The sequence below is a fragment of the Perognathus longimembris genome, chromosome 10, assembly GCF_023159225.1.
Source record: "Perognathus longimembris pacificus isolate PPM17 chromosome 10, ASM2315922v1, whole genome shotgun sequence".
Classification (NCBI taxonomy): domain Eukaryota; kingdom Metazoa; phylum Chordata; class Mammalia; order Rodentia; family Heteromyidae; genus Perognathus; species Perognathus longimembris.
In genome coordinates, this window is record NC_063170.1 from 57,035,603 (window position 1) to 57,179,781 (window position 144,179).

Consider the following 144,179-nt stretch of genomic DNA (forward strand, 5'->3'; position numbering starts at 1 on the left):
TTTTCCTTTCATCACATTTGTCACCTCTCTCTTTCGGATATCACTTATTCTAGTGCTAAGACTGTTGAAAGAGGACTATAAGAATAAAAAGACACATCCCTTATTCTCCTGAGATAGGCTTCACTCCAACCCCCTTCTCATTCTCGTGTTCTTGTACTTTATTACCAGTTTAAACATTCTGCAAATACCTCTTGTAGATTCAGGTCCATTCATTGATAATATATGATAGTAAATATTCATCACTGATATTTAGTAGATAATCCCATATGAAGTATGCACACAGAACTTGATTTCATCTTCACAACAACGTGTGTGTGTGTGTGTGTGTGTGTGTGCGTGTGTGTGTGTGCGCGCCTGTCTCGGGCTTGAGCTCAAAACCTAGGCACTATCCCTGAGCTTTATTTTTTCCTCAAGGCTAACACTTTACCATTTGGGCCACAGTTCTCTTTCTGGCCTTGTTGGGAGTTCATTGGAGATAAGAATCTCACAGACATTCTTTCCCAAGCTGGCTTCAAATTCAGATCCTCACATCTCAGCCTCTGGAGTAGCCAAGATTTGGGTGTGAGCCACTGGTGCCCAATCAGAATGAGGTTTTTGTGGGTAGTAACCCCAATTGCAAAGACAAGAGAAAAGATTTAATGAGGGAATGTGTCCAAGGTTGCTACCAGTTTCAATGTCCATCCTCTCCATAATGATGCTGTTCACACAAGAAAAGGCAAATGATAACATTTAATGCTTTATTGGGAGGAGAAATACTAATGAATTTAAAGAACAACAAAGAATGAAGGCTTACCTTCATTGAAGGAAGACAGTGAAAAATGTGAATGTGTCTTTTCTCTCTATTTCTAGGAACAACATCAACAACAAAAAAATCCTATAAAGCTTCCAAATCAAGGAGATATTCAAGTGTCCCTCTATGGATTGATGTGGGAAAGATGTTACAACTCATGAGGAAATAAATAAAGAGCTGGGACCTAGGGATTTGTTAACTTGCAGAATCTACGCTTTGGGGGGATATATTACTGTTTTTGTGTTCTAGGAGTGATCCATTTTTCATGAAGACATGATTTTCTATCTCTTCCAAAGGCTTGGAAATATATATATATTATATGCATATATAATATATATTACATATATATGTATGACTAGCTGTTGTTTTTGTAGCACAGTTGTGAGGACATAGATGTAGATAATTTTAATCCCCCTCTGTGCTAGAAGGAACATACAAAAGAAGTCAACTCTTTCTACTCCTTAACTTGAAGTCATGAAAGATGTTGGTAGATAATTGTTTGCTATCTTTCCATAGTCACTGCTAACATTCCATCACTACTGGAATTATGTTGAACCCTTCTGATGTTTGGAAGTCAGCCATTCTATGCGGTAGGAGAGTTTACTCTGCCAACAGGACAGCTACATCACCAAATCTAATTACACATGAAAGGGGGGAAAAGGTAAATATCCACCTATCAAGTTGGAAGTAGAAGTGAAGGTATAACAGAAGAGAGAGGCTTTTAATTAAATCATGTCAGTTGCCTTTTGTCATCTACTTGTAGTTTAATTCAAGCACTCTCCTTGTGAGAACACAGGGTCAAGAATTTATCCCTCTAGAGTGATGGGGAATAGAATTATTCGTTTTTTCCAAATCCAACTAGATTCTGTGTAGAGGCCATTCCCATTGCTTTAATTAGGGAGGAAAATTTAATGCTATAAATTCATAGTGTGTCACTCTTAATTTCTGCACAATCCATCACACTCTGAGTGCATGTATGGCAGCTCTTTTTAATAAAGGATTTTTGCAATGCACCTGCTGTGGCTAAAACACTTTATCATCTTTGCTAGCTCCAGGAGATCTAGCATTATGTCATGTTTGACTAAAAAAAAAATATTATTATAAGCTCTGGAATTAGAAACCCAACAATGGAACTAGCCGATTTCAATTGCCCGTGAAGCGATCATACTTTGAGAAATGAAACTTGGTAAGTTTTCATTTTAATCAAAAACTATAACAGGACCCGGTTGCTTGTCTAAAATGAATAATTTTCACATTTCTGGATGTTATCAGATAACGGGTCTCTCATCCATGAAATAATTATAAAACTAGAAATATTGTAAGAATATCAAATTTGTAGCTTCCTACTTGCTTTTAGTGATGATGTTTTATCAATTTGGAGCTTCATGGATGGTACTGAAGAGCATGCAAGGCTATTCTAAAAGCATCTTTCAGACTGTAGCAGGTGCAAAGGTCATCAGGTGCTTGCTAGGTACTAACCAGAGTCCAAGAATGACTGCTTATTGGAGGCATCCAAAGCTATTGAGATATAAGTGAGTTAAGCATTTTTCTTAATAATTGACTCTTAAGGAGTCAATGTCAAACTTTCCCCAACTCTTTCCTACTTTAGTAAAAGCCCAATTCGAAAAGTTTCAGATGTATTCTACATAATCCAAGGATCTCTTTTAGACTTTGGAAAATCACTTATCTATGTGTGTCGGGGGTGGGGGGGTGGGTCAGGTGCTGGTCCTGGGGCTTGAATTCAGGGCCTGAGCACTGTCCCTGAGCTCTTTTTTCTCAAGACTAGCACTCTACCACTCAAGTCACATTTCCATTTCTGGCTTTTTTGATAGTTTTGTTTTTTTACTGAACAGAGATTTTTATTTTTTATTTGTTTTTTATTTTTATTTTATTGTCAAATTGATGTACAGAAAGGTTACAGTTTCATACATTAGGCCTTGGGTACATTTTTTGTACTGTTTGTTACCTCCTCCCTTATTCCTCCCCTCCCCCTCCCCCTTTCTCTCTTCCCCCATGAGATGTTCAGTTGGTTTATACCAAATGGTTTTGCAAGTATTGCTTTTGGAGTTGTTTGTCTTTTTATCCTTTGTCTCTCGATTTTGGTATTCCCTTTCACTTCCCTAGTTCTAATACCAGTATACACAGTATCCAGTGTATTTAGATGAGATATAGTGATAGCATGAGTACAGCCACAGGAAGGGATACAATAGGATCATCAATAAAAGAAGCTATGGTTTCACATTGCATGTAAATTACAACAGTGATATAACACTCGTTTCCATAACATGGAGTTAATTTCACTTAGCATCATCTTATGCATTCATAAGGGCATAGCTGTTAGGCTCTTGTGATCCTCTTCTGCAACTAGCCTAAACCTGTGCTAATTATTCCCTATGAGGGAAACCATAGAGTCCATGTTTCTTTGGGTCTGGCTCACTTCACGTGGACTTTTCTGCCTCGACTGGCTTCAAACCACAACCCTTAGATCTCAGTCTCCTGAGTAGCTAGGATTACAAGTAAGCCACTGCACTGGCACCTGGTTGAATTTTTATTTTCATTGTGATAGAGCTCTGGAACTCTTTCAATTCACAGGGCACTTAGGCTCTCCCATAGGAGTCAACGAGGAAGAAGGAAAAGCAAAAACAAGTAAGCCTAGTTGTTCCCAACAACTAGGTAATTAATCTAAGTCACCAAAACCACATTGGTCATTTGGGGACAACTTGATTGGATCACGTACTCAGCTCTGAGCCTGATTTAGCCTGCCCCAATACACAAGACAGAATAGCATCACAACATTTTAGCACACACACAAAAAAAGAGCTGCCAGGGCAGATCAGAACTGTCGTGTCCACTAAGACAAAACAGAAATAGAAACAAAAACAAAAACTTTGATATCCTAAAAAGAAAAAAAAAAGTTGCAAATGACCAAGCTCCTTAACAATTGATAGCCTCCGTTTCTTCATCTTTAAACTAGAGATCCATGTACTTGCCCTTCTCCCTGCTAGGCTCACTTCTGAATGGGATAACATTACATCAGATGCTCAGCATGGACTGAGTCCTAATGAGTTTGCCACTAGTGCTAGTAGCTATTATCCTCTTATCCTCCGTACCAGGCACAGCCAAAGTCAGCTAAGTACTTGTAGCTGTAACGCAGTGGAAGGCACGCAGATTAGGAAGTCATCCAGGTTCGTCCCAGGAGGAGCTCCAGAGCTGAAGCAAACAAACTCACCAGCGTGTCACTAAGCCACTCTGGGCCATCATTTCCAAGTCTGTTAAACTGAGATTACCTCCCCGTCTGCTTCCCCTGGAGGAAGGTTGTGGCAGCAATCCCAGGCTCCTGGAGAAAATGTGTCATGGGGTAATAATGGAACCCTGTCTCTTGTTTCCTCCTGGGGCATGAAGGGACTTTTACAGCTCTAACCTGTCTTGGAAACAGACCTTTTCTGAGCAACCTGTCATTCCATTGCTGTTTAACTGGAACGTGATTATGTATTCATTTAGACTCTGCTATAGACTGCTTCATGGCACTGAGCAGCCAGCCATTGATTTGTGTTCAATTGCCAGCTATCAATTAGTGTTCAGTTTCCTGTTGTTACACCTGTAGGTTGGGATGGCATCGTGGCCCTGTGCTGTACCTCTGAAATCTCATGAGCATCCTTGGAATCTTGAGGCCTCAGTACACGCCAAGCATTTTCTAATGCATAGTTTCATGCGTTCCCAGCCAAATATGAGGCATCTTCGGATGCTCTTTTCATAATTGATTTGCAGGGATTTATTCTGAACACTAATGTGACTCATTGAATCCATGCATTAAGCTACTCTGACTTGGAGTGAGAATATTATGTTGTTTAGGACTCGTTATATGTCAAACATCAATCTTAAGTTTTAAGTAGCTTGACATAAATGACAAAAAAAGTGAATGTATTTTCTTATCTGTTTTAGAACTAAAAACATTCAAGGAGAAAACCTTGTTGCTTGCAAATAAATTTGTCATTCATTGGTAGGTTAGCATCTCTGTGATAAGAACAAAATTCACAAAATCAACTTTCTTGCTGAAATGATGCAAAGGAAATAGTCCAAAAGAGCATGGAAAGTAGTATGAGTAAAAGAACATTAGGAGATCACACTGGAAAGATGAGGAGTTGGTAAATATGGCCCGGTCAATTTTCTACTTTTGTAAATAAAGTTTTATTTGGTTATTACCATTCTCACTTGTTTATCATCAGTGCTGTTCTCTCAGAACAACTGTGGATCCGTCTAGTTTCACAAAGACCGCATTCCCATGGAGCATAAACATTAATTGGCCCTTGACATCAAAAGGTTTCTGGACTCTGATCTAAATAGTTTAGTTTGCCTTCAAGCAACCTTTACAAAAACAAATACAAAATAAATTTAGAACATTAGAAAGTTCATAGTCATGGTTTGGATTACATTTGCATAAGTTATAGCCAGTAAGTGCTTTAAGGTTACAGGAGATCTAGCTCTTTGCACTGTCATTGGAAATCTCTGTAATTATTTTAAAATGTAAAGTTAAGAATAAATGCAAGTGAAACCAATTTCAAGTGACAGGGGAAGATTTGAAAACATAAATTTTATTAACCACGCTCACTATTATTGAAAATCAACTTTCCTGAGAGCAAATTGCCTATCCTACAAAACACCTGAGATTGTGGTGAAGAAATTAACTACACATCTCTTCATCAGTGTCTTCCAGCTGTCTAGGTGAGTATGTTTCAGATGTAATGGGAGGGTGAATATTGTAGAAATTCTAAAATTGACAAGGTGGTGTATTTTAACTCTCTGTACATAGATGTACTCTGGATGCTTGTAACCTGGTGGGTACATCTGATTTCTCAAAGTATCTTCAACGATTGATTTGTACCAAACCATAACTCTGCCAGGGATCAGAAAAGAAGTTAAAAGAAAATGGAAACATTTTTGTTTCCTGGCCCACCATATTTTTTAAAATGTAAACCGAAAGGTTGGATTGCTTTTAAGTGTTAGTTGGAGGAATAAAACTAGCCTCAAACATTGGATATGATCAAATACCTAATTATATCATCAGGTACTCTCACTGAAAAGGCTTTCTTTTGAGTTAGAAAATCAACATCCACGATGATCACTCCATAGGGATGTAATAAAGCAGAATTTGGTTTGATTATCATTTGTTCTTTTACATCAATTTTTAGTCCAAACACAGTTATTAGAACTGAGCTGGTATTGCTCATGGTTTCACAATGCTTACTGTCTATTTGACAAGGAAAAATTGTCATGGAGAAACTTCAAAAGAAATTCTCAGACCCAAGTTAGAACCTCTCACATAATATGCATAATCACTCCTAGAAGCATATGCTTATGTACATGATTAAACTGACTAAAGTATATTATATACAGGAGAAAATCTCCATCATGGAGTAAACATTTCAAACAATTAACAGTTTAGCAAAATGAATACAGAAGCTGAAACAAGATTATCAGGGAAGTAGTGAGGGAGATGTGAATGAAAAGGGAATGGGGGACAAATAAGGCAAAAAAAATACTCTCTCTCTATATATATATGATAAAGGAAGTGGGAAATGTGAAATGAGTCTGGGGGAGGGCACAGATGGCATGCAGGAGGATGGAAAGGGTGACACCAAACAGGAAGTACTGGAAACTTAGATGGACACATTGAATTGTTACCCCCCCCCCCCCGCCCTACATAATCCACTGAATTTCAGAAGAAAAAAAAACTAAATTCAAGCACAGGAACGGTAGGACAGCAGTGATACTCACTAGACATTATGTTGTAAATGAACTATACACTTGTGGGGGTGGGGGTCAGAAAGGAGACACTGGGAGAAAATGTTCAAAAAGAAATATACTCATTACCTGACTTATACAACTGCAACCCCTCTGTACATCACCTTTACAATAACAAAAGAGAAAAACTAAAACTATCATTCTTTTTTAATTCTAAGCCTATTTTATTTGTTTATTGCTTGTCACAAGTCTTGAGGGGGGAAGCTACTGCATAAAATAACTAACTTGGAATAAATATTTTGCATCCATTTGAAAAATAAATCTTCTTTAGTAGAGAAAGATTACAAAAGAAAGAACAAAGAAAAAAGTAGTATGTCTGTATTGGGGCTTGAATTCAGGGCCTGGAAACTGTCCTTCAGCTTTTTTGCTCAAGGGTAGCACTCTACCACTTGAGCTAACTCCACTTCTGGCTTTTTCCATATATAGGCTTCATTGCTTCAAGTCTCCATTGGAAAGCATATGAAAAATATAGGCGATATGCACTTTTCCCTTAAGCTTGGATTTTGTGCTTCTTTAGAGTACTGGCTGAGTTATAAGGGACACATTTCTCAAGTACTTTCTTTTCTTTTTTTTATAAAAATTTTAAGTAACTGAATTCAACATTCCAGTTTATGAGTTCAATGCATCTTGATCAATGTTACCCCTTACATCATTCTCCCCCATTTGGGAATAAACTATGGAATTCCTATGCTTGGCACTCAGATCAGAAAAGAGTTGTTCCTTGTTCACAGAGCTGCAGAACTAGGAGAAATTTCCCTCAGGCCTTGCCTGCCCCTCCTTTTAGCTGAGAAAAATCATCACCTCCTCCAGATAGCATCCAGTTGGCTTTCGATTTCTGCTGTAACAGCATCTTGGCAGTTAGGATGGTAGTCCATTAAACTGCAAGACACATCCTTCCTCATTTTAGCAGTCTTGCTGACTATACTTCATTCATGTCTTATTGCTAAAATCAATTAGTGTCTTATCAAATTTTTAAGTTAAGTAATTCTCATTTAAATCTATTTACTTTCTAAGAACACATATTCCCAGTTCTGGACTTCCTTATGTAATTGCAAATTTGATGGTAGCATTTGGCTGTAAATTTGCTTTCCATTTCTACTCTCACTACCGTTACAAGGATGGGTTTCATTCGGAATTCTCTTTTCAAGTTTCAAGGCCTTGAGAATGGCATGTAGATTCTGACTTTACCATTTATTACCATTCACTGTCATATTACAAATCTGAGAAGTTAGGAACATGAAAAGAAAGATGAGTCCCAGCTCTGGCTTTGTCCGTGAGTCTTCAGCATAACACTGAACTTTCTGTAAGACCCAATCCTCTTTCACTTGGAAAAGAGCAAAGAAATGAGGTGTTGTGTTGTGCCTTACACTTAGTGAGCACTCAGTGAACCCCAGTTATCTTTCTGTCTTTAGTGATTTCTGCAAAGAAAAATGACCATAGTTGGGGTCTGACATGCAAACCTGCAAAGGGAGAGAGATCAGACAGAAAGGAGACAGGTGAAATCTGATGGCTATGCAAATTTCTTCCCAAACATTCTGTTGCATGAACTCTCTGAGTTGGTGAGGCCTGTAGCAACCAACAACAGTCGTCGAGTGTGAGCCAGTATAATGTAGTTTCTACTACCTGGACTGCCTCCCTACCCCTGCCCCCCTACACTACAGGTATATCCCAGTCTAAGTTAGGTTGACCAGCTAAGCCCAAAGAGCCTGAGTATCTAAAGGGATGATGCTTGGAACTGGGTCTTCTGGTGATTCCACCTCAGTGAAGAAGGGAATTCATTTGTCGCAGAGGCACCTGAGTGATGACATCAGAAGGTCATGCCAGTAAAAACAGAATGTATTACTTGTATTTCCTGAGAGAAGGGGCAATGACATACCTCACAGAGCCAAATGAGGAGGCGTCACATTCTGGCCAGGAGACAGAGCAGAATTACCTCACTCTTTCTCAAGAGTGAAGCAGAGCAGGTAAACAGCTTAGAATTGGCGAGTTTAGGTACTAAGTATCAGAATGAAGGAGAAAAATTTGAGTGTCCAGGAATGAGTTGTGGCGTTCTTGGCCACAAGTCCAATGCTAATGAACCAACAACACAATGATGCAATAAATAAAGTGACTCCATGCAGAAACGTGGATAAAACAATGTTGTATATTTATTGGCTGATGAAACATTTGTGCCCACAGGCTGACATGAATCTAGCCCTGTATTTCCCAGGGGGAGCTTGGATGCAGAATTCGTCAACTCAGTGTTGGTGACAACATTACTTGACATAATTTTAATTGATAATAAAAGGTGTTAATACAATTTTAATGAGGATACAGAGCAGCTGAATTTTCATAATATATCAAGGACTGTGGAATGGCACAGTAACTAAGAAGCTGACAACTTTTCTTATGAACATAAGACTGCCATAGAAATCAAGAATTATACTCATAACTACTGACCACAGAGAAACATATACACATATACACTCTTGAAATAGTAGGTTTGTCTTTTCAGCCATCTTGTTTTTTGTTGTTGCTATTGTTTGTTTTATAATAGTACTGGGGCTTGAACTCAGGCCCTGTCCCCTAGCTTTTTACTCAAGGTTGGCACTTTACCACTTGAGCTACAGCTCTGATTCCCATTTTTTTGGTGCTTATTAAAGAGCCTGCTGGTTTTGAACCATGGTCCTCAGACCTTAGCCTCCTGAGTAAATAAGATTACAGGTGTGAAACCAGTACCTGATCAGATCTATATTTTTTTCTTTCTTCCTTCCTTTCTTTCATTTGAGATCAAAACTTGTCACCATCTGCTGCTTGCTTTCACCCATTGGCTGGTACTCTACCACCTGTGCCATGCCTTCAACTCTAAATCTTGGTTTTCTACATTATCTTTCCTGTGAGTCCAAGGACATGAACGTTAGGTCTTTTGTTATTGTCTCACAAGTCTCTGAAGCTCAGTGCATTTTATTTTAATCCATTTTTTTCTCTTGACACCATGGATGATATCTATTGGATATCATAGATATCTATGATATCTATGTTCAAGTTCACAAATTCTCTATCTCATTTTACTTCTAATAAACCTATCCAATGCAGTTTTATTTCAATTATTCTCTAGTTCTAAAATTTCCATTTGTTTCTTTTTTTCTATCACCTATTTGTTGCTGATGCAGTCTAATTTTTGTTTCAAGCATGATTATAATTGTTTGTTGGACATTTTTGTGACAGCTGCTTCTTTAATACATATGCACCATGTATGCCATTTGAGTGCTGGCATGTGTCAATCACATTTCTTAATTTGAGTTGGGATTATGCTTTTTCTTGATATAATGAGTAAGTTTGAACTGCAACCTGGACGTTTTGAACATTACAATTTGAGGCCCTGATTCTTGTTTAGTAACATAATTGTTAAAAATGTGTATCTGAAAATAAAATTTAAAACATATGTACCAATGATCATATAAAAGGATGCTTGTTGAAATGTACTCCAAGAAATGGAACAAGAGGTTTTTTCAGCGTACTGGTTGCGGTTCTTTTTCCACCCTTCGGTTTATTCTCTTCTGTTGCTGTTTTGTTTTGTTTTGTTTTTAATTTCTGTACCCTTTGTCTTGTATATAAGTTTATCTGATTAGGGGAGGGGGAGAGAACGCACAGGAACGGTGGGACAAAGGATGAACCAATTTAGCAGTGATACTCACTAGACACTATATTGGAGGCAGAGGAAGGTGTCAGGAAGGGCAAAACTGGGAGAAACTGAGGGAGGGGGTTAACACTGTTCTGAAAGAAATGTACTTGTTACCTGACTTGTGTAACTGTAACCCTTCTGTACATCACCTTTACAATAACTTTTTTAAATGTATATCTGGCTTCCTCCTGTGGGGCAGAGTTCAAAGGTCAAAGCCCCAGTAGTGCTATCCTCAACTTCCCCCATTTGGGCATTGTGTAGATAACAGGGCCTCTCTCCCAATAATCTCCTCAGTGGTGGGTAGCTGAGGAGAGGACACTGCCTGTCATTCCCTATAGGGTGGGGTGAGGGTGGGGCATGGTGTTGTGTACTGACACAACTCAGGAGGTCATGGGCTACTTCTCTATAGAGAACTGTCATAACTCTGTCCACAGATTCTAAAGAGCAGGGTCACCTCCTAATAACTCTGGTGATGAGGGTGGGGTAGAAATCAGAGCCATCTATGCAGGAAGGGCACTATTATAGAAAAGTTTTAAAGTAAGAGTTCATCCACAGGCTCTCTAGGGGAGGGAGACAGCCTCTGCAGGAGGACAAATGCAAGGAAAGGCTCAAAGAATGCTCTCTACTCTTCTAGTTCCCATTGGGGTAGGGTAGGATCAGATAATCATTAAAGACTAGTTTGTACTGTCGAGTTGTAGTTTTCCTAGTTCGTGTGTGTGTATGTGTGTGTGTGCACGAACGCACACACATACATGCACACTGATCCTGAGGCTTAAACTAAAGGCCTGGGCGCTGTCCCTGAGTTATTTTGTTCAAGGTGAGAGCTCTACTGCTTGAGCCACACCTCCACTTCCTGCTTTTTAGTGGTTAATTGGAGATTCGAGTCTTGCAGACTTTCCTTCGCTGGTCTGGCTTCAAACCAGATGTCAGATTCCTGAGTAGCTAAGATGACAGAATGAGCCACCAGTGCTCAGCTCATTCTCAGTATTTTGAACAAGAGGAAACAGTTTTTCTTGGAGATGATTTTAGTCTGCAATCTATTGCTCTATTGTGCATTCAATTGAGCACTGGAGTTAGAGTTTATTACAAAGTAGACAAAGCCTAGGATCTCAATCCCAAATTAGTGTGTGAACCCTAAAGACCCCAGCCAGTTGGCAGTTTCTCTCCTTTTCAGAGTCCGTTGCTAGGTAGTTTCTGTATTGTTCTCAGACAGTATTATTGTGATTAACACGAAGGGTAAAATTTTTCCCCAAACTGGAAGCATAGCCAATTCCTTTTTATGCATATATAGGATTTCTGGGCTTTTGATCTTAGGAATGGTTGTTCATATTTTCACTTACTGCCTTACAACAAATTTCTATACGTGGAAATTTTGATTCAAGATGGGTAACAGGCTGGGTGCTGATGGTTCACATCTATATCCCTAGCTACTCAGGAGACAGAGATCTGAGGATCACAATTTGAAGGCAGAGAGGAAAGTCTGTGAGCCTTTTATCTCCAATTAATTACCTAAAAACTGGAAGTGCAACTGTGGCTCAAGTAGAGTGCCAGCCTTCAGCAAAAGAGCTGAGGGATAGCACCCAGGCCCTGAATTCAAACCCCAGTACTGGCATGTATATGCACACTCACATATATGTACATATACACACACAAAAGACATATGTATAGAATATGTACCATATAATGCTGCATCCCTGAAATTCTTAATAGATATTGTCATTTTGTATTGGAAAACTGATATATGAATGACTGATTCATCTTAACTACTCAAAAACAAGCCGGGCACTGGTGGCTCATATCTCTAATCCTAGCTACTGAGAAGGCTGAGATCTGAAGATTGCAGGTTGAAGCAAGTCCTGGCAGGAAAATCCAGGAGACTCCTCAATTAGGTACCAGAAAACTGGAATTAGTGCTGTGACTCAAAGTGGTAGAGCACTCGCCTTGAGCAAAAAAACTCAGGGACAATACCCAGGCCTTAAGTTCAAGCAACACTACTGACAAAACAAAAAACTGCAAACATTGAGCCTTTTTTGTATTGCTTCTTCTTTTGTTTCTTTTGCCAGTCCTGAGGCTTGAACTCTGGGCCTGGGCACTGTCTTTGAGCTTCTTTTATTCAAAGTGAACACTCTACCACTTGAGCCACAATGCCACTTCCAGATTTTTTTGAGTAGTTAATTGGAAATAAGAGTTTCACAGAGTTTCAGACCAAGCTAGATAGCTTCAAACCATGACCCTCAGATCTCAGCCTTTTGAGTAGCTAGAATTAAAGGTATGAGCCACCAGAGTCCAGTTTGTATTGCTTCTTTTATGCATTATCAACACCCTTTGTTGAGGTATTTTCCTCTTGACTGATGGTTTATAAAAACTTTGTGTAACCTGTATGTATACTAATATCCTGCTATATCCTCTAGAAATTTTACACTCAGTTGGATCTTGGGTATGTGTGATTTGCAATGGACAAGGTTATTATTTTAATGTAGCCATGTCTATCACTTCTATATATATTTTCCTGTTGTGTACCTCTGCTTCTTGGCCCATGCTGAGACTACGCAACCCCTGCCTTGTTTTGTGCCTTTCTGTGTTTGATGTGTCAAGACCCAAGAAAGAAGATAACATAGCTGTCTTCAACCCACAGAAAGACGAATGGTAAAAATAGGGGAGCTCTCCAGCTCAGTCTTCCCTTCCTAATCAGAAGGGAAATCACAGCCCTCCAGAGCCGCACATAAATCCCTGTCTTCCCTATCTGACCTCAACGCAGTTGCCTATACCACCAAATCGGAATCAACCACAGCAGCCCACGGCAGCCCTGAGTCCTGTTGCCTTGGGAATTTCAAACACCATCCGTTTGCAAATCCTCCCCTCGTCCCACCCCTTGCCTGTGCTTCTGTATGGAATTAGGGCAGACGGTGATTGAAATAACATACGGCAGCCTCACATACTGATTTTTCTGACTTTTGACAGTTTCAGGAGTTGGTCGCTAACTTTTCTTCTCAGGCTAAGACTTGGTGGTTTTACTCTCGTTTCTTTGTGGTGGCATCAAGCATTCGTTGCAGTCCCCTGTCAAATATATAGGACTCATAAATATTTAAAGATTCCAAAGTGTTCTCCTGATTTCTATTGCAGCCCTGTCCCCTACTGAGCTGACCTAAGCATTTCACTTAGAAAAACTATGGTCAGCGTATTCTTGGGGTTTTTTGTTTGTTTTTAATATTTTCTTTTCATTTACTGCCATGTGAAAACATCACATGAATTTATTTTTTTATGATTTCAGTGAATGCTCTACGAATCGTTGACTACTGAATTTTGTAAGTATATCAAACCAATGGTAGACATGAAATTCAGACAAGGTAGGAGAAAACTTTGAAGATCAAAACTGAGTTACTGAGAGAAAGATTTCAGGTTTGCATGTTTTGGACTAATATTCATTTGCTGGCTTCCTGAACATTAATTAAAGTTATTCAATTAATAATTCAGTGTGGTGAACTATTTTGGTAACTCCTCATGCAGAGAATCAAAGCCGATAATTAAAATATGGGTTACAGGCCTTTCTTTACAGACAGCAAAGGCCCAAATGAAGACCATAAAAAGCTGCTTCCTTGTATATTCCTAACCTGTAAGTGGACTGTGAATATTGATAAAGCAAAATAGCAAAGGAAGAGACTGAAGTAAGAGCTCACCGAGTCCTTCTTTCTTCACAGCCCCAAATCAATACTGCAAACACAGCCCAACATGCTTCAGTAACTGTTCATCTATTATTTACAGGGCTCTTTTGTTCAAATTTTCTGTTTACAAGATTACTTTGTAACTTGAAATGATTGTTTCCTTTCACATAGCCGCAGGATGGGGGTTGAGGGTTTTTTTTTTGGGGGGGGGGTGCAGGGTGAACAGGAAAAGGGCCATGTTTCTGCTTATCTTGCACCTGTCAACTCAGGTTTCAAATTACACTTAGGATAAGCTGGGTACCATATCGTTCTTCCCATAGGATGCACCAGAACTTCATCTGGAAAGAATGGTATGGTACACAAGCTTATGCCTGTTCAAGTATTTCAGTTTTCTTCCAAATTGACAGCCATAGGAAGCAATGCCCTTTAAGTTGTTTGCCAACTTTGGTCATTCCCTCCTATTTTCTTAGAGTTTGAACCATCTTAGGAAAGAGAAAACAGTGAAAGGTCCAATTTAATCTGTTCCAATTCTCTGTGAACTTCAGCGTTGGTTTTGAGAAAGGACTCTGTGGTTCTCTTTTGTGGGAAGTAGTCTGTTGAATAGCTGTTGACTATGTGGGCTACAAGTTAAACATAAAAAGTGGATCATTAAGAGCATGTTCTTCTCTAACTACCATGCTGAGAGGTTTATGATACAAAATTCTTTGTTTAAACTCCTATAAAGTTGCTCTGGTTTCAACATGGTTTGTCCCTCCAAAACACAGGTTGGATTTTTTTTTTTTTTTTTGCCAGTTCTGGGGCTTGGACTCAGGGCCTGAGCACTGTCTCTGGTGTATTTTTTGCTCAAGGGTAGCACTCTACCACTTGAGCCACAGCACCACTTCTGGATATTTTCTATATATGTGGTGCTGAGGAATCGAACCCAGGGCTTCGTGTATACGAGGCAAGCACTCTACCACTAGGCCTTATTCCCAGCCCATGGATTTTTGTTGTTGTTGTTGTTGTTATTGTGTTGGAAGTGGGGTCTTTCAAGTTAAGATTAGCTGGTTATGAAAGATCAGCCTGGTGTAGTGACTTTCACCTGTAATCCTAACTGCATGAGAAGCGACTTCTCCCAAGCAAGAAGTTCAGGGTCCCCACCCAAACCAATAAAAAGCTGGGTGCACACCTGCCATTCCTGATACATAGGAAGCAACACAGGAGGATTGTGTTTTCCAGGAAAGACCCGGAGCAAAACCAGACTCTGTTCAGAAAACAACTAAGGCAAAAAGGGCCAGAGGAATATCTCAAGTAGTAGAGTAGCGATCTTGCAAACACACAGGTCTTAAATTCAAACCCCAAGTGCCAATGGAGGGTCGGGGGGTAAGGGGTGAATACCTTTTTATCCAGTGTTTGAGGTCTTGCTCTCCCAGAACTGAATTAGTTACTCTGAAAGCAGATTGTTAGAAAAATAACAACACATCTATTTGTATGTTATTGCCATTGACAACACAACTGTGGCTTTGACTCTACGATCCATGGAACCATAAGCCATAGGAAACTTGTTTCTTTTAGGAACTACCTAATTGCTGCTCTTCTGTTACAGCAACAAAAAACTGGTCTAAGAAAGACATGTATATAGCATTAACCCCATTGTACATGTAAAGAAACAAAACTTTATAGAACATTTGAAAGTAGCAGTGCCAGGATTCAAACACATGTTTGTTAGCCTTGATCTTATAGTAAGTGCTGTGGTGAACTCAGTCTTAATTCTCAATGGGTTAAAGAAGAGATTGGCAAATCTTTTCTGCAAAGAGCCAAGGGGTAAATATCTTGGGCCTTGTGGGCCACATAATCTCTGCCCTGTTGCAGCGTAAAGGCAGCCAGCCATGTTGGATGGTATTCTACTTTCCTATAAACCTTTCTTTACCAAAACAAGGGAGCAGTATTGAACCTATGGGCCATAGTTTGCCATCCCTTAGAGTATAAGAATCTACATATTTTGGTGAACTTCTTAGAAGTTCTTTGCCTATTTCTGAGTTCTCCTAAGTGGTGATGGCAGTCATAAGATCCACGCTGGGTTTATATCTGGATAATTCATCTAGGAAATAGGCATATTTTTTGTAAAGTTTGTTCCATTGCCATTTTCAGGAGATCGGTCTCCATCTTCCATCCCCAAAAGTTCTTCCATAACAAAATTCGACCACATGGATGAAAATTCAGATGAGGAGAGCTAGCCAGAATGTTGGAATGCACTGGGAAATGCAAATTCCTCAAAGGTGACACTTCTCTCCAGCCAATGGTGTTGATGTGGGCTGTAAGGGCTCAAGGTTGTCACATCATACCCAAAAAAAAGCCTTGAAAAATCTTTCAACATATGCAGGAGACTGTGCCTGCCCTGGCTCAGCCACAAAACAGAGTGTTTTATGTGAATGGGGCTGGCAATCTGCCAGTGAGCACACTGTTGTGTATGAGTGTGTAACTATATAGGCAGTTGTGGTCCAAGTGTAACCAGAGAAGTTTCATATTTTTAGTAGTATCCCAGGGCAGCTGTCTCTTTTACATAAGGAACCCAATTGGAAATCCAGTTATAAATATTGGGCCCATTTTCCAAAAAAAAATGTTAGCAGCCTATGTTGTTCATGAGTCCTTAGCACATTATTAGATAATGCACTACATGGGTGTTGATGTAAACATATCTTGCTACTAGACACTAGCCAGGTTCTAAGCCTAACTACTATCCAGGACATCTAGAATCCAGAAAGAGTTATGTATTACTTTAAAAGTTTGCAAAGAAAAAGAAGTTTCCTTTATGGTGACCCTATGTTGTGTTGTTTCCAATAACACCTAGCTGGCTGCATTGAGGAAACATTTAAATTTACTACATTTTTACTTCTCCATGCAAGGTAACTGTTCTGAAAGATCTCCCAGTGAGTGAGAGAAGTGCATCTGTTTGTATGGGATAAAGAAGGTTGTCATTAAGTCGAGGGTGTCTTGAGACGGTTCATTAAGTGTTTATTGAAGTTAATGGGTGAACCACCATTGTTATTTCCTTCCATGTGAAGGTCTCTCCAATTTGGAACAGCACTCTGGACATGAAGGAGAGCTATAAAATCTGTGTAGTGATTGGTACCGTTAGAGAGACCCAGGCTGCATCTGCACTACAAGGGGAGCAGCTGTGTGCTTTAAGACTTAAAGAATCGAGGGTGTCCTGAAAACCGCAGCCAGAGAGAACCTAACGGGACTCAGATCCTCACGGCCCTCTTGACATCTTTATTTCAAATTCTGCAAAAGTACAGGAGGGGAATAGGAATGATCACATTAAAATGCTTCTCAAAGAAAGCCCCATTTCATAAGTCCCTTTTGACTAGGTAAAATTGTATGCTTTGAAGCAATATTGGGTGAAATGGCAGCTTGGAAGCCTGCCATTTTCCCAAATGGAGCATTTATTCCCTGCAAGTCGTTGACTCCCTAAAAATGTTCCTCAAGGTGAAGTCTTTGTTGCTAGATCATATTTCAGGTACAAGATCTGATGTGTGGGCCAGACACTAAGGCATTGTTTCAGGTACCACAAAAGCTCCTTGTGTTTTTTTTTAAGTCTCTGACAGTGGGAAAAAAGAAAACCTTATCCCAAAAGTAGCAGAGTATATCCCTAACACATCATGAATGTGATTAACCTATCTTCACTAGACTTTTAAATGCTCAGTGTTACATAGGTTGGGAGAAGAAACAAAACTAGTAACCCAAACATAAGTACCAATTTTGTCACACAGTTACATTTCCCAAAAATGTTATTTCAAAAATTACTTCAGTTTTCATATTTATAAATCTTCAAGCATAGGATGTTTAGCACCAAATCTTAAGACATCACATAAGCATATAAACTAATATGTCATCAGCAGAATAATTTTTTTAACTTATTCATACAATTGTAACAATTCTGGTAGGCATCTAGCAAATCAAATAGGAAACTTCAGGGAACAACTGGACCATCATCCATTTTCTATTCCTTCTGTAAAAATAAAATCCAATAATTGTTACCAGTATAATCAATATTATAATATCTATTTCTTCCTCAATAATTTTGAAAGGACTAATATTATTAATAAAGAAACAGTTTTTGGTGTGTGTATATTAGAGAAAGAGAGAGAGAGAGTGTGTGTGTGTATGTATCGGTCTAGGGGCTTAAACTCAGGGTCTAGGCACTGTCTCTGACCTTTTGTGCTCAAGACTAGTGCTCTACCACCTGAGACACAGCTCCACTGCCAGCTTATTTTATTTTATTTGTTTAATTTTTTTTATTTTTTGGTAATTACTTGAAGATTAGAGACCATGGGCTTTCCTGTCCACGCTGGCTTTGAATCCCAATACTTAGCTCTCAGCCTCCTGAGTAGCTAGGATTACAGACATGAGCTACCAGCACCTGGCATTTTGGGGCATTTTTGAACATGTAAATAGATCCCATTCTTTTACTGACATGTATGCTGACATGTATGCTAACATGCACGACAAAATCTGTGAAATCATTGAGCCAAAGTAAGAGGAAGTGACTGCAGGTTTACTTACATCTAAGTCAGGTAAGTGACAAGTGAGTAGGGAAAGACCTAAGTCAAGAAGAAATCATTGATCATGTAAAAATTCTGTATTTAAAGACTCCTCCTGAGTCAGCACTAACAAAATATTTTCTTAGAACGGATATGAGCTGGTTATGAGAATCACCCTTCATCTAAAGAGAGACTAGTTTATATGCTTAATGGTTTACCAATGTGACTGTATATAAGCTAGAAAAAGCCCAACACGTTTTATTTCTTTAGTGAGTTTTGGTTATGAATCACTGGAGCTGATTTGACTCACTTCCTTGGAACTCAAGAACTCTAGGCATGGAAGTGGGAGTGGCCCCCTCTTAATTTCTGCTAACCTATCAATGAAACTTAAATAAACATAGTTTTTAATGCTCAAAAGTACAAATGTGCACCAAGGAGCCCCAGTGAAGCCTTCTGTTCTCCGAGGCTCATAAAATATTCTTTGCCAGCTCCCTGGGGGTTAGTAGTCAACCTCAGTAATAATGTTTTCCAGAAGGTTTTGTTATTTAGACCTCCTTAAAACCACACTACTACCATGGCTCAAGGAAAAGCTAAAAGAAGGAGCCTATGAAACCTATGTCCATGTCCCTTGATAAAGGTAGAAAAACTGAAGACCAGAGTGCTCCTTGTGTTCAGTTTCCACATCTCTGCTTCCCCTGGGGTTTCTTAGAGGTATCTCCTTTGGAATCCAGATAAAATTTCAATCAGGTGGCAGCTAGTGGTTGCATTTCACCATAATCAAGTCATGAAGCCAAGAGGGCAGCTAGGCGATGCCACTTTCCATGGTGCACAAACTACAAACGTGAATTTGCTGAAATCCAAGACAATTGCCTGCGGGGATGGTGTCCCACACCTGGCAGGTGTATATCCCGACGCCTCTCCAGGACAAAGCACATCTCTCTCTCTTTCTCTCTCTCTGCTACCGTGTCACCTAAAAACAAATTAAATGAGTGAGTTTTGAATACCTTAAGCCCAATAAAAATAACCCTTCCTGACATAGGAACCAATAGTCCTTGTCTATGTCATCTGAACATAGTTTATAAATAACCAGCTACAGCAAATTGATTCTTTATGATTTGCTGACTGCTCTGTGTATGCTGGTCCTGTGGCTTGAATTGGAGTCTGGACACTATCCCTGAGCTTCTTTTTTTCGAGCCTGGCAGCCTACTACTTTAAGCCACAGCTCCACTTTTGGCCCTTTGGATACGTTTTTGGAGTTATGATGGAAAGGCAGAGTTGAGTACTTGCAATGACTGTCGTTTCACAGAGCTAACAAGCTGCACTTGATTTTATCCTTACAGAGAAGCCACTTCAGTTCCTACTCAGGAGCAGGCATAGTGACCATGCTACAAAATAATTCAATTTATTTTTTTTTGTTTGCTGGTATGGGGCTTGAACTCAAGGCCTGCGCACTGTCCCTTAGCTGTTGTTGTTGTTTCTCAAGGTTAGTGCTCTATCACTTGAGCCATAGCTCCACTTCTGACTTTTTGCTGGTTAATTGGATAGAAAAGCCTCATGGATTTTCCTGCCTAAACTGACTTCAGAGAGCACTTCTCAGATCTCAGCCTTCTGTGCAGCAAAGATTACAGATATGAGACACTAGTTCCCAACAATTTTGAAAATAGTTTCATAGCACAGATGTATTGAAATATGCTATTGTTTTTGTCATCTCCTGCTATAAGGCTACCACATGTTTAAAGCAGAAAAATACAACCTTCTCCGTGGATTATAGGGTTCTACTCAATACAACAGACTTTCTAAGTAATTTTCACTTTTAAAAGTGGGCTAACTGCATCAGAAATGTACATCTTGATCTTGACATACAATGGTTTTAATCAGTATTCCTTTGGAAAACTTGCAGTGCCATTAACAAAGCATGCTCAGCATGAACCAGTGAACACGTACCTAATCTTGTGGAATTTCTATAACTTCACCAAATACAAAGCCAGGTGCCTAATTTCTTGCTATGAAAGCCTTTATGCATGTTCTCCTTTGCAAGCAGAAAGCAAGGAAGAGTTAAGAGTCTCACAGACTTTCCTGACTCAGGTGGCTTTGAGCTGTAACCCTCAGCTCTCAGCCTCCTGATTATGTGAGGTTACAGGCATAAGCCACCAGTGTGCCATACTGACTGCTATTTCCTGAGGAAGAGGGTAAGGACAGATAAATGAAAATGTGAGAAGATAATATGAGGTTGTAAAAATTAAAAAAAAAAACAAGGCCAATCCAAAGATCTATGGCTTGTGATGGAGCTGAGACAGATGCATTGTCTCTCTTTGCTTAGATGTCATGGGTACAAACTAGAGATGAAAGTACCTGTCTGTTTTGGCTGGAGTGAAGGAAATACATGAATTGAATCACACGGTTCAGTGCCTGTCATAGAGAACACCCAGGAAATGGTAGTTATTTCATGCTTGCTCTTTCTGGCTGGATCGTACATCTGTATACATCCTAAAAGCATTTACAGCCAGTTATCAATCTAGACACCCTAGGGTATAATTTTCAAAAAGTATTTCATCTGAGGTGGCTCATTTTGTGTGTCCTGCTCATTTTGGAAAACAAGGCTGTGAGTGAGATAAGATGCTTTCTGATTTATTTCCCTTCAAAATTATTACTGTGCCTACTACATATGGATGATTCCTTGCTATTTGTGAATTTTGATAGATGCAGGGTTACTAACATGCCAATACAATCTCTTCTCCCCTGCACATTATGCCCTGACTATAAGGGTCAGGGAAGATATAACTTTAGGGTAAAGGACTCCTCTCGGCTAGACCCCGACAAACAAGAGGAATTTTAGAAGAGAAGAAAGGGTACAACGTCATGGGGTGTGCATGGGCTAAGAGGTAACTGCCAGAGAGATCCCTACAAGGCCCTTGCACTGTGTAGCAGTTACCAATGGAGACCCACTGGTGATATCTCAGCCTGGAGGGAAATGAGGAAGAGCAGAATAAAAGCCCATAAGGGTAACAGCAGGAAGGACAGAAGGTAGATTCGTGGCTTCTTCATTTAGCCTATTTATCACAATCCTAAAGACATGTTTGTTTTTTTTCAGTACTAGAGATTGAATTCAGGACTTCCTGCCTGCAAGGCAGGTGCTCTACTTGTTGAGGTATGCCACTAGCATCCATTATTTTCAAGGTAGGGTCTAATGCCCAGGCTGGCCTGTGTCACTATGCCCAATCATTGATTAGGATGACGTTTCCCAAACTTCTTATACAAGAGCTGGCCTTACAGTTCAATCCTCAGTCTCTGCCTCCCAAGTAGCTAGAATAACAGGCTTGAGCCACCATACCTGGCCTCCTAAGAACATTTTAAGGCATTTCTTCCTTAGCACCATCCCAGACTTAACACAGCTGTGTTATTAACAAATCCTTGTGGGGCTGGGGATATGGCCTAGTGGCAAGAGTGCTTGCCTCGTATACATGAGGCCCTGGGTTCAATTACCCAGCACCACATATACAGAAAACAGCCAGAAGTGGCGCTGTGGCTCAAGTGGCAGAGTGCTAGCCTTGAGCAAAAAGAAGCCAGGGACAGTGCTCAGGCCCTGAGTCCAAGCCCCAGGAATGGCCAAAAAAAACAAATCCTTGTGATGAGTGCTCTGTAACCATGACATCATTAAATGATTATGACAAAAACCCAGGGCAGGACCTCAGGAGACAGAGAGAAAGGGCCCAATTAGTGAGCCACTTGAGGAAGATACTGGGTAGGGCTTGAGATGGCGAAGGACTATTGAAGAGAAAACATGCTTGCTTAAACTTGTGTTTGAATTATGTTTGAGGCTCTGTTCGTGTCTCTGATCTTCTTTAGGTGCCTCTCACAGGCTCATGCTCTTATGTAAGACATCAGAAAACAAAAACCAACATTGAAGTGTCCTGAGCTTTTAGAAAATACATGTTACTTCCTAACTCATATCTCTTGGAGTTTCCAAAGAAATGCAAGAAAATTGTAGACATGTATTAGAAAATCTGAAGAACAAAGCAAGGTAAAAGATTCAGATAGGAATCTTGCAAAAATACGATTTGAAAAAAAAAGTTAATACACAATTCTCTAAGCACTCATTTCTCAATCTGAACACTACTAACATTTGGAGCAAGGTAATTTTTGCTTTGGGGTAAGACTGCCCCCATAGCTTTGTAGAGTGGTTAAGAAGATCTGTTCCCTGACATTACTCTCCATCTCCATGTGAGACAGCCCAGAAACAACGTCATGTGTATAGCCAAATGTCTGCCAAGGAGAAAACTGTCTCTATTTGAGAACGATGACTCTAATGGTATACACCTTTCCCCTTAGCAGTTGTTTTAAAGAACAGGAATGTTAACACAAAATTTCTCCAGATTTAACAATACCTGCGTCTCTTGTGAAACAGCAACAACAACAACAACAACAAAATCTGCAGCAATGCTTAGTTTTATTGCTGAGAAGAAAAAGATACAATCAGCACAGGAAAATTCAGAAAAGGAGATTTGACACAGGATTTAGATTTTTCCCACAGGAAGTAGTAGCTGCATGGTCTCTTGAGACCCTGAACAACTTACTTACAGGTAGAATAAGCTCCATGGTATTCTTTTATACCTGAGAAAGATAGCTGCTTAGGGAATTACCTCCTCTCTTCTTTTCATCTCTTCATCTGAGACCATTAATATCTCAAGATGACTGCTAACTCTTTTCCTATTTGCATTTAAATGGAAAATAAAAATTCTAACATAGGTGGCTTACTACTGGAGCTCTGACTTTTCTTTTTTAGCTTTTCTGTGGTTTTTATGCTCTTCTGTATGAACTCCTTAGGAAACTATTGTTGTAACAGAGTTCTATCTCCTCCAGAGGGGCAACTGCACCATCTTTACAGTCCTGCCTTCTCTCCTCAGGAGAGAAGAGAGTCAGTATGGATTTCCCAACAAATGCTCAGCTTCTGGAATGGAATGGCATTCACCCCTTGGAAGGCAGTCTAGGCTCCACAAATGAATTTACTCTACATGCAGATGTTATAAAACAGACATAAAATGTTTTATGCAGTTCAAGTCACATTGACTTGGATTAATAAAGGAAACAATATTTTATGACTTCAAGATTATTCTAAGGTGGCATATTACTCGGGGGTGGGGGGGTTGAGGGGAAAAGTCCAAGTATCATGATGGCCTGAGGAACTGTATCATGTTCTACAACTTTTCTATGTACTAAATAAAATGTCACTACCATTGAGGATTTAGCTAGAGCAAACTTATATGCCCAGCATGCAGAGCCAAAATGCCCCTGAAGGTTTATGTCTTGCGAATGCACATACAGAAAGGCAAAAAGCTGAGCTACCGAGAAAACCACTTAGATGCATTCTTTCCTAGAACAGAGTTGCCTTCTGCTCAGGGTGTTGTTTACATTTATAGCTAGAAATCGATATAAATTTAATCTTTCAAAATGTTATTCCTTCGTCTACAAGAAATACAATAAAAGAAATTTTTATCATTGATAGATATTATCTAAGAGCTTACCCCACCAGAGACTTTAATAATTTTATTTAGGAAGGACTTAGAGAAAAATGACTGAAAGGAACCAGAAGCAAATAGAATAATCTTGAGGCTGGTATTTCTCCACAAGCATGCTGGTTATGTTGCTTGGGAGTTCCTGCAGAGTGGCTTAGCTGGGAACTCGGTAGTAGTGATGTGAGTGTTAATAATCTCCTTGCTAAGTACTTCCATGATTTCCACTTCTCTGAACAACAACAAAAATGTACACTGCTGCCCCTTGGTATTCATGAAGAATTGGTTCCAGGATTCTCCAAAATCAATTTCTCCCTAGAAATAGGCATCATATTTGCATGTAATCTACATACATTCTCCTGTACATTTTCAATCATTGCAAGATGACTTATGCCAATGCGATAGATATAGTTTTTATAGCATATCATTTAGGGAAAATAAAATCTGGACAAGTTCAGTTGCATTTGGAAAGATGCAATTTTTGCTATGAATACTTTCTATTTGTGATTGCCCAAGAGTTTGGGAGTCATTGTCACTAATAAGAATTATGTAGATAATCACAAATGTTAAAAATGATCTGGGTTTTGACTAGACAATGAAGAACTAATTAACTGACTTCCTATTCTATTAATTATTTAATTAGAAATTCATTTTATATTTTGTATTTCATGTAATAACAGCATTATACCTACATATATATTAAGCATTCAGAATTTGGTTTTAACTGCCCTGCATTAGACTTTGGTGGCAGAAAGTGCATGAGAACCTTTAGTGTTTAGTGTTGTAAAATATTCATAAAGGGAAAAACAGAAAAGGCAAGAAGCTGGTCACTATACATCATACTTCCTCAGGGGCAAAGCTCTGATAGCAACCAGAACCAAGGAGTTTCTCCAGTCAAATATACCCAACTCAAATAATCTCAAAACGAACTGTGTCACTATTTTTTTTCCAAGTACTAGTTACTATGATGCATTCAATTGGCATTGGGATGATCAAGATAAATTGATAGATACCTGACTCAATAGTTCCGCCACTATGCAGAAAGCTGGGAGTTAGAGGTAAAAGAGACAGGGAAATGGGTCTAATCAGGAAAGAATAAGGGAAGGAATGAAGTCAATGAAGAGGTACAGTCATTGAAAAGTTACCATAACAGAAGTCTAGTGGGGATTAGATCAGAAAAGCTGGTGGCAGACCAAAGAGCCAATGGAAGGCACTGGAAGATGTTTGAGGATAGACTGATATCTTAAAAATATATATATTATAGTCCCTACATACAGTCTGGACAAGAAAGAGATTATCTTAGACCAAACGAGATGGCAGATGACGCGGAAGTTCCAAGTTGGGGATGCAGAACCACAAAAGGATTTAGTAGTTTTTGTGTTTTTTTTAAGTCCCAAGGATAATCAAGTGGTTCAAAGTTGGCTTTCTAGCTAAGAGACTGGGTAGCCAATGGTTCCTGTCAGACACAAGGAGAACCAGAAAGGGGCTTTGGGGGAAGAAAACTGTTGACTTAGAGCAGTTGAAGACTCCCATTCAAGTCTTACATATCCTTTAAGACAACAGGTATGTTTAGTTGAATAAATCATCTCTGTGTGGATTCTTGCCAGGATGTTTTGATACAGTGTTCTGTCAACACTCAAACACTTACATTAAATCAGGCTGGTGAAGAAGCAGAAAGAATTTAATGGCCCTGCCTCAAACAAGAGTTGACCCACCCAATCATTGCCCTATAAAACCTGACAGGGTTAGGGGATTGGAGAGAGGGAGGGAAGGTGTAAATGAATTGTTCTGAAAGGCTAAAACCATAAGGTGGTACTTCCCCAGGAGGCTTATCAACACAAAATAATGTTTTCTTTGGATGGCAGAATAAAATCAAGGTGGGAATCCCCCTCCCCCAAGGAACAATGTACTGCAGTTGTAACTTACAGATGTGTTTGGTCCATACTTGCCTTTGTAGTTTTGACTTTATTGCCAATGCTGCAGGACCAACCTGAGTAATCGGGCAGCACTTTACAGTCCTCACCCTCCAGGCAGGGCTCCATGTGACACCACCATTTCTGAATCACAATGGAAGCTGGAAAACAAAAACCAGACTCTGATTCTTCCTCCACAGAGGCACCCAAGCAAAGGTCAACACAGCTGGTAATTACTTCATCCTAAGCATGAAGTAGCCACATACTATACAAAGTATTTCCTACACAGTTAGTGGGAGCTAAAGCTGTGTGGAAGGCTTGGGTGTGAATCTAGCTGGGCTGCTTTCTAGATTTTTTTTTTCATAAGAAATTACATGAGACTGGTTATCTACCTTTCCTTAGCTTCAATTTCCTCAATTAAGGAACAGAGGACAATAGATAGATACCGCAGCAGTTGGGCATCTGTCTATCTTCTTTGAGCAAAATGTGGACTCATGTTATTATTAGGAGTAGTAGTAGTCGTATTTTATTTTGGTCGGGAAGCAGGACTGGGGTTTGAACTCAGGATCTCGCACTTTCTATGCAAGCAGTCTCCCATGTGAGCCACCTACATGGGCCATTTCTCCTTTAGATTATTTTCTTGTAGGTAGAGTCTTGCTACTTTTTGTTGTGTCCAGCCTTACAATGAAATCTTCCTAATCGGTGCCTCCCAGGTACCTGGAGTTACTAGGTAAACCAGAATGGCCTGGCTTCATTGCTTATTTCTTAAAACTAGGTTTTAGGGTTTTGCTGTTATGTTTTGGGTTTTTTTTAGTATAATTTGAATATAAACCCTTTAAAGAAATATAATTTGTAAATATTTTCTCCCATTCTATGGCCTGCCGTTCAATTTTCTGCCGTGGCAGATGCTGCTTAGTTTGGCACACTTGCACTTATTTCTTTTGCTTTTGTTGCCTGTGCTCTAGGTACCATATGCAGAAGAATGGTGGGATAAAGGGTGAACTAATTTAACAGTGATACTCACTAGGCACTATGTTGGAAATTAACTATACAACTTAGGATAGGGGAAGTCAGGAGGAAAAATATTGGGAGAAAATGAAGGAAGGGAAGACTCTGTTAAAAAAGAAATGTACTCACTACCTGACTTATGTAACTGTAACCCCTCTGTACATCACCTTTACAACAAAAAACAAAGCTAAGTACAAAGAATGTATTTATAACTACTCTCAAACTAAGAGAGCTTCCCTGTCTTTATTAATTTTCTTCCTTTATCCATAAAACTGGAAATTTGTTATGGGGTGGCAGAAGTCTGACAAGCCCCACTTTTGGGTATCTATCCAAAAGACCACAAACAAAATCACACTAAAGCCACCAGCACAACAATGTTCATCGCAGCACAATTTGTCATAGCTAGAATCTGGAACCAACCCAGATGCCCCTCAGTAGACGAATGGATCAGGAAAATGTGGTACATATACCCAATGGAATTTTATGCCGCTATCAGAAAGAATGACATTGCCCCATTTGTAAGGAAATGGAAGGACTTGGAAAAAATTCTACTAAGTGAAGTGAGCCAGACCCAAAGAAACATGGACTCTATGGTCCCCCTTATTGGGAATAATTAGTACAGGTTTAGGCAAGTTACAGCAGAGGATCACAAGAGCCCAATAGCTATACCCTTATGATCACATAAGATGATGCTAAGTGAAAGACACCTTTTTTTAACAACTCATCTTTGTATTTTGAATTTGTATCTGGAAACGTTACTGAATTCAATACCAACAGCTCTCAAATGCTTCCAACACAGCAGAGTGGGTAGAGCATTTCCAATCTCATTTCATGAAACCAGCATTAGTCTCCTCCCAGTGGCATACAGAATGCTACAAGCAAAGAAAAATTACAGGCCAATATCCCTATTAGATATAAATATAATCCTTGAAAAATAGCAGCAAGTCAGCTTTAACAGGATGTCAAAAGAATTATGTACCACAATCTCATAGGATTTATGTGTGGGATAGAAATGATCGTTCAACACATGCAATCAATATGATCTATTCCACTAACAGAATAAAATGATTAACAAATCATATGATCATTTCAACAGATACATAGAACGCATTCGATAAAACAGAACATCCTTTCATGTTTCTCAACCAGTTAGGGAAAGAAGGACTATGCAGAACACACTAAAAGCTGGCGTGAAGGAGCCACAGCTGATACCATACTGACAGTGACAAGCTCAACGCTCCGTAAAGGAACAAGAGAAAAATGGTCCACTCTTCCCACTTTAAATGCAACAGCGTAAAAGGAAGTCCTCACTAGAGCAGTTAGGGAAGAGGAAGATATGACAAAGCACTCAGAATGGAAAGCAAGTAGTTAGTTAGTCTCTGCAGAGAATATGACATCATGTTTTCTTTCTATAAAAACTCCTGACAGACTTGACGAAGAGCACCATGGCCTGTGAAATCCAAAAGTCAAATTCAAGCACAATTCTACAAATACTAAGGTTATTTTTTTTCACCAAACACAGGCACCTTGTAAATTGCCTTCCCTATCTTGTCTAGTTTAGATTTTACAACCAGCATGAGACTAAAATTATTCCCCTTTCTTTCACATAGATGTAAAACCTGAAATCCAGAGAGATAGTAAGGGACACAGGCAAGGTCACTGAGTTCAGTGGCAGTCAAACAAGCATTGGAAGGGAGGCAATCTAATGTCAAATAGGATGTGCTAACCTTTAAGTGCATACTTCTGACTTTTAACCTGAGCTACTAGCTGATGGTACCCTTCAACACCTGGAGCACCTGAGTTGGGTACACTTGTGACTGAGAATAACCATTTGCTATTTAAATCAGGACTTGCCTAGACCTAGGAAAGTATATTGCCTAATGGGTTATTTGTGTGGTTAAAGACTCACTGACATGGAGTAGATGACCATGAGACCTTATAAAAAGTTATATTCTTTTTAGCCACAAATACCATAACAACTGTGCCTTACAACTGCACAGGGCTGTCTAAATGTCCATCAGAAGGAGCAAAAGGTAATAACAGTGCTTTCTGTGGAACTGATGTATTAAGAATGATGTAGTAAACTCTGAAAATTCCTCCTCTGTGTCCATCAACCTTGCTACAACACTACAGTGTGCAAAAACACACTTATTGTATAATTAAAATTATAAGTTTATGGGCATAGTATTTGATACATGTGTGCAGAATGTAATAATCAGATCCAAGTGGTGAACATTTCCATCTCATTACACACTGTGAAAGTTCTTGTTTCACTCATAACATTATTTGTGTGTACATGTGAAATTATGATACATGTGTACTCAGCACTGTGAGTATTCCCCTCTCTCATTCATTCATCATTTTCTGAATACCTTGGTTAGGTCCCAATTGGCTTTTTCCCAACCCTCAATTTGAACTACTCATCCACAAGCAGAGAAAAAAAAAAGTTATGTCTATGTCCATGAAGTGCAGTTACATTTACACACAGTTACAGCTGAAGTTAATATTCTGGGAAGATATAGAACTCAAAAGAAGCCTTGAAAGGTAGCTTGTGGTCCAGCCAAGGGAAAACAAATGGGACAATGGGTCAGGGAGTGGCCCCTGGAAAGCCAGCAGATTCAGGTGGCTGAAGACAGCACCAGGGAAGCATTGGAAACCCAGCAAAGGAGGGGGAAAGGGAAGAAACCCACAGGAGCCATGGACTCTGCCCATGTCACATGGTACAACAAGCTAGGGAAGATGATGGTCCAGTAAAAGTAATTTAGAAGTCGATGAACGTACAGCAGACCTCAGCACAGAAAGAACTCTGAAGAAAAGGCTATTGAGGGTAGGTGAAATGAGAAAGGATCTGGGGGGTAGGGGGATACAGTGCAAGGAATATACTTTTTCATTGGTTATCATACAGATTAATGGAATTGCTATGATATTTCCCATATGTGATGGTGATGTACTTTTCCATTGGTTATCATAAAGATTAATGGAATTACTATGATATTGGCCATATGTGATGGTGACTAGAGAATGTCCATCTATACTACCTTGGCCCTGTAGTCTTCTTAATCCCTTTCATCCACTGTAGGGCATCTGAACTGTTTCTACAACTTGGCTATTGTGAACAGTGCTACAATGTGTAAGTGTGCAAGTATAGACATTTTAACTATATTGATTCTTCCAGCCCACAAACATACGTTAAAGGATTTCTATACAATAGAAGGAAACCTAAGATCAAATTCTTATGAACTCGTTTATCAGTTTTTCTTCATTTCACTGGAAAAAATAAAGAGGGATATTTTTCTTCTAAAGGCAGCTCATACTCCTTAAAAAGGCAAGGTGCTCTGGAATTTAAAATAGTTCTGTTTGCGCAAAGACAAATCAGTCACTCTCCTATCATTGTGGAAGAGTTCCGTGAGGTAGGTGCCCCAGTAACAGATGTCAGAGTTCTTTCAGCAAGGAGAAAGGAAAAAAGATCCCACGACAATGCTAGCTCCTGATACCTTTATGAGTTATATTTGCTGTGAGTTCTTAGACAATCCTTAATAACCACTTGAGGGTTGAACCTGAAAGAAATGAGGTGCTTAAACACTGGTTAGTCAAAGCCCCAAGTACAAACTGACCCAACAAGCTGGAACAAAGGAGGAAGAAAAATAGGATTCTATTAAAATAACTGTTGACATATCTGCCCACCTGCCTGAGCCTTATCTCTGTAGGAAAAGTGGCAGGCAGGGTATCTTGCCTTCTTGTGACAAAATGTCATCACATACCTTAAATGAGAAAGTGCCTTCTCAGCACTATTTTTACAATAAAATTATTTTAAAAGCCTCATGCCTTCTTGACTTAGGAAAACGCATAAAATGCCCCATTTTCAAGCTGCCCCCCCCATAACAAATTTCCAGTTTTATGGATAAAGGAAGAAAATTAATAAAGACAGGGAAGCTCTCTTAGTTTGGGAGTAGTTATGTACTTAGCTTTGCTTTTGGTTGTAAAGGTGATGTACAGAGGGGTTACAGTTACATAAGTCAGGTAGTGAGTACATTTCTTTTTTAACAGAGTCTTCCCTTCCTTCATTTTCTCCCAACATTTTCCTTCCCGACTTCCCCTACCCCAAGTTGTATAGTTAATTTCCAACATAGTGCCTAGTGAGTATCACTGTTAAATTAGTTCACCCTTTATCCCACCATTTCTGTGCTTAGCTTTTTAAACTCTCTGTTATATAAAATAAGTCCTATTCCATTACATTTAACAGATTGTATAGTTTTTGTATAACCATTCACGTATTCCCACCTTCAAATTAGACTAACAAAGGAAGGACTCACTTTTTAAGACTTTGTCTTATATTTGTTGAATTAGTTCAGTTGTATTTACACTGGTAAGGTATGCACACACACAACCAAAACAAAAAGAGTATTTTATACTTTAAGTATGGACAGAAAGAGTAATAAAATCTCTTTTTAAGGCATCCACTGAGATTTCAATGTACCTCTAGTTATTTTGTTTAAGTCACCAATGTTTCAACATGCTCACTGTGCTTTTTTTTTTTAATGAAGGTATGAACTGCTCATGCTTGTGATCCTAGCTACTCAGGGGGCTGAGATCTGAGGATCACAGTATAGGCAGCTAAATCAGCAAAGTCCGTGAGACTCTTATCTCCAATTAATCAACAAAAAGCCAGAACTGGAGCTATGGCTCAAGTGGTACAGCGCTAGCCTTGAGCAAATATGTTTAGAGACAGCCAGCAACCAGGCCCTGAGTTAAAGCTCCAGGACTAGAACAACAACAAAATGAAGGCATTTGTTAACTTTTTCTATTGTTATTTCAAGGAAAGAAAATACAGTGGATTGAGCCCTCTAACAAACTAGAACTAATAATTTTTGAAGCAATCTCACTTATTTGCACATCCTGTCAATACACAGTATTGTTACTTCCACAAAGCACACAGTCCTGAATTAGTTGGTATGTAGGTAACAAAGTGAGTTTTTGTAATCTCCGTGCCTCATTTTACTTAATGCAAAATTCAATATCATCTGAGTTTATCCAGAGGCCCTCAATAGTACTGATATTTGGAGCCAATTAATTCTTTATTACAGACTCTGTCCAGTGCATCATAAGACAATTAGCCATATTCCTGGCCTCTGCACAGTGCATGCCAGGAGACTCTTTCTCGCATATCATCAAGAGATGCTAAATATCCCGAGTGGGGCAAAAACATTGGGCTGATGCTTTGCAGACATACTCAGACACTTGGCTTATGACAAGAATTCTAATTCATAGTAAATGTCATTACCTTACTCCATATTTTCACTCTTGCCCCTACCATGGGCAATTCCACAAGTCTAAAATTCCCATGCATTCACTTGCTCTAACACAAAAATCCTAGCTAGTCCTGGGCTTCTATGAAACCAAGGGTGTGACAAGGATCACATTTTTCCTTCTCGGAAATCCTAGGAGGGTCTACAGGAACATTGTCTCTAACACTGCTTGTCCTTTCCTGTTGGCCTACTACTGGCTCCCTATTAAACTGCAGATTCCCAGAAGCAAATAAGCCCTACCCTAATGTGAGGGTTCTAATTACTTCTTGAGTCTTGTGTCTAGTATTTTTTAGGAAGCACATTCCCAAGTTTGCCCTGTCTTCCCCCATATACTATGAACTGCCTCATTCCCTAATTCTTTCCACCTTGCTATCTTCTTCCTAGGAAATCCAGACACACTGCCCTTCGTGGAGCCTGTCTCTGATCTGAAGTCCTGTATGTATTTGAGGTTTGACTCTGTCTTCTAGTATACTGTGGGTTCCATGAAAGTTGAACCTCCTTGTCATCACTCCCCCCCCACAGCATCTAAGATGGACACTGGGGTGCTCTAGTAGACCGTGATGGGTGAACCACACATATATAAATCATAGGTCCTCCCAATAATCTCTACTGACTCTCAGACAATTGTTTTAAGTGGCAAAGGAAATACAACATGAAGAGATCCTATGTTTTATCCCACAGTCCATAAAGCTCTGAGAGCTGTTGGTGGTTCAAACAGAAGCTCTCCCCCTAACTAAACTGGTTCTGACATCTCAGGAAAGTAGAAGAAATTGAGGCATGATCAGAAGATAAAGAATACAGTTTAAAAGTAACTGCCTTCCATCTCAAAGCTTTTGTCTTATTAATCTCTTTTAAATCCAATGTTTAGGAAAACATTCATTTTGACAATTTAAATTAAACTTCCTTGTACTACATATTTATCTTGCTTTATCACAAAACCATTCAGCATTACGTCTATAGAGCTGTATTTTGATAAATGTGTAGAATATTGCTCATGCCACAGAACAGCCCGGGTGATTCCAGCTGATGATTCAGAAGAAAGAACACTATTACCTAAGGAAAGTTCTCTGTCGCAAGCTCCAGATGCAAAAGACCTAAATAATTCCCCTTCCAAACCATATAATAAAGATCCTACATTTCAATCATTCTCACAGTGGGGATTTCAGAAGTGAATTATAACCCAAAATGGGGGAGCTGTGGGTATGAAAATAGCTAAATTTTCTATTTAACTAACAAAATCTATGTTTTTATGGAAAAGCACTGAAAACACCAGCTAAGTATCTGTGGTACGGATTAACAAAAAAAAATGTAAAAGAATATTCTAGTTTCTATGTCAATATTAATTAGTGCCCTGCTCCAACATCTTCTTGCCTTTGTTTTAATTTAAATGTAAATTCAAATGAATTTGATATTTTATATCCTCTCCAGTCTCATTGACAAATAAGATAAGAAGAACCTATCTGCAGAGAATGAGTCTTCCCACATGCCAATTAGCAGCGTGATACTGCATAATTATTATGGGATAAAGATTAAGCAGGGAGAGCTAAAAAGCCCTCATGGAAACATTCAGATAAGGAATAGAAGATCAGGGAGATAGGAAAACAGACATACATCCTAACTAGAGCTTAAACTTCCCACCCCTTTCTCAGTGACTTGGAACAAATGCACATTTGTTGGCCACTGACTGTTTACCAGGCAGCACCAGGTATAGGGAGTATGAAGAAGATGGCATAATCACAAGCCTGTCTTTCTAGGGTTCTCCTGCCATAAATGTCATGCAAAAGTGACACATTACATAAAGCTTGCCTGGCACTGTCTAATCTGCAGCCTCTAGTCGCATGCTGCTGGTAACTACTGGCCTACGCATCATCAGATATGCTTTTTTATTTAATGAAAAGCTATGCTATTACATTATAACAAAAAAAAGGAATTTGAGAAAACTGAGGAAGGACACACAATTCCTCAAAGAGTGTTATTTAACGCAATAAGATCACAATTTATGCTTCTGAAATCGTGAAAACTAGGTGGCTATGAATAAAATTCTTTTGATTATTCTTCTAATGTTTCATTTCCCATTCTTCTTAAAATTTCCTTTCAGTTTGAACTATTTACTAAATTTGTTCAATGTTTATGTACAGATACAACCTATCCTTATAATTATAACTCATTCCCTACAACATCAGATGTGTCTTTAGACACATATCTAGCTAAGGATGTAGACAGAGAACATTTGTATCATTGAAGAAAGTTCTTATAGACTTGTATCAACTGTGGTCAGATGCCAAATAATTGTTCTCTAGCTCCTACTGTTCCTATGACATTAAAGTCCTGTGCGTCCATGTACTTTACCACAGACACAACTACATTTTCTTTATCATTATTATATTACTGTTATTGTTATTATTATTATCTATAAGTAATTATACAAAAGAATTGCCACTTAACAAAGCAGGTTATGAGTATAATATACCTTGGCCAATGTCACCCCTTTCAACATTTTTTACCCATCCCTATCTATTTACCCCTTCCTTCACTCTTCTTTATTTTATAGGATCTACACTGGATTCTTGATTGCCTTCTCCCTCTCTTTTCCTCTTCATTCATCTACTCCTTTCTCCTTGATCCAACCCCACCCCTTTAGAATACCACTGCTTTCCTCGCATTTTGTTCTGTGGAACTTTGATTTTGCCTTTTTAAGGAATTACACTATTTGAGATATACACATGGAATCTTACTCATCCATTAGAAAGAATGATGCAGTGCCATTTGTAAAGAAATGGAAAGATCTGGAAAGCCACATTTTTTTTCATCAGTAGAGGAATGGCTGAATAAATCATGGCCTATCCTATTCCATGAACTGTTCTGGGACACTTGAGAAGTCAAGTTTAGGAGACACAAGGATCTGTTCAGCATAGTTCTGATAGCAATAAAGCAGGTTGATCTAAGAAATTGGGAAAACACACATTTATATTGATTCATACTAAAATCTACCTCTACACATGATGAATCTATATCTAAATACAAAAATACACAGAAAAGAATACTGTATTGACTAAGTAGATACAGGAAACACAAGAGGAGATCTTGTCCATACAATTTAAAGCAAGCTAATAAATGGTAAGTATTTATATTTTCTTTACTAAGATGAAGATGCCAATAGTGGTCATTTCCGTGTGTGTGTGTGTGTGTGTGTGTGTGTGTGTGTGTGTGTCTGTGTGTCTGTGTGTCTGTGTGTCTGTGTGTCTGTGTGTCTGTGTCTGTGTGCACCCAACCTGGGCATGAACTCGGGACCTGTCAGCAGCCATCTCTTCGCTTTTCTACTCAAAGCTGGTATTCTACCACTTGAGCCATAATTCCACTTCCAACTTTTTGGAGGGTGTTTAATTGGAGTCTTACAGATGTTCCTGCCTGGGCTGGCTTCAAACTGCAATCCTCAGATCTCAGCCTCCTTAGTAGGTAGTTGTACAGGTATGAGCCATCAGTGACCAGCGTTAATTATAAAACTTTTTTATCTAAAGATTCTCAACAAGGCAGAATGTAAAACTAGTCCATAGTATGATTCACAAGTTCCTTTAGAACACATTTGAAGCCTACAGAGACAGGCAAATGCAGCTGTTACCTGGAGAGGGTGATTAGTGAGTATGAATCAGTTCTCTGCTGCAATAAAACAGGTCTGTTGTCAGCCAAAGCAGAGAGAGCAAAGCACAAACCCTCGATCCACATCCACAAGCTTTTTAAACACCATGAGTATCAGACATTCAGCAAGTTTTGCAGTGATTAAGTGTGCTGTGGCTTGGGTACACAGAAACACATAGGGGAGGATGGGAAAACAGAATGGGAATTTAGCAGGCCAGGGATGTATCCTGGGGAAGAGAGCTCTATTTCAAGAGACATGACAGAGTGAGTGCAGGTCAGGTAAGTGAAGTGAGAAGGAATGGAAAAGAGTTTGGACTGGCTAAAGTAGAGTCATGACAAGGGGTAAGTGAGACAGAGCCCAAACTATGTAAGGCTTTTAGAGCCATGGTGATGAATCTAGAGTTTGCCTTAGAGATCTGGAGAAGGCATTCAACTATGGGTTTCAACATGAAACTGAAAAAGTTCTATTTGTACAGGAGTTCTATTTGTAGCCAGGAGGCTACAGAACAGGAAAAATGAAGGAATAGGAAAAGCAAACTCCATAAAATGTAATGTTGGTCTCTGACTATGGAGGTAGCAGCAGGGATGGGAGAAATGTGGACTGACTGGCAATGCAGTGAAGAGACAGAATATACATGATTGGGAATCAGTTACTGGAGAAGATAGAGTCTACTGTCCCAACTGGGGGTATAGAAACTTAGCAAACTGGTGTTTAAATGTCACTTTTTTTAAGGAGATCCTTATCTCCTTTTATAGGTCCACAATCCTTTATCGATAATCCCCCACATCCAAAAAAGAAAAAAAAAAAAGCTCTAAAAAGGGAAAGGGTTTTCTGTAACAGAAGAGCAAAAGCTGCTTGAATTAACATGAGGTTCTTCATCCTGCCTTATGCCTTTCTACATGAATATTTATATACTGTCTTGTAGAAAGGTTATCATCTATTATTATGGGATTCTACTGGAAAGCACAGTAGGTATTTTAGGTAGTAGTTTTGCAATGTACTGCATTGCCCTTACAGTAACTGAATCCACCACACTTAACCCCAAGAGCCCCTGATAGAATACTTGAGGCTGTAGTTGCTATATTTATTGCTTTTAAGGTAGCTGATATTCTGGTGAACTGTGGCCACACAGCCTACAAATCTGAGCGTAGATGTGCATGTCGGGATATAAGTCCACTCTTATCACTGATTGAGCAACAAGATATAGAGTTCAGGACTTGTATGTGTTCCTGTCTTAACTGCTTGACCTTTAGACATGCATTGAAAAGATGCACACAGCTGCAAGTATTGGCTCTCAGGGAGTTTTCACACCACTGAAGAGCGGCTGCTGGAAGCTAAGCCTGTGCATTGCTCCCCTGGGGACAGACGCTTGTGTTTAACAAGGTGTCTGCTGGAAGATGCCAGTGGCATCAAAAGGAACCAACCAGTCCCAGGCCTCCATCAACAACCATCAATATTGATTCATATATATTGTTTAGCTATTGGCACAATACCCTGCTAGGGGACCTAGAGAATACAAATGAATGATATATGATCCCAAACTCTTCTCAGGGACATTGCTCCAAAGATGTCTTAGAAATATTTGTTAAAAGGATTAACTGGAAATTATAAAGTGGCCATCACACGAAGCATGAGGCCAAGCATGGTGGTCCACGTCTGCAATCACAGCACTTGGAAAGATGAGGCAGGAGGATGGTGAGTGTGATAACCTATCTCAAAAACAGATCAACAGCAAGGTGCCAGTGGCTCATACTTGTAATCCTAGCTATACAGGAAGCTGAGAGCTGAGGATTTTGCTTCAAAGCCAATCCTGGCAAGAAAATCTGTGAGACTCTTATCTCCCAATTAACCACCAAAAGCCAAAAGTGCTGCTTCGGCTCAAGTGGTAGATTTTTCACTCAAGGCAGACACTCAAGGAACAGCATCCCGGCCCTCAGTTCAAGCAACCGTACCAACACACACACACACACACACACACACACACACACACACACACACACGAACACGTAGTATTTACATTGTATTAACTACTATAAGTAGTCTAGATAGAATCTTAAGAGTTTTAGAGGACAGGTATAGGTACCATGCAAAAATCTATGTGATTTTATGTAGAAACTTGAGCATCCACAGATCTGGATATCTATGGGTGCTGGAACTAGAACTAATTTCCCAATGACAGTGAGGGTCAAGTATGTAAGGTAAGAGAACAAAATAAATCATTGAAGCACATCTTCCCTCTGGTCCTATAATAGAGCCTCCCTATTGCCACCTCTTGGACGACACTAAAGACTTTCTGTATTCACCAAGAAATTTTTGAATGAAAATCACCTCAGAGAGGCCTAGGTGTCTATGACTTACAAAGACAGTGAAGCAGAGAGGAGGGTCTTGGTGGATTTAGTCCCCTTTTGAAATGCTGGAGAAACCAATGAACAATGTCTTACCTTCAACACAAGAAGGCTGAGCCCGGGTTGTGCCGGCAACCTGCCCTGGGAAGCAGGAACACTTGACAGTTTGTGAGCGCTCTTCTATGCGGTTCTTATTGCAGCATCGGTGCACGGCAACCACCTCACAGGTCCCTTGCTTGATTTGGTGGGGGCCTGGTAGGTATGAAAGAGAAAACTCATGGATCAAATGATGCTGTGGCTTTCTATAGACCAAGGGCTACATGTCCCTACCTCTCCTATAGATTGGTGGGTGAACCAATCAGGCTTGTGTGTTTTTTTTTTATTAAATATGCCTGTAATGAACGCTTCAAACAACAGAGAAAATACCTGTTGTTCCCAGGACAAAGCAGAGCCTTGCCACTGCAAAAGAGACAAGATACAAAAGCACATTTTCAGTAGAAGTTCTCACTTGAAACTACTTGAAAGTCAGGACAAAGACAGAAGGCATATGATTAAGTCAGCTTTCTTCATGATATTTTATCCCTTGCATCCTTTTCTTTTGTTCAAATCCTTTTTCCCCCTTCCTCCTCCTGCTGGCACTAGAAAATACACCCTCAGAGAAGTCTCACATTCCAGTGATCTTCTTAGGAGGCATTATTTGATTACAGTGTGGTTTTTCTCTGTGGCACTCTCAGCCTTCTTCTCCATGGGAACAGCACAGGAGAGAGATGGTAAATTAAAGATTTCGTGAAAGCCAAGAACAAGGCCATGGCTAGACACTGCCTGTGGAAAACATGGTCAGTATTCCTAATTTGGTTCCCTTGTCTCTCAACTTGCTTCTCCAAACCCTAACCCCAGGTTCTAGAGGGAAAACTCACAATGTATAAGACATATTAGCCACCAACTGGACATCTGTGATCATTTAGTGATAGAGACAAATATCTATCTTGTTCCACGTCTGAGATTCTCGGCTAGGCATTAAGGACAGAGAAGAAAGGAGGAAAGATACCCCTGGTCTCAACAAGTGAAGATACAAAATGGAAATAACCCACCAATTTCCAAGAAGTGAACTTATCGTTACTTCCTAGTAACAAAGAAGAAAGAAGCTGACAGAGTCTGGGGGGAAAAAAATGAGCTATGGGTGGTTTGCAGGTTTAGGAGAAACTGATTCTACCTCACAATTCACTTTTCTCTTTTATAAATAGTACATGATAGTTGTAGAAATTCAATTTGGTGTTTAATGATTGTACTGAGCTGCTTGAAACCCCAAAGATGTTGAGTCATTTTGTTCTCTTGGTTACATGGTTATTCAATAAATAATTGTTTAGACTGTTCTGTGTTCTAAGTACAGGAAAACTTAACACCAAACAAAATGGGCCAAAAGACTGGTGGGGGATAGAGCCATAAAATTCAATAGATATCCTACAAAATTAAGGAAATTGAAGGGAAGAGTAGGGTCCCGAGGGGTGGAGAAGAATGATACAATGGCTAATACTGGTCAACATGTATTGTATTCATAAACTGATTGGCTGAATGGTAAGCTTTTGTACAAAGAGTTAAATATAATTCTTTTAAATGGCTAAGAACAATTCTTAAAATTATTTTTCTTTAGATTGTTCATATTTTAAGGACAAAGAAACACAAATCAGAAAGTATACAATTTAAAATAAGGCTGTCTGGGGCCAACGATATGGGAAAGGATATTTACCAGCACAGCAACAGACAAAGGCCTGATATCGATCATCTACAGAGAACTCAAAAAACTAAGCCCCTCCAAGCCCAATAAACCTATTAGGAAATGGGCAAAAGAGCTAAAGAGAGACTTCACAAGAGAAGATATAAAAATGGCAAAGAAACATATGAGGAAATGCTCAACATCCCTGCTAGTAAAGGAAATGCAAATAAAAACAACCCTGAGATACCACCTCACCCCAGTTAGAATGGCCTATACTCTGAACTCAGGAAACAACAAGTGCTGGAGGGGCTGTGGGGAAAGAGGAACCCTTCTCCATTGTTGGTGGGAGTGCAAATTAGTACAACCACCTTGGAGAACAGTATGGAAGTTTCTCAAAAAGCTCAATATAGACCTACCCTATGACCCAGCCATACCACTCCTAGGCATCTATCCTAAACAGCAAAATCCAAGATATCAAAAAGGCATTTGTACTTCCATGTTTATCGCGGCACAATTCACAATAGCCAAAATATGGAAACAACCCAGATGCCCCTCCACAGACGAATGGATCCAAAAAATATGGTACTTATACACAATGGAATACTACATAGCGATTAGGAAGGGTGAAATACTGTTATTCGCAGGGAAATGGTCAGAACTCGAACAAATAATGTTGAGTGAGACAAGCCTAGAACACAGAAAACAAAGGGGCATGATCTCCCTGATATATGACTGTTAACAAAGGGAGACGGAGAGACAGTAGAGACCAAGTCTGTGAATACTGTATATGTTCTTGATACATTGTATATTGTATATATGTCAACCTGACCTAGACAAGGGATAGAAAAACAGGTCATAAGATATCATAAGAAATGTACACACTGCCCTACTATGTAACTGCACCCTCTTTGCACAACACCTTGTAAAAAAATTTATGTCCAATTAATAAAAAAAATAAAAAATAAAATAAGGCTGTCTGGGGAGGGGTGAATAAAAAAAATAAAATAAGGAGGGCCTACTAAACCGACATGTGAGTGCTGAGTGAGAAATTAAGGCCAAGTGAAAACACAGGATTTGTAGACACTCTGGAGGAAGTGTAAATGCTTGTGCCTGGAGGTGTGTGAAAAGACAGACAATTAGTAGATAGTTCCAGAAAGATAATGAAGTGTGGGTAGGGATGAGAGGCAAAACCTGGGAGAGAGCAAGAAAAGGGATGACATTGTTCAAAAAGAAATGCACTGTTTATCTAACTTGTATAACTGTAACCCCTCTGCACATCACCTTTACAATAACCATTAAAAGGCATTTTTCAAAAAAAAGATAATGAAGAGTAAAGGGCAGATTACTCTAGCCTCTTGTAGGTCTAGGTCACTGTGGGGTGGCAGCTTTGACATAAAGAGGGATGGAAATCCCGTGGAAAACTGGAGCTTACAATGGCAGAGTGAGACATATTTTGAAGGACTTAATGTGACCAAGGTAGATCAGCTCCTGTCACCATAACCAGGAAGAGGTGATGGTGGCTTGGATCAATGAGAGAACAGTAGAGGTAGAAGAAAGATGGATTCTTGATTTTTTAGGAAGTAGAGGGAAAGGATTTGTTTGTGGACTGAATTTAAGGTATGAAAGGAAGAGAGGAACTCATTGTTAAACTTTAGCTCAGGAAAGTCAAATAAGCATTTGGACATTTGAACTGAGAAGCCTGACTTTAAGTTGGATATATTCTCAGCACTTGCATACATGATGGCTTGTATTTAAAGACATGAGACTAGAGAGTAAGGAAAAGAATCACCTGGAACATTCTTTGTTGCCAGGGTGGAGTTGAATGGAAAGGACCCAACAAATTCTCTCAGTATACAGACTGATAGATACTTCTAGAATCTACAAAGCCTCACACTCATCCTAAGTTTGTAGCTCCATCAAGAGAGAAACCTGGAGTCTGAATAGTAGCTTTGCCTTGGAAAAGAATCTCAGAAGACTATGTCCTTACTGGGTAGGTACCATACTGAGAAAAAATGTCATTGTCCAAAGAAGAGACAACCTATACAATGGGAGAAAATGCTTGCCAACTATTCATCTGACAACGAATCAATGTCCTTTATAAATAGGGAACAGTGGGGAAAAACTCACCAAAAAGCCAACATTCCAATCATAAAATGCCCAAATGATGTGAGCAGACACTCCTTAAAGGAAAAAATACAAATGGCCAAAAAGTACATGAATGATATTCAACATCATTTGCCAAAAATCATCAAAATTATAATGAGATAACACCTCATCCTAGCCAGAATGGTTATTATTAATATAATCATTTAAAACACAGGCAAAGAGAGGGAGAAAAGGAAACTCAGCACAACTATTATGGAGAACAATATAGAGCTTAATCAAAACACTGAACATGGATCTATCACACAATCCAGCTACTTCATTCCTAAGTATATAATTCAAAGAAAGGAAACCAGCATACCAAAAAGAAACCTGCATACTCATGTATATCATAATAGCTATAATATAGAATTGGCGTAGGTCCTCACCAATATGTGAATATGTGTGTATACTTATATATAATAGTACATTATTCAGCTACAAAAATAGATCATTATCTTATTGTTTACTGCAAAATGAATAGGAATCTAAGCCATGTTGAATGAATGAGTCAGATATGGACAAGTACTGTATGTTGTTTCTCATATGTGGAAACTAAAAAATTTCAATTTGAAAGTTGAGTTTTCAGAAAGGAGGCTGGATTTGATTAATGTAAGCTGGGTGCAGTGTCACATTGAACTCTATTCTTATGTATAAGGTATACAAGTTCATCAAAAATACAATAAAACAGGGCTAGAAATGTAGCTCAGTGTAATCAGGTATATGCTTAGCATGTACAAGGCCCTTGGTTCATCTCCCAATACTAAAACAAATAAAGGAAGAAAATAGGACTTGTCATTAAGTCCTGTCCACATTCAGAGGTTCCACACTTTCATAAAATATTTTTTAACTAAAAGTTGGTTAATTATAGTTCCACAAATAAAGAAAATGTGAGTCGGGACTCAAAACTCAATATTGTCAATAACCCACTCACTCAACTATGAGATGTTCCTTGAATTTGGGATTTGAGAGACAGTTGACAATCTTTGTACTTTTCTACCTGCCACATGGCTCTCTTTATTTCTTCTAGACATGTTGATCCAGATGAGTGTCTAAACACTGAGCTCTCCTTTGAGAAGCCAACACAGGCCAATTTTATGGAAACTCCACTCACCTGAGTTAGTACTCCCAGGCTTGTTGTGTTAGACTGTACAAGACATTTCAGTTCCTCCCCATCTGCCTTCTGCGCTTCCGCCTCTGTAGTAGTTTCAGAGAGCTAATGCACAGAAGTGCCACTGGAGAGAGGAAACCAAATAAGGGAGCTCCCCAGACTGCACCTTACTTCTGAAGGAAAATAACTGCAGAGACTTAGGAGAGACTGAGATAAAAAAAATGTCTCTGCTTGTGATAACCGGACATCCCACTGTCCTGACACCTCTGAGCTCCTGTCATCCATCCCCTGGCCTCTCCCAAGCATGATGAGGTTTATCAGAAGACTAAGAAGACAGAAGTGGAAGTGCTAGAATTTCATTGGCATCAAGCAGCCTGTTCCACAAACCTATGTATATGAATTAAGCCAAATTGAGAGTTACAAGATATAAATTAGCAAAAGAGCAATTTAAAGTCATCACAAATTCCTTTCAGTATGTGCCTTTGTGGTTTCAATGGTTCATTTAGCCACAGTTGGATTGATTTCTTATGTTTGTTCTGTTAAATTTGTATGCAGAACCACCTCAGTGGACAAAAGTAAATAAAGCTCTATATATACAAAGTAGAAATTTGCTGATAGGTTTAAATGGATGTGTGTCCATTTAAAATATAAAAGTATATTTGCATTTTAAACATTTTCCTCTCAGGAAATTTTGTTCTATTTTACTTCTAACAGACACCAGCTATAAAGCACATAAGATACTTTATTACAATCTAAACAATTTTGAGGGTATTGATTAAACTATCTTTTGAGGGCATTATTTTTGTTAACATCCTATACATGTCAAGACCACAATTAAAATAGTAGAATGTTACTGAAACATGGCACCATGGAGGACCTTGCCTTGGTAGCCGTTGGTAGAACCAGATCTTAGACATGTATTACTGCCTTGGTTCCATTTAAAGAAGGTGCAATAACACCTCTGCTGGTTTTTCCTCCGCTCTAAGACCATCACCACCACCCCCACTAATACCATAATAAAGGAAGATAAAAAGATTCCAACTCACTAAAACACGGCACAAAAGTGGAATCCTAAGAACTGAAAGACAGTTCCACAATGTTTAGGAAGATGGATGACAAGTGTTTGCTGGGGGCAGGCAGAAGTAGGTGCTGAGGGGAGAATCGCTTCTGTAGAGATCCGAGTGAATGCTTCATGACAAGGGGCTAAAAGTAGACAGCAGGGGCTGACCTCAGTGTACTAGACAAATTAGTCCACCAGTCCCCAAGTTGTGTTCACATTCACAAATCCCACTGCCATAAAGACCTGTCATGTTTGGATAGAGTCCAATAAAATAGACACAAGAGGAAACAAATAGAAAAAGTAAATAAAGTTAGAAGACAGAGAATCTGACCACGAATCCAAAGTACTAACTACAGATAGGAACCTTAGAGGATTAAAGTGGAACATCCTCAATCTAAAGTCTGGAATGCTCTGAAAATCAAAACTTTTTGAGCATCAATATGACAGTCAAAAAGTTTCCAATTTTGGAACATTTCAGGTTTTAGACTTTTGTATCAAATATGCTCAACCTGTAGGACCTATTCAAATGTAGTAAAATATATAAAACTCCAAAAATTAAAACATTGATGGTGTCCCTACTATTCTGGATATGGAACATTTAATGTACAGTAGTGTTACTCAAAAAGAAGAGAAAGAAGAAGAAAAATGGGTAGTAACTAACACAATGTACTGAGTGTTCTAAGTTGATATATTTTTTCATGACCGCTATAGTTAATAGGACCTCAGAGAATGAATGCACACATCTTCATACACACATAAAAGCTCATTGAGTCATCGATAGTATGTAAAGAAAGAAAGCAAGACAAGGTTTCACAAGCTTTACATCATACTCAAAAAACAAAAGCAAAACAAAAACCCATGTAATCAGATCAGTCAATAAGGACTCATATACAATGCTGTCAACCTTTCTGTATGAGAGTTCCCAGTGAAAGGTATGTAAAGATAGAATAAAATCCCAGAGTAAAAATCAACAAGACAATATGAAAGCATTATTAGGTACTTTTTGTAGCAGAAATCAATTTTCTCAAGGAAAACTGCACACCAAAATTGATAAAAACTAAAACCAAAAGGAATGGAAATTAAGAAAACAAACAGGACATGTTTATAGGAACAACACAAATGGTCCAATCTCCTACTTTAAACACATGAACAACTAAAAAAGAAAAGCAGTGAGGATCTCATCATAGAAGTAACACATATTCAAGATCAGAAAGACTTCAATGAAGTTTGCATCCAGACACAAAATAAGAGCAGAGAAACAGCATCAAGCAATTCAAACTTATTTTAATAACTACAGCTCCAAGAACAAAGTAAAACTAAGAGAGCTTTGAAAAGGCAGGGGAAGAAAGACTAACATATAAGATGATAAAGAATAAAACAATTGTACTGGACTTGTAAAAAAATACCCAGCATTCTATGCCAAAAACTAATAATGTCATTCATGAGAATTTCTAAAAATTCTGTACCCAACAAAACTATCAAAGTGTGAGATAAACTATTTCATATTCCACCTCAAAACTTTTATTTTCATGAACAGAAATTGTTAGATGGCTTATTAGAGTTTTCTTAAAGAAAGGAGTAAAGTTAGAAAAGAGAGAGGCAAGAGGCTGGGAATATGGCCTAGTGGCAAGAGTACTTGCCTTATATACATGAAGCCCTGGGTTCGATTCCTCAGCACCACATATATAGAAAAGGCCAGAGGTGGCACTGTGGCTCAAGTGGAAGAGTGCTAGCCTTGAGCAAAAAGAAGCCAGGGACAGTGCTCAGACCCTGAGTCCAAGCCCCAGGACTGGCCAAAAAAAAAGAAAAGAAAAGAAAAGAAAAGAGAGAGGCACTTAGAAGGAAATTAAATAATTCAATCCAAAACAGGATTGAAACACACTCTGGACAAAATAGATCTTCTCCACAATGGAGCTTCTAAAGAGCACAAAACCACAAGAAATAGGGAAAGCAAAGGAGGACACCCCTTAGGTATGAACTGTATTAACAGGAGCTGAATACCTAAGATTGAATATTGTTGTAATGAGAAATCACAGTGTATGCCTATTGTAGTAAAATAATGGTTACATAGAATATCTAAAAAGCATAGTAATTGTAGCTGAAGACTAAGATCATAGAAAGAAAGGGAATTGACTTTTCAATTATGTACTTGTACATCATGAAATTAATTTTGTATTTTGCAATCCTGGCCGGCTAAATGTTTCTGAAACCACTTTGCACTTTACTTTCACAGCTAAACCTTTCTACAGGTGCCTATAAACATGCAGATCATAGGTATTCCTCTACGTATAATTGTGGCAGGCCAGTAGCTGTAGCTTTCTGCTGCTTCCCAGTATTGGGGGAGAGTGGCATGCTAAAAGTCACCAGCCTAAGAAAAGCTTGAAATTCAAATTTTGCAGTCTCTACTGAGTAAGTGAATATCATTTCTCCATGACTATGAAGTAAAATTTAAAAAAAATACTAATTTGAATTGTCACTAAATGAAGAACCACCTGTGTACACACACACACACACACACACACACACACACACACACACACACACAGCTGGCCCCTTTACAGCTGAGAACTTTTTCTACATATCTGTTTATTTTAATACCTTTGTTCTTATAATGCTAAGTTCATTTTATGAGGAAAAATACTATGTCTCTATGTGCTGCATTTGACATTATTAATATTTAATTGATGTCAATAAGGATGGTTTCCTGGGTACCATCTCATTATTTAAGCCTCTTGCGTGCAGGGAACATAACTCCTGTATTCATGCATATATAGTAGACAGTCAATAAATTCTTTCCTGAGTAAAAAACTTAATCCTGGTTTTTTTTGAGGGGGATGAGTAAACATTACTGGGATTTGAACTCAGGACTTCATGCCCATTCGGCAGGCACACTACTACTGAGCCATACCTCCAACCCTATTTTATATTGGTTATTTATTAGATAGAGTTTCACTTCTTTCTGCTGAGATTGGGTTTCTCAGATTTTTTCAGCACGCACTGTCCTGGAGCTGTGTTTCTCCCCATGTTGGCCTTCCATGTAGTTAGTACTACAGACATGAGCCACCAATGCCCAGCCAAGCACTTAATCCTCTTAATCTTATTTTTCATATCCAGCTTATACTAATATAAATGTAAGTACTACCTAAAAATCTGCATAGTCTACAACCAACAACAATACTTTTCTCTTAAAAAAAAAGCTTTATAAAGTTACAGGGACCCAACACACAAGAAATAAAGTTACGCATGACACAAATAGTTCAGTTGGGTATGTCCTTCTAGATCTGTATAAACACACAGCAATCTGTTTTAGGAAACCGAGCTCATATAATAGTTTAGGTAACTGAGATCATATGATATTTATCATGCTTATGTTCATTATAGATATTCACCAGTTCAAAAATCCTAAAACTACAATAATATTTGGATAAACAAGAATACACCACAGCAGTTCAATGTGTTAGGAAAAAAGTGCGATCCTACCTTCCTTGGGCATAAAAATTTCACTGAAGAGAATAATGACATATATAAAGACAGGAGGACAGCAATATTTCTGTATCATGAACACCCAGGAAAGATAGCATCTGTGAGACTGTGACAATCCTTTACACTAGACCAAATCAGACTTAAATTCAGATATAATCTTGCCCCAATGACAAACCTGTTAGTTGTATTGTATTTTTGGTATTGTTAGCTCATTTTGACTTTTGCTGTGTTTTGTTGGCTTGTTTTTAATATGGTGGTGGTTGTCTTGTACTGCTGGGGTTTGATCCCAGAGACTCACATACACTAGGCAAATAGTTTTTAACATGAGCCACATTTCTAGCCCAGTTTTGTAGCTTTTAATACAACTCTTAAAGAAAAAGACTTTGTCAGACATTTTCTCTTCTTCAAACACAATGGCTTTAGCAATGATGTCCAAACAGAGGTTGAAATTTGGTCACTATCGAGAGTATACATTTCAATGTGGCAAATGTAGAAAAGGTCATAACAGAACAAGATAGGTTAATAATAGCTATTTTGAAATGCCCAAAGAGAGTTTACTAGGATTCAGGCTCTGTGATCCTGCTTATAATAGTAACTGTCTTTGGGGAATGCGACTGAGGAAGTGAATTTTTAGAATAAGCAAGAACAGCTATGCTCAGAATGGGGCATATGAACCCCCAGAAAAACACAAAGAAATTCCAAGACATTCCCACAGACAGATGTCAGTGAATCCATTTCCCCATCATCTTCCATTTAAAACAAAAAACAAAAAACCTGTGCCAATGAAGGCACATACCTGGTCTTGGCTTTCACACATCTGTAGACTTTTGTGCAACTAATTTCCCACTCTGCCCCCAGTAATAAGCATTTCTGGGTTATCCATCAACAAAAGGCAAGTTTAAAACATTAAGTGGCATTTTTTTAAAAAGCAAAATTTGTAACACTAAGAGATAAAATTTGGATAAAAATTTACCAATAGCAAAAGATGTGCACATGACGATGCGAGATTGACATGTGCTTTAAGTGTGATGCCCATTGAACTGCCCAGTGCTTTTCTACACTATTCTCCCACCTTGCTGCAACACACTGAATACACTCACGCCTAAGGCGAGCAAGAACTGACCTGCTACTCACCATATCTGTGTGTTACCCAATCTACACTTACACCCTTTGTATGACAGCAACAAGGGTGTGACCTACTTGTGCATTACACTCAATTTCTTCTTTTCAAAAATGTCTGGAAAGACCAACAGGCATGTTGAGGGGGCTGAGAGAAAGCCATCAATGGAAATAAGAGCAAGCAAGGTGAGTATGGAAGGAAGGAGAGGACTAGGGAGGGGCCTGGCTTATTGTTGCTTTAATTTACATGTGATTGAAGAAACACATGTTTTGATCAAAAACCTATACTTTAGGGATGACACGGAATAGTAAAGCTTTGTGAAAGAAGCCCCTGACAAAGAGAAGACAGATATGAATTTGATATTCCTCATTTGGGATAAACTACATCAAACTGTGTATTTTCTTATCTAATAATGAGATTAATTCGTAGTTAAAACCTGCCTATAAAGAACACTACATCAAAAGATATCACTGATGAATTTTTCCAAACATTTTAAAAAAGACTATCAGTTTTATGTCAACTCTGCTAGAAGAGAGATAGGTAATACTTGCTCTCTCTACTTTTATGCAACCAGGATTATTGTGATACCAAAAGCAAACAATAATATTGAATTTCTGGTTAAATTACAGGCCAAGAGCTGTCATAAAATAGATACAAAATTCATTTAGGCATGAACAAATCCATAAAAACTAAAATTACACAATTAAAAAACAGCATACTGGCCAGTGTTCCTGACCTTGCCTTTGAAAATAGATTGTTTAATATGACATCAGGAGCTCAAGCCAATTTAAAATATAGGTGAACTGGACTTAACCAAACTCTAAAAGTTTATGTATTAAGGATATTGTCAAGGGAGTAAAAGCTCACTGTATAACCAGGAAGGGGGTGGGGGCAGGTCGGACCTGCAAAGCCTGTATCTAGAGTGGTTCTAAGATCTAGAATTTAGTAAAATCACTTTGGACTCAACAGCAAAATGGCAAATAGCTCCATTTACAAATGGATAACGGGCTTGAATAGATATTTTTCCAAATCTTTCAGGATACACAAGTAGCCCACAGACACATAAAAATGTCCTCATATCATCTATCATTAGGAAAATGTAAATGATAACTTCAAGGAGACAGCAATTCACACCTCACAGATAGCACCTCAATAAATATTGACAAATGCCGCAAACTAGAACCTTGTATATTACTGAAGAAATGTAAAATGGTGTATGTAAAACAGGTATTCATGGAAAATCTTGTACCTGAATGTTCACTGAAATATTTATAACCCAAAAGGTGAAAACAACCCAAACACCAACTAGCTAAGGGTCAGCTAAATAAAATGGCATAGATGTGCAATGAAACATTCACCCATATAAAATAAAAAGGGTAAGTTTCTGATACATGCTATTGCATAAATGAACTCTAAAAGCAAAGCCATAAAACTTTATGATTGCACCCATACAAAAGAGCTGGAAATGGTAAATGCTTAGAGACAGAAAACGAATTACTGATTGCGAAAGGAAGGAAATGGGAAATGAAGACTAGTTATTCACTAGGTAGGAAGTTTCCTTGGGAGTGATGAAAAGAGTCTAGAACGAAAAAGTCTGAGCAACGGCACAATAATATGAGTGTGCCTTAAACCAATGATTTATACTTCTAAAAAATATTAAAATGTACATTTAACGATTAAAAAAAACACTAGGCAAATTGATTCCAACAACATATGAAAATAGTAACCTATCCTAACCAACTGGGGTGTGTCCAAGGAATGCACAGTTGGTTCAAAATTTAAAAAGTAATCAAGGTGTAAATCAACTGAACAAACTCATGGGGGGAGTGGGAAAGGGTTAGGGGGAGGGGGGAATGAGGGAGGAGGTAACAAACAGTACGAGAAATGTATCCAGTGCCTAACATATGAAACTGTAACCTCTCTGTACATCAGTTTGACAATAAAAATTTTTTTTTAAAAAGAATCACATGAGGATAAATATGCCATCAAAAAAAAAAGTAATCAAGGAAGTAGAGGCATGGATCAAGTGGTAGAACCTAAGCCATAAATGAGAAAGTTGAGCAAGAGCACAAGGCCCTGAGTTCAAGCTCCAGGACCAGCACCAAAAAAAAAAAATCAATGGAATAAACCAATAGAATCACACAAAAAAAGAAAACCACATAACTACTTCAATAGATACCTAAAAATAGTTGACAAAATTCAATGTCTATTCATAACAAGTAAAACTCTCAACAAGCTAGAAACAGAAGGAAACATCTTTAACTTTGTACATATCACATATGGAAAGTCTACACCCTATATATGTAATATATGTAATTGTGATCACTAAATGCACTGATTTTAAGACTGCAAACAGCAAACTATTTGCCATCTCCACTTGTACTCAGCCTTATACAAGAGATCTCAGCCAATAAAAATAGACAGCAAAAATAAATGAAAAGTTAATCACAACTTCTATTTGGAAGTGGCATAATCATTCAAAACACAAAACTGGAAATGAAATACAAATGACTTATAACCATATGAGATGTCCAGCCTCACTAATACCTAAGGAAATAAAAATTAAAATAGATCAGATTTGAACTTAGAAAAGCTTTATAATTCAAAGCCCTAGGAGAGATTGTGAGGGAAAGGCATAATGGGAAATTCACGGTAATTATTATATTGTGCAAATATTGTAATAAAGTACTAGGATACTTTTTTTAAACGCACACAAACTTTAAGTGCATAACTCAGCAGCTCTACTTCAAGAAAATCACTCTATCTGCATGTCAGAATTTGATCTTAGTGCCTCACATTCTCACTCAGCTGTGTTGCTCACAGTAGGTGTTCCACCACTCAAGCCACACCTCCAGTCTGGCTTTTTGCTGACTATTTTTGGAGATACAGTTTTATGGACACAAAGCCCAGTCTGGCTTTAAACTACAATCCTCCAGCCCTCAGCCTCCTGAGTAGTTGAGATTGCAGGTGTGAGCTACCAGTGCCAGGCAGCGAGTTTCTGCTCAACCCTACACGAATGGCTACAGCAAGCTGCAAGATGCTGTGAACGTATTCTCTTCATTGCTTAGAAAAGTAGGAGATTGCCCACACCTGTTATCCTAGCTGCTCAAGAGGCCCAGATCTAAGCATCATGGTTCAAAGCCAGCCTAGCATAAATGTCACCCAGGAGTCTCTTATCTACAATTAACCACTCAAAAAGTAGAAGTGGAGCTGTGGCTCAAAGAGATAGACTGTGAGGCTTGAGCAAAAGAGCTCAGGGACAGCGTACAGACCCTGAATTCAAGCCCCATGACTGAACAAAGTAACGACAATAATAATAGATGTCTTTGCAGTGTGCATAGTAAAGAGCTACTGCAACACAACAGAAGGGCTAAAACTAAGAAGTTCTAGGTAAGGAAACTTACAAACCCAAGACATATATGTACTTCTTCCTATCAACCCATGGCAACACATTAGCTTTAGTAACCATTTAACTTTGACCTCTAATATGCTGTGCCTCGTTTTCTACTCTGTCAAGTGGGAATACTTACCCAACTCATCTCAGAAAGTAATTGCAAATAGCAGACGAGAAAATCCATTGCATAAAAGTGATTTCTAAGCTAAGAACATCTAGATACTGCATGAAAAGGTATTACTGCTTATCATGATGCTTTTGTTTTTCTTTTTTAGTTACAAGAAATTATTTTGTGACAGAATTTTCACTGGGTAGGTCTGAGGAAATTTTAATTTAAGAGGAAAAGAAAAATGGGAAATAAACACTGCAAACACTGCTAGAAAAATATATTAGTGGAAGAAGGCTTTTTTTTTTTCTTGGTCTTGTTTTGCCTTTAAGGCTAGAGTAGAAAACTGAGAAGGGTCAAGAAAAACATACCAAAGCTCGTGCAGGAAGTTATTTCTATACTGAATGAAAATTGAATCCTATATCACATTTTTGAGGCCCTTTTAAAGGGAAGATATAAAACCTCCCATGAAGTTCCATGAGAGTCATAATTAAAGGAAAGTCGGTTGAGGCCAAGGTGATCCAAATGAGAAAGATGTATGCTCCATGCTGAGTGAATTTTAAGCAGGTGTTTGCAGGTATCAATAAAGCTAATGTTAAGGGGAAATAGAAAAACAACGAGACCTCAGAGTATTCAGCAGAGACTGAAATTGCAACAAACGAACCCCCTACACTCACTATTAAAAGCTCATTAACTCCCAGCTGTTCTTCCATTAGGCTGAGAAGAAACAGCAGCAGATGCCCTCGTTGTCACATATTTATACCAGAGGTTTTCATCTCCTAAAAAGGGGAGAGAAGGAAGATAAGGAGAAGATAAGAGTCATAATTATATCGCCAGGCTGTGGAGAACGCTGTGCTAACTCTAAACAACCCCTTAGGCAATCAAGTCAGATGGATGTCCAAAGTCTGCCATGGAAAGAGGAAAGATGTGGGGGTGGTGAGGGCTAGCGCCCATTGGCATCATGGGATTCGTCCTTGAACCACTTACAAACCAAAGCAGCATGACTCACCCCACAGGTCAGGGCTAATCACTACAAGCAGCCATGCTTGCAAATAAAATGTTTACCTAGTCATTCACTATGGTGCACAGTCCCGGACGACAACTTGAAACAAAAGAAGGCATAAAGAACCCAAGTCAGGGGGCTGGGAATGTGGCCTAGTGGCAAGAGTGCTTGCCTCGTATACATGAAGCCCTGGGTTCGATTCCCCAGCGCCACATGTATAGAAAATGGCCAGAAGTGGCGCTGTGGCTCAAGTGGCAGAGTGCTAGCTAGCCTTGAGCAAAGAGAAGCCAGGGACAGTGCCCAGGACTGGCAAAAGAAAAAAAAAAAAAAAACCCAAGTCAGATTTAAAGCGCTCTGGGCACATGCTACTGTGCTCTGTGAAGAGTGATGAAATAGTGATGGTGGTTTACAGCTGTCATCCTAGCCACTCAAGCGGATGAGATCTGAGGATCACAGTTCAAAGCCAGGAGAGGAAAGTTCATGAGATTCTTATATGCAATAAACCAGTAAAAAGCCTAAGTGGCTCAATTAGTAGTCTGGATAGATCAAAGCCAAGCAAGGGCACAAAGCCCTGAGTTAAGCCCCAGTACTGTCACACACACACACACACACACACACACACACACACACACACACGTGATGAAACAGAGCAGTTCATTGTGAATGAAACCTGCATACCAACCTCAAAAATAGCCAACTTGTAGCCCATTTAAAACCCACAGGTGTTTCATTTGGCTCCTGGCTCCTTTTGATGTTTTCCTTTGGGCAGGTTGGGGGGAGGTGGGGGTTGGGGGTGGGGTGCAGATCCTAGGGCTTGAACTCACAGCCTGGTCACTGTCCCTTAGCTTTTTTCCATTTAAGTCTGGTTCTCCAGCATTTGAGCCACAACTCTACTTCTGGCACTTCGGTGGTTAATTGGAGATAAGAGTCTTACAGACTTTCCTGCCCAGGCTGGCTTGGAACCTACAATCCTCAGATCTTCTCAGCCTCCTAAGTATCTAGGATTACAGGCTTGAGCCACCGGTGCTCAGCTCTAAAGTTACTTAACTTGTCCATAACATAAAAATCAAGACATAGAATTCAATGTTGTATCTCCAGCTGCTCTTGCAAAATTGGAGAACTGAAATGCTAGGTCCACAATCACACCTTTTGGTAAGAGATTAAGGACTCGCCCTTTCATGTTTCCCAAGGTTCAGACCCTGTTCTAATGTCAGAAAAGTCAAAGGATGAAACTAAAACAAAGCCTCCCCCATATCCATCTCAAGCAGTGGTGTGTGACAGGAGAATCATTGTAACAACTCTCATTCACATCAAATTTATAGGGCCTCGCCTTTACCATATGCTTTACCACACCCTGGGCTCCAAACCCACCCTGGACACACTACTAGTTGTGGCTTCTCCAGCAAGCCAATCACCTCTGCCTCAGCTTATCTAAACTCACAGCTCCTTCGCCTAGAACTTTCCCCTTCCTAGCCCTTCCCCTTTCCTCCGCTGTACTCTCAGCATCCCCTTCTCAAGGTCATCTCAGGAACTCTACTTAAAAGCAGCTGTCTTCCTTGTACAGAAACTTCTTATTTTTGATTCCACTGCCCTATACATCGGTGCCCCATAAAGAAAAACATTGTTAAAACCAATGTCATGGGGCTTTTCTTCTCTATGATCTTCCAGGAATTTTATACTTTCTGGGCTCACATTTAAGTCTTTAATGCATTTTGACAAGCATTCGTTAGCTGTGAGGGCCTAGGGTAGGAGGAGGTTCTATTTTGTGCCCTTGGTTTTTATCCACATACATTGGTGTGTTGATTGCTTTAAACAGCTAAGAGACAGCATCCAGCTCCTAAGTTCAAATCCCAGGACAGGCACAAGCACACACACACATATGCACACACACATACATACACACACACACTCATACACATACACACACACAGTGAGTGAACAGAGAATGCCAAATTACTAACCTCTTTTCTATTTTTTTGTTGCTGAGAACAATAGCTAGGAATGTATGCATGGATGTGTATACACATGAGTACTTAAACACACCACTGACAATTATTTTCTCCATTAACAGGTAGAAGAAAGTTTGTGGAAGAAACAGAATTGAAACTCTGAGATACATATTCTAAGTATCAGAATTTTTTAAGCCTCCTCCAGTATCCTAGCATGCAGAAAAGTTTGTACAGCTCTACAGCAGACAGTAGAATGAGGAACTTCTTCTAACACTAGGATTACATTCTTTGTCTGTTTGAGATTCACAATATGATGTACTCGAACACCAAAGATAATCCCCTCAAAGCTCTCAGAGTTTCCGAGCAGAATGATTTATGCTATCTCTTGTCCTGATTTTTGCTGATGGAAATCTTCCAGCTTCCTAAATTGGTCTAAAGTTGCCGATGCCATTTTGTAATTATTGTTCTTCATGTGGCAATAATTTTCATCTAAGATGTTTTCAAATTAACTAGATTAAGAGAATGCACTCAGAACACACAAAATATGCTCCGGAAATAGAAACAACTTGGCTCCCAGCCCTAATGAAACCCAGACCTTTCATCTTAAATTCAAGCAGAATCTCAAGCACTAAAATGAAATGAGTTTGATACTTTCATATTTCTATTAAATTGATGGCCATCTTCACACAGGTAAAAAGCCTCCTCACTCCCTTCATTATCCTTGTCTCACTGCATGACTGCGTCTGTGAAATCAAGGGGTAAGATTGTCTGGTAATGGTGGGATTACATTTTCCCCTATATTTCTGCTTTTATTATTCTTGACTTTGCAAAGCATCTCAACTTAGGCAGACAAATGCAAGCAGTTAATCGCTCTCTGATTTCAGAGACATAAGAATCAACTTACCCAAATCTGACCCTGGGAGATACATCTTCAAATGAGGTCACATGATCCAATTTAGGAAAAAGAAAATGGCCTACCAGTTTGAGCCCCACATACACTAAGTAGAAAAGAAGAAGGAAATGCTGTTTCTGAATTCCACCATGCAGATCTCATAATGAAGAGAATATACAGTCAATAACTATACTCAGATAGCAATGGCTCAACTGAAAACACCCTCTGTTTAATTGCTTGCTTGCAATTCGTTACAGGACTTGGTTTGGCAGTAAACTGTTTCAGATAAGCGATCCTGTTTGGTGGTTCATAGGGAGGCAGCCCAATTCAGAAATCCAATTGCCACTTAGGCTATAATTACTCATAAAGCTAAATGGCAAAAATGGCATTTTAATTTTGAGCTTATATTTGAGCAAGAGACATTAAAAACATTTAGCACAATCCAATGCTCCCCTCCCTATAACAGTTAACTGAAGTTCATGGAGAGTAACAATTACAATCTTCCGTGAGAAGAATAAGTGAGACTTTGAGCCTTTTTCAAAAGGAGGAAGGAAAGAAAGAGAGAGAGAGATAGGTATGGTGAGGACTATCTTGTTTTATTGCTGTACTTGAATTATGGACTTTTTAAAACTGCATCACACATATAAGTTTAATTCACTCTATAACAATGAATCAAATGTAAGAGGCTCCAAATCAGATAAAATGAAATTCAGAAAATGCCACTTCTTTACCTACTAGTCTATATAACTCCAAGGTATAGCTTTATTGTGTTTAATGATGTCATCAAAAAAAAAAAAAAGGATCAAGACCATGGAATTTGGAAGCCACATCATTTACACTTCTTCCCCAATGAGTCATTTAAAAGTGGGCAGGTGATAAACATTGATGGACATAAACAACTTCTACTACCTGGACAGCTGTAAGGACCCTAACCTGTGCAACCTCTTATCTTTTTTTTTCCAGACTCCTTTCTCTGGAATAGAGGGTATCTGTGAAAATCCAGAGCCTCTTGCCAGGCCTTAGTAGGTACACAAGTGCTACTGTTGAGGACACAGAATTCATGTTTTAAGCTGTCACTGTCCAGAAACACAAACCAAAGAAAGATTACACCAATCAGTAGGTGTCATTTCGACCCCACCTCTTTAGCCTTACCATGGGACTAATCAGGAGTCAGGGTTCTACTCTGGCTGCTTTCATTGCTTCACTTGTCTTTTAAAAACCACAAGGCATGTAAAAATCACTGTATTTTACTCATGTTAACTATATACTGTTTTATTACAAAGTAACCAATTGTCTGACATTAAAGACCTTTACTGTTACAGTTTGGACATAAAATGGGGAGGAAAGGAGAGGAGAGGGGAGATGAAAGAAGGGAGATGGAGGAGAGAAGGAAGGAAGGAAGGAAGGAAGGAAGGAAGGAAGGAAGGAAGGAAGGAAGGAAGGAAGGAAGGAAGGAAGGAAGGAAGGAAGGAAGGAAGGGAAGGGAAGGAAGGGAAGGGAGGGAGGGAGGGAGGGAGGGAGGGAGGGAGGGAGGGAAGGAGGGAGAAGGAAAGAGAAGGAAAGAGGGAAGGAGGGAGAGAGGAAGGAGAAAGACTGAAAAGAAAAGAGGAAGGAGGAAAGGCAATCCCATTATTGAATATGATACAACAATGTTGATCCTCTTTTTTTTTAATGGTAATCCAACTAACACCACAAATAAGAGTGACAAGTAGCAGGAATTGTCCTCATCTAAAAAGACAAGTGCGGGGGCGGTGGGGGGGGGGGGGGGGAAGCAACTATTGCGGGACTACATGTTGGTAAGAGTGGAAACCCATCCTCTACTGGCTGTTATAAATTCTCAACTAAGCAGCTACTTTTGAGTCATGTTTGTGCCTTAATGGCAAAATCGCATTTTGCTTTAAAATTTTAAATTCAGTGTCATCAGTGCTCTTAAAAAGGAACTTGTCACTTGGAAATATAATTTAAGTCGTATACTACAGGTAAGAATAAATGTAGGGCTGGGAATATGGCCTAGTGGCAAGAGCGCTTGCCTCCTACACATGAAGCTCTCCGTTCGATTCCCCAGCACCACATATATGGAAAATGGCCAGCAGGGGCGCTGTGGCTCAGGTGGCAGAGTGCTAGCCTTGAGCAGGAAGAAGCCAGGGACAGTGCTCAGGCCCTGAGTCCAAGGCCCAGGACTGGCCAAAAAAAAAAAAAAAAAGAATAAATGTAATACTTTCCTGGCACGTTTGTTTGTTCACTGAGGAATTGTGGCAAAACAAAGGTAAGTAAAGTCCGAATTTTTGCTTGTAGGTCTCTTGGCCCAAGACAAACAACAACAACAACAAAAAGAAAAACTCCAATCCCTCCCATTTTCAACAAACATGCCTTTAAAGCTCACCTGGTCCAGTCACTAGTTGAACCTGAGATTAAGGAGAGGAATCTTACATTCTTGGTAGAACTACAAGCCATTTTAACTTATACATATACACACACAAGGCCAAGGAAGCGGAGTCTCAGAATATGAAGATCAAATGCACCATGGCAGGAAGAACAGGGTTTACAGATTCTATTTTGAGAGTAAGACTTCCTGGTAGTATGAACGTTCTGAAAGTGAACAGAGAAAGGGTCTCGTGGAAGGAAATGAAGAGCATAGACTAATATCACATCCTCCTATTCCGTCCGTGGCCAAGTCAGGGCCTCAACTCTGAGGAACTCAGGCAAAATGGTTTCACTTCATTGGGAAGCAAACATGTGCCTACTTGGGAGAAATGACTATGAGGGGTACTGAGTAATAACTCCTTGTATGTAATCTGTTTTATGTTTATATTCTGGTTGAGAACAGATACAAATGAATTCACCATGCTTCATCCTTCCTTCTCCCTCATCGCCAGCATTCAGCCAATCACTAAGCCACCTGACATTACTAGCTCTTAAGTAGCTCATAAAGTCATCATGAGGAGATTACAAGATTGGCTCCTCCTTTTATCCATGTCCTTGCAATGTGATTTTTGCAGTTTCTCCTACTCCCTGTGCCAGTGTGGATTTGTGACTGACTTTCACCACTGAGACAGTAGCAGAGGTGGCCCAGTGGTGTTTGCCTTCCTGCCACTCTGGGAGTCACAAGGTAGCCAAGCCCCAACTGATTAAAGGAACAGGGTTGAGTCACCCCAACTCCCAGATACCAGTCAGCTCACCACAGGCAAGGAATCTGTTCGAAATGTCAGGTCCTCTACCTCATCCACTTCGCTCAGGTACACAAGCAAACTCTCAAACTCAGCTGAGCCTGACACGGACCAAATGATGCACCCAGCAAAACTGTGACAGTCTCCTTTCTCTACCTCCATAGTATCTTAGCTCTGTCCCCCCACACACACACACACTCACACACACACACACGTACACCACAGACTTCCATCGTTTCTCAGATTACTTTGCACTGGGGAGTACGGCAGGAAGGACTCAGAAAGGTAACAAGTTTTAGCTGGACTTAAAAAAAAACGGGTTCTAGATTACAGTGCAGAGGGGAACAGCTTTGAGAACTATTTCCACCATCTATTCATTTTAATGCCAGCAGCAACAAACAAAATTTCCCTTCAGTGCACCACTGTTTCCCAGTTCTTGGTCTGTGGTTCTGGTGGACAGCTACTTTCCAGGTTCTGTGATACATCATGTGACTCAGAACTAAGACATCCAGTGTCAGACATCTGACCTCCAGACACGTCAACCAATTTAGAGGAGAGTCTTGTGCCCAAATGATAAGAGTTTATTGCTCTCTCACACTATTTGGAAACCCAAAAGGCTTGAGCTGCTGCCACCATCTTGCCACCAGATGGAACCTAAAAATAAAAATACAAACTAGAGGAAAGAAGAAGCAAAAAATAGTGGGAAAAACTCAATCCCAGACTATTCTTTGATGCTGAAGATATAACCAGACGGAGCTCTCGGATTATGAGTTTCTTCTCACTGGAAAGAGACACAAGTAAAATAAGAGGCCACAAGAACAAGTTAAGAAAAACCCTTGGTTAGGTTTTGTAGGCCTTAAATGAACCACATGCTGGCTGCCATGGAGAATCTATGCCAGTGCTAAGGAGATGGAGTTGAGGAAGAAAAATTGAGAACAAACCAAACAGGAGAAATGTGTGATTGCAAGGTGAAGATTTAAAGTACATATGTTTGGAAATTATATATTTCCCCCCTAAAAAATGTAGAGCAAGGATACTATCAGTAGTATAAAAATCTATATAACTCAAAATGGACCTAAATGTTACCCCTAAAACTGTAAATGTCTCAATAGAAAATACTGAAAAATGTTTCTTGACAGTGATTTCTTTGATATGAAAACAAAGGTGAAGCAACCAAATTAAAAATACATCAGCTGAAATACATCCAAATGTAAACCACCTGTAATCTAAGCTACTTAGGAGCCTGAGATCTGGAGGGTTGTAGCTCAAGGCCAAGCAAAACAGAAACATTCACTAGACTTTATGTTGCCAAAATAGCCAGCAACATGCCAAGCTGAGCGTGTGGCTCAAGTGCTAGAGTGAGTGGCGGCACAAAATCCCATGTTCAAACCCCAGTATGTATAGGATGGGAGAAAACGTTGGCAAGTCATATCTCTGATAAAAGGCTGATATCTAGAATGTGTAAACAACTCATATTTCAACAACAGCAAAATCTCAATGTTAAAATAGGCAAAGGATTAGAATACAAGGTCCTTCAAAGCAATATAAATAGCCAACACACACACACACACACACACACACACACACACACACTATTGCTCATTATAAGCTGAGTGATCAGTCTAGAAATACAATGCAATGTTATTCAGACTTTTTAAAAAATCTGACACACCCTTCTACACCAATAAATCATAGAAAGGACATTACCTAAGTGAAATAAGCCACTCTCAAAAACATAAGCAATGTGTTAGTCCTCTTTTGAATGAAGGACAGGACAGAATGAGGTGGTGTTTTTTAAAGAACTGATTGTCAGCTTTAGAAAATGAGCTTGATGGAAGAATGGTAGTGAGGCTTGTGAAATGTGTGAGTACACAATGCCACTGATCGGCACATTGAACATGGTTGACCTGGGGCTGGGACGGAGCTCAATGATGGAGCACTGTTCTGGCAGGGGAGAGGCCCACAAAAGTTCTAATAGAAATGATTAAGATGGTAAACTCTATGTTATGTGCATTTCATGACAATTCATTTTTAATAAAAATAAAAGGATGGTTGCATGAACATTATATCTCTAAGAACAACGTATTTCATTCAGTTGTCATTCAATCACAGAGATCTCATCCCACAATGTTTTATGAGAAAACCTGAACTGTTCTGTTTTATTAAAGGTAGTATGTCTGTATTCTTTCACCTTTTATGGTAACTATGTACTAAAATGTATTTGATAAACTTGGTAAGTGAAGATATGCTCAAGGCAGGAACATGTATAAGGGTGAATGGAGGGAAAATGTTGATGCCAAAATGAAAAAAAATCACTAGATTTGAGATATATACATATTAGATGTATAGAGATACAGTCAATTGACAGCTTGAGATATAATTCATACAGCATATACTTCATTTATCTAAAGTAGAAAAATTTTAAATTTTATGTAATATTCACTAAGTTGAACTAGATTGAATTCTTGTTAAAACTTACAAAATTTCAGACTGGGGACACAGCTCAATGGTAGAACATTTATCTAGTATGCCCAAGGCTCTGAGTTCAATCCCCTGTACCTAACACACACACACACACACACACACACACACACACACACACACACAATTAACTTCCTCAGAGAAGCAACACTAGCAAAATTAAGTCATACAATTTTTTTAAACAATAAGCAAGGACAAGAGTAAACTATGCAAATTTAAATTTCAACAGAGTTACTGCAACTAAGTTTAAATTTGTGACAGAGTTTTCTGGTAGCTAGGGTATAAAGGAAACTGAAATCTGGTTTATCATAGTCTGTGCTTTAAAAGAAAGATACATCTAGTCGGGGGTGGGGGGAAATGCTTTCTGGGTAATAAGGAACAATGGAAAGGTTTTGCTAGCAGCAGTGTTGTCAGTGTGGTATACTGGTGGTCCACAGAATAATGTCTCCTCCCCACCTCTATCCAAGATGCCCCATCCTAATTGCCAAAGCCTGTGCCAATGTTACCTCACCTGAAATCTTCATCCATTCAGGTTGCTGTAACAAAATGCCATCAGCCGAGCAGCTCAGAAACATTTTGCTCCCAAAATTCTAGAAGCTGCCACATCCATGAGCAAGACTTCAGCTCATCCCTTCCCTAAGGAGGACTCATTTCTTGGTTGAGATAGGGTGCTTCTGCTTGCATCTTCAGTTCATGGAAGGGATCAGCTAGTGCTCAGGAGTTCTTTTTTTTTTTTTTTTTTTGGCCAGTCCTGGGCCTTGGACTCAGGGCCTGAGCACTGTCCCTGGCTTCTTCCCGCTCAAGGCTAGCACTCTGCCACTTGAGCCACAGCGCCGCTTCTGGCCGTTTTTCTGTATATGTGGTGCTGGGGAATCGAACCTAGGGGCCTCGTGTATCCGAGGCAGGCACTCTTGCCACTAGGCTATATCCCCAGCCCTCAGGAGTTCTTTTATGAAGACACTAAGCCCAGAGGCAAGGCCACCAGCATCTCCTTATACCATCTCCTTGAGGTGGGGGTGATCTACTTCAACCTATGGGTTTCAAGGGGATGCGAACATTTCACCACAGCACATGGCAAAGGGAGCTTTGTAGATGTGGTTAAGATGAGGATCTTGAAATAGTAAAACGCATCTGGGTCCAGGTGGACGCAATTTAGTCACTTCTGTCCTAATAAGAGAGCAGTCAGAGAGACTCCGAGAGAAATAAATGCCACAACAGAAGCTTGGAGATGAAAGCAAAGCCAGAGGAGCTGCATTTGAGGCCTGGGATGGCTTCCAGAGGAAGCAAAAGGTAATATTCAAGTCATCCCAGGAGCATCCAGAAGGAACCCAGCCCTGCTACAATGATAACCCTGCCCAGTAAGCAAACAAGCTCAGTAGCAAACGAGTGTTCTTAAGGGAACTCTAGATACACATCACTTACACAATCAAACTTTTCAAAATGACAGAAGTGGAGTGGATCTTATCCTGCTCCTTGATTTTGTTTCTGTAGGGTACAGCACAGAGCCCCAGTGTGGCTAAGCAACTGTCCCAACTCAGAAGATGGGCCCCACTCATTGTTCTTAACAAGTCTGCCCTATATCTGCTTCTCAGCTCTTTCCAGAATGGCAAGTTGTTCAGTTGAGCGCTTTTGAAACTTGTCCAAATGTAACAGGAGAAAGAAGAGCAAGCTCTTCAGCCGGTACACATTCCACAAGTTTAGTAAGAACCAATGCATGTGAAGAAATGAGTTGGAATTACCATTCCTGAGATGTGCAATGGAGAAGAAATGAAAGAGCTATGAGATCGTGAGGTGATGGAACATCTATCTTGTCACAAAAGTCATGACAAAAAGTCAGAGTCTGAGAAGAAGAGAGCACAGCCCCTACCACAGGCGTGCGTGCACGCACGCACACACACACACACACACACACACACACACACACACACACACACAACTTGCACAGTTAATTCCCTTCCAAGGAAATGGTCAATCACTGCTAGGCATGAAGCATTAACTTGCATAGTCTGCCCTATCGAGACCCCAGAATTTCACAGGCAGATTTCTGCATTTGAGCCTCAAGAACACTCGCTGGTCATGTGGACACTATTTGTCTCATTATTACAGAGATAGATTTGATAAGTAATATTTTTCTGACTGTCACTGGCATATAGGTTTTCGAAGTGAAACACAGCCATATCCCAAATGACCAGGCTATTAGGAGAAATTGCTAGTTGGGTTTGTTGTATGTTGTCTTTGCTTATCTGACCTCCACCTCGGGCCAAGCACTTTGTTCAAAGTGCACAGGCCAGCCGGCGGACTACCCAGATCGCTTTCCTGCTGATGGCTATTTAGTGGCCTCTATGAAAATCTAGGATTAAGAAGTTTCTTAGTGCTTAAGGCTTCTCCTCTCACAGCACAAGGTTTACTAAGCTTGCCTTCTGCCAGGCATGGTCTGACACGCATAAACGTGCCGAGAAAGTCATTTCTATTTGCCACACATCTGTCATGGCATTCAATTAGGCCAAGTCAGGAGTTGGTAAACTTTTTCTTTTTTTTTCTTTTTTTTTCTTTTTTTGCCAGTCCTGGGCCTTGGACTCAGGGCCTGAGCACTGTCCCTGGCTTCTTTTTGCTCAAGGCTAGCACTCTGACACTTGAGTCACAGCGCCACTTCTGGCCATTTTCTGTATATGTGGTGCTGGGGAATCAAACCCAAGGCTTCATGTATACGAGGCAAGCGCTCTTGCCACTAGGCTATATCCCCAGCCCCTGTAAACTTTTTCTTAAAAGACCAAAGGGTAAATATTGTAGACTTTAAGGAATGAACTACAAAATCATGAATATTGAATCATTGCCTAAATAATCACTTAAAATGTCACTATTTGACAAGGGAAACTATGAAGTCTATATTTCTTTGGGTCTGGCTTACTTCACTTACTATAATTTCACAATGCCTCAATAGCTATGTGCACATAACCATAGAAAATGATGCTTATCAAAATGATTTCCAAGAAATGGAAACAGGAAGGTTTTTTTATTGTACTGTTGGTGGTTATTTCTTTTACTTTCTTTTTTTCTTTGTTCATATGGTTTGTTCCCTGTTGTCACTGTTTTTAATTTCCATACACTTTGTCTTATATATAAGTTTATCTGATTTGGGGAAGGGACGGGGAATCATAGAAGCAGTGGGGCAAAGGGTGAACCAATTCAACAGTGATACTCACTAGACACTATGTTGGAAATTAACTTTACAACTTGGGGAGAGGGGAGTTGGGGAGAATGGGGGGAAATGAGGGAGGAGGTAACACTTTTCAAAAAGAAATGCACTCATTACCTTACATATGTAACTGTAACCTCTCTGTACATCACCTTTACAATAAAATTTAAATTTAAAAACATGCCATTATTTGAAAAGGTAAAGAAAAGCCTGGTGCTGGTGGCTCATACCTATATTCCTAACTACTCAGGAGGCTGAGATCTAAGGATGGAAGTTTGAAGCCAGGCTTGCCAGGAAAGTCTGTGAGGCTCTTATCTCCAATTAACTACCAAAAAGCAAAAAGTAGAGGAGTGGCTCAAGTAGTATAGTACTTGCCTTGAATAAACAAGCTAAGGGACAGAGGGCTGAAGCCCTCGTACCAATAGTAATAATAAGAGCATCCTGGAGCCTGCAGTCAGTGCCTAGCACCTGCTGGGATGCAGAGAGCCCTGCACACCTGATCCACATCTCATCCACCAAGATGAGCAACGAGACCCTACCCTGGCTCCAGCATCTCACCCCAGAGTCTGCTGAGGCACCCGGCCCTGGCCATCTCTGCCCTGGACAATCTGTTGGTGCTGCTCTTCCCTTTGCTCTTTATGGGGGCCCAGAGAGGTGCTGAAGGCCATGGTGCAGGCCTGGCCTTTCCCCTGCCTCCTCGTGGGGGACCTGGCCCAGTCACCAGACATGGAATCCTTCAAGGCTGTCCTGGATGCGCTCAATCTGCTTCTTTCCCAGAAGGAGCGCCCCAGTGGGTGGAAACTACAAGTGTTCAATCTGCGGAATGAGCACCCAGAGTTCTGGACATGAGGATATACCTCCACAGTACAAATGTTCTATCCAGACAATCTGACTGAGAAGACAACACTGAGTTGCTGTTCTGGGATGACTGAAGAACAAGCCTTGATCATAGCCATGGACTTGACCATCAAAGATGGCACCCATGATCCTGTCCAAAACTACCTCCTCCAGTGGGCCAGAGAGAGAAAAGAACAAGTCCATCTGTGCTCGAGGAAGATGAAGGTTCAGTCTGAATCCATCTCTGAAATCCAGAAGGCTCTGCTGGTGGTGAATCTCGACTCAATCCAGGAACTGGAATTGACTAAATTCTTAGGTCTAGAAACCATGCAAACATTGGCACCTTACCTGAGCGGGATGAAGACTCTTCACATCCTCAAATTCTCCATGATGGGTGCAGGTTTCTACACATTCAGCCCCAAATGGGAGGCATATCTGGAGCCGCTGAAGCATCTACAGCAGCTTCATGTGCAAGATGTCATCTTCTGTCATGAAAACCTGCCCTCCATCCTCAGGAGCCTGCCCCCTTTGAAGGCCTTGTCTCTGAGTCATTGTGCGATGATGGAGTCCAACCTTTGGTTTCTGTCCCATTATCCCTACACCACGCAGCTCAAGCACCTGCGTCTGAGGTGTTTGTTCATGGACGACGTCAGTCCTGAGCCCCTTCGAGCACTGCTGGAGCATGTAGCCAGCAACCTGGAGACCCTGGCCCTAGAATGGTGTCGTATCACTGATTCGGAGCTTTCTTTCATTCTACCTACCCTGAGCCAGTACTCCCAGCTCTGCTTCTTCAGTTTCTATGGAAACCGCATCTCCATGGCCGCCCTGCAGAACCTCCTGAGCCACAAGGCCAGGCTGGGCCATTTGAGACAAGGACTCTATCCTGCCCCTGTGGAGAGCTACTGCCCTCAAAAGTGGTGGAAGGAAAGCATCGACCCTGAGAGATTTGCTTAGATTCGGACAGGCTTGACGCAGCCATTGAGAGGTATGGAGACAAAACAGAAGGTCCAGATCTGTACCCATTTCAGTCATTTGAAGAACAAATGTCAACTCTACAGCCTGGAGCCCGATGGCTCCTGGGTATTTACAAAGGAGGATCTTCCTAGCCTTTCTGCTCTGCATGTGTAGTTGGGTTTCTCTCTTCAGAAAGCTCTTCTCAGCATCCAAAACGAGTCCATGGACAGAAGTACAGTCTACAGGGGACCTAAACTCCAAAGTTCAGTGTGGATGTAAGAAACAGGAAAGCTGGAGCTACGCTTTTCAGTTCAATTGTAGCTCTGGAGCCTCAGGAATTTCTGAATGCTTTAAGGGTACGTGTGTCCTGCTCACACACCATCAGGAATATAAACTGAATTTAGCCTGGAAAGAACAGAGGTATGATCTTGTTTTTCTTAAGAGTTGTAAGCAAACCTCAAAGTTGGGGACAATCCCTTTGAAGTGCCAGACTTTGAAGTCAGGCCCCACTTTACCACGCGAACCCCACTTTACGTGAACCTGAGATAAGCAGGCCCTGTGAGCAAACTCAAGACAAGCTTATTAGGACCTAGCCAGTCTAGAACTGTAACCACTGGGAATGCTTAACTCTGACTGCCCCCAGAGTACCTCGAGCCCTGAGCCAATCAGATTTGTACCTGTGTCCTAATCTTGCTTACTTAAACACCTGATTGTTGTAACTTTGTTTTTTGCCTTTATAAGCCCTGTGTAATCGCAGCTCGAGGCTTCCTCCTAACCTCCGCTGTGTCGGTGGGTAGGACGTGGCCCGAGTTGCAGCTCGCTTGAATAAAGCCTTGCCTTGCTTTTGCATTTCGGAAAAAAAAATAGTAATAATAATAATAATAATTTGAAAATTGAATACAAAATTAAAAAGTGAAAATAATTCTAAGTTCATGACCTCTACATAAAGTTAGAGAGCTGAATTTGCCTCAGAGGCCTGAGTTTCTCAACTTCTGATTTAGATAATTAAGAAAACCCATTCACAGGTGGAAAGTCCCATAACTTGAAATGTGAACTCATCCTCTAATTATTTATGTCTTTGTCACAAAAACCCCTATACTTTTTCTCAAGGTCCAAAAATCTATAGCGTGGTACAGATGCAAACTCATCAGAGATGTTTTGTAAGGTGACTTGAAAAAAAATTAAAACCACCTGCCATTAAGGAATATTGATACTCATTCACAAGGTGCTCCAAATTAACCGAATGGAGATTACATCATATTTAACTCTTGAACAAAATGATCACAGAGGTATTAAGCAGCAGAGAAAAGTATTCTAGTTGATATCACCTCTTGGCCAACTTTGATATGCAGTTTTGCCTTCTCTAATTGACATTTTATAAATGGTATCTGCTTCTAAGTGTTCCATTTTGATTCATACCAATCTGTTGGCATTACACATGAACTGGAAGAAAATATGGAGCCTTCTGCTTCAAGTATCCTAATTTACATTTTAAATCTGAAGGCCAGAATGAATCTTTGTCATGTTTGGAGCCCTGAACTTGGCCCAGAAATAAAAGGCAGCATGTTTGTGTGTGTGTGTGTGTGTGTGTGTGTGTGTGTGTGTGTGTGTGTGTATGTTAGGCAAGATAATTCTAAAAATATCCTGCACAGAGGAATAATGCAATGTGCAGTGTGAGTATAGAATACAAAATCTAGTGCTTTGCAAAATAAACATTATGGGAAGTGCTTGGGTGTACTGAGCGTGACTTTGTTTAAGTTGAAAATTGTTCTTCATTCTCTGATGGTAGCCAAGTAGCAGATGGCCTGAAGTTATCATAAATATGCAAGGCCTAGAAGTGCTGTGTATTGAAGAACAGACAGAAAACAATCAGATTAAACAACATAGAGCATCCAAAGTCTGACACAGAGAGAGAGAGAAAAATGAGACTTATTCCATCAAACAGTAAGCTTCTAAACCTACGAAAACATTTGGGTAATCACCTACATTTTATACACTGCATTAATGTATACAACAACAACCCCGCTTTTTAAAGTCACATGGATAGGAAGTTACTCTTTCATCTGAATTACCACATTTTGACAATATAGACCATGAAATGGAACTCCAAGTGTTTTCATCTTCATAAAGTTGTTGTCACAAATCCAAACATACAGCTGAATGCTGATGGCTCACACCCATAATCCTAGTTACTCAGGAGGCTGAGGTCTGAGGACTGCCATTCGAAGTCAACCTGGACAGGAAAGTCTGTAAGATTCTGGTTTTGTTTTTACTCTTCACAGCCATATAAACATTTGATTTATTATTATTGTCAGTGTTATTATAAACATTTTTATATACTTATTGTCAAAGTGATGTACAGAGAGGTTATAGTTTCATACGTTAGACCTTGGGTGCATTTCTTGTACTGTTTGTTACCTCCTCCCTCATTCCCCCTCCCTTCTCCCCTTTTCCCTCTCCCCCCATGAGTTGTTCAGTTGGCTTACACCAAATGGTTTTACAAGTATTGCTTTTGGAGTCATTTGTCTTTTTATCCTTTGTCTCTTGATTTTGATATTCCCTTTCACTTCCCTAGTTCTAATACCAGTATATACAGTATCCAGTGTACTCAGATGAGATACAGTGATAGCGTGGGTACAACCACAGGAAGGGGATACAAAAGGATCATCTACAAAAGAAGCTAAGATTCTTATCACCTATTAAGCACCAAAAGAGCCAGAAGTAGAACAGTGGCTCTAGTGGTAGAGCACTAGCTTTGAGCAACAAAACTCAGAGACAGCATCCAGGCCCTGAGTTCCTGCCCCAAGACACACTCTCTCTCTCTGTCTCTCTCTGTCTCTCTCTCTCTCTCTCTCACACGCACACACACACACACACACACACACACACACACACACACACACACAAATCCAGCTTACTTTGGCTGAAGAGCAAAATAGAACAAGAGAGCACTCTAATAGGACAGTTTGCTTTTTGCTTTTGTTCAACTGTCCACCTTTGTCTGAGTACTGATGTTTTTCCTTGGGCCTTTCCTCCTCACTGAGAACCTGAGATGCTACCCGGAAAGATCTTTATTGAAAATGCCTTTCACTGATAAATTACAAAGGTTGCTCATCTTGTCTCTTCTGGAGCCACAGTGGGAATATTTTGTAGTTACCAGGCTTTAATAAATAAATTCATGTGAGATCCATCCATCTATCTGTTAATGTCTATTATATCCTGTACTAGATAGCTAGAAATAAAGGGATAAATAATTTACAAGAACAATCCTCCTCTATGAGTTGCTATAAAAATTGGTTTGAAATTGCTGCCCGCTCGTACTCATTCTTCCAAATGGAAGAAGGGCTTGATTTCACTGGTAAAAGGGTGACAGCCTGACATCCAGTGGTCCACAATTGTGTCCTGCCCAAGGATGATTTACTCACAATTGCTGTGTTTTCCTGGCCTTCATTCAAGGAGCACAAGAAAAGCTATAACTGGCCATGACTGTTTACATGGGTAGCTTTCTCCATGTTTAAGGTCCAAGAATGTGTGCTGAGGTTTAAATGGGAGAATCAGGAAGTCTATCTGGCCTTGAAGGTTCATCGCATTCTCTGATCCAGTCTTAACAGATGAAAAACTCATGCACTGCTTCCTCTTTGACTCCTGCACTGGCATTTCAACAGTTTCAGTAAAGGGGAAAGAAGCAAATTATGAGGTATTGTCTTTCTCAAAACCTCAATCCAAGAAGACAAGACACCTGCCCTGCCCTCAGTGGCCCAGGGTCATCCAAGATCTCGACTTTTCTGATTGCTTTCCACACACATAAGTATCATGAACATAAAACAAGATCTGGCCCGCTGCTCCAAGAAAGATCAGGAACACAACTGAATTCTTCAAAGAAACCAGGGATCTGTATTTTAAAAAGCATCTAAGAACATGTCCTCTGAGTCGATCCTTATGTGGAAAGGCTTAGTTATACAGAAAACATTACAAAATGATAAGAAAATCATTTAAAAACAAGGGACTACCAAGAGGCAAAGACGGTCAGCAGTGGACTTTGAGGCTGATAGCTCGGGATGCCTGCCTTTCTCTAAGGAGGGCGAGGAGCCCTCATGAAGGCACGCGCACAGTGAAGGTAGCAGAAGTGGTGAGCAAGCCAGAGCAACAATAAGAGCCATCAAGCCAAGTCTCGGCCGGACATCCTCAAATACACATTTTGCAACTACATGGGACATTTTCAATCAGCACAGAATTAGATGGACCCAATGCTTGGCATCCTGTAATCCTGGAGTCCTACACAATGAAGACTCATCCTGAGGTTTTCAAGACACTTACTGTCCTACAGTAGGTGTGAGGGTTCATGCTTGTAATCGAAGCACTCATGTGGCTTAGGCAAGAAGACTGCAATTAAGGGCCAACCTGAGCTACATAGCAAGGCTCTCTCTCAAAACACTTGTGTCTGTGTGCCTATCCTGGGGCTTGAAGTCAGGATCTAGGTGCTGTCGCTGAGATTTTTTGCTCAAGGCTAGCACTCTACCACTTGAGTCACAGCTCTATTTCCAGCTTTCTTAGTAGTTAGGTGAGATAAGAGTCTCACATACTTTCCTGCCCCGGCTGGCTTTGAACCTTGATTCTCAGATCTAAAACTCCTGAGTAGCTAAGATTATAGACATGAGCCACCAGCACCTGGCTCTATCTCAAATTACATTAAAAAAAAATTTGTGGCAGGCTGGGGATATGGCCTAGTGGCAAGAGTGCTTGCCTCCTATACATGAGGTCCTGGGTTCAATTCCCCAGCACCACATATACAGAAAATGGCCAGAGGGGGCGCTGTGGCTCAAGTGGCAGAGTGCTAGCCTTGAGCAAAAAGAAGCCAGGGACAGTGCTCAGGCCCTGAGTCCAAGCCCCAAGACTGGCCAAAAAAAAAAAATTGTGGCTTAATTCCTTACAAGGCATTAATGTAGGTGAACACCTGTTGTAATGATCAGAACTTATAACCTGACTCTACTCTGCACATAAGTACCAACTATGTTTTCAAAATCACTGTCCATTAAAGGTAGGACAATATGGTAATTGCAATTACCATGTAAATTACCATAATACTGTTATGCCTTCTAATACTGTCTCTCCTGAGAATTTAAATATTGAATCACAGATTATTTTATTACCAATTTGTCTCACCTTTCTAATACAGTGGGACATTATACTGAAGGGTTTTAACTATTTGTTTAAGTGGATTACAATTTTATAAGTTGAAGAGAAGAATAACAAAGTGAGTACTATCAAATATTACAAAGAGCCAGGCCCTGATGGATCATGCCATTAGTCCTAGCTACTCTGGAGGCTGAGATCTGAGGATCGTGGTTCAAAGCCCACCTGGGCAGGAAAGTCCATGAGACTCTTATCTCTAAGTAACCAGTAAAAACTTCTAAAACAGAGCTGTGGCTCAAGTGGTAGAGCACTAGGGCTTAAGCAAAACAGCTCAGGTACAGAGTCCAGACCCTGAATTCAAGCCCTAGGACCAGCACAATAATAATAATTATTAATAATAATAAGTAATAATAATTCAAAGAATAAGGTTAAGTTTAAGGTCAAAGAAAGGGGTTAATTAATCAAAGATCACACAGACAAACCAGAACTACAGAAGTACCCCTAGAGAGAATTATTGTCTTAAATGAGCAAGTCCCTACAAATGACCATTCATGGACAGCATCCAGCTGGTTGCAGGCCCTCAATCTTCCTTCCTGAGTCAGAACATTGGGAAGTATTTCTTGTCTCCACCTCATTTCTAATCTCTTCTGTGGCCATTGCCATTGTCCTAGATGTGCAGCTCGACTGGTGTCTTCATTCACGGTTTCCCAGGTTGTTTTCAAGTATTCACAATCTAGTCCCTATCTATTTCCTCCAAACGGCGCACTGACTTCCTGAGCCCTCTGAATGAGCTGCCTTGTCTACCTCCTGCCCTAATAGGTCAAGAACAGTCCCAACTCTCAGCTTCACACCCCTGACTCCTCCAATTTCTCTTCAGCCAAGTCAATGCTCACATCTTACAGCAAATTACATTTTCCCTATGGTTCAGTCAGTTCAACTCCCTCAGGCACACAGCCTCACTGGTCATTTCTACAAGCCTAGAGCCAACAATGTGGCATGCCAGATTGCACAGGGTAGGTTACGAGGCAGCAGAAACAGCTCTCAAATCTCACTGTGTTCCTACAAGAGTGCAAAAGTTCACAGCAAGTCAACAATGCTTCTGGCTCTGTGCTGTCCTCATTCTAGAATGAGCATTAAGAAAATAGTTTTCCATGCACATAATGAGACCAAAGGAGGTTAGGAGAGGATCACAAAGGCCCAATAGCTATACACATAGGATCATATAAAATGATGTTTACCCAAATGAGCTCCAAGAACTGGAAAAAAGAGGGGGTTTTGTTGTTGTTATTTTGCTTTTTGGTTTTTGTTTTATATTTTTGATTTTTTTTCCATTGGTACTGTTTTGATTTCTGTGCCTTTTGTCTTACATGTAAGCTTATTTGGGAGAGGGGAAGAGAAAGCACAGAAATGGTGAGACCAAGGGTGAACAAATGCAGCAGCTACTATGTTAAAAATGAACTACACATCTTGTGGTAGAGAGGGAAAGACTGGAAGAAAGGAAGAGAAGAGGTGACACTGTTCAAAAAGAAATGTACTCATTACCTGGCTTATGTAACTGTAACCTTTCTGTACTCCACCTTATAACATTTTTTTAAGAAAATAGTCTTTACTTGAAACACTGCTAGTTACTGTAGCTCTATGTTTTGTTTTGCCAATCCTGGGACTTGAACTCAGGGACTGGGGGCTGTCCCTAAGTTTTTGTGCTCAAGATTAACAAGTGAGCCACAGCTCTAGTTCTAGTTTTTTAATGAATAATTGCAGATATGAGTTTCACGGACATTCCTTTCCAGGCTGGCTTTGAACCCTAATCCTCAGATTCCAGTCTCCTGAGTAGCTAGGGTTGCAGGTGTGAGCCACTGGTGCCTGGCTATGATGGCCTTGGTTTTGCAAAGTGAAGAGTCACCCTCCAAACTGAGACAATGTATTTCCAAAACATATATTAATAAAGGATTGAAATCTAGAATACATAAAGAATAAGAACAGCTCAAAACAAGAACACAACTTGATTTTAAAATAGACTATGTAAGTCCATAGACATTTCTCAAAATCTGAAAAGGTATACTACTGGCCAACAGGTATGTGAAGAGATGTTCTATAGTATTAAACACCAGAGAGATGGGAATTAAAATCACAATGATGCATCACTTCATACCTGTTAGTATGGATTTACAGAGAAGTTGGAAGACAGTTAAGTTATGGCAAACTATAGAGAAATCTGCTCATATATATGGGGGGAGAGAGAGAGGCCAAAGAAAGTCACTTTGACGTCATAGAAACAAAGAGGGTGAGCTTGCGGAGATAGTGGTCACAGGACCCAAACATTTAACTTGACAGAATAAACAGGAAATCTACTGTAAACTGGTGATAAAGATACCAAATAGCAGTGTACTGTGTACTTGAAAATTCCCAAGGGATATGTTACATATTCTGAATACACACAGAAATGGTAAGCAAACAAGACATCACATATGTCAGATAGCTTGATTTTCCCATTCCACAGTCCACATTTGTGTATGTATGAATATATGTACATATATCATCACCTGGCTTATGTAGCTGTAACCCTTCTGTACTTCAACTTACAATAGTACTCTTCATATATGTGTGTGTGTATTGTCACTTGTGCAAATAATGTTAATCTTACTTTATGCATAAAATTAGAAACAACAAAGATGCATTGTGCTCATGAACTGACTTGTTGAATTGAAACCCCATTGTACCTACTTAAGGATAATTTTTAAAATTATATTTTAAAAAATAGAAAATAAAGAAACAATGTAAATCACTCATAACTTTTTTTTAAAAGGCAAAAACTTTCACTTCCAAGTTGGTGAATTACCAACTGTGTTTGTGCTGTACCACATAATGCTACCAATTTCGATGGTTTACAAAGAGCATGCACTTCGTTACACTGTGGAAATGGATTCTGTAAATAATGTTACTCGCTATTGTGCTGTTGTTTTAACAGTCAATACCCACAATTTAAACTCTTTTTAAAATTCTATAATAATGTCATCTATATGTTCGCTGATGCTGAAAAACATGACCAAAAAAATCAATACTTTTTGAACTACAACCGAAACACACCATGCTTTAATTTGAGTGCAAACTCAGAGCTGTTAGAGATAATGCTGAGGAACATAAACACATATCGAAGCAACAATAAGAGATGTTGGCTGGTGATTCATGAACCATGAACACATCTCTGCTTGCTTCCTCACTTCCATTTTCAAGACAAAACAAATCCGAGAGGATGTGCATTGTAAATTACGTGATTTCTTCCCAGCACCAACCCTGGCCTCCCATACCACTGCCATCTTGAACGTTCAACCTTGAAACAAAGACTGGAGTTCCAACCACTACACTTCATTCTGATGAGTTACCCCTAGGTTATTCACTCTTAGAAAGAAATATGAGAAAATACTGACACGTTTAATCCAGGGTAAGAGCCTACCCACTTTCTGCCTCCCCTTTTAAAGACAGAACTGTCAAATCCATCACTTAAAAGGGTATTTGAGAATGCTTTCCCAGTCATTCTGCATTGGAAACACTCCTGTGGAATCTCCCTACTGGTATTAATTTTGCTATCTTGTGGAGCCGCATGGGAACCAAATAAAAATGTATTATGCTTGCATTTTTTTTATATGGCAGGTGCGGACAGCTTTGAAACGCTACTTGATTACTTGTGGTTGCAATGGCTGTCTTTCTAAATTACTGAGAGAAAATAAACACTGACTTTGCTTTTAATAAAAATAAAAAAAATGAAATCCAGACAGAGAACAGGCTGTACTCAGTGTTATCAAGTCAAAACAATTGGGCAATGTTACTGATTCAAAACAACTCACCAAATATTTGAAGACCTACCGTGTGCAAAAGGGCTGCCATATTAAGTCCAAAACTCTCACCACGTGAGGTCTTTAAATGGTATACCATTAAACTACTACTCTATCAGAAACTCTGACTGAAATTAAGACAAGAGTCATCACAGCTTTCTCTGCCTTCTTGTACATTATTCTTCAATAAAAGTTGTCCTAACCATTGTTATTTAAAAATTATCTCCAAGGGTCAACTTTGCTACTATTCTTACAATGCTTTTCCTTGGAAATTCATGCTTTGCCAATAGGAAGCTCATTTTATTCTCAACTTCCTTCATCCTTGTCCTACTCTCCAATTGGTTGGCTAGCTCCTCTCTCTTAGTAAGTTGGCCTTATCAGTAACCTAGAGGCCCAAAGTACTCAGGTAAGTTCCTAAGAATGCTACTATGCTTCTACTGCCTGAGCAACAATCGGCCGTTCTTTCCAAGGGCACGGCGAGACCAAGTGCATGCTGTTGGCTGACCAGGCCAGACCTGGAAGGAAGAGGTGGTGATTTCAGAGGCCTGCAGGAAAAATGCACTCAAGGCCTCCTGTCTTTTGGGACAGCTACCCAAATTCAGCATAAAGTCCTTTCCCAGTGCCCATCCAGTACCACTCCTCAGCACCTTTGGGTAGAGCGAAGACCAGCATGAGGAGGTGAATGATGGCCTGGAAGACATCACCAACCACTGTGTCCAACTCCTCCACTATAACTAAGAGGAGAACGAGGCCTAGTATTGAAAGAGCTTCTGGGGCACTAAAGCCTTTCAAGATCCTACTGGCCCAGAACCAGGGGGTCAGGCTTCCACTGCAGGCAATCAGATCGCCTTTGCTACCCCTGCTGATCTCCCAGGTCTAGGGCAGTGGCTGCCTGAATATTTCCCCTCTTTCTTGTCCTATGTGGCTCAGTCAGCACCTGGCCCAAGTTCGAGGCCTTCCAGGCCACCCTTGAGCATTTAGTGACCCCCCTTACTGCACGCTTTAAGATATGAGCCCATTTTTCCCTCTATCTGGGAAAAGGGTCACCCTTGGGAACCAACAAAAACTGAAAAGGAAAAACAAATGACTTTATGCTTTTCCAAATGAATCAGAGCAGTCCTTTTCTTTCCCACTGAAATCCGTAAGGATTTACAAATACCAGCTCTTGGTATGAATAAAGACCTTGGTTTCACTGTGCATCCTTTTGCTTGACCCAAAGGCCTTCCTTGGCCTCCCACATGGCTCGAGGATGACGACAGGCAATGAAATGCACCAGCACTGAGTGTCTATAAACTCATCACCAGGACAAGTTACAGCTATTTTCATCTCACGTTTCAGTTGCTTACAGATGTGTTAAAATGTCATTTTCTGTTCATCCTTGCTTCAACATTATAATAGCCATGAGGCTGATGTGATCTTATAGAATGTGTTAATAAAGGACAAATGCATCTATCACACATTTGTTTTTAGTATGTGATCACTGTGTTTCAGTATAACTCATTTCCTTTGTCATTTTGCTGATTTTATGTTATGAACTTACAGCATTATGGGAAAGCCCACAGTGTTTTTGAAGCACGCTGCTATAGGTGGAGGAATATAACCATCATACCACATTCACAGGGGCCAGTAAAATGCTGAAGGCTACCAAGGATAAATCATTGCTCTACGTTAAACGGAAAATAATTGTAATGATAACGACGTACATCATTGTTGTTGTTGTAAAGGTGATGTGCAGATGGGTTACAGTTACATAAGTTAGGTAATGAGTACATTTATTTTTGGACAATGTCACCCCTTCCCTCGCTCTCTCGCAGTTTTTCCCTCCCAGCCCCACCCACAAGTTACACAGCTCATTTTCAACATAGTATCTAGTGAGCACCACTGCTGCATTTGTTCATCCCCTGTCCCTGTGTGCCCCCTACCCTTACTGTACATTATTTTTAAGACTTATTGTAACCATTTCCTACCACAGCTGTAACAAGTCACCCCCCAAATCCTTGATTTGATACCACAGAAATCTATTGCCTTATAGTTCTGAAGGTCACGAGTTGAAAGTCGGCTTAACTAGGCAAATGTCAAGGTATCAAGAGGGTTGCTTTATTTCTGGCAGCTTTAAGGGAGAATCTATTTCCTTACCTTTCCCAAGTTTCACAGGTTCTCCAATCACGAACTCATGGTCCCTTCAGTCCTCAAGGGCAGCAATCACATCTTTCCAATCATCAGACCTCTGATTCTGGCTTCCTGCTCTTTCACTTACAAGGGCCCATGTGATCACAGTGGGTCCTTCCAGACAATCAGGATCATTCCTCTATTTCAAGATCCTAATCACTTCTCCAAGGCCCCATTTACATACTCACAGGTTCTAGATATCAGGATATTGAGCTCTTTGAGGAATTATCGTCGGCCTACAACACTAGCCACGGGCACTTGGCGATGCAGTGAATCAGAAAATACCATCTTCAGGTTCACAGATGAAAAGTGTGAGTCTCACATGTCAGAGTTCAAGTTCATATAACCAGCCAGGGCTGAAACAGGAGGCAGACCTCTTGGCAACCAGACCTTAACTGCAGCTACCTTAAGTGCCTACTATGAATGCAAGACTGCATGTCTTGTGGTTTCTCATCCATCTGTCTCTAAACCAGCTGGCTTAGCCTCCCTAAGAACTTACTTCATGAGTACAAACTTTAATGTTTTCTTTCATGGCTTTCAGAGACCCAGTGCCTTCTCTGAAGTGCCCCATGTTGGCCGATACATTTTGTTTTTATTTATCTTACTAATCATACTGAAAAAGTACCCTTCAAAATGGGAAAAGCAAAAAAGAAAATGAAGAGGATGCTGAACAGATTATTTTACTCTGCACCTGGTCCCCTGAACACCTAAGAATGATCATGCTTTTCTCTTTGAAGGAACAATCTTTCCCTCCACTCTAAGGCCTCCCAGAAGGCCCTGGGGGAGAATTCAGTGACCACCTCTGCTCTCCCACACAAAGCTTTGTCTTGGATTCTATGGGGAACACAGAGAGATGGCCATCCTGCTTGCAAACAGCTCACAGCCTACGGCAGGCAGAAGGGAACAAGCAGAAATGCAACCATGTCCCTCAAACAGAAAAGGACATTGTCAGTAGCCCCTCTAGAGCAAAGAGGCTTTTAGTAAGGGGGAAAAAAAACAAACTCAAAGGACCCTCAGAACAGGCAAGAGCTCTGCAGAAGGCCTGAGGGAGTGAATAGATCGTGAAGGAAGTGGAGAGTGCATGGCTCAGGGGAAGTTTATGTGGGTTGGAGGGAGAAGGAATAATAAGGAGCCAAGGACACTGAGCCTGGGACCCGATAGTCCAGGCTGGAGGAGTGAGCTCTGCCCCCGCCTGAACCCATAGATGTAGATCACACTGAATCTTCTCATGTATAAAGGGAAACAGGATAAAAGCTAAGAGAGGTGCTATGCATACAAAGTGATCTGAGAAAATGTAAATAACCAGAGAAAGTATGAATGTTTATTTAAATTCGATGGTAGGATCCCAGTAGTAAAGTACTACCCATCTGGAGGGGAAAAGGGAAGAGGAGGTATACCATACTGTTAGGAAGAATACGAATAGCAGGTGGATGAAAGAGGTTGAATTCTGTCAAAACAGATTACTTGCAGCTAAGAAAATAGAAGGAGAAACCAAAGAGCGAGCACAGGGACACTCAAAAATAAATGAAAACCCACAATCCTTCCGAAGGATGCCGACATTTCTATTCCAACCCTTTTCTTATTTAGTAATATCAGGAGAAAAAACCTGACATGAGAAGAAATCACAAGTCCTGAATAATTTCTAAGTATTTCCATTTGGATGGGAATTGTTATTCATCAAAAGTCCATGGGATAATGCTCAGATTCTGCAGATGTGCATAGAGACGTATAAATAATTCTCTATGAGTGAAATCTAAATGTACAATAAAATAACATCCTAATTCACAATAGATGCTCCAATGAAAGGGCCATTGTACCCATTATTTTGAGTACCCAAAGCGCTGAAGGACACAGGGATAAGAAATAAAAATACTAAGCCATCCAGCTTATGCCAGTCGCTCACACCTGTAATCCTAGCTACTTAGGAGGCTGAGATCTGAGGATTACAGTGTGAAGTCAGCCTGGACAGGAAAGTCTAAAGGATTCCTATCTCCAGTGAACCACCAGAAAACCGGAAGTGGCACTAAGGCTCAAAGAAGTAGAGCGTTAGATTGAGCAAAGAACTCAGGGACAGGGCCCAGGCCCTGGGTACCCTATGACCAGCAAAAAGATTTTTTTTTTAATTTAAGTTCTCCTAAAAATAATTCCACTAAGAATGAATAGCCGTACCATTTTCTGTTACTTTAGAGCACAAACATTTAACTTGGTCAGAACTAGTTTCTGTCATTCTTATAAGACTTGGAATAAAAATTTCCCTTAACTGACATCTACCCCATCAATAACAGCAGATGTGCCTCCTTGTCAGTAATCAAAAACAAATAAATCCTAAAAGGGTCACTTCATACATGGTTCATTGCTTTACAAAAGAGCATAGTGGAACAGGACGTGAGTATTAAATGCAGTCTACACTCTGACCACTCCAAGCTATAGTGCCTGAAGAACGCTGGCATCTTATGTAAGCAGAAGAGGGTTAAAGCACCTTTTGGGGCAATGCTGGTTTTGAACTTGGGGCCTATGCTTGCTACACAGGAACTCTTCCACATGAGCCATGTCCCCAGGCATTTTTGCCAGCATTACTTTTCAGATAAGATCTCATCCTTTTTCTCTTGGGGTCAACCTTGGACCTCAGTTTTCCCTTCTTCAGCCTCTCATAGAGCTGGGGGGATGGGTGTGGGTCTGGGCTTTGAGACAGGAAGGGTCTTCTTAGCTTTTATGACCACACTGGCCTCAAACTCCAATCTTCCTGAATAGACCCTAATTTCTAACCAGGGCTATTTCATCTGCCTTCTACCTGGTCTCCCTGCTTTTGATCCACACCCTAATATCTCTCAAGTTACCCAGATGGAAGCCAGAATCTTTACAGTGGCCTAAACGCTGAAAAATTGACATTGACAGCACTCCACCTCTGCCTCCTCTTGCTTCCCCTTCTCCCTCACTGCCTTTGCAGGGCAGTCCTCCTTGTGCCTCGATTGTCCACAGGTCTTTATGTGAATGTCTGTGCTCACTGGCCTTCTTTGGAAGAGCCACTTCCAGTGCATCCATTCTCCCCCCTCCCTCCAGTCTGTGACTCTGTGTTACTCTCCTCCCTTCTCCCATCTTCTATTGTTGCCTTTTTCCTGTTCATTCATTATCTTGCTTGTACTAGCACTGAAAGCTCCTCAAGCTCTGCAGAAACAGAACCTGATGCACAGTTCCTGTTCAAATCTCTGCTGAATGAGTGAATGAGAGAGGGTCGGGGAGAAGGAGAGAGAGACACAATAGAAGCAAATGCTTTTGTTCCTTGCTGGCTGACTTCTAAATTTCTAATGAATAGTAAATACCCTGAATCAATAAACCTCCAGATCGTAAAGCTACAATGTCTCCATTTAAGGTAAACTAGTCAGGTTATTCACACATGTGGAACAGAGAGGAAAATGAACTGGAGAGAAATGTCACCACGAAGCCCAGATGCCAAATGGCCATTTTGCATAGGTACAAAGTTGAGCAGCTTGCAGGTGACATAATTAGGTCAGTGGGGTCCAGGAGGCTTAGAAACACTAAAGGAATCTGCACCACATCTCAGGATAGTCACCTCGCAGCGCCAGCACCGTCTTCCTGCTTCCTTCTAGATCAAAGCCAGCCTCTGCCAGCCAGCAGCATCCTTCCTTCCTTCAGTAAATCTCACTTCAGAGCTGCCATTGCAGGTGTCATCCTCCCAGCTCCCGGCTTAAAATTACCTGCTATGCTTTCAGCACACCTACTGAATCACCTTTTCACATGGTGTCAAAAGAACTGGATGCAAATGAATGCATTTTCTCTTAATGTGCAAACTTACACCAAGAAATCTCCTTCCCAAAGATCTGGGCACTCCGTTTCATAAAAGTCAAAGGTTGTCTAAAATATATTGGAGAGGAAAAAAGAAAAGATGTCTCACTTGCACGCATGCGCACGCGCACGCACGCATGCACACACCTTGTGCTGTTAGTAGCATGAGAACTATTGGTTTTGTTTTGGAGACATTCTCCATCACAGTTTGTCTTGGGTCCCCTCGTGCAGATCTTTCCTCGATTCCACGATCACTGAGATCACTTGCCGAACCACAGCTGTATTTCCAGCCTTGAGAAGGGAGGGAAGGCTCAGAAATTAGGAGGAAATACTATTGTCTGAAACCACACATGGGGCTCCTGAAACAGTTAAATGAACTGGAGGAGGGAACCTGGATACAGAAGTCTGGGGTCACCAGGAATAGTGGCTCCTGCCAACAATCGCAGCTACTCAGGAAACAGAAGCAAAAGAAGTTTAAAGCCAGCCACTGGTACAGGTGGTGCTGAAACCTTATCTCAAAAATAAATGGAGCCTTTGCTTATAACTCATGCCTATAATCCCAGCTACTCATAAGGCTGTGATCTAAGGATCGCAGTTTAAAACCAGCCCAAGAAGGAAAGTCTGTGAGACTCTTAGTTCCAATGTAACCACCAAAAAGCCAGAAGTGGAGCTGTGGCTCAAGTGTTAGAGTTCTAGCCTTCAGTGAAAAAGCAAAGAAATAGCTCCCAGGCTTTGAGTTCAAGCCCCAAGACTGGCAAAAAAGTGGGGAGGGACCTAGGAGACAGGTTCAAGTGATAGAGATTAGCAAGTACAAAGTCATGTTTAATCTTGCTCAACACTATAAAAAGAAAGAAGGAAAGGAAGAAGAGAAAAAATGAAGGGAGGAAGATAGGAAGTAGGGAAGGAAGGAGGGAGAGAGAGTTGGGGTAAACATGAAGAAGCATCTTTGTTGTACCCCTAAAACACCAGGTCATGTCAATAATAGTTCATTATTAAATAATTATTTTATTGTGTCTCTTTTTTTCGTTTCTATATTGTTTCAAGATGCATTTTAATTAGTTATGTTTTAATTGGCATACAAATTGTACATATTTATGTCATACAACATGGTGCTTTCAGTAAGTATATGTTGTGGGTTAACAATCAAGATAATTAACATCTGTATTACTTCACACACAGATCTTCTTTGTGGTGAGGATACAGCACTCTTTCTTTGTTCTCTTAGCAGTTTTAGTGGGAGTGCTATAGTAAGGTTGGAGCTCAAGGCCTCATACTTGCTAGACAATTCCTCTCCTTGATCCATGCCTGTAGCCCTTTCAGTTTTTGTTTTATTTTGTTTAGTTTGATTTTAGCTCGCTCGGGTCTCATACTTTGGTCTGCTACCACCACATAGATGGGACCAAAGGTGTACACCACCACACCAGTTTATTTGTTTAGACAGGGTCTTGTTAAGTTTTACCCAAGCTGGTCCTGAACGATGACAGTTCTATCTCCACCTCCCAAGCAGCCGGGACCACCAACACATCAACTTCTCTTCACAATTTTTAAGGAAATAATATTTCTCTATCACCAACAGGCACCTATGCCTCTGATAGCTCTGTGGCTACAGACAGGCTAAGTGCTACAATTCTTGACATATGAAAATATATTTTATCACAATTGTTGCTTTCAGTGGTAAGAATGGATTGTTTTATGTTTTGAGGGCCTTATTCAAGAACATTTATTGAACCCCCCCAATATTTGTGAAGTACTCTTCCCGGATCTAAGAAATGAAAAATAAGATCCAGAACTGAGGGACCCAAGCAGCATTTACTCAGTCAGGAATATTTGGAAAGACTGTTTGAGAGCTAGCCCCTGTTTGAGCTCCAGAATCCACAGGGGTCTTCTGTAAGAGACCCCACAGCCAATCTTTGTGGACTTGTAGCCCACGTCTTGGTCACATATTATTTATTACTCCAGGGCTGTAGACAAAGTTTGCTTCTCTTTTAACTCAATTATGTAAAAAAAAAAAATCAGCTGCGATCTGGTGACTCACATCTGTAATCCTATCTACTCAGGAAGATGAGATCTGAGGTTTGTGATCCATAGCCAAACCAGGCAGGAAAGACCAAGAGACTTTTATTTCCATTAAACTCCCCAAAACGCCAGAAGAGGAGCTGTATCTCAAGTGGTAGAGCACTAGCCTTGAGCAAAAAGATACTCAGGGACAGCGTGTAGGCCCTGAATTCAAGGTCCAGGACCAGTATCAAAAAAAGTTGGAAAAAATATACACATATATGTAAATATGTATATATACATACATACATACAGAGGGTATACATATGTGTGTGTGTGTAATTTAGTTTTCATGGGCCAGATTTGGTCAATGGTCCATCCTGCCAACTTTATTTTGTGTAACAAAGAGCCAGCAGTAAACAAAACTGGCAAATATCCTTCACCCAGGGCTGGGCACAAGCAGCAAGTCACAGCTACTAGGGAGGCTGACTTCAAAGGAGGCTTGAGCCCAAGAGTTCCAGATCAACCTGGGTAACTTAGCAAGACCTCATCTCAAGAACACAGAAGTCATTACCTGACTTATATCGCTGTAAACCCTCTGTGTGTCAACTTTATAATGACAATTTTTTAAAACTCAAAATAAAAAAATAAACAGAAGCCCCTGTCCCCTCCCAGAAGGTATATTCTAGCAGGGTACATTTAGTACGAAAATAAACATCCTAAAATGATAGCAATTAAGTCTCGTGAAAGAAAACCAGCAGAGACATAAAGAGTGACAAGAGGCAAGGACATTTACTAGACCACAGAAGGTAGCATTTATGAAAGGCCTGGTCCAGTAACATTTGTTGACATTAAATGATCATCATGGAGAATAAGGTGAACACCACCATTTGGAAAACAGCAGAAGTAATGTCCTATCACCAAAAGAGCCACCCACAAACAAGAGGAACCGATAATGAAGTGGGTGGCGAGCCATCAAGTATCAGTATATAAATATTAATCGCTAACACAGGCAATGAACATTTTACTATATGATATAAATGCAAATATTCCCAGCAAGTCCTAGAAAACCCAGCACCTCTTCAAGTTTTATTAACACTCAAGATCCATTCTCAACCTTTTCAAATATTGAGAAATGTTCCAGGCCTCTTAAAATATCATTCAAATTCCTTTCTTAACCTGAAGTCTAGTGCAAGGCTCTGTTCTCCAACCTCCACTGATCATTGATACTGTAGGGAAAATTTACTTTACACTCTCCTCTGGCATTCCCCCTCGTTCTCCCTAGACACCACAGTCCCTACAAGCTAAAGTTGGCAACAAGCTCAAGTCCTCAGCAAGGTCTTGCTACTTACTAGGTTTAGAAGGCCTATTTGTAAGCTTAAGTCATAGTCCATCCAAGAAATAGATGAGATTTTAAAATGCCAGGTGGCTGGTGGCTCACTTCTGTAATCCTAGCTACTCAGAAGGCTGAGATCTGAAGATTGTGGTTTGAAGCCAGCCTGGACAGGAAAGTCATAAGAGATGCTTATCTTCAATTAACTGCCAGAAAACTGGAAAGCTGTGACTCAAACTGGTAGAGCACTAGCCTTGAGCAGAAAAGCTCAGGGACAGCATCCAAGCCCAAAGTTCAAGCCCCAGGAATGGCAAAAGAAAGAAGAAATATATGAGATACAGTATGCCTTTAAAAACAAAACAGATTAGGACTCTTACATGGTTTCCCTCAATCCCTGAGACACAGAAGTTAGCTGATGGCATTTACACATACCTAATATGGAAATGGAAAAGAAAATATGAAGCCCTAGTCTTTACCCCACTTAAAGATCGCCCCAAAATCTACCATCAGGGAATTTTCTACCTTCACAGCCAATGGTCTCCCTGCATAAGGACCTTTGTGATTTACCCTTGGGGGTCAGCGTGCTGCTTGTCAAACATCACAGTGGGCTTATTGTCCCTAGCCATGAGGAGAAAGGCCAACAGCTTCCAACCATGCTTCAACTGCCATTCCTTCCTAAGGAATGAACTGATGCTTCTATCAAAGCTTGGGCTTGCCCAGTCTCAACTCTCTCTCTCTGCAGATCAGTAGAACAGCATGAGACTCAATGCAAAAACTCAATATCCTCTTTCCAAGTTAAAAATAGAAGATGGCCCTAAAGAATAACACAGAGAGAGAGAGAGAGAGAGAGAGAGAGAGCTTGTAGCATGCATTAACTGGTTCTAATTTCACAATTGTCTATCATTGCTCTTACCTTCTTCTCTTACAGCACAAGGCCACCTGCCTCAAAAGAAAATCACACATGTGTGGCTGTCACCCCATGCACCGTCACCCCTAATTGATTTACTGGGGGATTTTGAGTGGAACTGAGCTGCTCAAAGGCCATCAGCCCCAAATTAGTGCATTTGAACACAGAAGGGTATGAAATCACTTGGTCGTAAAATCCAGGTTGATTTCCCAGGTGTTAAGCTTATTTTGGAAACATTTACCTGAGGGCAGGGCCTGCTTAGAACTTGTCCTCCAAAGGTTCAGTGAAATCCATGCGGAATGTATTTCTGCCATGTTTTAAGTTCTCCCTGGCAGGAATGACATTAGAAAAGACAAATTCTAGTTGCTAATGGAAGTTCTTGAACAGCACTTCCTGTATCTGCTTTATGTGCAGGGTGTACTTCATAAGTACACCTTAAAAGTGTTTGCTATTTTTTTAATTTTTATTTTTTATTGTCATTGTAAAGGTGATATACAGAAGGGTTACAGTTACATAAGTCAGCTAATAAGTACATTTCTTTTTTAGTTTTTTTTGCTCCTTTTACCTATTATTATCTGTAGTGTGTATGTGTGTGTATGTGTTTTGGTACTGGGGCTTGAGCTCAAGGCCAGGGCTCTGTCCTTTATCTTTTATGTTCAAGGCAGGAACTCTACCACTTGAGCTACACCTCCATTTCTGGCTTTGAATGGTTAATTGAAAATAAAAGCTTTAGAGACTTTTCCTCCTGGGCTGGCTTTGAAACCTGATTCTCAGATCTCAGTCTCCTGAGTAGCTAGGATTACAAGCATGAGCCATAGGTGACCTGCTTATTATCTGTATTTGCTGTTGTTGTTGTCGGTTCTGGGGCTTGAACTCTGAGCCTGAGCACTGTCCCTGAACTTTTCTGCTCAAGGCTAGTGCATTACTATTATGAGCCACAGCTCCACTTCCAGTTTTCTCATGGTTAATTGGAAATAAGAGTCTCACAAACCTTTCCTGCCTGGGCTGGCTTTGAACTGTGATCCTCAGATCTCAACCTCCTGAATAGCTATGATTACAAGTGTGAGCCACTAGCACCCAGCTTATCATCTGTACTTTATAGTAGCAGCTTCCTCTATCAAACAGGAGAACCAAGATTGGAACACTCAGAGTCTGGCTCCAGTGTCTATGCCATTAGCTGCCAGCTATATCTTGGAAACATCTTCACCTTTAAGTGGAATGCGCACCAAACTTTTCTGAGGCCTTACTCACAGTTGTGGTCTCAGGGATCCACAAAGGACACAAGCAAAAACTCAGACAGGGTATCTCTTGACTCTAACAGCCAGGTATCAACCAATAGAAGACAATGATCTTGCTTCATTATTTTAGTTCTTTACCCAAAGCTACAACTGGAAGTTTCCTGTGATCCATGTGCCTTCTTCTCTAGGAAACAGGTGACTTCAGTCAACAAAGGCAGAAGCTTACAGCAGTCTCCCGTCCTACTGTACAGCTTTTCTAGCACCCTGGGTGATCAACTCTCTCTGTAGCAATGACATTGAATGTGGATTGAAAGTATCAATGAACAATCATGTTTTCGTGCATTGCTCGCCCCCGCCCCCATCCATGGTCCCAATATTCCTCGTGTTCTTTTAAGGCTCCCCACCCATATCTAGTATCAACAGCTCTAGTGATAATCCCGAGTGCATTCCCAGAAGAACTGAATGAAGCCTGAGCTTCGCCTGAACTTTACCAGCCCTTACTTCAAAAGCAAAGCACGAGTCCCTCTGCTACATCCTCACGCATGGCTGACTTGGGGTAGGAACATGCGCAGCTCACGATGCGTGCAGTGAGGCTGACTAGCTCCTTTCCACCTCATTAGCTCACCCAACAACAACAGCAAAAAAATAAAACAACGTGATTCATTGGCAAGGTCCAGCAAGAAGAATGACAACTTTAAAACAATACAATGCCCGGGAAGAAGAATCCTAACACTCCCCTAAAGTTGCCCCCTGAAAGAGATGTTCTGCTTCTCATACAAGAGATCCTTCTAGGAAAATGGAGCAATAAACATTCCTGCTTTCAAGCCCCAAAACTTCCCTCCTCCCCCCCAAAAAAGTCTACTGATGAATTTAATGCATGTCTAGTACTCCATTACATATAAATCTTCTTTTGCATATTCTAAGAGGAGAATTATTTTTGCTTATCATCCCATGTTTCCTTTTCAGATCCTTGAAATTCTTTTAGCCAATACATTGATCTAAAAGGTACTAACTTAGGGCTGGGAATATGGCCTAGTGGCAAGAGTGCTCGCCTGGTATACATGAAGCCCTGGGTTCAATTCCCCAGCACCACATATGTAGAAAAGGCCAGAAATGGCGCTGTGGCTCAAGTGGCAGAGTGCTAGCCTTGAGCAAAAAGAAGCCAGGGACAGTGCTCAGGCCCTGAGTTCAAGACCCAGGACTGGCAAAAAAAAAAAAAAAGTAAAAGGTACTAACTTGCTAAGGCAAATTAAAGGTAGCCACAAGCTGGGCACCAGTGTCTCATACTTAGCTAGCTACTCAGGAGGCTGAGATACAAGGATCATGGTTCAAAGCCAGCCTGGGCAGAAAAGGCCTTGTGAGACTCTTATCTCCAATTAACCACTCAAAAACTGGAAGTGGAGCTGTGGCTCAAAGTGGTGAAGTGTTAGCCTGAGCAAAAGAGCTCAGAGACAGCGCCCAGGACTTGAGTTCAAGCCCCACGACCAAATAAATAAATAAATATTTGAGCTCAAATAATAAGAATACAGCCAAAGCTCTGAGATCAGCCCAGGTGCCCAGCAAACCCATCCATGGTTACAGAAAATATGGCTTCTATCCATATGTGTGTGTATAAACCTACACGTTTGTGATGAGTATTATTTAGTCATTTGTAGGATAATGGGTGGAACTGGAGATCATCTTGTTGAATGAGATAAGCCAAGCTCAGAAAGACCAAAAAAAAAAAAAACACACACATGTTTTCAGTTACATGCGAATCAAATCACAAGCATAGTGATGGTAATACTAAGAGAAGGAGATCATTATTTAAAAGGAGGAGTTTTGCGGGTGGTAGGGAAGAGACAGCAGAGAGGAATGGAGGAGAAAACATAACAACAGAGTGAGCCTGGTCCAATTACATTATATGCATCCATGTAAAATGTCACAATGGAATCGCTTACACAATTAATTTATGCAAATAAAGTGTGAAGGTCAATCTTCCTGCAAGCAAGGCCTGAGACCACACAGCCGGCCTGTGGGACTCAGTGGAGCGCAGCCTACCAGCAGCACGCTGACCCCGTGGCACGAGGGCCTGTGGGAGAAGTCAGATGCCAGCGAAGATCCACCAAGCCACGCAGTCCACGCGAGGTCACCACCTTCCTGGGCAGGTCAGCATCCTAGCCTTGAACAACCGGAACACCAGCTCCCACGCTCAACAAAACACTTCTCTCGCAGGGAATCTGCTATTGGAGAGTTCATCCCAGTTCACCCACCCATGATGAGCTCATCCGTTTCCATGCCCTCCCCATTCCTCGGTCTTTCAAAGGCATTTCTAACTCCTGAATTTATTGGGGTGTAACACATAAAAGGACAGATCAGATGGCGCACTGCGATGATGTCATATATCCATCCGGAAGCGAGGACCGCAGTCCTGATCTGTGCTTTGCTAGCTGCTATTTACCACTGCATTACCAAATTGTCTCCCTCACTGTGAAACAAGCAAAATAATCCCATCTGCCTCCCCTCTAGAGGCTGTGGAACTTCCAAATAAATGTAACTACTTATACTAAGCAGTTTGGGGGTTGGTTTTGTCCAACAGTACTATTATTGCCTGTGGCCTAGAGGACTCTTGACATTGTTTCTGTCATTTGTTTTGTTTTCAGTCATCCAACAATAACTACTCAACATCCAGAGGATAGTCAAACACTGCTCACAGGACTAGGGGTACAGTGATAAAGAGAAGATAGACCTTTATGGAATGAATGGCTTTGTGAGGGACCAGACAATAAACAAGTAAAATTAAAATAAACAGGACAGTAGGACATCAGTAATTCGCACACATATAATCCTAGCTACTCAGGAAGTTGAGATTTGAGGATTGGGGTTCAGAGCGAGCCTGAACCTGGGCAGGAAAGTCCAGACTTAAGTCTTATCTCCAATTAACCACCAAAAAGCCTGAAGTGGAGCTATGGCTGAAGTGGTAAAGTGATAGCCTTGAGCACAAGAAGCTCAGGGACAGGGTGCAGGCCCTGAGTTAAGCCCCAGAGCTAGCACCAAAAACTTAAATAACTAATTAAGAAACAGGACAGATTTAAGTTATGTCAAGGACAATAAAGAACAGGGTAGAGTGATCAGAGTCAATGTGGACAGGCAGAAGTGACCTTAGCTAAAAAGGACCTTTCTTTTTTTTTTCTCAAATTTTTATTATCAAACTGATGTACAGAGAGGTTACAGTTTCATACGTTGGGCATTGGATACATTTCTTGTACTGTTTGTTACCTTGTCCCTCATGCCCCCCTCCCTCCCCCCCTTTCTCTCCCCCCCTTTCCCTCCCCCCCAGGTGTTCAGTTCGCTTAAACCAAACAGTTTTGCAAGTATTGCTTTTGTAGTTATTCCTCTTTTTTTACCCTGTGTCTCTCAAATTTGGTATTCCCTTTGAATTTCCTATTTCCAATACCAATAAACACGGTTTCCAATATACTCAGATAAGATTATAGAGATAGTGTAGGTACAACCATAGGAAGGTGATACAAGAACATCATCAATAATAGAAACTACACATACACATAGGACGTTGAAAGTAGTTACAACTGTGATATATCAATTGTTTCCATAACATGGAGTTCATTTCACTTAGCATCATCTTATGTGTTCATAAGGGTATAGCTATTGGGCCTTGTGATGCTCTGCTATGACTTGCCTAAGCCTGTACTAATTATTCCCAATAAGGGAGGCCATAGAGTCCATGTTTCTTTGGGTCTGGCTCACTTCACTTAGTATAACTTTTTCCAAGTCCTTCCATTTCCATACAAATGGGACAATGTCATTCTTTCTGATAGAGGCATAAAATTCCATTGTGTATATGTACCACATTTTCCTGATCCATTCGTCTACTGAGGGGCATCTGGGTTGGTTCCAGATTCTCGCTATGACAAATTGTGCTGCGATGAACATTGTTGTGCTGGTGGCATTACTGTGATTTTGTTTGTGGTCTTTTGGATAGATACCCAAAAGTGGGGCTGCTGGGTCATAGGGGAGTTCTATATTGAGCCTTCTGAGGAATCTCCATACTGCTTGCCAGAGTGGCTGAACCAGTTTACATTCCCACCAACAATGGAGTAGGGTTCCCTTTTGGCCACATCCCCTCCAACAATTGTTATTATTAGTTTTCTTGATATATGACATTCTTGCTGGGGTGAGATGGAATCTCAACGTTGTTTTGATTTGCATTTCCTTTATGGCCAGTGATGTAGAGCATTTTTTCATATGTCTGTTGGCCATTCTCATTTCCTCATCAGAGAAGTTTCTTTGTAGGTCTTTAGCCCACTTGATGAGGGGGCTATTGGTTCTTTGCGGATTTGTTTTGGAAGAAGGTAATTTTTTTAGTTCTGCATATATTTTAGAGATGAGGCCTTTGTCTGTTGAATGTCTGGTAAAGATCTTCTCCCAGTCTGTGGGCTTTCTGTTTATCTTGCGAGCTATGTCCTAAAAAGGACCTTTCTAAGGAAAAGGAAGAGCATACATACTTGCTAGGCAAACATCGTCTCAACTTTACAGATATAAAATCTCTCCTAGCCATTGTTGGCAGAATTTGTCAATAGTTCTAATTGGTAGCTAACTGGATTAGAAATTCGTTTCTGGGAGCTAATAGGATTAGAAGTCCATTGTGTAATTTCCCTGCTCGCTGACATGGTAATGATGGTAGGTGGGAAAAGGTTAAAGAAGGAAAAGAAAAGAGACAGAGAAGCTGAGGGAGAGAGAAAGGGGTCAGGGCCTGGGAGGGGAGGGTGGGGATGACAAAGCAAGGGGAGGACAGAGATTCTGGAGACAGGACTAAAACAGATGATCTGATGTCAGCATACCTCAGGGGACCAGAGAATCTTCAACAAGCAGAATCAGAAATGCAGAGGCAGTGCTGACCTCAGTCTCAAGCTTGAGACCAGCCCAGACACACGGAGACCAGGACGAGCCAGATTGTGAGGGACCGACAGAAATATAAGTGTGAAGGATCTAGTGAGGCCTGACTCTTCTTCTATCTCCCCAGGGCCTGCATTCCCCAGGATAGCTGCATTCCTTTCATTTGTTTGCTTGTTTGCTTGCTTGATTGCTTGCTTTTGTGCCTGTACAGAAACAGGCCCTCATGTTCTCACTTTTCTTCCTGCATCAGGGCTAGTGCTCTACCCCTTGAGCCATGCCTCCAGTCCAGTATTTTGAGGGTTCATTGGAAATGAAATCTCACTGACTTTTCTGCCTGGGCTGGTTTCAAATCACAATCTTCCAGATCTCAACTTCCTGAGTAGCTAGGGTTGTAGGCACGAGCCACCAGCGCCCGATCCATCAGTTCTGTACCAGATTTGGGCTATTTCTAAGTAGAGGCCTGTAATGGTCCAGCTGTATCAGAACAGGGGTTCTGCCTTTTCTGCCACCCAACTTCATGCCCTCCTCTAAACCATCTCAGACTTGGGGATAGAATGTACAATTTAACAACGGTCCCCAAAACCCCAGTTTAAAAATTGGCCAAGCTTCAGCTTCAGTTAAAATTAAATAAATAATTAAACAAATAAAACCTCAATACACACCCATGATCAATAGTTCAGATTTAGTAGCCCTGAATTCTTACTGAAATTCATTAGCAAAGTTTCCAAAACAATGTTACCTACTCAAAAGAAAACAAAATAGACATACTAACACATTAAGTTCTTGTAAGTGAAGACCAAGAAAGAAAGAGGGAGGGAGGGAGGGAGGGAGGGAGGGAGGGAGGGAGGGAGGGAGGGAGGGAGGGAGGGAGGGAGGGAAATCATCTCATATTCAAGATGAGACTGGTTAATTTGTTTGAATCTAAAACTCCTTCATGTTTCCCAATAGTGTTCCCACATAATTCCTCCTTAATAAACCCTTCCCCTTTCACAGAAAAACTAAAGGCTCTTTAGCTAGAAATGTGAAGGTTCCATTGTGATTCATTTGAATCTTTCACAAGAACATGGTAAGGATGTACAAAGCAACTGTGATTTCTGAACAGGCAAGTGATACTTTCATTTGCAATGCCAAACACATATAAAGTTGGACTGTCACAATGTTTTCTCTCTACTAACCTTAATTACAATTATTATCTACTACAGAATTAAGGATAGAACTTTTCCCTTCTCCTATTCTAAAAATAATCCTTACCTCATGAATAGACATGAGGCCCTTGTGTTTTGAATTCAGGGGAGTATTACTCAATAAAACCCACCTCTCTCTCTCTTTATGATCTAATCTATTTTAAGTAATAGATTAAATGCATGTTTTCTCTTGTTTTTGTTTTTGTTTGGATTGCTTTTCCTAGAACACTCTACATTTCCTCATCTTCTTCCTGGGAGAGATTTCTAATTGCTAGGTGAATCTCATTTCTCTTCTTTCCAGGTAGGACTAGCAGAAGGAGAGCTGGACTCCCTGCCCAGAATAGGCCCCATTGGAAAGTTTTATCCTACCTCATTTATGCAACACAGTAAGCACCTCTCTGTGTTTTCCTTCTGCCTCTTAGCATCTGTTTTCCATAGGGTAGCGCTTGATTAGTTATTCCTTTCAATTAAAATATCTATGAATATTCTATTAAAGGTGATTAAGGAAGTTAAGAGCATAGACAACAAACCAGGCACAAGTGGCTCATGCCTGTAATCCTAGCTACTCAGGAGGCTGAGATCTGAGGATCACAGTTTGAAGCCAGCCCGGACAGAAAAGTCCATGAGACTCTTATCTCCAATTAACTACCAGAAAACTGGGAGTGGAGCTGTGGCTTAAAGTGGTAGAGTACTAGCCTTGAGAAAAAACAACAACTCAGGCCCTGAGTTCAAGCCCAACAACCGACAAAAGAAAAAAAGAAAAAAGTATAAAAGGCAGCCCAATGTTTCTTAACTGACATCATGACTAGAAATCATAGTACTTGGCTTAGAGAACACGGAAGAAAATAGGGCACAATTCCTATCTCATATTTAAAATTCATCCACTCATGTTAACAGCTATTTACTGAGCTCCTACTATGTGATTATTTGGGATATAACTGTGGAAATTCTCTTTGTAGATGGAAAGCAATAAACAGTAGAAAATGAAAGTGTAAAGGATGTCAGGTAACTGCTTTTTAATAAAGAATTACAAAGCCGTGTGTAGGAAGAGAGGGATATGGAAGGCCAGAGGGTGCACAGGGAAACATTTAAGCAAAGCACCCCATGAAATGGAAAGGTTCTGGGAAGAAAGAGTGCCCCAAGCAGACAGGAGGTGGACCTAAGGGAGCAATGCTCTCTGAGAAACAGCGAGAAGATGAATGAGGCCTAACACAGCAAGCAAAGAGGGGAACAATGGGAGAGGGTGCCTCTGGCATAGCTCGGATCCAAGGTGGACACAGCCCTGAACTAATGACTTTCCAGGCTGTGGAAAGGCCCTGGAAAGTTGCCCATAGAGTGACAGACATCTCCCTCACTGGCAACCCTCTGTGTGCTCACAACTTGCTCTGGTGAGTTCTCTGAATCCAGTGGGCAGCTGCCTAGGCTTCGCTTCTTAGAATCTCACCACGCAGAATGGAGAAGTCAACACATGGTTCATTCAAGCCTGGCCAATGGATGACTCAGCGCAGCCTCTGAGGTGATTCACTCCAATAGGCTCTTCTTATTGTATTTTCATGTAGAATTTTAAGATTTCTTTTTTTTCCCTCATTTTCAAATAAAGTTCACCAACAACTCCATCTTCACAAAAGTCTACTTTCCAACAACCTTAAGCTTCTGGAAGCGAGTCTTAAAATAGGGAGCAAAATCCCCCAGCGAGATCACCAAGAATCAATTACACCTTCCCAACACAACAGCTCTGTATCTTCCTCATAACTGTCTAGATATGCACCAATTTACTCTCAGGTAACTCAATTCCAACACCTCCACTCCCAAACCCACAGTACAATAAGCACTGTAACAGGGAAGAGTGGAGTTCATTGACTGGGATGCCTAATGGACGAATAGATGAGAGCTAAGCAAGAAAAAAGCAGAACCTAAGTCACATTTAACTTATTTTCTAGATGCTTCTACAAAACTCTGGATGTTGGTCAACTCACCAATATCAGCCAGTACCAAAGACTTGAATGTTGTTAGAGATCTTCTGATTTATCATAGAAAAAAACAGATTAGGATAATCTAGATTGATGTTGCTTGCATCTTCTATACAAAATATCCATGTTTTGGTGTATAACAGGAATATATTCACATACTCCAGCCATAATGGGAAGAAAACTCACTCCATTGCTAACCCTGTATATACGTCTCTGAAAATCAACTTTGCACTTATTTACATCAATGTTACAGAAATATAACATCCAAACCTTCATATATTAGTAAAAATGAAATACCACCCCAGAGGGTAATGGGCCAAGAAGGGTGAAGTCCCTGGGGTACATACTTGTTGTGGAATAATATACACCAACCATGCAGAATGAAGTTGGTGCGCATGCACTGACCAACTTGGGACAGGACTCCTAAGACATGCTAATAAGAAGAGATAAACTTGGCAACAAAAACAAAACAAATAAACAAGATTTTAAAAAAAAGAAAACCAATTACAAATTTAGAGAGAAAAAAAAAAGAAGAGATAAACTGTCGAACAAGAGAAGAAGAGATGTCATTTGCACTATGAGGTACCAATATCAGTGCATGAGTTCCTAAAGATGGAATGGATAAACAGAAGGTTAATGCTCCCCCACATCCCGTTCCTATCTTCTTAATGATCAGAGAGAGTTTCTGCACAAGTAGTTATGACCTATGAATATAAACAGATTCCTCCAGAAAGCTATAGTTTTCCTGACAAAAGGCCAGACTCACAGTCCATGTGGATTTTTCCCCCTGTGCCCTCTCTTGTGTTTCCTGCCTGGAATGTGGATGGGGTACCAAGAACTACAGCAACCATCTTGTCAACCCAGGGACAAAGGACTCAAGCTAAGATGGCAAGCCAAAGGGGAAGTGGGTGACAGGTCCCTAAACAGCTGTCCCAGCTCTGGACTGCCTTCGTTGGACTCTGAAGAAAAACAGCAGGAATTGACTAAGCCACTTAGTTGGTATGATAAGCAAAAGTAGTGCTAAATGATGAGCACGTCACACCCAACCCAGAGTGGAGTGAAGCAAGATGGGTATGGTGATATATGCCTATAATTCCAGCACTCCAGTAAAAGCTGGAGGATGTGAGTTTGAAACACACCTGAACTACCCAGTGAGACCATGTTTCAAAAGAGCAAGGTGATACTAGCCTATCTCCTGGTAGAAGACATGCCTGGCATGGAAGAGGTCCTGTGTATGATACCAAGCACTAGAGGTTCATAAATAAATATTTATAAGTAAATATTTATAAATAAATAAGCAAAGAAAATTAAGTAAAAGCAGAATGAGAGAAGAGATTTAAGGCAGCTTTATCCTTTTATAAACATTTGAAAATAAAAATGATTATAACAATGGCTGCTCTGTCCGTGTTTTACTTTGGCAATGGTGGGGTTTGAACTTTAGGTGAACATTCTACCATTTGAGCCACAGCCTCAGCCTTTCTAGCTTCTGTTATTTTTCAAAGAGAGTTTTGATTTCTACCCTGGGTCCTAATCCTATTAATACTTCCCCTGGAGCTGGAACGACAGACCCATGCCCCTCACGTCCAGCTTGGGGTTGAGGGAGATTTCGAGAACTTCTGCCTGGCTAACCTCATGTGTCGGTCCTCCCAATCTCAGCCTTCCAAGCCTCTAGCATGAGCCACTGCCCCCAGCTTTTATGTCATTTTAATTAGTGACATAGAAGGTAATTCTGAGAGATGTCTAATATAGCTCATAGGAATGAGACAAGGCACTGTGGTCATCTTTATCCTCATTATCCCAAGATTAAGAGGTTCTCAATATTTTCTGGCATTTTCCAGAACCTTCTCTAGATCTATATTTGGACTACATTCTCTTAAGCTGTACTTTCAACTCATTAGACAGTGTCTCAGAACAAACTTCATAACTTCTTTCAGTGTCATGGTCACCCTGACAAGTCTTTAAATCAACCCCCCTGAGAACAAAGCTGAGGGAGGAATGCCCTGAAAAGGAAAGTGGGCATTACAGGCACCATATTCACTTCAGAACCATTCATCCCAAGAAAAGTTTCCAGACCCAAGTCCTAACTCGCACAGTCCTATGGGTGGCTTAGGAACCATAACTATGCCTCACTCCTACATAGGGAGACGTGAGCAGAAAGGAAGACACAGAAGCAAGTGCATCACTCGCTGATGAAGCACAACACTGTGGAGGGAGTAGAACTGGGCTCTGCCACCACAGGCCCAATGAACTTGGGAGAGCAAAGGTAAGTGTGCAAACAGGAGACAATAATAAAGAGACTACCAGGATCCGGAGGACATCAAGAAGATAACAGAGTGAAGGATTGCTCCTGCGTCTGTTCACAGTTCTGCAATGATAATTACCATCCACTAAACCAGACTCCTCATCATGTCAATAACATGAGTGGATTTAAATGTCTTGATCAATCTAGTTATTATTAGATGTCCAAAGTATGACAACCTGTCCCCTTCCATAACAGCACTCAATGGCCCCTGCTGATGCGTCCAAAGTCTCCCAACTCTGCACGTAGCCATGACTAAAGACATAGAACCTGAATGTCACTGTGTCTCATGTCTAAAGGACACCAGGTGCTCCTCCTGAAGCCCCTGTGGCTCATGGATTCTCAAAGCATGGGAAGCATGCATGGGGTGTTGCAAACATGAAAACACAAGGCCATGACCTAAGGTATAGGGTGAATTTGGACAAAGGAAGAGCAGGCATTGAGGGTAGAAGCTGGCTAATGCGGACCCATGGCTGGCAACACAGAATCACTCAGATAACACTCCTCATGGCGCTCAAAATCATCCCAAATCATGAATCAAAAACAACAACAACAAAGCAAAATTCTTGGTCCCATATCTTGGAGTTCATATCTCTTAGCATCATCTTAAATGATCACATGTACTTTAGCTAATGAGCTACTATGATCCTCTGCTAGGACTATTCTAGACGTATACCAAGGAGTTCAAGGTTGAGGTTTGCTTGGGGATCCTCCAATGGAGAGGCCTCATGGGAGCCTCTGGTATTCACACTCCATGGCTCTGCAAGCTAACATCCTTGACAGAGGAGAACAGGGGGGCTGGAGGCTGTCATGTTAGCAAAACTTAACGTCTGAGTCTTGTACAGAGAGGATGGAATGATGAGCACAGGCCAAGGCACCTTTATTTCCTTCCATCATCTGAGTATTCCAGTTCTCCATCTGCTATGAAACACCAAACAGCACCTCCCAGAAGATGTTGATGCCTGTCAGAGTGGTCCTCTTTGTCCCTCCACAGAGTATCTGTCTCAGCCACTGTATCCATCAGTGTGACACACGGTATTTCTGCAGCCCCAAGTGGGGCTTGGAAGCCATCATGAGAAGTGATCTGATTGGTATGAAAGACACACTACTCGTTGATATGTGTGAGCAAAACGCTGTGTGAAAATGCTTGGCTTCTGGGTCCATACCCTGCCCCCCCACCAGGGTCTCCTTGCTCTGAATAATATCAATCACAAGACAGTGTCTTGCCAGCTTGCAAAATTTCCCTTCCCTAGTTATGAATGGTAAAATGAGAAGTAACGACACTGTCAGCCCAAAGCACCTGCTACACTCAACGACACCTCTTGCTGGTCTCAGCTGATTGGGGAAAAAAGCAAGTATCCTTTTCCATGATGGGAACTTCTGTTGTGACCTGATGTCATGGTTAGCATGTGTGCGAACTCAGTGCTGGACAGTAACACGCCCACTCACCTGTCAACAGAACCCCCACAGCTAACCTCCCAAGTGGGTATCGCTGCAGTCCCCATGTAAGGAAACTAGAGCCCAGAGAGGTTAAGTAGCCTGCTTAAGTCACACAGTCAGCCCGCACACAACCTGCACACCATGTCCAAGTTGGATCCCTGAGGCCAAATGTTTCACCACTGGGCTATAAAATGACAAGGCACCTGACACTTGAAATAAAAAAATCTTTGTGTTATTTTTATTTTGAGTGGAAAACTCTCAAATTCAGTTCAAAGTCAAAGACACTGACCAAAAAAATATGGAAAGTAAATCTGGGGGTGATAAAGAATGAAAAAGGGACCCCCTCTGTCCTGGTGGGTGCGAGCAGTCTGCAGTTGTAAGACAGAATAAAAACTACGTATTAAAATAATGATAACACCAGACACTGACTGGTAGCTCATGCCTACTGGTAGCTCAATCCTAGCTACTCAGGAGGCTGAGATCTGAGGATCACTGTTCAAAGCCAGCCCAGGCAGGAAAGTAAGTCAGTGAGACTCTTAGCACCAATAGACCATGAAAAAGCTGGAAGTAGAGCTGTGGTTTAAGTGGTAGAATGCCAGCATTAAGCACAAAAGCTAAAGGACAGTGCCTAGGCCTTGAGTTCAAGCCCCAGTACTGGTGAAATAATAAAAACAAAAAATAATAATAATCAGAGCACAGAAGGCTAGGGGCATGGTCAAGTGATAGATCATGAAGCCCTGGGTTAAAAACCCCAGTCCAAAACAAAACTCTTCATGAGAAAGGATATATGCACGTATGAACATGTCATTATGCAACTCATTATTTTGTACAGTTACTAGATTAATAGGCATTAATTTTTTTAAGTCTCTATCAGATGCCAGTGGCTCATACCTGTAACTCCAGCTACTTGAGAGGTTGAGATTGTGAGGCCAGCCTGGACACAATCCCTTCGCAAGACCCCTTCCCCAACAAGCGCAGGGCACCGTAGCACACACCTATGGCAGCCATGACGGGAGGTCTAACACAGACTGCCCGGGCACGGGCACCCAGGCAAGGTGCAAAACCCCACCTCAGAAATAACCAGCACAAAATAGAGCTGGGGGCATGGTTCTGCAGTAGAGCACCTATCTAGCAAATGCAAGGTGCTAGGACTTAAACCCTAGTGCTGAAAATGTATGTATATATATATATATATATATATATATATATATTACATATAATATAAAAATATCAATATTATATATAATCCAAGCCAAAAAAAAACCTAACCTATAGACCTAAATGACCCAGAGGCCTCCCACACTGAGAGCACAGCTTCAACTTTCAGCAGAGTTGGGTGGGAAGTAATATATCATTGACAATAAAAATTCACATTGCGTTGATGATTCCTACTTGAGCCACAGGAGGAAACTTGAATCCTCCCCACTCCAGCACCCCCCTGCACCCCAAGACATTTAACTTGTTTCTTAATTCCTGTCTTTAGAAGCAAAGTTTTCTTTTGGTCAGATAGAAAATGACCTTGCTGGTTCTATTTATTATTTAACAGAACTCAAAGTCTCCCAAATCCTTGTCATAATCCATAATAAAACAGAGAGAGCAAAGCTTAATCGGCTGTAAATGTACAGTAGTTAGCATTCGCCGCAAAATGCTAATAATATTTCCAGAATGCCATTTCTCTTCCTGGCCTTTTGACCAAGTTGGTTAATGGACTGAGACTCAGGAAATAATGGAAATAATTTAGGCGGAGCACTTCCTAACCAGGAGTCAACCTTGAGGTTGAATTGCATCCGGGTAACCATGGCCTAATCACGGCCCAAGAAAGAGGTCTGGCCACCAGAGATGACCAACATGGCCACTCTAATATTTCAAGCACAGATGCAAATATGCACCATTTATGTGCTAAGCCTTGTGTTCTTAAGAGAATACTACAAAATTAGTTTATCCCTCAGGCCTGTGTACAATGATTGAACCCTATGGCTTACAAATTTTTCTAGCTAGATGCTGTTGGCTCACACCTATAATCCCAGCTACTCAGGAGGCTGAGATCTGAGGGTCATGGCTAGAAGCCAACCTGGACAGAAAAGTCCATGAGACTTTTTTTGTGTGTGTAATTTATTGTGGAGCTTGAACTCAGGGCCTGGGCACTGTCCCTGAGCTTTTCTGCTCAAGGCTAGCACACTACCACTTTGAGCCACAGCTCCACTTCCAGGTTTCTGGTGATTAATTAGAGATAAGAGTCTTACCGACTTTCCTGCCTGGGCTGGCTTTGAACTGTGATCCACCAGCACCTGACCTCCACGAGACTCTTATCTCCAATTAATCACTAAAAGGCCAGAAATGAAGCTGTGGCTCAAATGGTAAAGTGCTAGCTTTCAGCTGGAAAGCTCAGAGACAGCACCCAAGTCCAAATTCAAGTCTCAGGACTGGCACACAAACACACATACATACACACACACACACACACACACACACACACACACATACACACAATTCTAAAAGATACTGCAAAGGCATAGACTCACTCGATCTGAGAACTGCATATGCTAATCATCGAGCAATGACCCTAAAGCTAAGAGAATCACAGAGATTATTTTCCAAGACACTTGCCTTTAAAGTTCTTTTTTCCAAGAAAAAAAAATATATCTCCTAGCTTCTGGGCCTGTCAAGCAAAACATACACTGTGTTTTACTACCCATTGCGTGTACTTGTAGATTGATAGGAACATTCTAATTGTTACAAATGATGGAAAACATGCAACCTCTGTTTCTTTGAGTCTGGCTTACTTCTCTTAATATAATTTTTCAAAGTCTTTCCATTTCCTTACAAATGGGGCAATGTCATTCTTTCTGAAGGAAGCATAGAATTCCACTGTGTGTGTGTGTGTGTGTGTGTGTGTGTGTGTGTGTGTGTGTGTCACATTGTCTTCGTCCATTTGTCTACTGAGGGGCATCTGGCATGATTATGGTAAACAATACTGCAATGAACATGGCTGTGCTGCTGGCTTTAGTGGTCTGCTTTGTAGTCAATTGGCTAGATGCCCAAAAATGGGATTACTAGATCATAGGGAAACTCCACATTTAAACTTGGACATGACAAATTAAACAGGATTCTAAACATTCACACAGTGAGACCAAAGGAAGAGAAGATCACAAGGGCTCAATAGCTATGTGCATAAGGCCATGTAAAATGATGCTTATCGAAATGGAAACAAGAGTTTGTTGGGTTTTTTATTAATTTTACTTTTTGTGTGAGGGGAGGGGGTTCTCTGTGATTCCCCTTTTGTCGCTGTTTTTTATTTCTGTACCTTTTGTGTGCTATGTAAGCTTATCTGATTTGGGAAGGGGAAGAGGAAGCACAGAAATGGTGAGGCAAAGAGTGAAAATATGCAGCAGAGATACTCACTAGACACTGTGTTGGAAACGAACTATACAACTTGTTGAGGGAGGGGGATCAGGAGAGAAAAATCTGGGAGAAAAGGAGAGAAGAGGTAGCAGTGTTCAAAAAGAAATGTACTCTTTACCTGACTTATTTAACTGTAACCCCTTTGTGCATCACCTTTACAACAAAAGAGAGAGAATGAAAAAAAAAAAAAAAAAAACCAGAAATCACTCCTGTCTGGACATCCCAGGGAAATTCCAGAAGAGTCCACCCAGGCAGCAAACGTGGATGATGCTTTGCTGTCATCGCTCTGCTTTGCCTTTGCTGGGGTGATGGAGAGTTGAAGGCACCTGCGAGCCCTGTACAGAAGGGAGAGTGAGATCGCATGGGGGAGAGGGGAAACACCAGCGCAGGGGAGATCTCAACACATTCTTCACTCCCAGGTACGAAGGGAGCGGCCTTCCCAGGAGCTGTGGAGACTCAATTGAGCAGGAAAATATCTGATCACACTCAACAGTAACTCCTCCCCCTAGCTACCCCAAGCACTACTGAAAGTTGGACGTAGTTTTTCATTTTCTCTCTTTCCTTTCTTCAGGAATAAGTGCCTCCCACCCCCCATTCACACAAGTGATGGCCCCACAACTCCCCCGTGAAGAAACTGTGCCAGGCGTGCCCACAGATGTCACCAGCACCATCTCCCAAGACAGGGGACCTGTAGGTAGGCTAAGGTAGGCCCAGTGAGACCTACAAAACTCTCAGAGCACACACTGTCAACGCACAGAAGCGAGTTGGTTGGTCGGCAAAAGAAATTGGTTGCATTAATTAAATTGGTGCACACTCCACGTTCAGAGCATAAATGATTTGTGAGTGCTTCTAAGGATGGGGGAGGGGAAACCATGTGAAAATCCCACACTCCTTCCTTCCTAGGAAAGCTAGCCTGAGGTCCAAAAAGGTGAATGAGCTTTGCCCAGTGTCGCAGAGCAAATGTCTTGCAAATCCAGTGCCTCCCAAAACACTGGGGGATTTTTTTTTTAAGGTGAAAAACAACGGCTACTTACTGTATTTGTGCGCTTTATTGGTTTAGCAAAAATATGGGGAAATGTGAGTGAACCCCAGCATTTTAGGATCATCCCAAACTCAAGACTCAAGATGACTGGAATCCAGGCCTTAATGATTTATAAAGGCCCCTCTGTTGTGATGTAGCCCACACTGAAGTGTCTCCTCCCTCCTGCCCTCCCTCCCTTCCTTTCCTGGAGCGCCATGTAAAGCACACACCTCGGCCTCCTTTGTGTCTCCAGCCTCATCCTCCCTAGCCTGTGGGGTCACCTTATAATGGCTCTGTGAGTTTTCACCCCATAGGGCAAATACCAATTGGTACTCAAAGTAAAGTTGCTGTGTGGGTGGCTTAGACTTATGAGCTGATATCGCCACTTGGGCACGCGCACTGACACATACCTACACACACACTTGCACACACACACTCTAATTCAGTGTGCTCCGTAGCTGACCCACAAAAAACGCAAATATCATTTCAATATTCGAGAAAGCAACAGCAAGACCCAACTTACTGAGCTCACTGGCTTGCCTTACTTATTACGGGAAGCGCTAACCACACCTTGAAGCATGACATGTTTACATACACTAATGTGAATATATGGAATTACAGAAAAATGCATTAGAAAAATTAATTCCACTTGGTTTGTTTAATGTGAATCTATGGAACATTTGCAATTATGGATGGCGTTCGATTTGGCTATTCTAAGCCTCGCCTGCCCTCTAGTGGCCAAATGCAGGAAGTGCAAGAAAATTATTTTCAAAACCCATACAATTCATTTTAACCTGCCATGTTAAAACAGTGGTTCACACATAAAGTTTTATTATTGTTCAAACTAACACATGACAGTTAAGTCTCATGAAAAGAAAAACCTTCCTAAATAGAAGTTATGCTGAATACCCAATTGTTATCTTTAAAATAGTAGTTCCATATGAAAAATTAGGGCTAAAATACTTCAATCAAGTCTCCCCATGAGGTATAGGAATACACAACCAATGCCTTCAGAAAATTCATCCTAACACTAACAGAAGGCACATAAACACAATTAAAACATTCTCGTTTTGCGTTATCATTTATAACAGAGAAAAACAACAGAAATCCTGGATTCCCTTAAATTTAAACAGCACAGAACCTCTGTGGCATGGAATCCATTCGCAAAGCAAAGGCAGCTCTCGAGAAGGATAGCTTTCTGGGTGCTGGTGGCCCCTGCCTATAATCCTAACTACTCAAGAGGCTGAGATTTGTCGATCATGATTTGAAGTCAGCCAAGACCCCCCCAAAAAAATTCTGCAAGATTCCTCTATCTCCAATAAACTACTCAGAAGAAGCTGGAGGTGGGGTTGTGACTCAAGAGGTAGAGTGCTAGCCGTGAGCAAAACGAAGCTTAGCGACAGGCCCCAGGCCCTGAGTTCAAGCCCCAGGACTGGCAAATATAAAAAAGAACGAAAGAAAAGAAGGAAGAAAGGAAGGGAGGGAGGGAGGGCGGGAGGGCGGGAGGGAGGGAGGGAGGGAGGGAGGGAGGGAGGGAGGGAGGGAGGGAGGGAGGGATTCATTGAGTGCTTGCTAGACTCGCACAGTGCTCAGCTCATTGACTCCTCGTTGCCACACTGAGTATTTTATTGTTTTCTAATCCTCACTTTATAGAAGACACTGGATCCCAAGGCTTCAGAGCTCAGCCAGTATGAAAGGGGGGGGGCGGCCTGCCATTCCTGGTGCCATGTATAACTCTGCCCTGTGTCTCTAAACACCTGCGGCATTGTGAGACACCGGCCACTCACCTGTGAGCAGGTACCCAGGTAGGGGACCATACAGATCACCCACAATCCCTCACGTTTACCCAGGCCCTGGACCCAGCCAGGCGCCCTCCACAGCGGATCCTACTCAAGATGAGCAGGTAAAAGGCTGATGACACCCACATCATTCTGCCCCTGTGTTGGGGAGCCCTTTGCGCCTGCTTTCTTAACACGAAAACTCCCTCCCTCCAAACCTTGCAGAATGAAGAGAAGCCAGGCTTCGCCCTTGTAGTTCGGAGCATCCCAGCAACCCCACCGAAGGTGGGCATGGATAGTTCATTTTTACACATGATGAAACAGGCTCTGAGAGGTTAAGTGACCTGGACAGAGGTCACACAGCCCAGATGTGGCAATACCCAAATTTCGGTTGACTCCAGACTCTTCAGCCTTGATTTCTTTTAACACCTCGCTGCTGGCTGTGCGCGGGTTTCCCGTGCATGACACTGAAATCTGGTATATTAACCAGCCTGCAGGTGCCATGAGAGAGCCAAGCCCAAGCTGAAGAAATGGAGCAATGAAAATAGACCAGGGAACGACTGGCCCTCACCTCCAGGCTCCCTCAATTACACCGGAAAGGCAGCTCTATTTGTCTTCATGAGGTAAAATAGAAATTGTTGAAAGTATCCAGATATTCCCAGGAATAAACCCGAAGGGTGTCAGGAGGCTACCGTGCCCCCAAAGCCATCATTCTAAACAGTGAGTCCGTTTCCAGCACGCGGAGTTTCTGACACAGCCAGGCGGCCAGTACTTCCCACTGCACTGCCTCTGCTGCCCTCTTGTGGAGAAATGCAGTGCTGACAGGCAAAACCCAGGAGGCACAAGCACAAGTTGCTGGTTTAGAAATCACAGTTCACCCTGGCACACTCTCTCTCTCTCTCTCTCTCTCTCTCTCTCTCTCTCTCTCTCTCTCTCTCTCTCTCTCTCTCTCTCTCGCTCTCGCTCGCTCTCTCATTCTCGCTCTCGCTCTCTCCCTCTCAAAGGTGATGTACAGAGGGGTTATAGTTACATAATTCATTCCTCCCCCACCCTTATCCCCCTCCCCACCAAGTTCTATAGTTCATTCCCAACACAGTGTTTAGTGAGTATCACTGCTGCATTAGTGGCTTCTCCTTTAGATAATCAATCCTGCCTCTTGCTGTCTTTTCCACTTGCCCTGACCCTTCACCTTCTCCATGGTTTGTGACTACAGGAGACCAACATGTGCTCTCCTTATCCAATGGACATGGCAGAGAGAATTCAGAAACAACACATAAAGACTTTTGGGCTTTGAAATTTCTTTAAAACCCAACCTGTAGACTTGTAGAAGCTAATCGCTGCCCAGACCCCTCATCTGATAAGGAAGAAGCCATTGCCTTTCCCCGGTCTACAACTCCAAGGTTGACTTAAGTTTCGCCAGGGTTCTGATTTGCCCAAATTTAGAAAGATGTGGCACAAAGCAAAGATTACCACACAGATGAAAATGGAAAGTTCCACCATGCCCTCTGTACTTCTCATTCTAGGTTGTTGTTTTTGTTTGTTTGTTTGTTTTTTGTTTTTTGGCCAGTCCTGGGCCTTGAACTCAGGGCCTGAGCACTCTCCCTGGCTTCCTTTTGCTGAAAGCAAGCACTCTGCCACTTGAGCCACAGCGCCACTTCTGGCCGTGGTGCTGGGGAATTGAACCCAGGGCCTCATGTACACAAGGCAAGCACTCTTGCCACTAGGCCATATCCCCAGCCCTGTGTACTTCTCATTGTAATCTCTCCACCCTACAACCCCATGCAGCCTGGCTCCTGGGAAGGTAGAAATGTGCGGTTAATAACGGACCCCATTACGATGCTTGCCTGTGGCCGTGCCCAGGGGACCCCCACTCCACTGGGCCCCAGAGATGTGAGTGTCACAGATGACACCAATGACTTCACACACTGTCCCCCCTGCACAAACCCATCAAAAGCCCACGACACTGCACCGGCAGTCTGCGGGCTCCCCAGCGCAGCCGAACACCATCGATTTCAAGCTGAGTCCTTGAATCTCCCCTCATTATTTTTCTCATCTTCTTCGAACGGTTGCTCGAGGAGGGAAGATGGAGTTGTGAGAGATTTAAGAAATTATCTTGAGCTGACAATTACAACCAGCCTGAATGCATCAGGGGAAAGGACGTGCTAGCCACCCAGGGCTGGGCTAGCTCACACCTATCCCACAAAGAGATGTGCAAGTGTGGATTTCCACTCCTGGTACATACACAATTGGGGATTCACATGTCACTCTTTTTTTGCTGGTTCTGGGGCTTGAACTCAGGGCTGGGGCATTGTGTCTGAGCTTGTGTTTTCAAGGCTGGCACTCTACCTCTTTGAGCCACAGCTCCATCTCCAGTCTTTTGGACTTTCTTTCCCAGGTTGGCTTTGAACTGCCATCCTCAGATCTCAGCCTCCTGAGTAGTGAGGATTACAGGCATGAGCTACAGCGTCACTCTTTACTCAAGAGGTTAAAGTGCTTTTGGCATTACCACACCCCTGTTACTATGGAGGAATTGGTAATGATTTGGCTGAATTCAGACACAGAGAAGTGGCTTGGTTCACATGCTGTCTGAGGAGTTTCCAAGTCTTGGTCACCTTAAATGAAAGGGGAAGGAGCGCGCGCGCACACACACACACACGCACGCACACACACACACACACACACACACACACACACACACACACACACAGAAAAGGCATGTGTGAGAAAAAGCAGCCAGGAAGAGAAAACTCAAGAAAGATCTTGACAAGCCACCTCTCGGGACACTCCTCCGGCACCCAGCCGGTATCCGGCTGTGCTCCAGCCTCTTCTGCTTCTCTGCTCACCCTGCAAAGCTCCTGTCAATTACCTGCCCGGAAGCACGCGCACTGGCGCCATTGAGCTCCGGGGTGTCTGATGAGCACAAGGGGCTAAAGGGCTCACCTGCGTGTCCTCGAAGGTGCTGGCTCGAGGCAGACATCAGCTTACAGCACAGCATGAGCACATAGGCCAGGAAGAGCCAGTGGAACAGCAATACCGACTTAGTGTAGACTCTCATCCTAGAGAGAAACAAGACTGAGTCAGTGCGAACCCAGAATGCCAGGCTCCTGGAAAATCCAGGACAAAGAAGTAGAGATGGGAGCCGACATGCAGGCAGACTTTCCTGGGAGCTGAGCAATAACTCAGTTCCCCACAACTAGCTATGCAAACACTTGTCCATCCTAGCTACTCAGGAGGCTGAGATCAGAGTATCGAGGTTCAAAGCCAGCCCCGGCAGATAAAACTGAGAGACTCTTATTTCAATAAACAAGCAAAAGAGGCAGAAATAGAATTGTGGTTCAAGTCATAGAGCACCAGCCTTGAGCAAAAAAGCCAAGTGAGAGCATACTCGAGCCCTTGAGTTCAAGCCCCAGTGTTGACTAAAAATAAATAAGTGAGTGAACAAAAGAGTTTTAAGTTAGCACCACACCTTGGTGGAAAGTCTTTGTGAATCAACAAGGTGCCATTCCAGGAGTCAGATTCTATTTTCTCTAGTCACCGAATATTTAAAATACACGCTGCAAGTTAAATTGAAGTAAAAGTCTACACGGTTTGAGCATCTGAAAAGATCCATTAGAGTTTGGGCCCCTGACCCAAGAGCTTTCTGGTTTCTTTGATCATCTATCAACACCTCTGGTTTGGAAAATGGGCCTCATAGTCTACTTAACCAACCTCCAACTTTAGGGGGAAGAACAGATTGAATAGGGAAGAACAGATTGAATATAAACTAAATGTACATTTCTAGGCATGGCCAGTGTTCCCACAGTGACCCGAAGATAACCCAGTTGACCATGTGGTCACGTGGTCTATGCTAAACTAGAAGAGGAAAGAAAAGAAATATATTTAATGCCTTATTCTTACCCCTCATTTTCTTCCCTTTCTTAATATTTTAAGAGAATGTAATCAAACTTGACTCACTTTCTTCTTGTTTCTTCTTTAATCCACTTGTGAAGTGAATGTCAAGACACTTGACAGTGGAAATCTTAGGTTCTGCCTGGCACGGTGTCTGTCATCAGGAGGGATCAAAGGGGCCTTCTTTATATCAATCACTCATCCCTCAGTGGCCCTGAGATCCACCCCTTTCCCCGCAGGCACCAGGCATAAAGCAGTGTGACTTGAGCATAAAACCTACTCACACACATCCTCCAGTACCTAAGCCGTCCCAGGTAATGCCTGCACCCTCACTCAGTGCAATGTCCCCGAGATGGGGTTAGACTCTGTGTTCAGGGGAGCCAGACAAAAGTCTGTAGTTCTGTACAGATGAGATTTGTGTCAAGCCACTTAAGTCCACAGGCTGAGAAGCCACGGTACAGAGGACCAACTGGATGCAACGAGTAGAGCCTCTCCCGCAGAGAACGGACAGTGGCCATGAGGAGAGTCACGGAGTGAGAGAAACCAGCGATGCAAGCGGCGGCCTCCCCGCCCTGCCGGGCCTCAGCCACACCCCACCTCCCCTGCTTGACAGGTGGAATCCTTAGAGACACAAAGATGGGGTTTTCTGGAAGCAAACTCGGAGATGGAAACTGAGGAGCAGGATTGTGAATGAATACTATTGGGGATCATCGTATGTGAGAGGCAGGGGAGGGGAGGAGAGGGGAGGGAAGGAAGGAGGAAGGGGGTGGAGAAGGGGAGGAGGGAGAGGAAGGGAGGGGAAGGGGAAGAGAAGGGGAGGGGGGAGAGGGGGAGGAGAGGAGGAAGGAAGGAGAGGGATGGGAAAGGGGGGAAGTGGGTAGGGAAAGGAAAGGAGGGGAGGAGGTAGGAGAGGAAAAAGGGAGGAAGGGAGGGGGGAGCTTCAGCGCTTGGATACCCAGGGTGTGGTAAAAACCATTTTACCTTGGAGACATCATCAGAGGCGGTTCCGGTCCAGCACAATTAGTCCAGCATGGATTTTGGCATCATTCCAAAAGTCCATTTGTAGCTAGGACCCACCATTTCTGCAGCTCCAAAAATATACGATCTTAGCGTGGAAGACCTATTTTAAAGAAGACAAAAAAATAATGAAGAAAAGAAAAACAGGAATCAGCATTTTAACATTTCAAATGACTGCTTTCCGACAGGACCATACCATTATTTTACCATAACACCCAAGTTTCATGTAAGTGGTGGACAGCCCAACACTTCCAACAGTAGGAAATTCTGGATACTTCTGTCATCCCGTGGCTAGTGTAATAGAGTTCCAGTGCAGAAGTGTTCACAGGTATGATAGAGAACCCCAAATGATCCAGAATTCACCATGATGTCCTTCTCCTGTTTCATGGACCATTGGATGAAACTGAAATTCAGCATAATCTGTTCCCAAGAGATTATGTAAGTTTTCCAAGCTCACGGAGCAATGGGAAGCCAGCCTAAAGACCCAAGCTCCCAGACTGAGTGACAGAAACCTAAGAATGAGCCAGACACCAGGGGCTTACACCTGTAACCCTAGCTACTCAGGAGGTTAAGATCTGAGGCTCTCAGTTCAAAGCCAGTCCAGGTAGAAAAGTTCTGTGAGACATTTATCTCCAATTAAACCACTCAAACATCAGAAGTGGCACTGTGGCTCAAAGTGGTAGAGCAGTAGCCTTGAGCAAAAGAGATAAGGGACAGTGCCCAGGCCCTAAGTTCAAGCCCCACAACTGATTTAAGACAAAGATAAAGAAAAAAGGAAATCTAAGAATGATGCCAGACAATCTCCAAGATGCTTTGTTTATTTTTTAATGCTAATAGAAGACAGAGAACATCTTTCCAATTCAAGTCACCATGTCCAAATATAAAGAATACTTGCGAATATTTAACACTAAACACTCAATACACCAACCAAAAAATTGCTTTATTATTAGGTTGTTGTTGTTATTGTCATCTTTAAGTAATGATACAAAGGAGTTGCCATTTAGCAAAGCTGTTTATGAGTGCAATGCAGCTTGATCAATGTCACCTTTGTCGGGATCCTCACTCAACCCTCCCTTCCCCTCCCCTCCCTCACGCTTCTTAATTTTGTGGGCTATGCATTGGATCCTTATCTTGGTCCCAAACTATAGACATCTTAAGAACAAAATGGCACATCACTTTTCATTCCTGCTAAATCACATGCATCCCTTCCCATGACAGAGATCAGAGCAAAACCACTATTCAACTATTCAAGTTGCACCTACCAAGAATAAATAACAAGATGTAACCTCGCCACTTTAGATTCCCGGGGAACTCATGGTACCTTCGCTACCAGGCACAGCTAAGGGTTTGTGTTTGCCTTTTGTCCTCTAGATCCCCAAAACTAAGGCTCCAATTCAACAGGAGAATATTTTAGGTGCCCAACTTCAAGTACAACCCCTTTGAGACTTCAAGAAGGAAAGAAAGTGCACCCGGAGAGATTAGTTCAACAAGGAGGAAAAAAGAACATCTAATAACTGTATAAATATGAATTGCACAGGAAAAAAAATGTTATCTCCCGGATCCTCCAACTCTATTAAGTCTCTTTGTCCTCAGTCCACCCAAGGGCATCACGTGACCTTCTGCTGTGGGAAAGAACTACAATTTGTCCGAACCCATCATTATGAGCTCTCTCCATGCTAGAAACCAACATGACCTTTCCTGGCTAATATTTATCTTGTTTTCCCGCAGACAAAAGGACCCACTGGGCATTCTTTTATTTTTTTTTCCAATTCATTAAAACAAATGGCCTATCTGTGAAGAAGACCCCTGGTCTCATAGTTTGCATGCCATGCAAGGAGCCATCAGTTTCATCGCAGGTGAGCAGTCATTCACTGAGACTTTCCCCATCAAATGGGTTAGGCACTTGCCTGAAAGGATTAACCCTTTCACGTCACTTCTACACTTGAGTATGTTCAAGTCCTCCCATCCTTTTGTGTAACCTAGCTAAGCCTATTCACTGGTGTCATTCCATCTCCCAGTTCTTCCCAGTCGTAACACAGCTCTCAGTCTGTTGCAAAAGTCATTGATTTTTCTTAAAGGCTGTTCAGAACTCTCGATGATGAAAGACACGGCGCATACATAGGCTTACAAAAACAAAACCTTGTTCCGAATGCATCTGCTCATTGAACTTGAATGACACAGACAGCATTTGGGTGCTGAGCTCCATTTTCATCTTCTACCTGATGCGCTGACATGATGACATTACGTGGGATTGGTTTCTCCTTTACCACAAAAGAGCAGAATCTCTATTTATGTTTCCTGGGCACTGAGAAACTTTGAGGTTCCCAGGCAGAAGACATCTTTCTTCAGATGTTTAATTTATTTCCGTGTCACATAGAAACATTCTGTCTTCCCTTGAGATCTTTTCAAGGAAATGAAAAGCCTGTACCTTTTCCTCTCTTGATCTACCTGCCTTCTCGATTGGAGAGGGAGGGTGAAATCCTAAGAGAGTTGTCCTTTCAACAGAGAGTCATTGGTTTATAGATGAGCACACCATGGGAGCAACTCTCACAGACTCCCCACCATACCCCTCCCCTCAACACACTCATGTGGATCTACACAGAGCTTCCGCACAGGGTCTAAAAGTCTACAAATATTGGTTCCTTTTAAGGTTAGAAGATGAACTATGGATCCTGAGGGGGGTAAAAATCAGACAAGCTCAAATGTCAGAGATTTTTGAGGCCTTTTACAATATAATTACTATGCATTCTTAGTATCAAGGTCACAAAAGGACACACACACACACACACACACACACACACACACATCAACCAAATATAATTGAGATCCAAAAGGAAAAACAAACGTGTATATGCCATCATTCCCAGAATGCACTGCACATATCCCACATACCTGGCCACAAAGGTCATTCCTACAGCCCTTAACAATAGCTGGATGCAACCTGTAACTGAAACTACAAAACTTTATCAAAAAAAAAAATACATCCTGAAATAATTAAGAGAAAGGTAAATGTTGAAACTATGTTGGCTTAGTTTCAAATGATTCCAAGGAAAATAAAAAAGAAAGAAGGGAAAGGAAAGAAAGCATGAGTGAGCAAAGGAGGTGGTAAGAGAAGAAGCACAGGATGGATGGATGGATGGATGGATGGATGGAGTGAATGGATGGATGGATGGATGGAGTGAATGGATGGATGGAGTGAATGGATGGATGGATGGAGTGAATGGATGGATGGATGGAGTGAATGGATGGATGGATGGATGGATGGTCGGGGTGAATGGATGGATGGGGTGATTGGATGGATGAGTGGGTAGATAAATGGATGAATTGATGGGTGGATGGGTGGATAGATGGATGGATGGGGTGAATGGATGGATGGATGGATGGATGGATGGATGGATGGATGGATGGATAGATGGGGTGAATGGATGGATGGATGGGGTGAATGAATGGATGGGTGGGTAGATGAATGGATGAATTGATGGGTAGATGGGTGGATGGATGGATGGATGGAGTGAATGGATGGATGGGGTGAATGGATGGATGGATGGATAGATGGGGTGAATGGATGGATGGATGGATGGATGGATGGGGTGAATGGATGGATGGGTGGGTAGATGAATGGATGAATTGATGGGTGGATGGATGGATGGATGGATGGATGGATGGGGTGAATGGATAGATGGATGGATGGATGGGGTGAATGGATGGATGGATGAATGGATGAGGTGAATGGATGGATGGGTGGGTAGATAAATGGATGAATTGATGAGTGGGTGAATGGATGGATGGATGGATGGATGGGAGGATGGATAGGTGGATGGATGGGGTCAATGATGGTGGGTGGATAAATGGAAAAATGGATGGGTGGATGCATGGTTGAAAAAGAAATGGATAAAGTTTAACTAGTGAATTGGGTTACAGTGTAAGGAATTCTTTGTACTGTTCTTTCAACTTCTGTTATAAATTCTATCCATATAAAACATTACATAGCCCCCTCAAAGGCTCCCATTTACTAGACAGAGTAAAATAATTGACACCTGACTTCCACTTCTGAACAATGGCAGTTGACAGCCTGTATGTCCTGAATGTTTCAATTCAACTCTGAGAAGTTACTCAAATCTCCAGAGGAGCCCATGTGTGCCTCCCACACAGCCAGCACTGTGTGTTAAGCATCCCTAAGTCTTGATACACGAAAGACCTGGTGGAACATACCTGTAACCCCAGCTAAGGCAGAAAGAGCAAGAATTCAAGACCAGTCTACAAAAGTGAGCAAGGCCTTGCACCAAAATTAAGTCAAAAGGGGAAGTAGTGCAGCTCAGTGGCAGAACAATTGCCTAGCAGACAAGAGGCCCTCCGTCCAAATTCCATTACTTTTAAATCAGTTATTTAATTAATTACCAACTCTCCTAAAAAGAAACCTTGTTTATAACCCTATACGGCTTTAGCCATATCTTTTCATTATTATTATTGTTGTTGTTGTTATTATCCTTGTCTTTACTTTAGAAAAGATAAATGACTTATTCAGTATCACTCAGCACTAGCTGAGCCAATGTGTAGGATCTGGCAAACGCATTTCCCGAATGTATTTGTTTCTTCCCATGACTTAGGAAAAGGTGGAAAAATACCTCCATGTTTCTTCAAAAATTGAAGACAGAGGTCATTAACCTCGAGTTTAAAAAATCTAGCTGGTGCTGGTAGCTCACACCTGTAACCCTAGCTACTCAGGAGACTAAAAATCTGAAGGTCTTGACTTGAAGCCAGCCCAGGAAGAAAAATCCACAAGACTCTTATCTCCCGTTAACCAGCAAAAAGCCTGAAGTAGAGCTATGACTCAAAAGGGTAAAGTGCTGGTCTATTTTTTTTTTCAGTAATGTAAGTCAGTTAATGGGTACATTTCCTTTTGGACAATGTCACCCCTTCCCTTGCTCTCCCAGTTTTTCCCTCTCGTCTCCCCCCATGAGTGGTATTTCAGCAGTGTCTAGTGAATACCACTGCTGCATTTGTTCACCCTTTGTCTCTCCATCTCTGTGCCCCCCCCCTTTACCCTTCCAAAGACAGATAAATGAACAAATGAGACAAAAAGAAAAGAAAAGAAAAACAGCAGCAAATCAAAAAAAAAATCTCTTGTTTCCATTTCCTGGAGTTCATTTCAATAAATATTATTTTATATGATCAGATGCATGTATGCATTACACCTTTGTGTTCCTCTCCTAAGGGTGCTAGTCTTGAGTGGAAAAGCCAAGCAAGAGAGTGAGGCCCTACAACAAGCCCTACAACAACAACACACACACACACACACACACACACACACACACACACAATCTGTGCATGGTTAAATCTGCACAGATAATTGGATGGAATTTAGTACAATAATTGATATCAACACTAAATGAATTATGCCTCAACTTGAAAAGCAAGTGAGAGGTATTACTGCCTGGTTCCGATTCCCACAGATTAATTAAAGGCCAATGTCATTTCCCAAATTAAGACCAAACAGCAAGCATTATAAAAGTCGTCAGTGCGGAAGCCACCATTTCTCAAACTGGTGGAAATAACTGTTCTTGGAATCACGATTCTCTAAAACCCTTCCATAGAGACTGACCAGAGCAGGAAAGGCATGGATGTTAATAACTTCTATTGGTTTCCATCAAGGCATCACACACACACACACACACACACACACACACACACACACACACACACACTGCTCGTTACCTCAGACTCACTTCTTGATACAGTCCAACTGTGTAGCATGTTTGCAACAGCCGAACACCGCAGAGTCCTGCATCATAGCAAACAAACACAGTGGGCGCCGCCCTTCCCAGCTGTCCACTCCCCAGGATGGGCCCTGGGGGCAGCGCCTCTCATCGCCTCCAGAGCAGAAGGGACGGGATAACGAGCTATTTCCAGACTCACCACCGGTTCAGCTCTGACCTCCAGGGCTGAGGTCCACTGGGAGGCCCAGAGAGGCCTGTCCCCGCCCCCTGGGTACCTAAGCCAGGTGACTGTCCCAGCTGAGGCTGTGGGAGTCGCATTTGACAGTGGCCAGTGATTCAGTCATACGAATTTCCACTTCCGGCAGAAGAACATGGCAGTGGATCGCCTTCGGGGAGGCAAAGCAGCTGTCTTCAGAGGGTGGAGGGAGGCAGGAGGGCAGCCCCGCGAAGGGATGGTTTGCTCAACAGCTCCCCATCATTCTGGCATGGAACGTGCCAACAAAGAACACTTCATAGGCAGGCCCTGGTGGCTCATGCCTGTAATCCCAGCTACTCAGGTGGCTGAGAACTGAACATCATCACCCAAAGCCAGTCCAGGGCAGGACCAATGAACTACCAATAAGTGAGAAGTAGAGCTGTGGCTCAAGTGGTAGAGGGCTAACTTAGAGCAAAAAAGCTAAGAGACAGCACGAAGGCCCTGAGTTCAATGTCCAGTACTGGCTCAAAGAAAAAGAAAAGAGTAATTCATTCATTCCCCCCTCCTCAACAGAAATGAGGGGAGATGGCTCCCCTCACCAGCCACTGAAATATTCCCACCACACTGGAGTGTCTTCAGAAATGTGTGAACAGCCTTTCCACCCAGGTATGCTGTGTTCAGAGATGTAATGTTTCTCTGGACACTAGTTCTAAAAGAAAACAGTTACTAATGACTCTTCAGAGTCCCCCAGTGAAAGGAAATGGGCTTAATAGGTGAGCAACATTTGTGACAATGTTTCTCAGGCTAAAGCCACCACTGAGCTATCCTTGCTAGTTATGACACCATGAATACAATTACTTTGTTACTTACAGCATTGGTCACTGTCGTAGGTTAGAGCAGGCACTATTTTTTCCCCTGCCAATATGTGGCATTACACATGTCATAAACTGGTTTTGTTTTACAGCTTGTTTGAGCACCTTAGTGAAGAATTTACTGCTGAACCATTTTACAACATGCTAAAGCTTGTTATAAGTGAGCCATTAAAGACAATAACTGGGTCTATTAAAAATTAAAGAATTTTAGAAATGGCATTTTAATTCACATGGTAGCAACCATCTGATCTAAATGAGGTGCTAGAGAGTTTTTAAGAAAGCTCTTCTGCGTGGAGGTGAATTAAATCAGTGAAATTGCCATGCTATGTTCATATAAAGTTCACGCTCTGTCGTCTTAAGAACTAGAAATACCTTTTTAAGGCCACACAGAGCTGAGTGCTGATGGCTCACATCTGTAATCTTAACTACTCAAGAGGCTGAGATCTGAAGATCACAGTTCAAAGCCAGCTTGGGCAGAAGAGTCAGTAGGATTCTTATCTCCATTAAACTACCAAAACAACAAACAAACAAAAAAAACCAAAAAGCTAGAAGTAGCTCAAGTGGTAGAGCGCTAGCCTTGAGCACAAAAGCTCAGGGACAGTACCCGGGCCCAGAGTTCAAGCCCCATGACCAACAAAAATAATATGAAAAAAAAAAAAAAACGCAAAGAGCCACACAGTATTTTGGTCTCAGAGCCATGACAGGTTTCTTTCTAATGCATTTTGTTAATGACAAAGGAGAAAGGGGGAAAAAAATCTCCTCGTAATCATAAGAGGTGCCCAAGAAAATGACAATCCTTTACCAGAACAAATAAAACAGAACAAACTGGCACATGACATAAAATAAAATGTACTCACCCGAACCCAGGGCCACCCAGCAAGGCCTCACAGTTTGTTTGTCCAAGAGAAATGAATCCAGTCTGAAGCACAGCAACGATGACCGGTGATAACAATTTAGCCATAAATCTCTCAAGGCCCAATTATCCCTCCTGTAGAGGGTTTCTTTCTTTTAATTAGACTAGTTTTTAATTGGGAAAAATTCTCCACCTTGCCTCTCATTTTCCAAATAACCAACACAGAGCATCCAAGGATTTTACTCAACATAATAAATAGCCAAACACAATGTGTTGGAAGCAATCTACGAGTCACCAAGCACTTGAGCTTGTCTCCCCCTGAAAAAAAAAGTTTTCTATGTGATTTGATCCAGCCTCTGCATAAGGAATGTTCATTTTTTTAAATCCAGTGAACGGATATGAATATTAATAACAGCTTTGCTAATCTAATGCTAATACTTTAATCACGGGAGGGGGGAGGAGAGAGCTTGCCTGTACTGTTATAATCAGAACAAGAAGAAAGGATTTCTCAGCCACCCCAGCCTTGAAAGTAGTTATCCTGCACCATATATGACTTAAATATGCTTTGTTAATAAAAGAACAATGGCAAGCCTCCACTTTCATTCTCTAATGAGTGATCCTCACCTGGAAATGAATAGGGTTCAACTAGACCAGAACCCACAGCACAATTTAAGAAAAGCAAATGGGCAACTCGTGGCTTATACACAGTAGAGATGCAAGAGCTGGTGCAAGACAAAGCCCATTGTGGACAATACCAGCCAGCCTCTTCCATCCACCCCTGGGATAAACACATCTTAAAAGCTCAATCTGATCCTTCATTACAGTTTCAACCTGAAGAAAAAAAATCTTTTCTTTGACCCTAGCGCCCCCGTGTGGTCCATACAAGGAATTCCATTTACTATACTAACAGCCAGTGATTTACAATACATATATCTTCATTGTAACCATTCCGGGGTAAATTTTCTAACACAGCCACATGTAAATATTCCTAAATACCTACCAGATATAATCATTCTTAAACAACTATAAGAGGCAATTTAAGTAGCAATATCACACTAAGTAAAAAAGAAAAAAATTAAAGAAAAATATACCAAGAGCTTCTAAATGAAATGGAGATTGTTTTCATGAAACATTGTCATAGACACAAGTTTTGTTTGTTTTGTTTTGTTTTTGCCCATCCTGGGACTTGAACTTAGGGCCTGGACACTGTCCCTGAGCCTCTTTGTGCTCAGTGCTAGCACTCTACCATTTGAGCCACAGTGCCACTTCTGGCCTTTCCGGGGTAGTTTATTGAAGATAAGATTCTTGTGGACTTTTCTGCCCAGGCTGGCTTTGAACCACAATCCTCAAATCTCAGCCTCCTAAATTGCTAGGATTACAGGTGTAAGCCTGGCTATAAACGCAAGTTTAATAAGATCTACTATTTGTTTTTCCTGTTTGCCTCTCTTTCTCTCTCTCTCTCTCTCTCTCTCTCTCTCTCTCTCTCACACACACACACACACACACACACACACACACACACACACACACTTTGTGCTGGCTCTGGGGCTTGAACAGGCCTTGGTTGATGTTGGGTTTCAGCTTTTCTGCTGCTTAGGTGGAGATAAAAGTATTACCCACTTTTCTACCCAGGCTGGCTTTGGATCTCAATCCTCCAATCTCAGTCTCCTGAGTGTCTGGGATGACTGGTGTGAGCCACTAGTGCTCCGCGACCCCCTGTGACTTCCAGACACTCGCTGCACTACACCGCTCTGGAGCTGTCTGAAGATGGTGGAAATGCTTGCCCTGCATGTACTGAGAGTAGACATGATGCCAGTTTGTATGGGCATGTTGGAGGAGACATTAAAAAGACTCCCACTTCTCACCTGTTCAGAAGTGACAATCTAGCCAGAGATGACACACACTCATGAGGGAGCCAAGAGAGAAACTTGAATCATGACAGGTCTGAGAATAATGATAAGCAGAACTTGAACCACATACAGACGAGCCTTTGGTAAAAGGGCTGCTACAACCCAGGAAAGCTTCCTGAAAGCAGCAGCCGCACGGGACCATGAAAGGACAGGTGGGCATGGGGAAAGGTGTTTTGGAAAATTTGGAGGCTTGTTCGCTGGTTAATCTCTCTGAAAGGGGAGGGGTGTGCCTGGCGGGGTTTGTTTTGTTTGTGTGGAAGTAAAGAGCCCATAAAGGAAAGCCAGTAACAGAACTTGGAACGAGAGGTGGTATGACCCATCAAACAAAGTAATTCTTTTCTACGTTGGTCACTGGGAAGCTCACAGCCAAATGCATAGTCAATGTTCAAGCAATCGAATAAGCCCTTTCCTAGTGCATCATCCATACTAACCTCATGCTTAGCTAGCCTTCCCCAACCCCTTTTCCTTCTCACACAGTACTTTTTTTTTTTTTAACATTCTCTCAAATCTGCTTGGATAGAGATCAATATAAACACAGAAATATATCGGTGAGACACACCATAGACTTTACCAGGGACTGGTAGGGTTTGTAAGTAAGAACATGAGGTCCAGGGCTTGTGGGAAGGGAGTGGGGGGAGGGGGGCAAAAAGAAGATGAGGTGCAAAAGGGATGAGAGGGGAAAGAACCCGAGACACACGTTTTACAGCGTCAAGGACAGGCAGTGATCAATAACCGGTCACTCTAGGTGAAATGAAGATCTACATGTTTTATGTGATCTGGGAAGATGTTCACAGGCCATAGAAGCCCCTGAAATGCCATACTGGATGGCTTTAAAAGAAGAGAATCAAAGACTTTTATCAACTAAGCAGATGTGCACTCGGGGCAACAGGCTGTACCTCTAGTCCTCACTCCTTACAATGATGCTGGAAGACAGTAAGTTTGCTTATTCTTTTGCTGTGGTGGTGTCTTTCAGGGTGTTTTGGTTTTTTGCTGGTCCTAGGCTTGAACTCTGGTCCTGGGGACTATCCCTAAGCTCCTTTTGCTCAAGGCTAGCACTCTTCCACTTAAGCTACAGAACCACCTAAGGATAATTCTGTAATGGATTGGGAAATAAGAGTCTCATAGACACTCCTGCCCAGACTGGCTTTGAAATGAGATCCTCAGATCTCAGCCTCCTGAGTAGCTAGGAGTACAGGCATGAGCCACAGGTGCCTGGCTACTTGTTGTTTTAAGTCCATTGAAAAAGATTTTTAAGAAATCAGTCATTCCTCTTACTTAGGTAAGGTCATAAAATCAAGTAAGCAATGAACTCAGGGCTCCAAAAGATTCCAGCAATTTCCACAATCTGACAAGGAAAGGGACTGCAAAGCAGCCTGGGAAAAGAAGGAGAGAGGAGCAGAGCAATGAGAGGTCAGCCAAGTCCATGTGAAGTCTCACATGCGACCACACAGAAAGGTCAGCGCACAACATCTCTGGGTTCAGTGACAGAGTCATTCAATAAGATGACACCTTCCCAACAAATGGTGTTAACCCAAGGGAGAAGAGATCTAAATTACAGCCATATATCAACTTTTTAATATGTAAACTTTGGGGTGTGGGGGAGCAGGTAGGCTATACTGAGATTTGAACCAGGACCACATACCTGCTAGGCAGGTACTCTACCTCTTTTTTATTTTTCAAATAGGGTCTCACCTGCATGCCTGACTTGATCTGGACTGTGATCCACCTTTTTATGCTTCCCACCTAGCTAAGGTGATGGGCATATGACACCTTGTCCTGCTTTGATTGAGGTGGGGTCTTGCGCTGACCTGGAACTATGATCCTCTCAACCTTTACCTCCAGACTAGGTAAGCTCCAGGCACGGGACACTAGCCCCTAGCTCATGTGTGAACTTACCATATCAGTGAAATATTCAGCTAACTTTTTCAATGGAAATTCCACATCCTGGTTCTTTTAATGCCATTGGGGTTGGGAATGGGGGCTTTTGGTATTCACAGCAGCTGTGTTAAACCCTTCCTGCACTTACATGCCACTGGCTCAGATAAAGGTCTGAGGCCTTTCCTCATCCCTGTGACCTAAAATAATGGTTCACATTCATAATGCATTGCACCAGGGCCTGGATCCTAAGAAATGGCTCTGGCTTCTACATTTCCACAGGTGAATTCACTAATGACAGCCTCCCATCGGCAGCTGAGTAGCAGCTGCAAACATGTCCATGTAAGGAAAAGAAGTCATGACCCCATAGCGCACACATACATACACGTGCACACATGCATGCATGCACGCACACACATGTATGCACATACACATGCACACACAAAAGGAGAATGCTAAATACAAACACCACAGAGGTCTGTAAAGAATGTCTTCTCTCTCTTAGAGCTAAGTTTATAGCTACAAGAAGAAAAGGAAGGAGGATGAGGACGAATGATACAAAAATTATTTTTGTGACCTACGTCTAATCAAAAATAATATTGTCACTCCTCTAGTTTTGGAACCAGAAGGAAGAAAGGCAATGATGAACTTCAAATTTCAGCCAGATTTTTCTTCCAGTCTTTTATAGCTTTCTTGATACAGGACCTCTGCATATGCCACTCCTTCTGTTCAGAGCCAGACACGTTCCTCTGTCCTTCTCTCCCTGGGTAATTCCTCCACATTCATCTGATCTCAGGGTAGCCATTCCTCCTCAAGGAAGCACTCTCAAACTTGCCATTTAATCCTCTATTTTAATCTTGTCTTCTTGGCATTCATGTGACTCTACCCAAGAACTCTCAAGGCTGTTGAAGGCCAAAAGTCAGGTCTCCATCCTCAGTATCCCATCTCAGTTTTTGCTCTTCCTGGAGTACTTAGCACAGCACCTCGGAAGTGCCATGCACTCACTAAGTAGGTGTGGAGATAATAAATGCATGAATGTGATGTCCCATCTCCTTTTCCTAACAAGTCTGTGTTCCTATTAAGTCTCAGTTTCCTCCTTGAGGCCAGATGTAGAGCTAGTAACGCCCTCAGACATTGACCCAGCTCCGGCCCGGCTCTCAGAGGAACGCCGTCAGCCCGTGCAGAATTAGCCACAGGTGCCTCATTCTTTGACCACCTGTAGCTAAGTCAGCCAAGGACGTGACAGTTCCTCTTCCGGGACTAGGACAAAAGGCCAGCTAGTTTCTCTAAGGGTAAAACATCCATTTGGACGGTATGGGGCAGCCATCATTCATTCACCACGTACAGGCGAAAGAAAGAGGCCAACTCCACAGAGACAAGATTAGCCCAGATGCCAAAAAAGCAGAAACGAGGCAGAAGTGCAGGATCGCAGTCCCTGAGGGTCATTCTATTTTCAGTGTCCAGGCTTCCTTGGGCCTGCCTGCAGTCCCTGCCTTGAAATTCTACACAATCTCTTACAGCTGTTTAAAAATGTCATAATTCTCCTCTTTGCTTGGGCCTAGCTACAGTGAATGCTTAATAAAAATCTCAACACCCACCATACCATTCCAGAGATATTGAAACAGCCCACCGCAGTGACCTTCACAAGGTCACACAGTTAAGAGGCCTTACACTCAAGCCTCCTACACACCCAACTCTGCAATCAACCACTGGCAGTGCCTATGGAAACACGTGCTCATTTAAATATAAATGAACCGCAGGTCAACTGCAGACACATCAAGTACACAGTCAGGCTGCACAGTTAAAGTGAGAGAAACTCCTCTTTGGCAGAAGCCCACTGGGGAGCAAAAGGCCCCACGTGGAATATTGGACACAAACTCAGTAGCTGGCTTCAGTGGATTCTGAATACAGGGAAGCCACTAGAACATGGCTCTCTTGCCATCCGCAGCTTGGGTTCTTTTTTCTTCTTGTCTTTTACATCTTCCAATGGGGAAATGTTTGGTGGGGGTAGGGGATAGGGGCAAGGATGCTACTGGAGCTTAAACTCAGGGCTTCATCCTCTTGCTCAGCTTTATCGGCTCAGGGCTCCTTGAACCACACCTCTGCTTCTGGCTGGTTCACTGGAGATTGGAGTCTCTTGGATCTGTCTGCCCAGACTGGCTTTAAATCTGGATTCTCAGATCTCAGCCTTCTGAGTAGCTAGGATTATAAATACATGCCACCAGCTCCTGGCCCAACGGGTAAATTGTTGAATCCCTCATCTACTAAATGGATTTGACAGAAGCTCTTAGATCACTACAAAGTTTAAATCGGGCCTGGGACCAGAAAGGACTCTGGGAATTACACTGCTCTACCGGAGTCATCCTTCATACCAGCAGCACCTAATTAATGCCTGGCTCTGTCCTAAGGGCTTTCTGCGCATGTGCTCCTGCAATCCTCCCATCATACCTAGCATTCCTGTCATATCTGTGGACAGGGGCTGTTGCTCCCGCCATTTTACACTATCTGGACACAGGGAGGTGAAGTGGCTTGGCTAAGGTCAGCCAACAAGTAGCAGAGCTGGGATAGGAACACAGGGTCACAGACTGCCCCCTTGGCCATTGGCAACAGAGCCTTTCTCCATCTCCAGAAGTGAGCAGGCCACAACCAAGGGTCCTGCTCCCACCCTTCACAAACCCTTCTGCCGGGAGGATCACTGACTTTGCTCCAAGTCCACTCGCTCCACTGCTGATCTTATCCCCTGACCTTTCTCTTCTGCTTCTGTCTTGTGTGTACGTATTTCTGCATGTGGGTATGAAGGCCCAAGTGCCTCGTACTGAGCATGGAAATATCTCATGGGGTCTTACAATACTAGACACCATAATCCACACCCAAATCCTACTTGAGAAAACCTGACAAATCAAGTTAGCAAAAATCACTTTCCAAGGTTTTCAATCTAATAAGTAATTTCAGACATCATTGGTTCTCCCAATCAATGGTCATTTCTATAATAGATGAAAGAATGAGAGAGAGAGAGAAGTGGGGGAGAGAGAGAGAGGGAGAGGAGGAGGAGGAGGAGGAAAGGGGAAGGAAGGAGCAAGGAGGGGAAAGGAAAGGAAAGGAGGGAGGAGCAGAAATCCTGAGCATTAACATCCTAGCATCCTTCCACACATCAGCAACATTTACCTGCCTGCCACCGTCCACCTGAGAATTTAATAGTTCCTATGACTTGGTCACAAACAGGACTCAGAGGTATTGTCCATCTCATTACAGTCTCTGATAAATAATTCAAAACAGACATCTATCAACAACCTCCTCATTATAAAGTTAATGGACCTGCTCATACATACTGTTACTTAATGCATGAATAGCAAAGCATATATATGTATGTATGTAAATGCTTTGAGGTTTTGCTTGCTCACTAAGTTCTTATTTAGCTCACTTCCACTGTAATCCAATTAATGTTGTTTCATGTGTTTCAAAACACTATTCTGGTGAGCACCAGTGACTCATGCTTGTAATCCTAGCTACTCAGGAGGTTGAGATCTGAGGATCAGGATTCAAAGCCAGCCTGGGCAGGAAAGTCCATGAGACTCTTACTTCCAATAAACCACCAAAAAGCCACAAGGAAAGCCATGGCTCAAGTAGTAGAGCACCAACCTCGCATGAAAAAAAGCTAAAGGACAGTGCTTACACCCTGAGTTCAATCCTCAGTATGCACTACAGACACACACACACACACACACACACACACACACACGCACACCTGGTGGTGTGGGAACAAAACCCTACTCTGAGACAGGATTTGCCCAAACTCTGGAAACCTGAGGCACAGAAAAGGTTAGAGACTCTGTTCTCTTCTCCATCACCCGGCTCCTCCCGCTTCCCCACACACAAGAGCTAAACCCATCCCCCACCAATTTTACTAAGTCAAGTGACGCCATGACTTCTGTGTAAGGCATAAACCAGGCACAAAGGCACCAAGAAATGGTTGTAAAAGGTTTCTGGAAAGTTTATTTAAAAAAAAAAAAAAAGAAAGAAAACCATTTGTATAGAAAGCTCTGTGGTTTCAAGTGCCTCTTGCAATAGCTAGTATGTAATGTATTCCAACTCACAAGGGCAGAAATGGCCTCATTATCCCCACAGAGGCCCTTTAGAAACTCTCATTTCAAAGCAGGCACCTCACAAACTTGGGCCTCAATCAGGAAGCCAGTGCTATAAACACCCACAGCCCTAGATGACCTTCTTCCAGGAGGAAACGCGGGGGGACTGCCCACGGCCCAGCACAGCTGGCAGACACAGGAGGCGAACATTCTGAGATCTATGGGATGGCAAAGGTCACAAGTCCAAAAACAAAGAGACTCTTGTCATCCTCAGAGGTAAAACTATTTCCACAAGCAAAGTGTTTGCGTTTGTCAAGAAGTACAGCAACAGATTTCCCAATTTAAAGTGCAATTGTCTATGTGGACTATGATGAAGGACAGGCAATAATGAAGTGAAATTATCAACATGAATGGGGCTTTGCGCTACCTTCTCCCCTAAACCAAATCAAAGACAAGGACTTGATTCAAGGCTGTGTGATTAATGTTGCTGATGGGACTAAGGCAGCTGGGGTCTCACAAGAAGTTCAGAGAAGGGTACACAATAGCTCCCAGAACCATCTACCAAAAGACAGGAAATGAGGGCATTTATTCATGAACTCCTCACTGCCAGAGGGTGGATCTCAGGGGCATTCACTTCCAGGTTAATGGATGTTTACTTCCGGGGCTACCCCTGCTAGGCCCTGTGAGGAAGGAAGATGAAGGATGCTCAGTGCATATTAGATACAGAATGGGCCCTGCTTAAAGTGAGTGTGAACGTGGCCAGAACTGTCCTTCGTAGGGTCACTATGGATGCATTGTTCTCCCTAGCGTGGCTTCTCTTGCATTGGAGGGATTCATTCACTCACATAGTTTTTACCTCCGATGATGACCTACACAAGCCAGGTGAGCAGTCTTTCATCATACACATCATTTGTATTTTAGGCAAAGTTAGCAATTCTGACATTGCATAAAAAGGGAAGACAAGAGAAGGAGTGCTGAAACAAAAAAAGAAGACATAGAATGGGCAGGAATAATGTGGGAAAGGGTAGTCAGAGTCAGGCATTTTGAGTTAGAGCCTGAATGATGAGCAGAAGGAGACTGCCCAGGGACTGGGGGAGGGGGGGAGTATTAAAGCAGAAGGTGCAGCACATCCAAAGGTCCTGAGGTGCAAATACAACTGGCAGTGCAATCCCCCACAAGGTGGGTCAGAGAGGCATCGGAGACAGCCAGGAGCTCTGACACATATGTGGAAAGCCATTTATAGGCAGTGGTTGAGTTCTATACTGCATGCATGGTCCATTCTCCCAGCAGGCTCCTAAACACATGGGAGTGTTTATTTCTTTCTTTGTTTTCCTTGTTAATTGTCAACCATAGATCATGAACTTAAGAGTCTCACTGGGTCAAAACCAAAGCAAAAATCCCCCCAACTGCCTGTAGTCCAGGGCACTTTGGAAAGGAAGAAGTTGATGTACGTGACCTTCTTTCTCATCAGAGGAAGAGGGAGAGAGTTGGGATGTGTACACATGGTGTGATGTTATGACATTGATGGACAGCAAGCCGGTGACATCATGATGTTTACGGGCAGTAGGCCAGATGTGGCAGCAGAATGTGGACTGACACGCTGAATGACAGATTGGAGAACCAGGTACTGGGGTCACAACATCCCTCCCTGGACATTACAACAGAAGATCTTTCCAGCTAACCGCTCTTTAATTTTCAGCAATTTGGCATATTTAAGCCTTGAGAGACTGAGTATGCAAATAGCGGCTGCTATTAGAAAGCCTTTATTAAATATTAACTGTGTCAAAGACTTTGCTGAAAACCTGCTGGACACATTAACTCAAGTAAATCTTACAACAACCTTCTGAGACAGAGGCAACCATAGAGGAAAATTCAGCTATACGGAGGTTAATAATTTGAGATAGGTTGAAAGGCTATCAAGTAAGGAAACTGAGGTGTAAAACTAGGATGGTCCAAGGCCAGAGCACAATGATTCTCAAGCTACTGGGCTCTGGTAAGTCAGGGTTAAACACAAAGCTGATTTTCACAAATTAGGATGTCCCCACGGTTGTAGGAAGAGGACTCTCTATCTGTAAAGAACTCATTATTAGCTAAGTTTCTACAGTAGAGATCCGGACAGATGAGAGAGAGAAAGTTTAGAAAAATTGATCTGGTGTCTCACACCTGTAATCCCAGCAACTCAGGAGACTGAGACCTGACAACTCTGGTCTGAAACCAGCCCAGAAGAAAAGTCCATGGGGCTTCTTTTTTTTTTTTTTTTTTTTTTTGCCGGTCCTGGGGTTTGAACTCAGAGCCTGGGTGCTATCCCCTGGGATTCTTTTGTTCAAAGCTAGCATAGTACCACTTGAGTCACAGCTCTACATCCTACTTTTTTGGTAGTTTTTCCAGATAACAGTCTCAAGGGCTTTCCTGCCAGGGCTGCCTTCAAACAGTGATCCTCAGATAGCAGCCTCCTGAGTAGACAGGATGCTAGGAACGAGCCACTGGTGCCAGGCCTTCCATGAGATTCTTATTTCCAATTAACCACCAAAATGCCAGAAGTGGAGGTGTAGTTCAAGTGTCTGCTCACTGGCCTTGAATACAAAAGTCAAGAGAGGAAATAAAAGCCTGAGCTCAAGCCCTGGTATAGGCAAGGAAGAAAGGAAGGAAGGAAGGAAGGAAGGAAGGAAGGAAGGAGGGAGGGACGGAGGGAGGGAGGGAGGGAGGGAGGGAGGGAGGGAGGGAGGGAAGGAAGGAAGGAAGGAAGGAAGGAAGGAAGGAAGGAAGGAAGGAAGGAAGGAAGGAAGGAGCGTGCTCTAATTTCCAACACAGCAAAAGAAATTAATGTTCTTCATTCATAACGAAGGTGGAGGAAGAAAGAGATGAAACCACTGTTCTTCCCAATGTAATCACTTTCTCTGCAGCTGGCTCCTTTCAAGCCCCTCACTTTGGACAGTGCCTCCATCCTGAAATGAAAAATCTTCCAGCTTCTGATAGGAGTGTCAGGAAGGAAAAGGGCTGTAATGAGCTGAGCCCAGCAGAAAACAGAAATGACAAAAGGGCTATTTTGGTTATGCTCGGAGCAAGCGGGGAGGACAACAAGGAGACCTGGGTCTCCAGGTGGGAGAGGACAGAGTGGTACAGCAAGTAGAATTACTCGACCTCCAGCCCACATCGGTGTTCATCAACACAGACAAGGTGTTTTCCACAGAGGGGACAAGGACACCAGTAAAAAGGAATTGAGGTCCAAAATAGAAGTGGCCATAGTCAGAAAGCCTGACCTTTCTAAATAAGTCTGAGGCTTCTGGCCCTGATGAATGAAACCCCAGGCTCTTCATGAGATGGCCTCTGAAGCAGTCAGAACTTCAGGGCGAACTCCAAAGCAGCCTGAAGAATAGAGGCCATCTCAGCAAAGGATGCAAGGGAATGAAAATTCCAGATCTGCCAATCAAACCAGAAAGCGTCACACCAAAACCTAGGCAAAATCCTAGAATGCATTATTAGCAAGGGGGTGGGGACAGGGTGAAGCTCATGTAGCAATAATTTCTTGGATTTGGGGTGGATTTACTAGGAATAATTCATCCCAGACAATCCTCACTCTTTGTTTTTTTCACATTCCCTGAAGCTGGCGATCAAGAGACGGCTACAGTTAGAAAAATCATTTTAAAATAGATACTAGATGTGAAAATAGGTAGCCGAAATAACTCTCTAAAGTTTTCCTTTTGATGGCCTGATTAATTCTGTCAGTGTCAACTAGAATGTAGTGACTAGTGGTATATATGACTGGGCCCTATTCAGAGCCAGTTCTCTCCTCCTCCTCCTCCTCCTTCTCCTCTTCCTCCTCTTCCTCCTTCTCCTTCTTCTAGTATTTGGGCTTGAACTCAAGACCTCATAATTTTGCTTGAGCTTTTTCACTCAAAGCTGGCTGGTGCTCTACCACTTCAGCCATGCCTCTACTTCTGGATTTTTGCTGGTTAATTGGAGATAAGAGTCTGCCCAAAGGATATAAAATAAACCTTCAAAAATCAATGGCCTTTCTCTATGCTAACGACCCGAAGACCGAGGCTGAAATCAGGAAAGCAACTCCTTTTGCAATAGCCCCCAAAAACATAAAATACCTAGGAAACCTAGGAATAACCTTAACCAAAGAAGTGAAAGACCTCTTTGATGAGAACTTTAAAAGCTTGAAAAATGAAATTAAGTCAGAACTAAGGAAATGGAAAAACCTCCCATGCTCCTGGATTGGGAGGATTAATATAATCAAAATGGCAATATTGCCAAAGGCTATCTACAAATTCAATGCAATACCCATTAATATCCCAACACCATTCTTTAATGAAATAGAGGAAGCAATCCAGAAATTCATATGGAACAATAAAAGACCTAGAATAGCGAAAACAATCCTAAGCAGAAAGAACAGTGCTGGAGGAATTACAATACCCAACTTCAAGCTGTATTATAAAGCTATAGTAATAAAAACAACTTGGTATTGGCACCGGAACAGGCCTGAAGACCAATGGAACAGAATTGAAGACCCAGAATTGAACCCACAGAACTATGCCTACTTAATCTTTGATAAAGGAGCTAAAACAATAGTATGGAAGAAAGATAGCCTCTTTAACAAGTGGTGCTGGCAAAACTGGCTCAACACATGCAACAAACTAAAACTAGATCCTTATATATCACCCTGCACCAAAATCAATTCCAAATGGATTAAAGACCTTGAAATCAAAACAGACACCCTGAAAACACTAAAGGAAGGAGTAGGAGAAACACTTGGGCTCCTTGGCGCAGGACGGAATTTCCTTAACAAAGACCCAGAAAGGCTACAAATCAAAGAAAGGTTGGACAAATGGGACTGCATCAAACTGCAGAGCTTCTGCACGGCAAAGGACATAGCTCGCAAGATAAACAGAAAGCCCACAGACTGGGAGAAGATCTTTACCAGACATTCAACAGACAAAGGCCTCATCTCTAAAATATATGCAGAACTAAAAAAAATTACCTTCTTCCAAAACAAAACCGCAAAGAACCAATAGCCCCCTCATCAAGTGGGCTAAAGACTTACAAAGAGACTTCTCTGATGAGGAAATGAGAATGGCCAAAAGACATATGAAAAAATGCTCTACATCACTGGCCATAAAAGAAATGCAAATCAAAACAACATTGAGATTCCATCTCACCCCAGCAAGAATGTCCTGTATCAAGAAAACTAACAATAACAATTGTTGGAGGGGATGTGGCCAAAAGGGAACCCTACTTCATTGTTGGTGGGAATGTAAACTGGTTCAGCCACTCTGGCAAGCAGTATGGAGATTCCTCAGAAGGCTAAATATAGAACTCCCCTATGACCCAGCAGCCCCACTTTTGGGTATCTATCCAAAAGACCACAAACAAAATCACAGTAATGCCACCAGCACAACAATGTTCATCGCTGCACAATTTGTCATAGCTAGAATCTGGAACCAACCCAGATGCCCCTCAGTAGACGAATGGATCAGGAAAATGTGGTACATATACACAATGGAATTTTATGCCTCTATCAGAAAGAATGACATTGTCCCATTTGTAAGGAAATGGAAGGACTTGGAAAAAATTATACTAAGTGAAGTGAGCCAGACCCAAAGAAACATGGACTCTATGGTCTCCCTTATTGGGAATAATTAGTACAGGTTTAGGCAAGTCATAGCAGAGCATCACAAGGCCCAATAGCTATACCCTTATGAACACATAAGATGATGCTAAGTGAAATGAACTCCATGTTATGGAAACAATTGTTATATCACAGTTGTAACTACATTCAACGTCCTATGTGTATCTGTAGCTTCTATTATTGATGATGTTCTTGTATCACCTTCCTGTGGTTGTACCTACACTATCTCTGTAATCTTATCTGAGTATATTGGAAACCGTGTATACTGGTATTGGAAGTAGGAAATTGAAAGGGAATACCAAATTTGAGAGACACAGGGTAAAAAAAGACAAACAACTACAAAAACAATACTTGCAAAACTGTTTGGTGTAAGTGAACTGAACACCTCCGGGGGGGGATGGGAAAGGGGGAGGGGGGAGGGGGGTATGAGGGACAAGGTAACAAACAGTACAAGAAATGTATCCAATACCTAACATATGAAACTGTAACCTCTGTGTACATCAGTTTGATAATAAAAATTTGAAAAAAAAAAAAAAAGAGTCTGCCCAAGCTAGCTTTGGACGGTGGTCCTCAGATCTCAGCGTCCTGAGTAGCTAGTGTTACAGGTGTGAGCCACCAGCGTCCAACAGGAAACCATTTAGATATCACAATGTGAGGATGCTCAACTTAATCATATTGGTGCAAAACCTGCACATGTGCCATTTCCAGATGATTTATCATCACATGTAATACTATGGAAATGCTTTAACTAGTGACACTCCTCTACTATTTGTGAAATAATGACAAGAACAGAACATCTGCCCGTGTTCAGTACAAATGCAATTTTTTCTCCCAAATATTTCAATCCTCAGAATCTGCAAGTCTGATGAGCCAGGTACGGGTGGTTCAAAAACAGCTTAGGCCAAAAAGTAGTCTGAACGACATCAACTCCAATATAATCAAAAAGCTGAGCTGAAGGTATGATTCAAGAGGTAGAGAACCAGTGAAGCAAGGAAACCAGATGTGTGTAAGGTACTGAGTTCAGACCCCAGTAATGACAAAATAAATAACTAAAGAGAAAGTCAGCTGGTAGTTCACTCATATAATCCCAGTGACTCTGGAATCACACACAGCTCAAGACCAGCCCAGGAAAAGTAAGCAGTGAAACCTCGAAACAAAACGGGTGAGGGAATGTGGCTCGATTGGTAAAGCACTTTGCTTAACAAGGTTATAACTTTAGCAAACTCCAGTACCTAAAGAGAAAATTAAAAACTAGAGAAGGGATGAGGGAGGATATTTGATACTAGAGACGGTGTATAAATACATGCAAAGCCCTGGGTTCGACCTCCAGCACTATTTTTTTTTAAGTTTTCTTACACACTGACTTAGATAAAGCAGAATGCGAGATGTTTTATTAATTGGCTCTATGTAAGCATGACCCACAAGCCAGGGCCCACTCGGCACTGGCAGCCAGAGAGAAGGAGGGAAGAAAGAAGGAAAGAAAGAAAGAAGGAAGGCGGGAGGGAAGGAGGGACAGGGGTTGTTGGTTAATTGGAGATGAAAGTCTCACAAACTTTTCTGGCCAGGCTGACTTCAAACAGATTCTCAGATCTCCATCTCCAGAGTAGATAGATGTACAGGTGTGAGCCACTGGCACCTGGCCAACTTTTTTTTGCACACTTAATTGAGCACCAACCATCCCTCCCATACATCCTGCAGGTTTGTCATATTAAAACATCATTAAAAGTCTCACACAATGTTTTCTTAATTGCCTGATAAATACCAACTCTTACTTCCTATTTAACTACCAAGCATGAAAAAATAAAACATATGATGATAGATTTTTTTACCTGAAATATTGACACATTTTAGTGTTTCATTTCTCCCAAGAGGGTCAAACTCCATCTTTCTCTTCTGCTGAATTGATATTACTTCAGTAATGACAGCCCCCAAACACGTTAAGGGTGCTGCTCACATTCTCTACAGCTTACGGCAGACAGCAAAGACACCACTGATGTTTGAGAGAAAAGCAATTATGCCAAGGTAATCGATACAATGAGCTGTAATGATTAATCCTCCATAATCCATTTCTTTCTCATAGAAGGCTGCATTCAAAGATAGGACAGCCTTCCCTTGTGTCGCCATCGTCTTCATATAAGACCAAGCTCCAAAAAGAAAAGGCTGTCCAATCAGAATTAAGAGCACTTTCCTAAGAGATTTACATTTCTCTGTGGATTTTTCACTGACAGGGTACAGAGCAAGGGGCCCAATCAAAGACAGGCTGTGGCCAGCACTGAGCTCAACAAGGTCCCTGAGCTACTTGGTGTCACAAGGTAGAGAAATGGAAGTGCAAACGAAGTACAGTGGTTTGCCCAAGAACACACGTATACACACACACACACACACACACACACACCACGCTAGAACTCAAAGCCAGATCCTTATGAGATGATCCTCAAATGCTACATTGCAGAATCCTCCAAATCAAGCCTCCAATCAATCTTAACAAATATTTTTAAAAAATTTTAACGTACCACACAACACCCACTGCTGCCTGGTTTTGAAATAAACCAGACAACCAATAAACAGAGGAGATACCAAAAGACAGGCTTGCATTACAGAGGAGAGAGATTGCTTGACTGTACTAGTGCATCAGAAGAAATAGACAAGAAGGGAAATGCCACAGTCCTTCCTGGGTAGGGGGCATGGGGATAGAGGCGTGTTGGGCAGCAGGTGCAGCTGCCTTGGCACAAAGCCCTTATTAGAAATAACATACAAGGCTGTAGTGCCCAGATTCCCAGCCCTAGTGCTATAAAAATCATCTCCATTCTCTGTGCCTCACCTGTTGGATATCCCTCCCCCCATGTTTAAGAGAACCACTGATCTTTCTCATTTAGTCTTTGGGTCCAAGCCTACTAAATATTTCCCAAACCTTTATTCCATCTTTTCCACCAGAAACCATCCACCATTTATGAGAAAAAAACATCTTCCATTCTTTCGATTTGCTACATTTTGAGAACACTGAAGAAAAGAATATAAAACCAAATTTTGCTCTTTTTTTTTTTCCTCCACCTGCCAGGACCCCTTTAATCATCAAACAGGAAAGCCCTGAAAACCAAACTCCCCTTTCACATCAACTAGTCCCATCTCATCTCAATCTTTTTTTTTTATTATTTGCTAGAAGAATAGTACATCAAAAGAAAAAGAGGGGAGGAGGAGGAGGAGAGAAAGCCATGATTAAAAAGGCTGCCACAGCTCAAGGACACAACCAAAATGTTAGCTGCTTAACGTAACTACTGGCCACTAATTAAATGCAAAACAGTAAGTAGCATAAACATAAAATGGACCGAGCAAGCTGACATCCAGGAGATCTGGGGTTCCCTTCCATGTTTGTTTTGTTTATCTGAAAAGGGGCCTCCCCACCCCCAAGGTGCTGAAATTTTCCTGAAGAGTCTGATACCAGATGAGGTAGTTAGCAACATGCAGTTAATCGCCTCTTCCTCAACTCTATTGGCCCTTGCATTCAAAGGGAATTAATAAAAGCTACAGCTGCAAACAGGCAGGTCTCTGACATGTTGGGGGTGGGGATGAGGTGAATGCTGGGAGATTTGGAACTGGGTAGAGACCTGTCCCAAATAATTGCCCAGTCAGCTCTACTCCGCTTGATTATTTGGGAACTGTCGCTCTCAAAGGAATGAATAAGACTTTCAGAGACTCCTTCTATTTATTGATTTGTTTATTGTTGTTACTATTATTATTAAGTAGCTGGACCAAGGAGTTACAATTCAATAAGTCAGTGCATGAACGTGAGGCTTCTTCGTCCATATCACTCTGCTTTCATTCTCCTCCCAATTCCTCCTCTCCTCCTTCCCCTCAAATTACATAAAACTCATTCCTTTCATTTGCACTAATCTACTTATTTGAAATAGCAACAACTAAAATCAATAGTAAGAATACAGACCATGAGTGCTTATACAGAATGAAGGGTTTCCATGCTAAATGCAGCGATCCTTTATCCCCTACCTGTTCTCACCTGGTTATTTCCTTCGTCTTAAAGAGGAAGAGTCCCCGAAAAGAGCTCGATCATTTGCCAGGATTGCACCTGGCTAGGATGGAAGCCAAGATGTAAATCCAGACAGGCAGCTCCAGTGGTGATTTCCAAAAGGCCATGAGTCTGCCTCCCTTCACACTTGGTAGGCAAACCAAGTGGGAAAAATGCAACTGGCCATCAGCAATGGCCAAAGGCAACCCCAATGCCTGGAGCAGCAACAGGCCCAAGGAGAAAGGCAGGGGTGTGCTTAGGGGACAGGGAATAGCTGACAAGACTTCTTTTTTTTAGTGGGTGCTTAATAGCTGTGCCATTGGAAGCCAGCCTCCTGGGTTTCAATTCTAGTACAAATTGGTGAGATCCTGGTTGTTCTGTTTATACCATGGTTCATTTCTCCTTTGACTTCTCGCTAGTTCACCATCCTACCAAAGGGTAACCGCATGGGGAAATTCTTTGTTGCTAATCTGATGGATGTTAAAGGTATTCTTAATTAGAGAGAGTAGGAGATGGGGAGAGAGGGAGAGAAATTCAAACTCTCTGACTTCCTGTGTGTCACTAGTAAGCGACTTCACTCCATTCTTTGTTTCCTCTACCTGTCAAGTTAAAATAGTAACCCACAAAGCACCAACAGAGTTAATATTTGGTGCATAGGAGTACTGCATAAATGGTAACTATGTTTTCTTCTTATTATGATGCACCATTTCTGGCCAGACATGGCCCTGACTCAGTCAGTTAAAGAAAATAAAAAAGATAATGCAACAGGAACAAATGCAGGCTTATATCGTAGTTGAGCCTAGTGGGGTACTCCTGTAATTCCTATACCCTGGAGGAGGATGCAAGTGGATGACAAGTTTGAGGTCAGCTCTGCAGGGCAAAGTTACAAGAGCCTATCTCCTAAACAAGGTACAAAGAAAAGGGCTGGAGCAAGTTGCAGAATGTTTGACAAGCTTCTAGAAGCCCTGGTTTGATTCCAAGTACTACCAAAAAAAAAAAAAAACCCCTCATAATAGTTCTACACATAGAACATACTATACTATACTATATAATATAGTATAGAACATACTATATAGGCAAAGAGAGGCTGATTCATACTGAAGTATCTTACACAAGAATCAAGATGGCTGCCATAGGCAATAGCAGACAAGCATTGAGCTGGAGAAGATTAAAAAACTAAGCTCTGCTGGCCAAAGTAGACTTGTATCACCTAGGAGAAGTGGGTATATGGCTTGAACCGGGAACAAAGGACCCCCAGAGGTGTTGGAAATTCTGCATCCTGGGTCCTGCTGTCCTGGGTATGTACCTAGAGGACAATTTTCTGAAGTCCTAAAGTTTTAAGTTATGGGTACTGTATCGTGTGCTCTACTTCTACTTCTTAAAATGAATGAAAGCTACTCTGTGATTATAGATGCCATGACCATAGATGCAAAAAAGTTCATGTTTTCTATGTTAATAATTCATGGTTTTGATGCAGCAGTGGTAATCACCAGCTACTACGTTGAAAATGAACTATACAACTTGTGTATTGGGACAGGAGGGAAAAACAAGGAGAGAAGAAGGGAAGAGGGGGACATTGTTCAAAAAGAAATGTACTCAGTACCCGACTTATATAAGTGTAATTCTTCTGTACATCACCTTTGTAATCACAATTTTTTAAAACTCAAAGAAATAATTCATGGTTTTAAATGTGACTTAAAGAGTGATGCATTTCATCCGTATTGAACTAATCCAGAGTATGGAATTCATTATCTCACTGATATTACTGTTTAAGTTGCAACCAAATGAAAACCTATTTCAATAAAAATAGGTAATAAAAATACAATTAAAAAATCCTACAAAGGAAATGAGCATAAAAATGAAGTCTGTCATCCCTAGCCTCTAGAAGGAAGGAAAGGCAAATGCAGACTTTATTTTTCTTTATTTATTTTTCTTTTCTTGAGATAGGTTCTAGCTAGGTGACCAAACTAGCCTTAAACTTATAATCCTGTCCCTCGTAAGTGCTGAGAATACTGATATGAACAACCATGCGTGGCCAATAAATGTTCATTTTAATTCAAGAACAAACAAACTATGCTCAAGGACCAAGCCCAGCCCACTAATTGTTTTTGACCAACCTGTACACTAAGAATCATTTTAGGTGGGTGCTGGTGGCTCATACCTATAATCCTAATTACTCAGGAGGCTGAGATTTGAGGATCATGGTTCAAATCCAGCCAGGGCAGACTCTTATCTCCAATTAACAACCAGAAAACCAGATGTATCACTGTAGCTCAAAGTGAAAGACCATTAGTCTTGAGTGAAAGATCTTATGCACAGTGCCCAGGCCCTGAGTTCAAGCCCCACAAATGACAAAAAAAAAATCATTTTACATTTTCAAATGATTGGGGAGGAAAACAATCAAAGGAATAGTATGTATTGATTTATGAAAATGATGTGACACCCAAATTTCACTGTCCATAAATAAAATGGTATTGGAAGATGGCCAAGCTCACTCATTTTCAGATTGTCTTTAGCTTCTTTTCCCACTTCATTGGCAGAGTGGACCAGTAGTGACAGAGACCACGTGGCCCACAATGCCTAAAATGTTTACTATTTAGCTGTTTACTGGAAAAGCTTGTCCACCCTGCCTATAGAAACTTCCATCATTGCCAGTGACACCTCCGTAAAGTACTTCACAGTTCCAGTCCTTTCTCTCGGAAAAGAGTCTCAAATACCCACCATGATTTCCTCATGCTGAAAATTCTGACTTTGTAAAGCCTCAAGCATCATGTCCAGGCTCTGAGAACTTCAGGACACCGACTCTCCCTCAGAAGCTACAAGAAGGCTGTCAGTAAGACCCTGCTACAAAAAAATAAGACCCAGCGCTGGGGATATGGCCTAGTGGCAAGAGTGCTTGCCTCCTATACATGAGGCCCTGGGTTCAATTCCCCAGCACCACATATACAGAAAATGGCCAGAGGTGGCACTGTGGCTCAAGTGGCAGAGTGCTAGCCTTGAGCCAAAAGAAGCCAGGAACAGTGCTCAGACCCTGAGTCCAAGCCCCAGGACTGGCCAAAAAAACACAAACAAAAAATAAGACCCACCACCCGCCCCAGATCAACACATGGAGGTAAGTCTCAGATGAATGAATATATCATAAAATTATCAACTTCTTTCTAGAAATTTTATTGTGCCTTCAGATCAGCTCTGCTGAAAGACTAATCAACTTCTACACTTTTAAGCTATTATTGTATGTTTAAGAAGTAAACATTGAGGGTCATTGTTGGAAATACACTCACACACCATAATTTGGGTACTAAGGGGCTAATAAAGTTTTTAAGCCTCAAAGCAGTGATGGGAGAAGAATTTTGCAGCCTCAGAACTTTGAACTGGCTTGTTTCCTCCAACTGGAATACCTCACAGTCAATCTCCATTGTAGCAAAAATTTCTCTTACTAGACTGAAAGCTCAGTGCTTATGAAATCCACATTAGAATTAAGAATAGTACCCAGCCCACTATTTTGTGCAGAACAAGCACTTGAGATACATATATGAAGGAAAGGGGAAAGAAATGTTTAAGAGGAATTTCCATCCCCATTCAATAAATATTGAATCAACCAAGAGAAGCTGAATTTATCTGCTCATCTTTTTAGATTGTAAGTGACTATTTCTTTATCTGCAAAAGCAATAACTATTTTTTGACAGACAAGTTCGGAAGTAACCAGGGCGAATGTGTACTTTGGGAAATAGGGTAAATACTTTGCGATGGTGAGAAATTCTTTCCCGTGGAAGGCTGTTTAAGAAAAGGTGCCAGGTTCCTCCTCACTCCATCTAATGTTAATCATTTATGGAATACGGTGGCTCAGCACTCGAGCAATTGGAGTTATTTCAGGCAGTAAATATACATTTCCTGTCAAAGCACATCAAATGGATAAGACTTCAATTTGCTTGAGAATGAGTTGTAACTAACTTCAATATTGGCAATTTGGAGAATTCTCTGATGGCTTTTAATACCCTTGGCAGTTTTCTGCACCTTTTTTTCCATTCTTTTCTTTCCTTCTCTTTTTTTGCAGTGCTGGGGATTGAACCTAGGCCCTCACACATGTGAGGCTTATGCTCCACCATTCAGCCATACCACCAGCTCCCAATCATCTCCACCTCTTGTCTCAAACCTCTGAATATCTCCATCCGACCCTCTCCAGAAGTGCTTCCCTAGTATTACCTGAATGGTAGTCAAGCCTCCAATTCCAAGTCTGCTTTACCAGTTTATTTGCCCATTCAGAACTCAGGCCTCACACAATGCAAGTATACACGACTCAGGGGCACTGAGTATTCTTAATTTACAGATTGTCAGCTTACTATTTCAATAAGGATATGGAAACTGGCACTGCATTCTACCTGTACCTTTCAGTCTGCTGCAAGTAACAATAACCTATAAAGGCTTCTACCCAAAGTAATTCATTCTTTTACCAAAATTAAGACCAGTAGCAGACAGGCTATGGCAGGTACCACAGCTCTCAAGACCCACAGGGTCTCTCCATGCTTCTTTTTCCAGCTTGTCTTCTTCCCACCTGCCTTCATCCTTAAAGTCACTCCATAATCCAAAATGGCTGTTGTTACAGCCACTATGACATCAACCTCAGGACTGATCCAGAAAGGGCCACATGCTCAGATTCAGAAGACACTAGAACTATTTCCCAGCATTTTGGCATAAAAAATCTCCTCACTATTATAGCGGAAGAATCCTGATCCTGTGCCTGAATAGAAATCACAATTCCATTAGGAAGGAAGGAAAATGAGTGGCAGCATCCATTTTCCTGCCATACCCTCTAATGTTGATGTACTTTTAGTGTGGACAGTCCTCTCCTGGGGAAGAAGATACAGGTGACACCACAGAGAAAATGAGGGCACTGGCAGGCCAGTCGACTTTTGACTCTTTTTCATACAGTTACTATTTTTCCTACAACCAAATGGATCTTCAGCGTGATCATTTTCTTTACCCTCTCTCTGTCCATCAGCTCCACTCTATTTCTCAAAGTGTCTTTTGCCAATCACCAGTGGCTCACACCTGTAATCCTAGCTATTCAGGAAGCCAGCCAGAGCAGGAAAGTCCTTGAGACTCTTACCTCCAATTAACCAGCGAATTCCCAAAGTGAAGGCGTGTGGCTCACATGGTAGAGCATGAGCCTTAAGCAGAAAAGCTACAGTGCAGCATTTAGACTCCGAGTTCAAGCCCCACTACCAGGTCAAAAAAAAAAAATGTCTTACACGAGGGTATAAGATATCACAAGAAATGTACTCACTGCCTTATTATGTAACTGTACCCCTTTTGCATGACACCTTGTCAAAAAAAATGTCTTTCAAGAAATGAAAGAAAAGCTGTGGTTTATTTATAATCTACTCCATACCAACTTCTAGGATGATAAAATTCCATGTGCTTTCCAACTGTCTCTTCCACAAACTTCCGTAGGACACTTTCAAATGACAAGTCAACCGGTGTATTTTTTTAAATAGTATGTGTGTGTAAAGAAATCACAGGGTCTTATTTCCTGCATAGCAGGAATAAACCTTGAAGATACCTCTACAGGAGATCAGAATCCCTTCTCTGCCACAGAATAGAAACCAACTAGGTCCCCAATGCACAGGCTCCCTTGGCCTGCAAGTCCAAAGTCCCTTGCTTCAACCAGTTAGGGAAAGGAACCAGTTTCTTACATATCTTGGCATCCATCAACCAGCTTTTCAAGGGCAAGAAAACTGCTGGCACCCAAGGAGTTGTCTAAGGTGCTTAAGGTTAATGGCTGTGTTTACATAACCATCAATTTAGGCCTGTTCCCCCTAGGCTGCCCCAGACAGGAGTCTCTAAACAGGAGGGGCAATGCCCGATAAATCTTAATGACACCATCTTGTTTCTCACTGGCTTATTTATCGTCTTGTTTTGGGGGCTTTTTTTTTTTTGTTAAAGACAGCCTCTTGCAGAACAACACAGACACTAATCCTACTGGTCCAGGAGACACGTTCTAAAATGTTTTGGGATTAATAAGATCTAATGGCTGCACCTCTTACCTGCCATATGCTTTCTACTTGTGCAGTCCATTAGGGTAGCCATTGCACCCTTGCTCATTTCAATTTAAACTAAAATTGAATACAATTTACAGCTCAGCTCTTGAGGCTCACCCACAAGGCACATTTTCTCAAGCTCAGGAGTAGAAAGGTGGCTTAGAGAGATCCGAGTGGACAGAAGGAATGTCGGAACGTTTCTAGCACTGCAGTGTGTGCTACCAGAACTCCTAAGGGTGTGTAAGACTGTCCTGACAGATTCTACCTGTTATATCCAGAACCTGGCAGGTTCTGGACTTTATTTACATCTTAGTCCCAAGACCAGAGATCTGATACAGTCCTCATATGTTCTGGATATTTCTCCAAGTGTGATGATACTCTGAAGCACAGAATCTGATAGGGCAATGCCCCTTCCACCCTCAAAAAACACCCACTTACCCCTCGAGAGAAATGTGCAACTATGGGAAGATTTTAAGCAGAGAAGACTATTACTATATCTCAGTCACTGTTGTGTGAGATGTTGTTCACAAATGCTCTCACAACACTGCCTAGCAGGAAAAAAGAAATGGGAGAAAAAATCTGAATGCATAGGCCAGGCCGCTGGTGGCTCACCTCTGTAATCCCAGCTACTCAGGACGCTGAGATCTGAGGATCAAGGTTCAAAGCCAGCCCAGGTAGAAAAGTTCCCGTGAGACTCTTATCTCCAGTTAATCACTCAAAACTTGAAAGTGGAGCTGTGGGTCAAAGTGATAGAGCGCTAACCTTGAGCAAAAGAGTTCGGGGACCACACCTAGACCCTGAGTTCCAGCCTCACAACCCAACCAACCAAAAAAAAAAAAACCCGAAAATCTGAATGCAGACCTGTAAAAGAACAGCTAAATAAACTGTTATATTCATAGTGGAATATTCTATGTTATTTAAAGCAGAGAATGAAAATCATGTATGTATCAATGCAGATAATTGACAGAAAGGTAAAAGGTTGGGCACTGTTGATAGACACTTGTAATCCTAACAACGCAGGAGGTTGAGATCTGAGGATCATGGTTCAAAGGCAGCCTGTAAGACTCTTATGGCCAATTAACCAGCATAGCGCTGAAAGTACAGGGGCAGCTCAAGTGGTAGTGCACCAGCCTTGAATGTAAAAGCTTCGGAGACTACATCCAGGTCCTGACTTCAAGCCCCTATCCCAGCCAGCAGAAAGAAACAAATAAAAGAAGTGAAAAAGAAAATCAGTAGGTGAAAAATAGATTTCACGGAACCAGATACAGTGTGACACTATTTAAGGGGTAGGGTGGGAGGATCATCCACGAGACTACATTTAACAAGTATGCTCATTTCAAATAATGTAAGGAAAGATCAATATTTTGACATTAAATGCCAATTAAGCTTCCGACTTGTGCTGATGGGCTGGCATTGACAAGGCAGCATCACATGATTAGAGAGAATCTGGCAGCCATCGCCCACCCATTCTTCTTCCACATGTGCACATTTGACACAGACGTATGTTACACACCTGACATACATGCAGAAAGATGTTAGCCAAAGTCGTCCCAACACTCAGGAAACACGGGCTAGAAATGTGCTTTAGAGATGGTGAGAAGTGATCTCTGCTTTTTTACCGTTTTTCTGTTACACAACTCATGGGCTCCAAAGTCACTATGGGCCTTCAAGGTGTCTGGTGGCATGGCTGACCGATGATGTAGCTAGAACAGCAGTAATAACACTGATCAGCTGTCCCCAAGCATGGGTTTCTAAAGTGACTATTTGCTCTTTAAAAAAAAAATGACATTAAGAAAAAAAAATACTAGACAATGTTGTCATGTGAATGCTTCTGCTCAGTCTTCCATGGGAGCTATCTCCCCTGCGATGCCCTTCCTGCCACTCAACTTGGGAGCCCTCATCTTCTTCCTGTCTGGGGCTGAGGGCTGGAGGGATGTGCAGGGCCAAAGGGCAGACAGCCAGGGAGGAGAAAGGAGCAGGCTGACCCGAGTGACACCCTGCAAGAAGGGGCAACAGTGACTGATGGGACCTTGGGAAATGTCAGTACAGAGCCGACTGATCACAGCACACATCACTGCCTGCAGAAGAGAACCATGGGCCTGTACCCAGCTGAGCTACAGACAGAGGTGTTTCAGTGACTGCCCTCAGACACCTAAGATGCCAGTGGCCGTCAGTTCCAACCTGCCCGCCAATACACGCACATCTCTATGACTCCAATCCTCTCTTTTAAAAAAAAATCTAGACAATCTAATTTAAAAAAAAAATGAGCAAGGAATTGGAAAATCGAGCTCCTTACCACTTTTTTTTTTTTTTTTTTTTGGCCAGTCCTGGGCCTTGGACTCAGGGCCTAAGCACTGTCCCTGGCTTCTTCCCGCTCAAGGCTAGCACTCTGCCACTTGAGCCACAGCGCCGCTTCTGGCCGTTTTCTGTATATGTGGTGCTGGGGAATCGAACCTAGGGCCTCGTGTATCCGAGGCAGGCACTCTTGCCACTAGGCTATATCCCCAGCCCTCCTTACCACTTTTTTTTGTTTGTTTTTTGTTTTGTTTTTTGCCAGTCCTGGGCCTTGAACTCAGGGCCTGAGCACTGTCCCTGGCTTCTTTTTTGCTCAAGACTAGCATTCTGCCACATGAGCCACAGCGCCACTTCTGGCCATTTTCTATATATGTGGTGCTGGGGAATTGAACCCAGGGCTTCATGTATACAAGGCAAGCACTCTTGCCACCAGGCCATATTCCCAGCCCCATCCTTACCTCTTTTTATTTTCAATCAGGGGGACCCTTTGGTTTGCAAACCTCTAACTTTTCCAAATAGTGCAAGACTAACTAAAATCCACTGAAAGCTTCTTATGTAGGCCAATACAGAAGATAATGTATTCCTAAAAATAGGAAGAGAAAGCAACATGCC

At 41.5% G+C, this 144,179-nt stretch overlaps 1 protein-coding gene across 1 annotated transcript; it reads right to left on the reverse strand.

Moving 5' to 3' along the window:
* Positions 1-3,887: 3,887 nt before the first annotated feature.
* Positions 3,888-110,175, reverse strand: Tafa4 (TAFA chemokine like family member 4). The gene is made up of 6 exons (XM_048354781.1): positions 110,041-110,175; positions 108,112-108,227; positions 38,257-38,412; positions 25,897-26,025; positions 5,840-6,038; positions 3,888-3,933 (listed from the first exon to the last, which is right to left on the reverse strand). The coding sequence occupies exons 1-6, from the start codon at positions 110,052-110,054 to the stop codon at positions 3,888-3,890; spliced, it is 660 nt and encodes a 219-aa protein (XP_048210738.1). The 5' UTR covers positions 110,055-110,175.
* Between the last annotated feature and the right edge of the window lie 34,004 nt (positions 110,176-144,179).

Coding starts and splice junctions, on each gene's coding strand:
- Tafa4 (XM_048354781.1), bottom strand. Junction 26,026..38,256: donor TCAGCCTTCTTGTGTTGAAG/GTAAGACATTGT, acceptor TTTGTTTTCCAG/CTTCCATTGTGATTCAGAAA. Junction 6,039..25,896: donor AGTCAAAACTACAAAGGCAA/GTATGGACCAAA, acceptor CTTGTCAAATAG/ACAGTAAGCATTGTGAAACC.